Genomic DNA, 142714 nt, shown 5'->3' with positions numbered 1-142714 from the left:
TGCTGAGAATTTTCCTGCACAGCAAGGAATGCAAACTTGTAGTGTATTTGACATTTAAAAAGGCTTCTAAAGTTTGTAATTTCCACTTTATAATGTCAGACTTGATTTGCCCTAACAAAAAAGATATCAACCCCTACAAAAAATGTCCATGAATTATAATCCACATAATAATTCACATTTCCTGTTGCTGCAGGATTATTTTCCTGCTGTAGCAAACTGGCTCAAATTAAGATCCTACATCTGTATGCTCCTCCGTAATGGCTACCAGGATGGGGGGCATTGAAATGGCCCAGATCAACACAATGAGAAGGAAGGCAACTCAAATCCTGTTTACACTCAGCCTTGGGATGTAACACAATACAAATGTTCCTCTTATTACATTGGGCATAAAACAATAGCTGATTATATAATTTACATTACTTTTGTCTATGTTTTTCTGAAAAAGTTAGAAAAACAGATACGATTGTTACTGCTTTTTTTTTGTAACTCCAGCTACCTATTTGTTTTACTTATCCTGTTGAAAAACAATTTCCCACATATAAATACAGTAATGTAAACACACTTAAAGGTAAAAAATCAATTTGTTTTGACCCCCCCCCACACACACACTTGTGTCATGTCATGAGGATACCTGGACCACCTATTGCGATGTGCCTTTTGTTAAATAAATTGGGTGATAAATGAGGTGAAAAGGAGACTGGAGTGCGACTTTAACATTGCCACTTCCTCAACCACTTTAACCTTCTCTTCATCATTTTCTCCCCCAACCTTTCACTCCTTTACCATTCTCTCCATTATCTACTCCTCTAACCCTTCTCTATATTCTCAGGCCCCAGGGCCACAACGTTTGCTTCAGTCTTCCTCTTTCCACACTCCAGGCTTTTGTTCTACCTGGAGGTCCTGTTGGCGTGTACGCAGCTCCTTTAAATGTCACACAGAAATGGATTCACCACTGAAAAAATGAGGCCCTGCCCTGCAGGCATAGAAACCACCAAATGCAAAACGGTTCCCTTCTGTTTTGTTACGATTAGTGATACTTGGAAAATGTTTGTACCAGTCCCAAATTAATTATTGCACAATTTTGAAATGAATGAATGGTATTTGTGAGTGGGAGTTGACATTTGCACTGACTATCTGATTCTGTGCTCTGAAACCTTAGGATACATGTCCCAGCCTGAGAAACAATGTTAAAAGTCATCGTTAACTACTAAAACATTCTCATGAAGGGCATACTTGATGATTAGCATTTGTAAAATGATCAGTAAAAATTAACCAATTTTGGGTAAACCTCCACTGGCACCACCTACAAAATCCAGTTTTTACCCAGGATATTTAAGTATTGCAAAGCTTGTACCTAAGGATTTATTTTAAAGAATAATTTGTGTCAACGTGCTATTTCCCACACTTGATGGTGCCGGAGGGGATGGCTGCCGTTTTATGGACTCTTAACCAACCGTGCTATTTTGTGTGTTTTTTCGCATTGTTTGTAACTTATTTTGTACATAATGTTGCTGCTACCGTCTCTTATGACTGAAAATAGCTTCTGGACATCAGAACAGCGATTAACTGGACAAATAATTTTTATTTTATGAGTCGGACGAGAGGGATTTGCTCCAGACACCCGACAGGGCCCTCATTCCAGTCATTCGTAGTAGAATATCGCAGAAGGAGATCGGGGTGCTTGGTAAGGAGCCGGCGACGAGTGGCTAATCTGCCTTTGCCATTGATACTATTGGCCAACTTACAATCGTTTGATAATAAAGTCGACGAACTACAGGCATGAATCTCCTACCAACGGGACATTAAAAACTGTAATATCTTATGTTTCACTGAGTCGTGGCTGAACGATGACATGAATAACATACAGCTGGCGGGTTATACACTGTATCGGCAGGATAGAACAGCAGCCTCTGGTAAGACAAGGGGTGGCGGTCTATGTATTTGTAAACAACAGCTGGTGCACGATATCTGAAGAAGTCTCGAGGTTTTGCTCACCTGAGGTAGAGTATCTCATAATAAACTGTAGACCACACTATCTACCAAGATAATTATTCGTAGCTGTCTATTTACCAACACAAACCTATGCTGGCACTAAGACCGCACTCAATGAACTGTCATAAGCAAACAGGAAAACGCTCATCCAGAGACGGTGCGCCTAGTGGCCGGGAACTTTAATGCAGGGAAACTTAAATCCGTTTTACCTCATTTTTACCAGCATGTTAAATGTGCAACCAGAGGGAAAAAAAACTCTAGGCTACCTTTACTCCACACACAGAGACGCGTACAAAGCTCTCCCTCGCCCTCCATTTGGAAAATTTGACCATAATTATATCCTCCTAATTCCTGCTTACAAGCAAAAACTAAAGCAGGAAGCACCAGTGACTCGGTCAATAAAAAAGTGGTCAGATGAAGCAGATGCTAAGATACAGGACTGTTTTGCTAGCACAGACTGGAATATGTTCCGGGATTCTTCCGATGGCATTGAGGAGTACATCACATCAGTCACTGGCTTCATCAATAAGTGCATCGATGACGTCGTCCCCACAGTGACTGTACGTACATACCCCAACCAGAAGCCATGGATTACAGGCAACATCCGCACTGAGCTAAAGGGTAGAGCTGCCGCTTTCAAGGAGTGGGATTCTAACCTGGAAGCTTATAAGAAATCCCGCTATGCCCTCCGACGAACCATCAAACAGGAAAAGCGTCAGTACAGGACTAAGATCGAATCGTAGTACACCGGCTCCGATGCTCGTCGGATGTGGCAGGGCTTGCAAACTATTACAGACTACAAAGGGAAGCACAGCCGCGAGTTGCCCAGTGACACGAGCCTACCAGACGAGCTAAATTACTTCTATATTCGCTTCGAGGCAAGTAACACTGAAACATGCATGAGAACATCAGCTGTTCCGGACGACTGTGTGATCACGCTCTCCGTAGCCAATGTGAGTAAGACCTTTAAACAGGTCAACATTCACAAGGCCGCAGGGCCTGATGGATTACCAGGACGTGTACTCTGAGCATGCGCTGACCAACTGGCAAGTGTCTTCACTGACATTTTCAACCTCTCCCTGTCTGAGTCTGAAATACCAAACATGTTTCAAGCAGACCACCATAGTCCCTGTGCCCAAGAACCCTAAGGTAACCTGCCTAAATGACTACCGACCCGTAGCACTCACGTCTGTAGCCATGAAGTGCTTTGAAAGGCTGGTCATGGCTTACATCAACACCATTATCTCAGAAACCCTAGACCCACTCCAATTTGCATATCGCCCCAACAGATGATGCAATCTCTATTGCGCTCCACACTGCCCTTTCACACCTGGACAAAAGGAACACCTATGTGAGAATGCTATTCATTGACTACAGCTCAGCATTCAACACCATAGTGCCCTCAAAGCTCATCACTAATCTAAGGACCCTGGGACTAAACACCTCCCTCTGCAACTGGATCCTGGACTTCCTGACGGCCGCCACCAGTTGGTAAGGGTAGGTAACAACACATCTGCCACGCTGATCCTCAACACGGGGCCCCTCAGGGATGCCTGCTCAGTCCCCTCCTGTACTCCCTGTTCACTCATGACTGCATGGCCAGGACGACTCCAACACCATCATTAAGTTTGCCGATGACACAACAGTGGTAGGCCTGATCACTGACAACGACGAGACAGCCTATAGGGAGGAGGTCAGAGACCTGGCCGTGTGGTGCCAGGACAACAACCTCTCCCTCAACGTGATCAAGGCAAAGGAGATGATTGTGGACTACAGGAAAAAAAAGAGGACCGAGCACGCCCCCATTCTCATTGACGGGGCTGTAGTGGAGCAGGTTGAGAGCTTCAAGTTCCTTGGTGTCCACATCACCAAAAAACTAACATGGTCCAAGCACACCAAGACAGTCGTGAAGAGGGCACGACAAAACCTATTCCCCCTAAGGAGACTGAAAAGATTTGGCATGGGTCCTCAGATCCTCAAAAGGTTCTACAGCTGCACCATCGAGAGCATCCTGACTGGTTGCATCACTGCCTGGTATGGCAACTGCTTGGTAAGCTTCCTGCCATCCAGGACCTCTATACCAGAGGAAGGCCCTAAAAATTGTCAAAGACTCCAGCCACCCTAGTCATAGACTGTTCTCTCTGCTACCGCACGGCAAGCGGTACCAGAGCGCCAAGACAAATACAATTTGATGAGATTTGACTTGAAATCTGACCTGCTCTGTTTTTGGTGGTTCAGCACAACCAGAAAGTACTTACCTGAGTTCCAGGCCTACTGTCAGCATTTACTTATCAGCTATGGAGGATTAGATCTGTTGTCATGGTAGATGACAGATTTGAATCATGCATCGGCCTACATTCTGAGAAAAGGTTGTGATGCTCTACATTAGAAGCTGTTCCAAGGAATTGGAATGCATATAACATATGGGGATGAGTAGATTAGAACATTTTCCCACAAGTGTTTGCAAGACAGAACGATTTTGTCTGTATGTTGAGTACGTGAAGATGATAGTAACCAGAGAACACTTTAGTTGTGTCTTGTGTGAATTTACAGTACATCTTCACTTGGGCTGCTTAAAGAGCTCTTGTAGGCTTACATTTGTATTTTACTGATGTGAAAGCCACACTCTGTAAGATGTGCATACAATCAAAGTGTGGGCCACCAACAAAAACATAAACAATGTAGGAATAAATCCTTTATTTGGTTTTATAAACTGGGTGGTTTGAGCCCTGAATGCTAATTGGCTGAAAGCCATGGTATATCAGACTGTATACGACAGGTATGACAAAACATTTATTTTTACTCTTCTAATTACGGAAACCAATTAACTTTTTATTTTACACCCTTTTTCGATCTTGTCTCATCGCTGCAACTCCACAAAGGGCTCGGGAGGCAAAGGTCAAGTCATGTGTCCTCTGAAACATGACCCACCGAACTGCGCTTCTTAACACCCGCCCGCTTAACCCGGAAGCCAGCTGCACCAATGTGTCAGAGGAAACACTGTTCAACTGACGACCAAAGTCAGCCTGCAGTTGCACGGCCCACCACAAGGAGTCGCTAGAGCACGATGAGCCAAGTAAAGCCCTCCGGCCAAACCCTCCCCTAACCCAGACGACGCTGGGCCAATTGTGCGCCACCCTATGGGACACCCGATCACGAGGTTGTGATACAGCCCGGGATCAAACCCAGCTCTGTAGTGACACCTCTATCACTGCGATGCAGTGCCTAAGACCTCTACGCCACTTGGGAGGCCCTGGTAACTAATTTATAATAGCAATAAGGCACCTCAGGGGTTTGTGGTATATGGCGTTGCGTAGTGCCTAAGAATAGCCCTTAGACGTGGTATATTGGCCATATACCACGCCCCCTCTGGCCTTATTGCTTAATTATACCATGGCATTGTTGAATATTTGAAGGGCATTCTAGAGCGTGCATTATTTCACTATAATACAGGGTATAATTGCACAGTATAATTCAATGCCTATGAAGTTCATTCTTACATGTTCTATTTTTGAGCTGCTTTTGAAAGCAAAAGTCTATTCGAAAACATTATTGGCATTGTTGAATTCGATTTTCATAATAGCAAGGTAAGATGATGGTTTGGTTAGCTAAGCTAGCAAGTCTGTTTGTTTGGCTACCAGTAGCTATCCGGCTAGCTAGTAAACGTGCTAGCTACTTCAGTGGATGTTTTCACATTTCTATTGGCAAATAAATACATTTCTAGCGGCAAATATGTTAATTTATAGTCGTGTTATAAAAGGGATAATCAACTCAGGGCTCTATGCGCTAATGCGCCGTGGAACACACCTTCCACGTCATGCATTATTTCCTGCGAACGCATAGCCCCTTCTTGATTATCCCTTACATCATTTGGTTATGACATAAGACATACAATGCATAAAACAAAATACATATTCTTCCAAACTAAGGGTTAATTGGTTTAATTTACCTGTTTTAATTGATAATTCATTTTGTTATATTTAGGTTTTCATTAATAGAAATTAGCCTAGGCTTACTGGGAATTCTACATACTGTGGCTTTAATGTATGTGTTGTTTTGTCAGTGATTGCACTAGCCTACCATTTAACAGGAAACGGCAGAGAGCTTCAAGTTCCTCGGCATACACATCACTGACAAACTGAAATGATCCATCCACACAGACAGTGTGGTGAAGGAGGCTGAAGAAATTTGGCTTGGCACCTAAAACCCTCACAAACTTTTACAGATGCACAATTGAGAGCATCCTGTCGGGCTGTATCCCCGCCTGGTATGGCAACTGCACCACCCGCAACCGCAGGGCTCTCCAGAGGGTGGTGTGGTCTGCCCAACGCATCACCTTTGGCAAATTACCTGCCCTCCAGGACACCTAGAGCACCTGATGTCACAGGAAGGCCAAAAAGATAATCAAGGACAACAACCACCCGAGCCACTGCCTGTTCAACCCGCTATCATCCAGAAGGCGAGGTCAGTACAGGTACATCAAAGCTGGGACCGAGAGACTGAAAAACAGCTTCTATCTCAAGGCCATCAGACTGTTAAATAGCCACCTCTAGCACCTTAGAGGCTGCTGCCTCTAAGGTGAAATCACTGGCCACTTGCTGCCTCTAAGACTTGAAATCACTGGCCACTTTAATAATGGAACACTAGTCACTTTAATATAGTCACATATTTTGCATTACTCATCTAATATGTATATACTGTATTCTATACTATTCTACTGTATCTTAGTCTATGCCGCTCTGACATTGCTCGTCCAAATATTTATATATTCTTAATTCCATTCCTTTACTTTAGATGTGTGTGTATTGTTGTGAAATTGTTAGATATTACTTGTTAGATATTACTGTTGGAGCTAGAAACACAAGCAATAACATCTGCTAAACTTGTGCATGTGACCAATACAATTTGATTTGATTTGAGAAATGTTTTTAAATGTGCTACTTTGATGCCTTTACATAGAGTGGGTATATTTTCCCACTGCTCTTCAGAAAGTTTTCTGGATACAATGAATAGTTGTCATGGTTGAAGTAGGCCTATTACTTGTTCACACTGTAGGCCTTAATGCTCAATACAGTTGTTTTTCAAATCCATTTTGGAATACTGACTGTCCAAACAGCAAGTTACAAGTGACCAAATCGGATTTGTGTGTGTTCAGACATCAGTCATTTGCTGAAATGGCTATAATCCCTCGAGGAGTTTGTTTTGCATGGCCTGGTGCCCCGGGTGGGTGTAGATTTCACTTAAGGACCAATGGAATGATCTAAAATGAGCAAACTCCACTCACCCAGGGCATGCAAAAAGAACTTGACCACTCAGATGTTATGTAGCAAGCTAAGGTGACAACAATGCCTGCCATGGACGTCCCAGTTGCTTTGAATGTTCAAAGTCATACTGTTAAGAACACTTTAAAGCCTCAAAGGATAAGATGATCCAACTTTCAAAACAAGATCATTTTTGGCTAGCCACAGCAGTCAACTACCTAGCTACTTGTTTGTGAACAATCAACAAGCTAGATACATTATTATTTTTACATTTTAGCAGACACTCTTATCCAGAGCGACTTACAGTAGCGAGTGAATATGTTTTCGTACTGGTCCCCCATGGGAATCGAACCCACAATCCTAGCATTGTAAGTGCCATGCGCTACCAACTGCGCCACAAGGGACTGTACCACATGTTCTTGGCAAACTGTCAACAGAGTAGCTAGCAAGCAACAAGATGTGCCAAATAACGGTCTAAAAACCACTTGAGGGCAAATAAATCAGATTTGACCATTCAGACACAAGTCCCATGGCCAGGAATCAGAGTTGTATCTGACTTCAAACCACCTACGAAAGTGGTTTGAAATGTGGCTTGAAATATCTGATTCCATGTGCTTTTCGCTGTTCAAACTGTAGGAAAAAGAACAGATTCGAAAAAAATAATAATAATTGAGTCACTTCAAACTGCCAATGTGAACAAGCCTTTTGTAGTACGGAAGAATAACGCCCCTAGATGTGGACATGCGAATGGAGAATTGACTCCCTCAAGTCATTTACAACTCGGAAACTGGAGTGGCAACATTGCATGTAGGCTACGGAGTTCACAGAGACGCGCTGCAAACTGTTACTTTTTTGGATCTATGAAATTATGAATTCGACGTTTTTTTAATTGTCGAAGAGGAAAATAAAATAGGATCTATGATAACTCCAGGTGGAATTATATATCAATTTTAAATCAGAAAAAAAGGAATGCATCCTTTCTTTGTGAAACTAACTTTCCTGTTGTCGCTGATTGTTCTAACACGAGGTATGTGCAATAATAATATTACACCATGTTTGGTTCGATACACAGTGGCTAAATATTAATTAAAAAAGGTGAAATTATACATTTAGCCTATTACGGAGATGTTTTCCATGAATTAATTTACATACACTCGTATTAGTGCAAAGTAAATTATGATGTGCAGGCAACAACAAATAGGAAGAAGTCGCAAACTTGATTGTAGAACGATCTCAGAACGTTGCACTTGTTGCATTCGATCTCCAAGCGTTTTTTCAAAGGCAGCTTCTCTCTTTGATGATGGCTTGACATATGGGAATTACTTGGCAAAAGTGCCTCTTTAGTTGTGCTTCATTTTTCGTCAGCTTCAGTTTTGTTTCTATCTAAAGTTTATTTTGTATTCACAGATAGCCAGGCATTACATTGTCAACATCAGACATATTGATAGTGGTTGTAGTCTCATGCATGATTCCCACAATTGTGGTGAGAAAGTTTTTTCATTTACAGTGATTTGAGCCCCCACAACGCACTGATAACCAATTAAGATGTATGTATAACTGCTCTGTACGGCGTTATAACTAATTCTCATTCCAACGTATACTTTCTATGTAGGTTTTATTGGATATTGTTTCTATTTCCTCAATAAATTTCATGTGGATGTATTCTTTGTGCGTGCGCCTCTCGCTAGACAGCTGTTGCACTCTCCGCTCGCAGACGCAGCTCGCGCCAGACCAACCTGGTGCCAGACACGCTGCAACAGACGGTTCGCTGTGCATGAATTGTTTGCCAGAAAGTTCACCGTTCAGTCTATAACTTTTCACAGGAATATGAAAACTCAAGCATCGGCCATTGGGGTAGTTTTGAGTCGAGTTACACAGAACCGTTTTCGCAGCGCCATGTTACTCCCCAAGTATAGTACATTCTATGGGACAGCTGCAAACGGAAGAAGAATGCACCTACCAGTGTGGTGTGAAGTCCCTTTCACCTCAAACTGCACTTCAAGATGGCTGTAGTCACACCTAGGCCTTACAATCATCGTCATTAGGGACAGTTCTGTCATTTACTACTCGTGGTTTAGTTAACAAAGCATTTGGGTGTTATTTTGTTCATGTCTTGCTGCTTTTCCAAAATCATCCATTGATGAAAATGGTGATGACTGTGTATATGAAAATCTTCTCCTCAATTGTGAAAATGGAAAGAAGACAAGAGTATTTGTACTTGGAATGTGTTGTTGTTGTTGTTGTATTGACACATTCTGTTTGCAGGCTTAAGATGCTCTATGTCCACCGAGTTGTGTTTGAACCTGGGGAGGTGTGAGGCCACAGCTGATGGAAATGGAGAGTGCAAGTAAGTTTCAAATCCCATTATTTGACTAGAGGCAAAAATGCACAGCAAACACCTGCAGCCTGTTTATAAAACACATATTATACATTCCAGAGATCATTTAGTAAATGACATATCCCAAAAAGTTGTTTAATTTTATCATGTTGAGCTGAGGCCTCTGAAGGCATTTTCAGTTCTCACAGAGAGCAGCACATGCCTATTCTTGGAAGGCAAACACAACCCAGGCTTATTGATGAGGACTGCACCGGGGGTCGCTGTGTCTGTGTGTTTCGTGGCCTGCCCAGCCTTGCCCACTGCTACTGAATGCAGGCTCCCTCTCTCCAGCAGAAGTCTACGTTCGAGACAGTCACTCTGGGCCCTAAATCTTCTTTCTCTTTTCTTTCACGGAGCGACAGCTGGACTTTGCCAGAAGCTCGGCGGCCATTGTTCTCCAGTCAGATTAATTCTGTGTGACTAATCTGTGTGAGGCTTCCCAGAGTGCTGGCTGTGGCCTCTGTCCTACCCCCTACTCCCCCGTCCTACCCCCTACTCCCCCCGTCCTACCCCTACTACTCCCTACTCTCTCTGTCCTACCCCTATTCCCTCCATCCTACCCCCCTACTCCCCCCGTCCTACACCTACTCCCCCCGTCCTACCCCCTACTCCCCCCGTCCTACACCTACTCCCCCGTCCTACCCCCTACTCCCCCCGTCCTACCCCCTACTCCCCCCGTCCTACCCCCTACTCCCCCCGTCCTACCCCCTACTCCCCCGTCCTACCCCCTACTCCCCCGTCCTACCCCCTACTCCCCCGTCCCTACACCTACTCCCCCGTCCTACCCCCTACTCCCCCGTCCTACACCTACTCCCCCCGTCCTACCCCCTACTCCCCCGTCCTACCCCTACTACTCCCTACTCTCTCTGTCCTACCCCTATTCCCTCCATCCTACCCCCCTACTCCCCCCGTCCTACCCCCCTACTCCCCCCGTCCTACCCCCTACTCCCCCCGTCCTACCCCCTACTCCCCCGTCCTACACCTACTCCCCCCGTCCTACCCCCTACTCCCCGTCCTACCCCCTACTCCCCCGTCCTACCCCCTACTCCCCCGTCCTACCCCCTACTCCCCCCGTCCTACCCCCTACTCCCCCGTCCTACCCCCTACTCCCCCGTCCTACCCCCTACTCCCCCGTCCTACCCCCCTACTCCCCCCGTCCTACCCCCCTACTCCCCCCGTCTTACCCCCTACTCCCTCGTCCTACCCCCTACTCCCCCCTGACCTACTGCCTCTCCCCCGTCCTACCCCCTACTGCCCCGTCCTACCCCCTACTCCCCCGTCCTACCCCTACTCCCCCCGTCCTACCCTCTACCCCCTACTCCCCCCGTCCTACCCCCTACTGCCCCGTCCTACCCCCTACTCCCTCTGTCCTACCCCTGCTCTCCCTGCTCAAGGGTTTTGTCCCCCTGTTGAATGTTGAATGGGCTTTCTCTCTCTCTGAGAGAATTCAATCAGTAGGACAGATGGCGGTAGAGGGTAATTAGACTGGATGGTTTCATAATTGGGAGCCGATATGCAAGGAAACTGGAAGTTAGTAAACAAGTTGTAATGCATATCTCAGGTTGTTTTTGATGTTGTTGTTATTCACTGTTTTTGAAAGTGAAAGGAGCAGTTCTGTACAAAGTGTTGAGTAGCTCTTCTACATCACCGACACATAGAACTTCTATTGTCCCCTGAACCCTCTTACCCCCTGTTCCATTAAGGCTACCTGAACATTGGCTCTGTTTCCAGCGTGGCATTGAAGTGCCAGTGTCGTCTTACTGAGCTGCAGTGGAGTGTGGTGAAGCTGGGCTGGCGGAGCAGCTCAATCAGGCCGGGTCTGCTCTTGGCTCCTGCATGCCCAGGCAGCCATTTTGGCTCTTGGCCACATCTTAATTCTGTCTGGCAGAACCCCCTTGTTGGGCCACAAAGCCATCATTGTGCCTCTCACTGTCCTCAGACTCTTCTAATTAAACATGGAGATTGTGATGAGCGGCCTGCTAGACTGGAGCACCATGTTTCTTGGAGAGGGGTGGAGTTTTTCACTAGGCCTAATTTTGTGTATCTTTTACTATGCTTATTATTTTATTATTATTACGCAGTAGCAAGAGTTGACAATCACACAATGTGCCTGAAATGTACAGGCAGAGGTCAGAGGTTGTGTCTTCTCTAGTGTTAATTGCAGGAAATGCTGTTTGTTTATGGATATACAGTATGTTTGGACAAACTTTAAAGGCCCAATGCAGCCATTTTTATATCAATGTCAAATAATTTCTGGGCCACAATTAAGTGCCTTGCTGTAATAGATTTCCATTAAAATGAGCACAAATAGCTTTTTAGCAAAAAACTATTCCTCAACCAAGAATCTTGCTAGGACTGTCTGGGAGTGGTCTGAGTGGGGAGGGGAAAACGGAAAACTAGCTGTTATTGGCAGAGAGGTTTGAAATTCTTTCTTATTGGTCTATTAACCAATTTACCGCATGGTGATGTCACCATGGAAAGCCAAAACTCCTGCCCATGCAAACCTGCTGATTAGAAGGTCCTGTGTATATTGTATTTTCAACCAGCAACTATCAGGAAATAACACTGTTCAAATCTTTTCACACTTTTACAGTGTTAGTTTCAGCTGTTGTACAATATGATATAAAACACAGGAAAACTGAATTTTGACTGCACTGGGCCTTTAAACAGTGTTTTGACAAACTTTAAACAGTGCAGTGATGTGAAAAAGTGCCTGAAATGGGAACATTTGGCGGAGCAAGCTAAGTGCACCCTATCAGATTGATCTAATACTAATACTGTGGCCTAATGTTAACAATGCTGCTAGTTTCTTTCCATAACAATTGAATCTTCAACAAGCATTTCTCACCAGTGTCTTTTCAAAATGGAAGAATTGTGTGGCAGATCCTACTGAATTGTTGCTAAATGTTGTGAGCATTGTGGGAAAATAATACAGTAAGGCCTCCAATATAAGTGAATGCCTGGATGGTCTAATTGCTTCCAGGTGGGTTCTCCATACACAAAAATGTATGCACGCATGACTGTAAGTCGCTTTGGATAAAAGTGTCTGCTAAATGGCATATTATTATTATTATTATTATTTCTGCAGATAATTAACATGGTGCCTTTTCAGTGGTGATTTTAGCATGTAAATCTTGGTGGGGCAAAAAAATAAATGTATGTGGGATGCATGCCAGCATAGCCACTACACAACACAACACTAAACAATTGCACTATAACGGTGACAAACGGTGCCCACAAACTGTTAGGGCCTACATAAAGCTGTCCCAACAGCAGAGTCCCAACAGCAGTCCCAACACCTTACCACCGCTACACCTGGCTATCAGCGGAGCCTTGTCTGGCAGAGAAACAGTTAATTCAGCCTCATTTACTGCCTTTAAAAAAAACATTGCTGATATGGCTGACTTGCTTCAACAAGTTTCTACTGACAATTGAGATGTACAAACTATGGCATAAGGGGACGACAAGTGGATAAGAGGCAATCTGTAATTTCGATTAAGACATTAATGAGCGAGCTAGGACGGACGTAGTCAATATAACTATTTGTTCAGCACTTTTTAAATGTACAGCGACAGAATTCAGAACATGGGCCGTTCTTACAGTGTTCTCCCTGTACACCAAGTCAGAACCGTAGGATAAATAAAGGAGGCATATAAGCAGACAATGAAAGCTCTTACAATATTCAATGATTACATTTCTCTAAAACAGGTTATAGGCTACAACGTGATTTGACGTCATTTTATCTGTGACCAATGACCTTAAGCCTTCTTGGATGGGCACTTCTAATGTAACTCTATGGCAGCACCCAAGGGGCTTGAAATTTCGAGCTCTACCCTTAGACTTGGCGGTGACAAAGTGTGCCCATGAGTGACAGAACACTGAGCCAATCACGGAGCAACTAGAAAACATTACCAACACCTACGCTTCGTATTTTCCGCTGGCTGCCCCACCACCACAGAAAGCACTGAGCTAGGCTGAAACACCTGCATTTTGGAGCTGCCTTACTCAAGAAAGCAAATAAGAGACCATGTTTGTATGCGGCTGTATTAAGTCAAATATTATTTATATTTTTTTTACATTGTTTGCAAACTGATATGCGACACGCATTAATGCCAAAACAACATGCAAAACAGGCAAGCCTTTTTTTTAGCTAAAAATGTGGGGCTCAAAACACCTGCCCTGAATGACGGGTCACCACTGTGCCTTTTCATGTTGTAAGTTAGGCCTAATGAATTACCAATCAACCCACAAGGTACTGTAGAGTAGAGCTGGGACGATAAGCCGAAAATCATCGACACCGATCATACTGATCACTTATCGTAGGCATTTTGCTGATATCGTTCAATACAATAAGTATTCTATGCTAGAGAAAGTTTGAAATGAAATAAGTTTCTAATATGGGGGATTGTTAATGGGACAGTTGATGGCTACAACCATCAAACTAGTTGTAGTAGTTTAAAGGATAACTGTGGTGCACATTAATGTTATAAACTTAACGTTCTAGTTATCATTATCGCATCAATTCAAGCAATTTATCGAGATATGGATTTTTTTCCATATCGCCCAGCTCTATGTATACCAAAGGCCTTATGTTGGAATTTTTATGAGATGCTCACAGAGAGAGAGTGGGGTGTGGTGAGGTGTGGTGGTGTCTCTCTGTGTTACAGCCTGTCTAACCCACTGAATGATATGGGCTACATACTATGTTTGATGGTCTCCATGAAACTCCTTCCCTGAGCAGACAGAAAGTGTCTTTCCACTGCCATGTTTCCATTTGTAACAGGATTACGACGTTCTTTCACCTCAAATAAAACCATGCTGATCTGAAGTCAAGACAAGTGGTTTTCCCAGGTCAAGTGCCATCCAATGCTTCAGTTTTATATAGTACTGCAGGGATGCCTACTTTACATTCCATGCCATGAATACCGCGGCCCCACCTCATATCTGGACTGGCGAATGAGAGCCACCAGGATCAGGGTAGTTTATCTCTGAGGCCTTGAAGGAGGCCTTTCATCTAGCAGGATGACATGACAGTAATAGAAAGCAGTGCAGTGTAGGGCCAAGCTGAGCCCAGCAGAGCCAGGAGAGAGATAGATATGATCCATGCTCCTGGCGAGGCTCTGGGATTAGGGTTGAGTAGCGGGAACCGGGTTAACCGGTATAAATAACTGCGAGAAACCAGTAAATTCTAATACATAATTTCTATGAACAGTATGACGTGAAATGGAACTGTTAAACTATATGCGATGTCTAAATCTGTCTTCTCTATGGCCTTCTTTCGGCTATCTGTATGATCAATCATCAATGCTCAGGGTGGGGACAGACAGCGCATCTCAGTATGGAGCGCAGTTCACAATGCATGTATCATCTCATCACCCTTTGCCTTGATGACAGCTTTGCACACTCTTGGCATTCTCTCAACCAGCTTCACCTGGAATGCTTTTCCAACCGTCTTGAAGGAGTTCCCACATATGCTGAGCACTTGTTGGCTGCTTTTCCTTCACTCTGCAGTCCGACTCATCCCAAACCATCTCAATTGGGTTGAGGTCGGGGGATTGTGGAGGCCAGGTCATGTGATGCAGCACTCCATCACTCTCCTTCTTGGTAAAATAGCCCTTACACAGCCTGGAGGTGTGTTGGGTCATTGTCCTGTTGAAAAACAAATGATAGTCTCGCTAAGCCCAAACCAGATGGGATGGCGTATCGCAACAGAATGCTGTGGTAGCCATGCTGGTTAAGTGTGCCTTGAATTCTAAATAAATCACAGACAGTGCCACCAGCAAAGCACCTCCACATCATAACACCTCTTTCTCCATGCTTTACGGTGGGAAATACACATTCGGAGATCATCCGTTCACCCACACCGCATCTCACAAAGACACGGTGGTTGGAACCAAAAATCTCTAATTTGGACTCAAGACCTAAGGACAAATTTCCACCGACATTTTCTACACAGAAAGCGGCACGGGTCCTAATCCAGGCACTTGTCATCTCCCGTCTGGATTACTGCAACTCGCTGTTGGCTGGGCTCCCTGCCTGTGCCATTGAACCCCTACAACTTATCCAGAACGCTGCAGCCCATCTGGTGTTCAACCTTCCCAAGTTCTCTCATGTCACCCCGCTCCTCCGCACACTCCACTGGCTTCCAGTTGAGGCTCGCATCTACTACAAGACCATGGTGCTTGCCTACGGAGCTGTGAGGGGAACGGCACCTCCTTACCTTCAGGCTCTGATCAGACCCTACACCCAAACGAGGGCACTACGTTCATCCACCTCTGGCCTGCTAGCCCCCCTACCTCTACGGAAGCACAGTTCCCGTTCAGCCCAGTGAAAGCTATTCGCTGCTCTGGCACCCCAATGGTGGAACAAGCTCCCCCACGACGCCAGGACAGCGGAGTCACTGACCACCTTCCGGAGACACTTGAAACCCTACCTCTTTAAGGAATACCTGGAATAGTATAAAAGTAATCCCTCCCCCAACCCCCCATAAAAAAAAAGTGGTTGTCCCACTGGCTATCATAAGTTGAATGCACCAATTTGTAAGTCGCTCTGGATAAGAGCGTCTGCTAAATGACGTAAATGTAAATGTAAATGTCTGGTGTCCATTGCTCCTGTTTCTTGGCCCAAGCAAGTCTCTTCTTCTTATTGGTGTCCTTTAGTAGTGGTTTCTTTGCAGCAGTCTCCTCTGAACAGTTGATGTTGAGATGTGTCTGTTACTTGAACTCTGTGAAGCATTTATTTGGGCTGCAATTTCTGAGGCTGTTAACGCTAATGAACTTATCCTCTGCAGCAGAGGTAACTCTGGCTCTTCCATTCCTGTGGCGGTCCTCATGAGAGCCAGTTTCATCATAGTGCTTGATGGTTTTTGCGACTGCACTTGAAGAAACTTTAAAAGTTCTTGAAATGTTCCGTATTGACTGACCTTCATGTCTTAAAGTAATGATGGACTGTCGTTTCTCTTTGCTTATTTGAGCTGTTCTTGCCATAATATGGACTTGTTCTTTTACCAAATAGGGCTATCTTCTGTATACCCCCCCCCCACCCCCCACCCCCCACCTTGTGGTCCTCTGTAGCTCAATTGGTAGAGCATGGTGCTTGTAAAGCCAGGGTAGTGGGTTCGATCCCCGGGACCACCCATACGTAAAAATGTATGCACACATGACTGTAAGTCGCTTTGGATAAAATCGTCTGCTAAATGGCTTATTATTATTATTGTCACAACACAACTGATTGGCTCAAACGAATTAAGAAGGAAATAAATTCCACAAATTAACTTTTAAGAAGGCACACCTGTTAATTGAAATGCATTCCAGGTGACTATATCATGAAGCTGGTTGAGAGAATGCCAAGAGTGTGCAAAGCTGTCATTAAGGCAAAGGGTGGCTATTTGAAGAATCTCAAATATAACATATATTTTGATTTGTTTAACACTTTTTTTGGTTACTACATGATTCCATATGTGTTATTTCATAGTTTTGATGTCTTCACTATTATTCTACAATGTAAAAAATTGTCAAAACAAAGAAAAGCCTTGAATGAGTAGGTGTGTCCAAACTTTTGACTGGTAGTGTGAAAAAAAAAAAAATGCTATTCAATAATTGTTACTTTGTAGGCCGCATATCCTGCACCAGGATCACATGTTCTCTCCCAGCTTCATGGTTTGAACGAGGTGCGTAATTCTATTCCATATAATACAGTATGATACAATACAGTACAGTAATACAGTCCACACTCAACAATATTAGCTTACTGGAGCTTGTTTCATTCATTTACCCAGGAGAGCATAGCTACATCTATGGGCTTTAAAGTTTTTCTGTTGTGCATAATATGCGCTAGTCTATATATCATAGGCTATGTATTGGATAACAGCACAATCATTTGGGCTTTTTTGGGCTTGGGCTCATAACATATCTTTAATGTAGGGCTCATAAAATATATTTAATGTAGGGCTCATCAGGGCCAAATATTTATATGCGTAAGAATGACATTTCCGGTTTGGGCGAGAAATACCGGGTTACCTGGGAGAAAAGTGATTTAATCTCGGGATGGAACATTTGTAAAATACCGGAATATTCAACCCTATCTGGGATGGCTAGAATCAAGGGGCTTAGCCTCCAAGCCTCAGACAGAGAGATGAGAGATCGATGGTCCGGAGAGGGCTGCCATGCCCAGAGTTCACATACCTCAGTCAGTCGGCAGGCAAACAGAAGAGACTCCTCAAAACTACTCCTCAAAACTACAGTGAGTCACGTGACCTCTTATACTTCAAAGGAGGGCTTAGTCCGTCACTGGAGAGGGAAGATTTGGAGGTGATGTGGTATGGATGAGACTGGGCCAGTGCATATTGGGCAATATGGCTGGCTTGGCTGCCTGTCACTCACCAACCTGTCATGTACTGTAGATAGACCTAATCACAATGGGACCCTAATCCCTATGTAGGCACTACTTTTGACCAGGGCCCATGGACCCTATTTCCTATGTAGAGCACTACTTTGCCTGATGAGATAAGTCATCTGCAGTAACAGCCTGTCTCCCTCCGGCCACTCCAATATGTCACTGCAGCGTCTCCAGCTTGCTGTTGATGTGAGGATGTCTGCTAAATTGAGGCATCAGTAATTGGTACGTCACACACTAGCATAGATGTCCCCTGCGCTGCCTGTCTATGAGCCTGGCTGGTAAAATAAGTATTCTTTAGTAACAGCCAGTCACCCTTCCTTCAGACAGACAGAAATAGCCCAGTTAGCGCCTGAGGCAGAGGCTTCTATGACATGTTCTAATCTACAGGCACTGTATTCAAAGAGCTGGAACTGAGATAACCTCAGATAATCAATCTCTCAGGTTTCTGTCCAGGCTTTATTGAATTCCCTTCAGGATAGCTAGCTAGATTGCCTAGCTGCGTAGCTACGTGTGTGTTAAAACTCTCTGACTGAAGTTAAATAAGAAGCAGGCCCATTAATTGTGTGGTGTGGTGGTGACTGACTACAGTATCATCATGAATGAAAGCGGCCATTGTCTCTGGCCAGGGATGCTTCAATACAACCTCTGTTTGCTACGGGCAGATGAGGCCCATACCCCCCCCCCCCCTCCCACCACCACCACCACCACAACCCATCCTTTCATTCAGAAAACAGGAAACAGCCTCGAAGGACTGGGAAAAGAAAAGGTGCTGTATTGCTTGTAATCATATCATCACACAGGGCCCTGTGGGGTAAATCCATTTTTAATTTAATCACTTTTTGACAGCATCCCTTTTGATTTAAACAAAACTTTCCATAGATGTTTTTGCCCATGGAAGAGTGGTCAGAAAGTGGTCAGAAAGTGACCTTTTGGACCTGAATGCCAAAACATTCAGGAGATAAAGGTGCTCAAAGTTGATCCATTTTGCATTCCCCACCATACCATCACTGGAAAATATTTGTTTATTTCTTGAAAAAAGTGGTGTAAAGAAATAGTCTTTTTTTTTTCCCCCAGAAATGATAAAATAGTTACAAAACCCTGTTTGGAAGCTTTTAAGTATCAATCTCAACCGTTTATCTTTTCCAGTGATGAAGACATGGATGTCGTCTCATGGTATGGTGGGGTATGCAAAATGGGTCAACTTTGATCACCTTCATCTCTTGAAAGTTTTGCCATTCAGGTCCAAAAAGTCACTTTCTGACCACTTCTACAATGGGCAAATACTGTATGTATGGAAGGTTTCATTCAGATCGAAAGGGGTGCTGTCAAAAAGTGATTTAATTCAAATGTTTTTACCCTGTGCTTTCATGAGCTGCCGGGGCCGGTGATAGCTTCCCTTTGGCACAAACCTCAGTGGAGAGAAAGAGAGGCTGAGCTGAGCCGCTAACTGTTCTATTCTGTTCTGTTCTGACTGATTGTAGTGACTTGATGTTGGGGAACTTCAACGTCGGATTAGAGATATTTGTACCGGAGGGGTGACACATGCCAAGAAAAATCACATAAACTTTGATCACCGGCTAATATGACTGACAGCCACGCAGTCTTGCGTGTGAAGCGGGGCAGGAAATACAATTTTAGAGGAACATTTCCTCAATTGGTGTATTTGAACCCAACCACCTGTCTGTCTGTGGATCATAACAGAACAACTGAAAGGTACTTACATTACCCACAAGGCAGCACGCTCCATAATACCCATGATTACTTGTGGTTTTGCCATTCAACTCTAAACAGAAGACTTCTGCCTCACAGTGGCAGGTGTTCTATGATCTTTCACACACACATACTCACACAGGATACTCTCAACAAAGAGAACATGAAATGTAAGCTAATGCCTTTCTTCTGGATGGAGTGATGAGGTTCTTTTAAAGTTTTAAAAACAGCAACAAACATTCTGACGCCAAGGGCATCTGTTTTTTTAATCACCTAAACTTCATAAAATACATTAGGATTACTTCATTTTCTCAGAGGTAGATCTCAATCAAACAACACTTAGCTCAGTGTACTCTGTACAGTAACTACCTCAGGGTCTGCTTCCATGTCACACACCTTCAGCCACCTTTAAGCACTTAAAGACATGCTCTAAAACTTTGTTGACTACTAAGTATTTTTTAAACCTCCCACTTTGGGCTGGATGTATCAATGTGTAGTTCATACATGCATAATCTATGAGCAAAATTACTGTCTTACCCCCAATTAGCCACGAAATCTCTAGTTTGAAAGCAATTACTTTTCTGGAAGCTGTGCTGCGCCATTCCCCAAATTTTCCCCCACGTGGGCCAGCCCCCTAGTGATTCGGATTCAACCAATGAGCTTCAGCCCCTCGCCTTATGGGTGACAGCTGGCAAGATGCACATGATGCATCCACAGTAAAGCTAGAGAGAGAGGGCAATGACGTGGTGCACATATCTGCACATCTATAACGTAGTACGCAATTTCCGGGGACTTCTTTTGGCTCGTGAGCGCCACCAGTCTTAGGAAAAGGCAGCTATGAGTCAGAAGTCCCCCAGGCAGCCTCCCACCCCTGTCCCTGTTCCTGTCTCTCCCCATATCTCTACTGCCCTCCAGCCCTGCCTCCCCTTACCCTCCTGCCTACCCTGCCTCTCCTCCTGCCTCCCCAACCCCTGCCTCCCCTGACCTGCCCCTCCTCTCCTGCCTCTACTGTCCTTCTCTTGCCTCCTCTGTCCTCCCCCTTGGCTCCCTGGGATCCTCCTGTATCCTCTGTCCTCCACCTGTCCCCCCTGTCATCCTGCTGCCTCCCCAACTTCTACCTCCCATGTCTCCTCCTGCCTCTCCTTCTGCCTCCCCTGCCGCTCCTTCTGCCTCCCCTGTCATCCTCCTGCCTCCCCTGTCCTCCTTCTGCCTCCCCTGTCCTCCTTCTGCCTCCCTGTCCTCCTTATGCCTCCCCTGTCCTCCTCCTACCTCCCCTGTCCTTCCCCTGCCACCCCTGTCCTCCCCTGCCTCCCCTGTCCTCCTCCTGCCTCCCCTGTCCTCCTCCTACCTCCCCTGTCCTCCCCCTGCCACCTCTGTCCTCCCCCAGCCTCCCCTGTCCTCCTCCAGCCTCCCCTGTCCTCCTCCTGCCTCCCCTGTCCTCCTTCTGCCTCCCTTGTCGTCCTCCTGCCTCTGCTCTGTGTTGTATCCCTGTCCCTGGGGGAGCGGTTCCTTTCCCATGGGCTCTGTCAGTAATATGGCCAAATAAACAGGCCTCTAATGAACACTAACAGATTTGGGTTGGGAAGGTCAGCTCTCATGTATACGATTAGAGAGAGAGAGGCTGAGGCACAGTACCAAAGCAGGCCCTGGGGGAGTGCTTTTAAACAGATCAGACAAGAGTAAAGGATACTTTAGCAAAGGCACAGACACCAAACAGCCTGGAAAAGAGAGTGGAGAGAAGTGATGCAGGGGAATATAGTGTTCCTAGCACAGTTTGACTCCAGGCTGAAGGCAGTTTAGTGCCATAAAGAGAAAGAAGTGGAGGAGGCATGTAAAGGAGAGACAGTTTGTAAAAAAACACTTGATTAGCTCGAGGCCCAAAATGGAACAGTTTGTCACTTACTTGGATACACTGTGTTGAAATCTGAAAAAGAAGAGGTTCAATTCTCAAAGTAATATGTGGTGTTGTTATTAAATTAAATTAGAACAGTTCAAGTGTTATTTTTCTCTTACACCACTGACAGACCAACCAAAACATCCGCCCTGCGCAGTACATCACCTGTTGGGTGTCGACGAAGTTGGCGATTCAAGCATTCAACATGTAGAATTGTCGGAAATTAATAGAAAATGACGGCCGATGTTCGGTGGTCAGATGCGATAGGACAGCCACTCCCTGCTAATTACCGTTTGTCTGCTTGGTCTGTTTTCCTCTCTAGAGAAACTACAGTACGATACTGTAGGTCAATGGTAAACATAGAGGGGCTTCATGGCTGTGATAGGATCTATTGAAACAAAGCACAGCCCTGTTAGGTCCAGAGGTAGGCCACAACAGCAGGCAAGTGGGAGACTGGAGCCTGTATGCCTCTGTGTGTGCATGTGTACGCCTGCGTGCCCGTCTGTCTTCAAAGCCACAGTGCCTTTCTGTGCATGGCGACCTCAGAGAGTGACAGATGGCAGATTGGCCCAACAGTATGGAAACCCCCAGAGTGGTGTCTGCTCCTGAGGTCAGGTGTCATGACAACATCTGCTCCCGGCCTGGGCTGATCCTGAGCCGCCTGATGCACACTGCATCAATGACACACACACACATGAGCAAACACATACACACACACACACACACACACACAGAGGGAGAGATCTGTTGCCACGAGTTACTGGTGGCCAGGAAGAAAATATATCCCAGCAGGACAATGGAGGCTACTGGGGCAGGGAGGGAGGAAGGCACGACAGTGAAAGGATAACAACAACAGCATCAGCCTTACTAGAGATCCTCCTGTTCTCCTGTTATGCGACACCACTCTGGCCCGCCACACACCTGATATTTGAACAGCTTCTGATTCCTCTCCTCTTTTCAGCTCTTCTTTATTTAACTTTCAAGCAGAAAGTTTACCTGCTGCCGAGATTAGCGAGCTCTAGATGACGCAGCCAGGAGTCTGTTGTAGCAGAAGCTGCCTTTCGCTGTTTGTTCTGAATGGGGCAAACTAAAGACTCCATAAAAGAGTTAGCTGAGTGTCTTTTGTTTTGCCCTTTTATAGTCTTTGTGAGGCATTAAGACGGTTAGCCGTGTGTGTCCTGTAAAACTTATTTTGTGCTGACAGCGTATTTGTCGACCTCTCGCCAAGTTAAAGAGCAAACTGTTAGCATTCTTGGCTAGCGCGTGTTGAGGTTGACTCTGTGCAAACGCCAGCGCCAGAGTGTATTTGAGCAGCGGTGCCACGTGGACCGAGGCAGAGGAGAGGGTGCTTTATGTATTTGTCTTTGAAGCCCCAGTGTGAGAGAGTGGGCTGTGTTGTAAGGAACGGCAGCTCTCTAGGCCTCTGTGTATGTGCTTGTGTGTACATGTGTGTGTGTGTGTATGGGTGCATTTGTGAGAGACGTTGCTCTGTTTGTGTGGACACGCAGGTCTGGGCCCCGTTTCAAAACTGGTGTGAGTTTTTGCGGAGCCCCGTAAAGTGAGGCTGCCAGAAGCCTCCATTGAGGACTGCAGTCCAGAGGTTCAGGAGACGGGGGAAAGCTTTTTTAGAGTAAACACTAACATTCCTTCCAAAACAGCAACCTCCTCAGTCCTCACTGGCTTCCCACTGCCCCCCCCCCCCAAAACCATTTCAAATTTCCTTTCATTCAGACAGCTTTTGTTTGTGTCTCTCTGCATCTTTCAAGTGTGTTTGGGGTTTGTTTTTAAAATTCCACTTATAGGATCCTCTTTCACTTGTCGTCAAAACACCCCTCCCCCCACCCCCCCATGGTTGACCATTGAAAAGTAACAAACAGACTCAGAAGGTGTTTGGAGCGAAGACCCAGTCGAGAGAGACTCATAAATCCTAATATGGTGGCTAACAAAACCAGTCAACCCTATGGATGCCATGAAAAGAGAGAGTGGGCGAAAACAGTTGGAGGGAAAGAGAGCGAAAGAAGGTTCATGGAGGAGGGGTGAGTGAAAGGACAGTCGCTAGTAAGGAAATTAAAAGAAGACTGAACGAAGGACCAAAAAAAGGGAGTGAGAGAAGACCAGGGATGAGCCAGATAGAAAGGAGAGCAGAAAAAGTTGTTTGTGGACGGAGGGAAGAAGGAACAGAGAGGAGAAGGTTTAACAGCTGAATGCACTCTCAGCTTGGAGGCTCCTGGCCCGGCCTGGCCTGGCCTGCCTGTGGTCAGGTCTGAATGGGGAGGAGAAACAATGGGGCCTCTCATCCTATCCCCCTCCAGGGCTGGGGGGTAGGGGGGCCATTCAGACACCCGCAGCCCAGGCCCTAGCTATTCTCCTGGGGACGGGGGATGGTGGGACGGAGGGAAGAAGATGGGCACGGAGGGCGCAGGATGGAGGGCTGGAGGGAGGGGTGAGTGAGCGGTGGCTAGGCAGCAGCTGCCGTCTCCTCATTAACATGCGCACCTGCTCCCTGGCTGCAGCCTTTTGGGAACGATGGCCCAGAAAGCAACGCATGCCCAGCCTCACAACCCCAGTACCAGGCACCCGCTGTGTTTGCAGTGTCCCCCTCTATGGGAGACCTGGGTTGGCTTATAGACTCCCCCTATTTCAGAACTGCATTGCTATGAATGCTGCCTGGCGGAATGCTTCTACATACTTATACATCTGTCATAATTTAAAAAGATAGCGACTTATGTGAATTATCTGAAAAATGAAAGGGCTTGTAGTAAAACTAGAGAGAACAAGGATGAACTGAGGATGAATTATTCTCACCACAGCAAAATAAATGGGACCATGATTAGATGAGTGATTTAGAATAGTCCTAAAATAGCAAGGATGGCAAGGATGGGACTTTGGTAGATGGCCTTTTCTCCTCCTTTGCACTCTATATCTCTGTAGAAAAAAACATCCTAACAAACATGCTCACTGTAACCAAAAAGGGGTGATTCCATGGTATATCCCAGTGAGTGGAAAGGTTGCCTAGCCTAGCATTAAAGCATAGTGACATGCCATCGCATCCTTAATGTTTGTGTAGCTAGCGCCCAGCCTAGCATGTGATGTTTTCTTTCCCTGGTCACCCTAATCCTGTGAGAGAGGGACCCTGTCTAAACACGTCTGTCCCCATAGGGGTCTCTGCTTTGCCCCAGGCCCCCAGTCTCCTCGCTCACACAACCAACGGCCCCCTGGGAATGTTTGGGGACGTGATTTAGCCAGCCCCCCAGGGCTAATAGTAATAGACAACTCTGTTATGGTATTTTGGAGTGACAGAACTTTTAACGTTATTAAAATGTTGCTGAGACGTAACACTATGTAATCAATGACACAAAGTAGCTGTAATCAACAGCTATTAGAGATTTAAATAAATGCAATACTAGTTGCAACTACAGAACAAAAACGCAACAACCTCCAATAGTAAGGACTCTTCATGTTTTTTTCATGTCTTAATGTTTTGCCTTGGGGGAATTAACAAGGAATTAGTGAAAGCTTTGCTGGGAGGATGACTGATATCAAAAGTGTCTGTGTGGCTCTTGATAAAAAAGTTTACAGTGCTCTCTCTATATCCCTTGTCTCAGAGAGAGAGAGAGAGAGAGAGAGAGAGAGAGAGAGTATCCATGATGTTAACGCTGAGTTTAAAGACTGGTATAGACACTGCCTTGTCCTTTGAATGAATGAGCACTGAAAAAAAGGAGTGGAGTGGAGCATATTTCTCGCTAAGAGCTGTTGATAGGCACCATGGTGGCTACTTTTTATGTCAAAAATGAGACTGGATTACCATTATTGTCCTGGAGTCGCTGTGGTTTATGGCCTAACACATTGTCTGAGAGGACAACAGTGAAAAGGCAAATGTGTGGTTTTGCTGCATAGTTTCTCATGGCTATGTTGCCGTGTTGTAAGAATAGTAGGCAGGACAGAGAGAGAGACAGCATCCTGACTGAGCCATCTGGGTATCTTTCACAGTGAGCAGGGACTAGTTAGTTAGTTAGTTAGTTAGTTAGTTCGTTAGTTAGTTAGTTAGTTAGTATCAGGCTGAGGCTGTTTCGCAGGCTGCTGGAGATTTATATTGATGAGCACACAGTAGGGAAATCTCAATTGCCTAAAGTGGCTTTCTGTCCTTGTTTGCGCTGACCTCTGAAAACAGGTGAAAGCAATAAAGTGGATGCCAACTAGGTATTTGCTTTCACCCTTCCTGCTTTCCCACATCTTATATCTACTAAAACAGACGAAGACAGGTGGCATTGCAATGCCCACACATGCTTGACTCGTGTTAACAAAAAAAAAGACATTTCACTATGTGTTTTGTTGTTGTCGGTCCTCACCTGTTGAATACAACTTCCCCTAAACCCTTAATGCTGACACATCCTGCCTCTCTCTCTCTCTCTCTCTCTCTCTCTCTATTTCTCTCTCTCTCCAGGTGTCGGGATGGATTCGTAGGAAACAGGTGTCAGCACCGGGACCCCTGCACCTACTCTCCGTGTAAAAATGGCGGCTCGTGTCACGTGGTGCCCAATGGGAGCTCAGTGGAATCCACGTGTTTCTGCCGACCGGGCTTCACGGACCGCCTGTGTCTGACGCCAATCGACAACGCCTGTCTCAGCTCTCCCTGCCGGAACGGTGGCACCTGCGATCTGGTCAACCTCCGAGAGTACAAGTGTAGATGTCCCCCTGGCTGGTCAGGTAAACATATTTAATACTCACACTGTAGTCAGAATACTGGAGGGAAAAGCTGCATACTCTAGTAGTAACAAATAGCATTACTAACTGGCCTTCTGTTCATTGAAAAATGTAAACTGACCATGGTTACAACTTACTGTAGTGCATTATTTTCCTTAAAATACAAGCAGCTATGTATGTAAAGTAGTGATGGGGGACAGAAAAATCGATACAGTTACATGTCGGGATATTATTTTTGACGATATATTGCATTGTTTTGACAATATCGCAATATAATTTTTGTGCTAGTTGGCTGTACCTGCACCAAAACTCCAGTATTTTTCCTTCATAGCTTGTTCTCCATCTTTTTAAATAGGGAGCCTATTTGTTTTCAGCACTTTTATTTCCAATGACTGATCAAAACTTGTTTTCTCATGGCTCTCTCTTGTCTCTCTGCAGCAGACATATGGTGAGCATTATCGAAACATTGAATCGCAATAAAATCACAGTATCAAATCGCAATACATATAGAATTGTGAGAATTTCAATACATATTGTATCGGCACCTAATTATCGTGATAATATCGTATCGTGAGGTCCCTGGCAATTCCCAGCCCTAATGTAAATAAAGTTAAAACTGTGAATGTTTTGGGGGATTTATTAAATGTTTCATCCTTTATTTACAAGATGAGTGTGTCTCCTCCAGGCAAGCAGTGCCAGCAGGCAGACCCCTGTGCCTCTAACCCCTGTGCCAACGGCGGACAGTGCACCCCCTTCGAGTCCCACTACATCTGTTCCTGCACCCCCTTCTTCTACGGACAGACCTGCAAGCAGGACGTCAATGAGTGTGCCCAGAGCCCCTCGCCATGCAAGAACGGAGGGGTGTGTGTGAACGAAGTGGGCACCTACCGCTGCCAGTGTCCCCAGGAGTACACAGGCAAGCACTGTGATACCCGCTACCTACCCTGCAACCCCTCCCCCTGCCACAACGGCGGCACCTGCGTCCAGAAGGGAGACACCACCTACGAATGCTCCTGTGTGCCAGGTACTGTTCTGTTTAATGTGGTCCTGTCTGATCCACTATGGGCAGAAGCCTGTGTGCCAGGTACTGTTCTGTTTAATGTGGTCCTGTCTGATCCACTATGGGCAGAAGCCTGTGTGCCAGGTACTGTTCTGTTTAATGTGGTCCTGTCTGATCCACTATGGGCAGAAGCCTGTGTGCCAGGTACTGTTCTGTTTAATGTGGTCCTGTCTGATCCACTATGGGCAGAAGCCTGTGTGCCAGGTACTGTTCTGTTTAATGTGGTCCTGTCTGATCCACTATGGGCAGAAGCCTGTGTGCCAGGTACTCTTCTGTTTAATGTGGTCCTGTCTGATCCACTATGGGCAGAAGCCTGTGTGCCAGGTACTGTTCTGTTTAATGTGGTCCTGTCTGATCCACTATGGGCAGAAGCCTGTGTGCCAGGTACTGTTCTGTTTAATATGGTCCTGTCTGATCCACTATGGGCAGAAGCCTGTGTGCCAGGTACTGTTCTGTTTAATGTGGTCCTGTCTGATCCACTATGGGCAGAAGCCTGTGTGCCAGGTACTGTTCTGTTTAATGTGGTCCTGTCTGATCCACTATGGGCAGAAGCCTACATTTACATTACATTTAAGTCATTTAGCAGGCGCTTGTATCCCGAACGATTTACAATCAGTCCATTCAACTACGAAAAAGTTGAGTTATGTGAGATTATATTAAGTTAGGATTTGACCCTGTACTAACTTTCAACTTAAGTGTTTTCCCCGCCAGTCTATCCACTTCAAGCCATCTTGTCTCAATTAAACATCCAAAACCACTGTGAAATAAACTAGGTGTACTGTCCTCTGTTGTGTAGTGGCTGGTCAGGATGTCATGATGTGAGTACAGGAGGAGGAAACTGTGTGTGTGTGCAGTGGCTCCACAGTGGTGTGTGTGTGTGTGTGTGTGTGTGTGTGTGTGTGTATGCGTGTGTGTGTGTGTATGCGTGTGTGTGAGCTGTGTGTGAACAGAGGGGAGCAGGAAAGCATTGGGCCTCATTGTGAGGAAATGGCTGAGGGACAACATTCTCACAGCAGAGCAGAGCCTGCTAGTCCTGTAGACAGGGTTACCAGGACTAGTCATCCTCTCTCCCCTCTCTCTGCTCCCCACCCATCACGTCACCACTTCCACCCTGCTCCAAAGCCAGGCTGGGATAGACAGACCTCCACTGAGCTCCTAGCAAGCGCCACACCACTCTCTTTGTGCCTTACACACTATTTTGGACGGCTCTCACAGTAACTCCAGTACGAAAGAGAAATCATTTATATTATGAATCAAGACAAGTACTCCCATCATCAATATTCCAATGAAGCTCAGATTCTACTTCCACAAAATTGGCAGTATTGCCTATTAAATGTCCCTGTCTTTTTCTTCTGCAGTCAGGGTGCCAAACAATAGTGTGCTGGTGTGTTGTGTAATGCCAGGGCAGGAAGGGTAGCTGTGGTCTGGCTGGCTGTTTTTCTGACTGCCACAGACTCAAGGAGGGTTGCCACCGCTGCCATTCATTATCCTCTGAAGAAGGAGAACGTTGACCGCATTAACTGTAAAAGAGTTTCACTTCTCTTGTTTTGAAAGAAACCAACTACGCATTTTTTTAACAAGGAAAAACAAAGAGAGTGATCCAAGGAGACAGAAATATTCAGATATCCAATCTTCCTTGATATTCCCTTTTTATTCATGAAAATCTAACATGATATCTTCTGTTGAGATGGGACTGATATTAAAAACAACAGTGTGTAATATGTGTGTATTTAACATTATGTCCTGTCCTCTCCAGGTTTCTCGGGTCAGAACTGTGACACTAACATTGACGACTGTCCAGGACACGAGTGTCACAATGGAGGAACCTGTGTGGACGGGGTTAACACCTATAACTGCCAATGCAAACCAGAATTCACAGGTAACCATACAGTACCCCCCACCCACCCACTCATCTCGACGCTCCAGGTAGAAGTTGCTCATAAATACAGATCTAGGATCAGATTACTAACCCCCAATCCTAACCTAGATCATGAGGTGAATACAAACATATACTGTATGACCCTGCATCAGTCTTTATGGGATAACTTTGACCCTACTCTACAATGGAAACCCCCTTTCTTTTCATTCTTATTCATCTTTGACTCTCTTTTGACCCGTTTGGGTGCACTGTAACCTGTTTACAAGTGCATTTCCCCCATGTTCTCCCCTATAGGCCAGTTCTGTACAGAGGACGTTGATGAGTGCCAACTGATGCCCAACGCGTGCCAGAACGGTGGAACGTGCCATAACATCTACAGTGCCTACCAGTGTGTCTGTGTCAATGGGTGGACGGGTGATGACTGTGGAGAGAATATTGACGATTGCGCCAATGCTGCCTGCGATCAGCGTGCCATCTGCCACGACCGTGTGGCGTCCTTTTTTTGCGAGTGTCCCCATGGTCGCACAGGTCAGCCAATAGACTTTGGTCTTCTTCATTTCTCCTTGTTTTTTAATTGTTCTGACCCTGAGCTTTTCACTTGTATATCTACCACCATTTTATGCTGAAACTCGTGTGTTTACTACAGTGATACTAAATTGGTAGCCTTTCCTTTTACAGTGCCAGCAGCACATATACTTTCACTGTATTTACTGTAGCTAGTTATTACAAGGTTGAAAAGGAATAACTAAATAAATAACTTTAACGAAGCAAATAACTGTAACGCCTATCAACGTCTCCTGTTGTTCTTGTGCTGTGCCAGGTCTGCTGTGTCACCTGGATGACGCCTGTATCAGTAACCCCTGTCAGAAAGGCTCCAACTGTGACACCAACCCCGTCAACGGCAAGGCCATCTGCACCTGTCCCCTTGGCTACTTTGGCGCCGCCTGTGACCAGGATGTTGACGAGTGCTCACTGGGTAAGTAGACTCAGACCACTGAGGGATGCTTTCATAAACACACATTAGATCAATACAGGAATAGGCTTTATTCTTCATGGGCTTTATTATGCTTGGTTAGTCAAGAACTAGAAATGGGATTTCCTCGACCTCAGAGAGCAGAAACCCACTAATGGGCCAGGGCTGACAGGGCTGGAGGGGAGGCCGGTAGAAATCAGCCAGAGAGCGTCCGAGTAGCAGGAGGGCCGTGAGTAGAGAGGCAGACAGACAGCAACCACTACACAGCAGAGAGGCAGACAGACAGCAACCACTACACAGCAGAGAGGCAGACAGACAGCAACCACTACACAGCAGAGAGGCAGACAGACAGCAACCACTACACAGCAGAGATGCAGACAGACAGCAACCACTACACAGCAGAGAGGCAGACAGACAGCAACCACTACACAGCAGAGAGGCAGACAGACAGCAACCACTACACAGCAGAGAGGCAGACAGACAGCAACCACTACACAGCAGAGAGGCAGACAGACAGCAACCACTACACAGCAGAGAGGCAGACAGACAGCAACCACTACACAGCAGAGAGGCAGACAGACAGCAACCACTACACAGCAGAGAGGCAGACAGACAGCAACCACTACACAGCAGAGAGGCAGACAGACAGCAACCACTACACAGCAGAGAGGCAGACAGACAGCAACCACTACACAGCAGAGATGCAGACAGACAGCAACCACTACACAGCATTGTGAAGGAGTACGCACTGCAACATGTTTGTTAAGATACACTCCATCTCTCTGTGTGTCTAGGTGGCAACCCCTGTGAGCATGGAGGGAAGTGCCTGAACACCAAGGGTTCGTTCCAGTGTAAGTGTCAGCCCGGCTTCTCTGGGGCTCGCTGTGAACACGATGTCAACGAGTGCCTCTCCAACCCCTGCCAGAACGAAGCCACCTGCCTTGACCAGATAGGAGGTTTCCACTGCATCTGTATGCCAGGTAACTGACACACACAAACACACACACACAGGCCCCAACTCATGTACACACACGATCATGAAAGCACACTCTCATGCATGCACACACACGCAAACACACACACACTCACACACATGGTTAGTTACCTACATCAGTATAATTTCTTCTTGTTAGCAAGTTCAAAGATACCATTTCAATCAAAGGATGACAACAATCTAAACCTATATTTTTGAAGTCATGCACTTTGGCAATGTTACTGTACAAATCTCATGGTTATCTATCTAACTAACTAACTAACTAACTAACTAGTTGACTAACTGACTAACTAACTAACTGACTAACTGACTAGTTGACTAACCGGCCCTGTGTCTTGTTTCCCTTGCTAATTGGCTACAGGCTACGAGGGACTGTTCTGCCAGATCAATACGGATGAGTGCGCCAACAACCCCTGCCTGAACAATGGGAAATGTATCGACAAGATCAACACCTTCCATTGCCAGTGCCCCACAGGTGAGCCCCAGCGCGCCGCGGCGGGCTGAGGGGGGTCGATCAACCCCCTGGACGGGACGGGCGCGGGAGGCAGGCTCTAATCCCTGCCCTCAGGCAGGCTTTAGCAGGCCAGCGCCCCACGAGGAGGAAAATCCATAAGGAAGGGCTTGAGGAAGTTTTCACTTAGAACAAGTTTTTACTCTGATGAGTGTGCACTTAAACTTGGTTTGGATGTAGCTAACCACAATAACGTTAATTGAGAGAGAATTAAGGAAAGAAAGACTAAGAATAGCAGCTGAAATAGTGTTGTGTTTTCATGTATTACATTTCTGTGTAGTTGTAGAAGCTGTTGTGGTGAGGTTTGAGTTTTGTGTGTAGTGATTTGTTGCATGTAGAATCTAGATGATTTCATGAGGTATTTCTACAGGGATTTCATTGAGGTTGGACTACAGTATGTGACAAGAGGCATTGAGGGTTTGTTAGCAGAGGAATGCTCTGATAGAAGAACGTGAGGCTTTTTGTTTTCATTCTTTCAGCAGGGCTATTGAGGTGGAAGTAATTCTGAAGGAAAATAGTGCAGTTCTCAGTCGGTTCTGATCAAAGACAGCTCATAGAGAAAGGCAGGAAGCTCCTTGTGTTGAGAAAGTGCAGTTAGGAAGCTGATGAATTAATAGTAGAGCGGTACAGCAAAGAACACAAGAGCTTAGCTGATGAAAAGCCACCCATATCTATAGGATAGGGTAAGGGGGGCAGGAGAGAGGCCTGAATGAGACAGTCGTGAAAGTGGAAGGGGTGGGAGGTGTTGGGGTACTGGAGGGGACTGAGACGCACAGACGGTTATGCTCTAGAAGGGGTTATGGGGTAGGGGCGGGGGCTGAGAGGGGAATTTGGGGACCCCATTGCCTGCTTGAGATGTAAATTTGTTCCTGTGTAAGCCCAGGCCGGGGTAGGGTATGGTCCTCTCTCCTTTAATTTATGTACACACCATCTCGATGGAAACCCCACTCGTCCCTTTTGAAATGTGTGAATCCAGAAGCCTGGGCTAAATCCCGTCTTTGGCTCTGGGAGGTGTGTGTGAGGCAACATTAGCGTTAGCATGGATGGACACTGAAAATTGAAAGGGCCCTCTGTTGTGAATGGAGCAGAGCTAACAGATAGCCATGAAGCTACTTCCTATTTGGATTAGTGACAACTGGGATGTCTGGCTGGCTGCTTGGCTTAGACCACCTGTGTGTTCCAAAAGCTTCATCTCTTTATCAAACAGAATCCTTCTTTTTACCACTTAGAATTCAAATGTGCTCCTACTGAACACTGTAAGTTCCTGCGACAGAAGTTGTACCGGTACCCCATGTATATTGACTCCCTACTGTTATTAAATTTTTTACTTATCTATTTTTTACTTAACTTACTTTTTTTTATTTTATTTAAAAACTGCATTGTTGGTTAAGGGCTTGTAAGTAAGCATTTCACTGTAATGTCTACACCTGTTGTATTCGGCGCATGTGGCAAATTAAATTTGATTTGATTTAAAGAATAAATAAAAACAGAGATTAGAATAACTCGAGAAAAAAAGGGAGCCTGCTGGTTGATTTTGAATGAAGAGGGATTTGAATAGCTGAGTTCAGAGGTCAAGCTGGCCCTTTTGGGAGAAGCGGGCGGGGAAAGGGGTGAGAGCAGGACGGGAGAATGCACATTGTGATGGAAAAGTTTTGGGGGACAAAAGAGGCAACTGGCTCGGCTTTGCATTACATTGTGCAGACAGTCCCCCCTTTGTCTCTCACCCCTGGTCATGAGGCCTTGGAAGGTTTTCTCCCCTTCTCCCCCCCTCTTTTGGGGAGCAGTGGTGAAAAGGAGGACAAAGAAAAACAGTAAGCTTGTAGTACGGCAGGCTTTTTGATGAATATGCAGCCATCTCTGTCATGGAGGGCTCTCATCATAATGTATGTAAACTTCCAGGGATAGAGTGGGAATAGTTTGGGCTTGTTAAGATCACTCTAGTGATACACACTCACTCACTCCCTACCTCTTCTTGTTTTTCCAGGCTTTGCTGGGTACCTTTGCCAGATAGATATTGATGAGTGTGCCAGCACGCCTTGCAAGAATGGCGCCAAGTGCACGGACGGCCCTAACAAGTACACCTGTGAATGCACTGAAGGTATAAAAACAGCACATTGTTATATTTAGTAACACATTCCCTCGACTCCAACCCCATTCGATGCATTGAACAGATGTGGGTGGAGCAATGGTGCAAATTAAAAGCTTAATACGTAAGCTTAATAAAGAGCAGTGATATTAGCAGGAGCAGTGTGCGGGTTTCTTCTTTTTACTCATAAAAACAACAACAAAACAACAATCAATGATTTCAAAAGAAACAAAAACTGATTGAATGTTTTCTGGCTCCTGAATAGAATGGAGAGAAATGAGACTGAAGTGACCAACATGTCTTTCTACCAGGTTACACGGGGCAACACTGTGAGACTGACATCAATGAGTGTTTCTCGGACCCCTGTCACTATGGTACCTGTAAGGATGGCCTGGCCTCCTTCACCTGCTACTGTCGCCCTGGTTACACGGGCCGGCTGTGCGAGACCAACATTAACGAGTGTCTGAGTCAGCCCTGTCGGAACGGAGGCATCTGCCAGGACCGCGAGAACTCCTACATCTGCACCTGCCCCAAGGGCACTGCAGGTCAGACGCACGCACGCACGCACACACGCGCACACACACACACACACACACACACACACACACACACACACACACACACACACACACACACACACACACACACTAAAAGACTTCTCCTCTCAGCTCGAAACTGTCCTCGACAATAAATAAAATCACCCAGATTTACTTTAATCTGTGAAAATGTTACTATAGAAACTTTGACGCTAATTTCTTTGCTTCTAGGTATAAACTGTGAAGTCAACCTGGACGACTGCAAGAGCAAGCCATGTGACTACGGGACATGCCTCGACAAGATCAACGGCTACGAGTGTGCCTGCGAGCCCGGCTATAGCGGTAAGTAGCTACAGTAGGGGACCAGTTTGTCTGTTTGTGGTACTCCAACCTCTCCTATTCAGACCTCTCAGGTGAGGGCAGGACAAACAAGAGCATAGAGGGTAGGGTGGAGGGATGGAAGAGGGGGAGAGGTGACAGATGGTAAGTGAATGCACTCCTTTTGAGGCCTTCTGTGGCGGTGTCACTTTCCAGACCCCCCCCAACCTGTTGCCTAGACACACAAGCTGGCCTCTCTCACCAGGCTCTGAAAGGACCAACACTCACCGGGGATTTCACAGGAGGAAAGATCCCCTGAAAGATTCCTGAAAGTTGATATTTTAAAAGGGGGGGAAGTTGGTCCGTGCTTTAGGGCTAAATGGCCTCTCTTTATGTTATGCGTGGCACCCGCTGAATGGCGGCGGCATTTCAAGTGGCCAACAAAACCGGACTTAAAAATCCCATGTTTCTCGAGGTGGATACATTTACTGTGGGGATATAGTGCCCATTGTGTGGTCCATTGTCTGGTGTAGCACGGGTTGGGCTTTGTGTTTTACTTCAAAATGATATCTTCATGGATTCTGACCAAGTCCAAACTCCAAAGATTACGACATGATATTATGTTAGAAGTTTCATAAGTTCTAATTATAAGGTGTTATTAATTTGTACAGGTAACTGCCAAAATAAGGGAAACACTTGAGTAAATGAGGGATACAAAGTGTATTGAAAGTAGGTGCTTCCACACAGGTGTGGTTCCTGAGTTAATTAAGCAATTAACATCCCATCATGCTTAGGGTCATGTATTAAAATCCTGGGCAGGCCATTATTTTGGCTACCATGGCTATTACCCCATAGGATGACAATGCCCCCATCCACAGGGCACGAGTGGTCACTGAATGGTTTCATGAGCATGAAAACTATGTAAGCCATATGCCATGGCTGTCTCAGTCACCAGATCTTAACCCAATTGAACACTTATGGGATATTCTGGAGCAGTGCCTGAGACGGTGTCTTCCAACCATCGTCAACAAAACACAGACTTATGGAATTTCTGGTGGAAGAATGGCGTCGAATCCCTCCGATAGAGTTCCAGACACTTGTAGAATCTATGCCAAGGTGCATTGAAGCTGTTCTGGCTCGTGGTGGCCCAATGCCCCATTACAACACTTTATGTTGGAGTTTCCTTTACGTTGGCAGTTACCTGTAACATTTTCTAACACCAATTGAATCAGTTTGTAAACTCTAAATGTTCCTAGTGCTATAAAGTTGAGACACTACTGTACGAGAGGTCAGAGAAGTAAACATCTTCCTGGGTTCTGGTTCACAGGGACCATGTGCAACATCAACGTTGACGAATGTGCCCTCAACCCGTGTCACAACGGTGGCACCTGCATCGATGGCATCAACAGCTTCACCTGTCTGTGTCCAGAGGGTTACCATGACGCCACCTGCTTCGCCCAGGTCAACGAGTGCCTTAGCAACCCATGTATCCATGGCCACTGTCAGGACAAAGTCAATGGGTGAGTCTGTCTTTCTCATCTGTTTCAATGCCAAGGAAATCACTAAGTTGTGTTTCATTTACAGCTAGAAATCTTCCTTACGTGTATGGTATGAATATATCTACAGTAAATCCCTAAGCATTGATAAAAAGTGTGGATTTGAGGACTCAAAGTGGAAGTTAGTGTCTGTTACTCTGATATTGAGCTTTCCCATTTTTTCCTTAGTTACCACTGTCTGTGTGACAATGGCTGGAGTGGCAAGAACTGTGACATCAACAACAACGAGTGTGAGTCCAACCCCTGCATGAACGGAGGCACCTGCAAGGATATGACCAGCGGATATGTCTGCTCCTGCAGAATCGGCTTCACTGGTGAGTAAATGTGTGTGTACGTGTGTATGGTCCTCGAGATCACACTCCCACCATCAATACATTGTATACTGTTTTGATCTGTTTGGTCTATTTGACCCTGACTCTAACTCAAACTCATGTGCTTGATATCTTCTTGACCTTTTGATTCTAGGTCCAAGCTGTCAGACCAACATCAACGAATGTGCCTCCAACCCCTGCCTGAACCAAGGGACCTGCATCGATGATGTCTCTGCCTACAAGTGCAACTGCCTACTGCCATATACTGGTATGAACATAATATTTGGCTATTGTGAAATATTTGTCTGATTGTCTGTCTAAGCGTAATGTTTTGGTATTTCCTTGCTGTGGGGCTCAAAGTTCTAGCTTCTCTAAGGCATTGGACATACGGGAAAAACATGCTCTGGAAGACCAAGCTGTCAATGAAATTTCAGCAGCAAGATTTCCTCTTGGCTAAAACTCCAGCGATTGTTGTGTTGACGTTGGCCCTCCATGACAACTTGACAAGTGTCCCTGATAACAGTACAGGGAAATATTTTTCAGAAGTCCTCACATCCATTCCTCCCTCGTATTATTTGATAAAACAGATAATGATGGACTGACTGCCTTTGGGCAACCTTTTTTATTTATTATTCTTTTTGGAAAATTCCACCCGGCGTTGAGAGCTGGAATAATAGTGGCTCTGGTTGTGTGATGGAGGGGTGGGAACTGAACGGCCCAGCTGCTTGACACATTTCCTGTTTGCAGACTTCCTGTCTCACAGAACAGCAAATGCCTTGACAATAGCAGGAAACTCCAGCCTGCTTCCTGTCCGTGCTGGGTGTCGTGGAAACAGATAGGGAAATGTCTCCGTAGGCCCAACCAGCTCTGCTCTCTAACACTCACATACTTTTTCACTGTGGGCAAGAAGCCTCCTGATAGCCTCCTGAATGAAGTGTGTGTTTAAATGTCCAATAAAAACATTATTTATGTAGGGCGGTCTATCCAGACACCCACTACTTCCAGTTATGATACTCTAGTTCCGAAAACAATAATGTTAGACGCAATAATAATATGAGAACAATAGTATTGAACACTCTTCATGTCCAATATCTAAAAGTGTGTGTGGTGTGTGTGTGTATGTGATAGGTGAGAACTGTGAGACCCTGCTGGCACCCTGCAGCCCCAAGCCCTGTAAGAACGGAGGTGTGTGTCAGGAGTCTGAAGACTACGAGAGGTTCTCCTGTGTGTGTCCAGAAGGCTGGCAAGGTGAGCGAGCAATATATTTACAGTAGATTATATGTAATTCCTATGCATGTACAGTGCCTTCAGAAAGTATTCACAGCCCTATACCTTTTCCACATTTTGTTGTGTTACAGCCTGAATAAAACATTTGATTAAATTGAGATTTTGTGTTGCTAATCTACACACAATACCCCATAATGTCAAAGTGGAATTCTGTCTTGAGTCAATAAGTGTTCAACCCCTTTGTTATGGCAAACCTAAATACGTTCAGGAGTAGAAATGTGCTTAACAAATCACATAATAAGTTGCATGGACAAATTCCGTGTTCAATAATAGTGGTTAACATGATTTTTGAATAACTACCCCATCTCTGTACCCCACACATACAATTATCTGTAAGGCCCTTCAATCGAGTAGTGAATTTAAAGCACATATTCTACCACAAACACCAGAGGTTTTTCAGAAGGAAACTGCTCAGGGATGTTGACTTTCAAACACCAATGGGACTTTAAAATACTTACAGAGTTTAATGGCTGTGATAAGAGAAAACTGAGGATGGATCAACAACATTGTAGTTACTCCACATTACTAACCTAAATGACAGAGAAAAAGAAGGAAGCCTGTACAGAATAAAAATATTCCAAAACATGTGGCAAAGAAATTAACGTTATGTCCTGAACACAAAACGTTATGTTTGGGTGCAAATCCAACAAAACACATCACTGAGTAACATTCTTCATATTTTCAGACATGGTGGTGGCTGCATCATGTTATGGGTATGCTTGTCATCGGCAAGGACTAGGGAGTTCTTTAGGATAAAAAAACAGAATACAGCTATAAGCACAGGCAAAATCCTAGAGGAAAACCTGGTTCAGTCTTCTTTCCAACAGACACTTGGAGACGAATTCACCTTTCAGCAGGACAATAACCTAAAACACATGGCCAAATCTACACTGGAGTTGCTTACCAAGATGACGTTGAGTGTTCCTGAGTGGCTTAGTTACAGTTTTGACTTAAATCGTCTTGAAAATCTATGGCAAGACTTGAAAATGGCTGTCTAGCAATGATCAACAATCAACTTGACAGAGCTTGAAGAATTTTAAAAAGAAAAATTGGCAAATATTGTACAATCCAGGTGTGCAAAGCTCTTAGAGACTTACCCAAAAAGTCGCACAGCTGTAATCGCCGCCAAAGGTGCTTCTACAAAGTAGTTGCTAAAATGTCTAAAAACATGTTTTCACTTTGTCATTATGGGGTATTGTGTGAAGATGGGTGAAAAAATATATATTTCATCAATTTTGAATTTAGGCTGTAACACAACAAAATGTGGAATAAGTCAAGGGGTATGAATACTTTCTGAAGGCAGAAATGTATGTTATCTGTATTATGTTATCTGTATGTTATCATATCAAAATATGTCTATATCAACATATGAAAATGGGCAAATAATCTCAGTGTTGTATAGTAAGCCTCTCCCCTCCCTCCTTTCCACTACCCTCTATAGGCCAGACCTGTGAAGTGGACATTAACGAGTGTGTGAAGAACCCCTGTCTCAATGGGGCCACCTGCGAGAACACCAAAGGCAACTACCGCTGTGGCTGCAAGGCTGGCTACACTGGCCGCAACTGTGAGACCAACATTGATGACTGCAAGCCCAGTAAGTCTCCTATCATCTCATCTTCATGAATTCCTCATAAAAACAGGTTAATATGAGACAGTGGCTGTGTCTCAATACTCTAAAGTGGCTCCCTTCTCCTCTTTTCTTTTTATGACTGAGTTGCTGCCAGTCTGCTAAGTTATTAGCTAACCTCTCTCCCTCCTCTCTTCCCCCATAGACCCCTGCAGCAATGGAGGTTTCTGTCGGGATGAGGTGGACAACTTTGTGTGCACCTGCCTGCCTGGTTTCCGTGGCACTAAGTGTGAGGAGGACATCAACGAGTGTGACAGTAACCCATGTAAGAATGGAGCCAACTGTACAGACTGTGTCAACAGCTACACCTGCACCTGTCCACCTGGCTTCGGTGGGATACACTGTGAGAACAACACACCTGACTGCACTGAGAGGTAAAGAGAACTTGAATTCCTATTTAGTTTGGATTTCTCTTCCTCACATGGCCTGTTGCGTCTCTGTCACAAACGGCGAATGCGTCTCCTAACTACTTTCTCTTGTCCACTTCTGCCCCCTGTGGCAGAAAGTTTAATAACACAAAATGACTCAAATATCCCATTATAGCCCAAGATGTTCACTCTCAATTCACTTTACTAACTGGACTTAAAAATACCCTGTTTTAAAGTGAATTGAATTTGGTTTTTGAATAACACTTATGGTATTGCTTTGTGGATGTTTTGTTTAACATTTATGTTATTTTTCCCCAGCTCCTGTTTCAATGGTGGGACGTGTTTGGACGGCATCAACACCTACACCTGCCTGTGCCCACCTGGCTTCACTGGCAGCTACTGCCAACACGACATCAACGAGTGTGACTCCAGACCCTGCCTGAACGGAGGCACCTGCCAGGACAGCTATGGCACCTACAAGTGCAACTGTCCCCAGGGCTACACTGGACTCAACTGCCAGGTACAGTACAGGCCCAGTCACACTGACTTTACAGTAGACTAGCTGTAGGCTAAATACCAGGTTGTTATTGTCAAGTAAAATGTGCTTTTATGGATCATGTACTTGGCTACATAAAGGTGGTATAAATAACTGTAGCTAGAAGTTAGTTAACCACTGTGTCTCCTCAGAATCTGGTACGCTGGTGTGACTCGTCCCCCTGTAAGAACGGGGGCACATGTTGGCAGACTGGCACTACTTACAGCTGTGAGTGCCAGACCGGTTGGACAGGGCTCTACTGTGATGTGCCAAGCGTCTCCTGCGAGGTGGCAGCCAAACAGAGAGGTAACACTGGGGGTGTGAAGGAGGGTGTTTGTGTGTCAGTCCTTCTGCATGTATGAGGTGTGTTTGAGGAATGTGTGTGTGTGTTTGTGTTAGCCTCAATCATCACTATGCTATTAATTTCACACCACTAACAAAACACAGACTACATACTGATCTCTGTTCCCCTCCCATCTCTCTGCCCTCCAGGTGTGGAGGTAGTTGCTCTGTGTCGTAACTCAGGCCAGTGTCTGGATTCAGGGAACACTCACTACTGCCACTGCCAGGCGGGCTACACAGGCAGCTACTGTGAAGAGCAGGTGGATGAGTGCATCCCCAACCCCTGTCAGAACGGAGCCACCTGCACTGACTTCCTAGGAGGGTACTCCTGCAAGGTAGGCGGCTCACTAGGAACACAGCACTGTGGCATATGCACATTACATCCAATTGGTACGAATTGTCCTAATTAAGTTACATCAAATTTACACTACCGTTCAGAAGTTTGGGGTCACTTAGAAATGTCCTTGTTTTCCACGAAAACATACATGAAATGAGTTTGAATAGGAAATGTAGCAAAATGCCTAGGAAATGTAGTCATTGACAAGGTTAGAAATAATGATTTTTAATTGAAATAATAATTGTGTCCTTCAAATTTGCTTTCGTCAAAGAACCCTCCATTTGCAGCAATTACAGCCTTGCAGACCTTTGGCATTCTAGTTGTCAATTTGTTGAAGTAATCTGAAGAGATTTCACCCCATGCTTCCTGAAGCACCTCCCACAAGTTGGATTGGCTTGATGGGCACTTCTTACGTACCATACGGTCAAGCTGCTCCCACAACAGCTCAATAGGGTTGAGATCCGTTGACTGTGCTGGCCACTCCATTGTAGACAGAATACCAGCTGACTGCTTCTTCCCTAAATAGTTATTGCATAGTTTGGAGCTGTGCTTTGGGTCATTGTCCTGTTGTAGGAGGAAATTGAATCCAATTAAGCGGCCTTCACAGGGTATGGCATAGCGTTGCAAAATGGAGTGATAGCCTTCCTTCTTCAAGATCCCTTTTACCCTGTACAAATCTCCCACTTTACCACCACCAAAGCACCCCCAGACCACCACATTGCCTCCACCATGCTTGACAGATGGCATCAAGCACTCCTCCAGCATCTTTTCATTTGGTCTGCGTCGCACAATTGTTCCTCTTTGTGATCCGAACACCTCAAACTTCGATTCGTCTGTCCCTAACACTTATTTGCAATCTTCCTCTGTCCAGTGTCTGTGTTCTTTGGCCCATCTTAATCTTTTATTTTTATTGGCCAGTCTGAGATATGGCTTTTTCTTTGCAACTCTGCCTAGAAGGTCAGCATCCCGGAGTCGCCTCTTCCCTGTTGACGTTGAGACTGGTGTTTTGAGGACCTGTGAGGCGTCTGTTTCTCAAACTAGACACTCTAATGTATTTGTCCTCTTGCTCAGTTGTGCACCGGGGCCTCCCACTCCTCTTTCTATTCTGGTTAGAGCCAGTTTGCGCTGTTCTTTGAAGGGAGTAGTACACAGCGTTGTACAAGATCTTCAGTTTCTTGGCAATTTCTCGCATGGAATAGCCTTCATTTCTCAGAACAAGAATAGACTGATGAGTTTCAGAAGAAAGTTATTTGTTTCTGGCCATTTTGAGCCTGTAATCGAACCCACAATTGCTGATGCTCCAGATACTCAACTAGTCTCAAGAAGGCCAGTTTTATTGCTTCTTTAATCAGCACAACAGTTTTCAGCTGTGCTAACATAATTCCTAAAGGGTTTTCTAATGATCAATTAGCCTTTTAAAATGATAAACTTGGATTAGCAAACACAACGTGCCATTGGAACACAGGACTGATGGTTGCTGATAATGGGCCTCTGTACGCCTATGTAGATATTCCATTAAAGATCAGCCATTTCCAGCTACAATAGCCATTTACAACATTAACAATGTCTACACTATATTTCAGATCAATTTGATGTTATTTTAATGGACAACAAAACAATTGCTTTTCTTTCGAAAATAAATACATTTTTAAGTGACCCTGAACTTTTGAACGGTAGTGTAATTGTATCCATTATTTCTCAGGTGCTGGGTGAAATGCATAACAAATGTAGCCTAATGTAGAAATGATACCTAGGCCGAACAGCGATTCATGTGGCCAAAAAAGTGTGCATTTCCTGGTCTTGGTCTCGTAGAAACATTGTCAGTCATGTTCACTTTCCATTGAATGATTTAAATCAGAAAACAAATCAGTGTGTGGGTGTTCTTTCTAAATAATTTTTCCTATCAAACTGTATCCAGACTGATGACAAAAGGTTGTTTATAAACAGACTCACAAACTGCTCATTTATGTACAGTTGAAGTCGGAAGTTTACATACAACTTAGCCATATACATTTAAACTCTGTTTTTCACAATTCCTGACATTTAATCCTAGTAAAAATGCCCTGTCTTAGGTCAGTTAGGATCACCACTTTATTTTAAGAATGTGAAATGTCAATATAATAGTAGAGAGAATGATTTATTTCAGCTTTTATTTATTTCATCACATTCCCAGTGGGTCAGAAGTTTACATACACTCAATTAGTATTTGGTAGCATTGCCTTAAATTGTTTAACTTGGGTCAAACGTTTCAGGTAGCCTTCCACAAGCTTCCCACAATAAGTTGGGTGAATGTTGGCCCATTCCTCCTGACAGAGCTGGTGTAACTGAGTCAGGTTTGTAGGCCTCCTTGCTCGCACACACATTTTCAGTTCTGCCCACACATTTTCTATAGGATTGAGGTCAGCGCTTTGTGATGGCCACTCCAATACCTTGACTTTGTTGTCCTTAAGCCATTTTGCCACAACTTTGGAAGTATGCTTGGGGTCATTGTCCATTTGGAAGACCCATTTGCGACCAAGCTTTAACTTCCTGACTGATGTCTTGAGATGTTGCTTCAATATATCCACATAATTTTCCTTCCTCATGATGCCATCTATTTTGTGAAGTGCACCAGTCCCTCCTGCAGCAAAGCACCCCCACAGCATGATGCTGCCACCCCCGTGCTTCACAGTTGGGATGGTGTTCTTCGGCTTGCAAGCCTTCCCCTTTTTCCTCCAAACATAACCATGGTCATTATGGCCAAACAGTTCTATTTTTGTTTCATCAGACCAGAGGACATTTCTCCAAAAAGTATGATCTTTGTTCCCATGTGCAGTTGCAAACCGTAGTCTGGCTTTTTTATGGCGGTTTTGGAGCAGTGGCTTCTTCCTTGCTGAGCGGCCTTTCAGGTTATGTCGATATAGGACTCGTTTTACTGTGGATATAGATACTTTTGTACCTGTTTCCTCCAGCATCTTCACAAGGTCCTTTGCTGTTCTGGGATTGATTTGCACTTTTCGCACCAAAGTACGTTCATCTCTAGGAGACAGAACGCGTCTCCTTCCTCAGCGGTATGACGGCTGCGTGGTCCCATGGTGTCTATACTTGCGTACTATTGTTTGTACAGATGAATGTGGTACCTTCAGGCATTTGGAAATTGCTCCGAAGGATGAACTAGACTTGTGGAGGTCTTTCTGAGGTCTTGGCTGATTTCTTTTGATTTTCCCATGATGTCAAGCAAAGAGGTACTGAGTTTGAAGGTAGGCCTTGAAATACATCCACAGGTACACCTCCAATTGACTCAAATTATGTCAATTAGCCTATCAGAAGCTTCTAAAGCCATGACATCATTTTCTGGAATTTTCCAGAATTACTTGTGTCATGCACAAAGTAGATGTCCTAACTGACTTGCCAAAATAATAGTTTGTTAACAAGAAATTTGTGGAGTGGTTGAAAAAACGAGTTTTAATGACTCCAATCTATGTGTATGTAAACTTCCGACTTCAACTGTAGATCTCTGATGGAAGAGAATTTGCTGACCTGTGTAGAAAACTGGCAAAACAACCAGGTAAACAGAAACAGCCTTGTTTCATGTCACTCATTGATTTGTCTTTTCCCTCTCCTCTCCTAGTGTGTGCCGGGATACGTCGGTACCAACTGCTCCAATGAGATCAATGAGTGTTTCTCCCAGCCGTGCCAGAACGGAGGCACCTGCATTGACCTGATCAATACCTACAAATGCTCCTGTCCCAGGGGAACCCAAGGTCAGGGCCCTGCCACCCACCTCCACACACTCTTCCACAACACCCCCCTCCCTCTCTCTATCCCTCTTTCCGTGCTCCTCTCCAGCCTCCCACTCTCTCTCTGTCTATTCCTCTCTCTCCCCCCAGTCTCCACTGTTCCTCTCCGCCCTCTCCCCTCTCTCTCTCTCTCTCTCTCTCTCTCTCTCTCTCTCTCTCTCTCTCTCTCTCTCTCTCTCTCTCTCTCTCCATCCACCACACTTCATTAATTAGGGCTTAACAGCGTCCAGCACATGTCCGAAACTCTCGTCCCCGTCAAACACGGGATTGATTTTTCTCTCGGTCATGAAGGGAGTGTGTCTTGTTGGTCAGCTAAAGTGCTGGTGAAATGAATGTAGCCAAAAAAGTGTGGTTTTATAGAAGCAAACGAGAGAAAACCTTTTGAAACGGTAAATGAAAATGTGTATTGGACAAGTGCAGGTAGTACATCCATCCTCCTTTGATCCCTTATGGTGGTGTCCCAGCTGAGTGTTTTAGAAGAGGCTGACTGTTCCTCTCCTCTCTCCCTCCCGTCCTCTACCTCGCAGGCGTTCACTGTGAGATCAACATAGACGACTGCAACCCCTTCACGGACCCCATCACCAACGAGCCCAAGTGCTTCAACAAGGGGAAGTGTGTGGACAGGGTGGGAGGTTACCACTGCATCTGTCCCGCCGGCTACGTTGGGGAGCGCTGTGAGGGGGACGTCAACGAGTGCCTGTCCAACCCATGTGATACCCGTGGGACACACAGCTGCATCCAGCTCACCAACAACTACCGCTGTGATTGCCGAACTGGATACACAGGTAACATATATAATCTACAGGAGGCAGACATGTTAGATCTGACTGGAGAGTGGGGTTGGGTTTAGTTTCATGTCAATTACTGTCACGATCGTCGGGAACAGAGGACCAAGGCGCAGCGTGGAAGGTGAACATATCTTTATTATTTGAGTAATACCACGAACAAAACGATAAACGATAACGTGACGTCCTCGGTTCAGACACAAACCTAAACAGGAACAAGATCCCACAAACACTGTGGGAAAACTGTCTGCCTAAGTATGGTTCCCAATCAGAGACAACAAGCAACAGCTGATACACGTTGCCTCTGATTGAGAACCACACTGGCCAACCTAGAAATACTAACCTAGAACGAAAAACAAATGAAAACTCACACCCTGGCTCAACATACTAGAGTCCCCAGAGCCAGGGGGTGACAATTACAGTTATTTCATGGGGTTTATATGGGAAAGCAAGGACAAACTGAATTAATTTAGTCTTTTTTTATTGTTGACATTTGTCTGTCTTTTTCAAGACAAATCACTGGCCTTGCAGGAGAAATCCCAACAAAAAATTATATTATACCACCTCGTCTCTGTTTTTCTATAGTATATAACCCCAGAAGATAAGTATTTACTCTGTATGGCTTTAAATGTTAACCTGTGATTGGCTTATTTATAAGGGGAAGTTTCAGTCCTTGATGCAACCATCTCTCTCTCCCTTACAGGCCAGCGTTGTGACACAGTGTTTGACGGCTGTAAGGGCAAACCCTGTCGTAACGGCGGGACATGTGCCGTAGCTAGCAACACTCCTCACGGCTTCATCTGCAAGTGTCCACCTGTAAGTTCACACACAACCAAGGCTGCTGGCATATTATACTGTATACAAGACACATACTGTGTATAAATATATTGAGCAGATGTATTACACTGTGTTGTCATTCATTCAATGTACTGTAATACACTTAATAGTAATAGTAGTACTAGATTGACACATTTCCTCTCCTTCCCCTCTACAGGGCTACACTGGCTCCACCTGTGAGTACGATGCCCACTCCTGTGGCAGTCTCCACTGTCGGAACGGTGGCACCTGCCTCTCCGGAAACAAGAGCCCCAAGTGTCTATGCCCGTCCTCGTTCACGGGGCCAGAGTGTGAATTCCCTACAGACAGCCCCTGTAACACCAACCCCTGCTACAACGGGGGAATCTGTGAGTACAGCTCAGAGGCTCCATACTACCACTGCGTATGCCCCACCAACTTCAACGGCCTGCTATGTCACATCCTGGACTACAGCTTCCTGGGTGGGTTCGGCCGTGACATCACTCCCCCGCCGGAGGTGGAGGTGAGCTGTGAGATCCCCCAGTGTGAGGAGAGGAAGGGGAACAAGTTCTGTGATACCTTGTGTAACAACCACGCGTGTGGCTGGGACGGGGGCGACTGCTCGCTCAACTTCAACGACCCGTGGAAGAACTGCACGTCGTCCCTGCAGTGCTGGCGTTACTTCAATGACGGGAAGTGTGACGAGCAGTGCAACAACGCCGGCTGTCTCTATGATGGCTTTGACTGTCAGAACCTGGAGGGCCAGTGCAAGTGAGTGTCATCAGGGTCTAAACACTGACTACTAGCTAAGGGGAGGCCAGTCCACATGGAGAGCTACTGGCTATGCAGGGTTCTGCTCTAGACCTACTATAAAACACTTGATTCAGCTAATGCTGTAGATAATAGATGATAAATAAAGTCTGAGTAGAGATACAAGCTTTTCTTTAATCATTATACATCCCATTAAAAGCCATACTGAATAATACTCTAATCTCTTGTCTCTCCAGCCCTCTATACGACCAGTACTGTAAAGACCACTATGCGGACGGCCACTGTGACCAGGGCTGCAACAACGCTGAGTGTGAGTGGGATGGTCTGGACTGTGCCAACAACATGCCAGAGAAGCTCGCGGTGGGCCGCCTGGTCATCGTGGTCCACATCATGCCCGACCAGCTCCGGAACAACTCGTTTGGCTTCCTGCGCGAGCTGAGCCGCGTTCTCCACACCAACGTGGTGTTCCGGCAGGACGCCAAGGGAGAGATGATGATCTACCCGTACTACGGCAGTGAGCAGGAGCTGAACAAACACAACATAAAGCGCTCAGTGGGCTGGACAGAGATCCCTGGCACCATGCTCAGCTCCATGAAGAACAGCCTGTATACTATAGCCAATGGAAACAGACGCAGACGCAGGGAGCTGGACCCCATGCTGATCAAAGGGTAAGGATTAGAGAAATGTTCTGGAAACAATCCTCATTTGGAATCTGGATTTTAGCTGAATTTTCATGCAACCCTCACATTGTCATGAATGTAAAATGTGAAAGTCAAGCTAGGACTAAGCTCTTTGTTGTGGAAAGTAAACTGTCCTTTCATATCTTTAGTTTTCCATCGCTATAGCTGATTATATAACAAATATATTAGTGTCTGGCTTTCTAAGAACTTCTGCTAGTTCTCTGAACAGAAACCATTGTGCTCTACTACGTCTCTCTGGGTTTTAGATCAGGTCAAATGTGTATAATATGACTCTGTCCTCCACAGCTCCATAGTGTACCTGGAGATTGACAACCGCCAGTGCTTTCAGCAGTCCACAGAGTGCTTCCAGAGTGCCACCGATGTAGCAGCCTTCCTGGGGGCCCTGGCCTCCAGTGGAAACCTCAACATTCCCTACATCATAGAGGCTGTTCACAGTGAGTTTCTATCTTCTTCCATGCTAACAGTCACCAGGCCAAGAGTACTGCGGCAACACGCCAGGTCTGCACCCCTAATGCCCCCTTAATCATACCTCAGCCCTACACACACACACACACACACACACACACACACACACACACACACACACACACACACACACACACACACACACACACACACACACACACACACACACACACACACACTGAAGGTATTCATCCCCTAGGTCTTAACCCTCCAACACCACAAAAGGGTGATGGGGTGTTCTTTGATTGTGTATTTGGTATTCAACAATGGAACAAATGTAATTGTGAATCACATGAACTAAACAATCAATGCAGCAGTCTGTGTGTAAATCCAATGGCTTCAGGCTCCAAAATGGTTAATTGCCGTAAATCAACTAATCCAGCCCCCTACCCTATCCACATACCATTCTAACACACACACACACACACACACACACACACACACACACACACGCACACACTCACTCTCACACACACACATACACACACACACACACACACACATTTATCCCACATTGTAAGGCTGCTGCAACCTTCAGCTTGCTGAATGTAATACCAGGACTTTATGTATCTCTAAGGGTTTGGGTTGGGAGAGTTTATCATTTCAAAATCATTAGTACAAAAAAAAGAGAAGAAGAATTGATCGGGAGTGTGCTAGTCTTTGTTATCTTGAAAATCCTAATAAATCCTTGGTCTTTACAGCTTAAAGCGCGTGCAGTAATTTGAAGTTCATTAATCCCTCCCTTTTTTCCCTTAAAGAAGAAATGGTAGAGTTGTCTCCTGGTACCCTGGGCTGAGAGGGGAGAGGAGGTGGTGGTGGTTTTTAATTTTTTTTATCGCTAGCTCTATTTGATGAAAAGTGGTTAGCAATTCTGATTATTACAGAATAGGAACAACCTTGTTTTACAAACGGCGCTCATCATTCCCGTTGTAGCTCTGGCCGTGGAATACTAGGACTAGGCTCCAGGAGGGGGTTTCACTAGACTAGAGGAGCTGGACTAGCAGTCCTCCTCAGACCAACTCAGCGCCTGCCTGCCTGCCTGCCTGCCTGGGTTCTCAGGCTGCGCCGCTGTCCGACTTACCATGTTGTCCTTTTCCCCTCCAGGTGAGGTTGACCCCCAGCCTCCGTCGGAGCTTTACCCCATTTACGTGGTCCTGGCCGGGCTGGCCCTCCTGGCTTTCGTGGGAGTGGGGATGGTCGCCTCACGGAAGCGTCGTCGCGAGCACGGCCAGTTGTGGTTCCCGGAGGGTTTCAAGACCAGTGAGCCCAACAAGAAGAAGAGGAGGGAGCCGGTGGGGGAGGATTCAGTGGGGTTGAAGTAAGTGTCCCTGGTTTCCATGCGCCACCACATCGTTTTCCCACCATGGGTCACAGTTTGTTTGTTGTGGGTTTGGTCGTTGCAGGGTGTGGAACGGTGAAGAGAGTTTATGGTACTGAGGGATGTAGCTGGCGATGAGAAAGAGGAGGGGACGGGGTGTGTTCGGATCATTAATGATAATGATACAGCAGGTATAGGTAACGGGCACATTAATTGACTTGTCGGAGCGGTGGGGGGGGGTCAATGCTTTTGTTTCAGAGTTGGTGCACTGCCACTAAGGAAGAGGGTTCAGCTGGGATAGTTAGCTAGCTCACTTGCTGTATCAGAATTTTCAATGGGATTTCTCTCTGACCACAGGCCACTGAAAAACCCCTCGGACATATCACTGATGGACGACAACCAGAATGAATGGGGAGAAGAGGAGCCTTCGGACGCCAAACGCTTTAGGGTGAGGAGTCTAAGGACACCAAACACTTTAGGGTGAGGAGTCTAAGGACCCCACATACTGGAATTGGGAGAGAAAGGCGGGAACAAGAGTAGAACATGGACATATAAAGAAATACCTATAGAGAAATAATAAGAAAAGATCTTCAGTCAGGGATTTTCTCTTTATCATAATTGATAATAGTCTTCAAATATCACTAGATTCAAGTTTTTTTATTTATGCATTTACATAGGCTATTCAATTTAATTAGCTTTAATGTAATATCCACCAATGTTTAGATATAGAAAATATAGTCTCATTTGTGTTGGTTTTTGGTTTTATTTTCCTGAATGTCAGCATTTTAGTAAGTAAAAGTTGGCTAGTTAAACATTAGGCTACAAATAGGTTTGAGCTGAAATGCTTTGGCTGCGGTGTGAGATAATTGACTGTCCATCTGCCCCTGATCTGGTTCCAGCAGTTTGAGGAGCAGGCGATGCTGGACCTGGATGACCAGACAGACCACCGCCAGTGGACCCAGCAGCACCTAGACGCGGCTGATCTCCGTATCCCCTCCATCGCCCCCACACCCCCTCAGGGCGAGATCGAGAATGACTGCATGGACGTCAACGTACGGGGACCAGGTGTGTACACAACTGCTCGGTTCATCGTTAGGGAAATTAGGACTGATTTTAACGGTGAACTTCATACCCCTCCTATTTGCCTTCTGACTGATTATGAGGGGAATGTTTTTATTATTAAATGTCATGAAATTACATGACAATATTTGTGGTGAATACAGAATGTACATGACAATATTTGTGGTGAATACAGAATGTTTTACCATTTAACTTGCAGAATATTGTACCATTTAATCAGTCACCTGGTGTGTAGGACTTCAGTAAAACGGTTATGTGGAATTGGTGAATTCTGCCCCAGCTGCGGTGCACAGGTCAAGTCCAAATATTTTTTGAATGGTACATTTCAGTTATCAGTACTGGTGTAGAGTTAGAAAGATGAGAGCTGTACATAATTATGAGTCATTGGAAGTGGCAGGGTACATTTAGATAAAAAGATAAGCTATTATTTTATAACGATTCACATGAGCATAACTCCTAATTAGTTATGCTCATTAAATTAAGTAATTAACATAGTTATTCCTATTTAATTGTATTGTATTGTATTACCTAAAATCTTGCTTTGTATAGAAGTTAAACAAAACTGTCTTAATATCATGTTTTAAGGTATTTTTCTGCCTCCTCAAATATTAGCTGTTTGATTTACACCTTATTTGAGTGAGCAATAGCAAGGGAGAGAGACAGAGAGAGCGTGTGTGTGTATGTGTGTGTAGGAGTAGCTAAAGCCCTGTGTCCTCGGGGTAAGGGGATCCAGATCAAAGCATGCAGCTAGAAGCCATAAACCCAGGGGAAAACTCCCTTCCTGATTTCTGCTTACATTCATCATTGGACAATTAATGGGTCGTTCTCGTCATATGCTTTATTAATAAAACCAATAACAGAACAAAAATCAAGAACACACTTTTATTGAGAGCCAAACCCCCTGAAGAGTGTTTAAGAAAATCTAATGTAAGGCACTCTTCAACAGTAGAGCACAACACACAGCCTGAATCGACCAAATCTGTGAGATCTGGGGGCTTGCTATTATTTTGAAGAGGAGAAACCCATCCAAGTCGACTGGCTGAGCCTCCTCTCAGAGATGATAATGCTCAGTTTTCCATCTGCCTAGGTTTACCCAAGCTCTTTGTCTTCATGCAGCTCCCCAATGCCGGGCTTGATCAGAATCCGTTATCGAAAAGAGAGCTGTGATGATTCACCCAGGCAAATGCATCAAATCCACATTCAATTTGTTTGTTGCTTTGATCTTCCCCACACTTTGAAGTATAGTTTGTACCAGGAACTGGGCTCTGTCTTATGCTGACCCTGAGCTAGTGCACTGGACTGCCAATGCTGAGGTGTGGTCAACTCCTCTGGTACTAAAGTATGGTCTCTCCCTCCCTCTCTCCCTCTGTTCCATCCAGATGGCTTCACCCCCCTGATGATCGCCTCCTGCAGTGGTGGAGGTCTAGAAACAGGCAACAGCGAGGAGGAGGAAGACTCCTCTGCCAACGTGATCAGTGATTTCATTTACCAGGGTGCTAACCTCCACAGTCAGACAGACCGCACAGGGGAGACCGCCCTTCATCTCGCTGCCCGCTACGCCCGCTCTGATGCTGCCAAGCGTCTTCTGGAGGCCAGTGCAGATGCCAACATCCAGGACAACATGGGCAAGACCCCGTTACACGCTGCCGTGGCTGCTGACGCACAGGGCGTCTTCCAGGTGGGGGGTCAAATGCAGATATATTTTGGTTTTTGTGTAGGAAAGAGATCTACTGTATTGGATTGGCAATGTGCACTTGTTTCCTTAGTATCTTTAAAGATAATCTCATACAACAGGGATCATCAACTAGATGGTCGGGGGGCCGGAACATAATTACAAATAATTTGTAGACTGCAAATTGACCGCAAGAAGCCTCAAACAGATATCATATTTGAATAAAACATAATCATTTCAAACCTTGCTTACATTTGTATACGATCACGTGTATCTCTGTTATGCGTGGGAAAACTTGGGAACAGAGTTCCAAAATTAAAATCACTGATTTCCTGGTGTTTTTACAGTCTTTTATGTCCAAGAATGAAAAACACCAAGAAACCACGGGCCGCCAGTTGGGGAACCCTGTCATACAAGGTTAACCAACTCATTGTATCTTTCTGTAGATTTTGATCAGGAATCGTGCCACAGACCTGGATGCCCGCATGCACGATGGCACCACCCCTCTGATCCTGGCAGCCCGCCTGGCAGTGGAGGGCATGGTGGAGGAGCTCATCAACTGCCATGCTGACGTCAACGCTATCGATGACTTCGGTAGGGCTCTTATCTCAATGCTATGTCTCTATGGGCTCCATGGCCTCATCGTATTCATCTAGAGTAAAGGTGAAGCACATTCAATCGATTCATTAAATAAAACATGGAATTTGTCATTGGAAATGGGCAGAAGATAAGGTAAAGTACATGTACTTTAACAAAATGTTTTCTTACTTAGACTGAAATAACGTGGGGATTGGAAAATTGTTATAGTCAGGTTTCTTAAGGTCAGTTTAGACAGGTATGGGTTGTGTACTGAACGTGTGTCTCTGCCTGTCTCTCTCTCTCTCCAGGCAAATCTGCTCTGCACTGGGCAGCAGCAGTGAACAACGTGGAAGCAGCTACCGTACTACTGAAGAATGGAGCCAACAAGGACATGCAGAACAACAAGGTAAGGAATCTCTGCCGCCTGATGGAACACAATATAATACAATATTTCTGTAAGCTACATTCCTTTATCATTTAAGCTTTATACAGGTTATTGTCACTGAGATAAAATCTCTTTAGCAAGAGAGAGCTGTCTGTCTGTGGTCCACTGTAAACACATTTATCTCTGTGTGTCTCTGTATCTGCCTCAGGAGGAGACCCCTCTGTTCCTTGCTGCCAGGGAAGGAAGCTACGAGACGGCCAAGGTCCTGCTGGAGCACTTTGCTAACCGCGAGATAACTGATCACATGGACCGGCTGCCCCGAGACATAGCGCAAGAGAGGATGCACCATGACATCGTCCGTCTCATGGACGAGTACAACCTGGTCCGCAGCCCGCCCATGCACAGCCATGGCCATGGAGGCTCCATGGGCACCACCCTATCCCCTCCTCTCTGCTCCCCCAACAGCTACCTGGGCAGCATGAAGCCCTTAGTCCAGAGCAAGAAGGCACGCAAGCACAGCGCCAAGGGCATCGGCTGCAAGGACAGCAAGGACTTGAAGAACAAGAAGAAAACCTCCCAGGATGGGAAGGGAGGAAGTCTGTTGGACAGCTCAGCTGTTCTGTCCCCCGTGGACTCCCTTGAGTCTCCACACGGGTATATCTCTGACGTGGCGTCCCCTCCCATGATGACTTCCCCCTTCCAGCAGTCCCCGTCCATGTCGCTCAACCACCTCCAGGGGATGTCCGACCCCCACATGGGGGTCAACCACATGGGCATGCCCAACAAGCAGGAGCTAGCGCGCATGCAGTTTGACCCGCTTCCGCCCCGTCTCACCCACCTTCCCTTGTCAGGCTCCAACGGCTCTGGGGGCATGAATGGCCAGTGTGATTGGCTCTCCAGGATGCACGCCAGCATGGGCCATTCCGGACAGTTCAACGCCATGAGGGTTGGTCCTGTCGGGGGGCAGGGCGGTCTGCACCAGGGGGGCGGGCAGCACGGCATGATGACCTCTCTCCACACCGGGCTTCCTACCACCAGCCTGTCCCAGATGTTGAGCTACCAGGGTCTGCAGAACACCCGGCTGGCCTCGCAGCCCCACCCCATGCAGCAGGCCCAGCAGCAGATGCAGCAGCAGATGCAGCACCAACAGAACCTGCAGCAGCAGCTCCAGCAACAGCAACAGAGCATCCAGCTGCAGCACCAGAACTCTAATACTGGCAGCAGTGGCCATGCCAGCAGCCAGAACTTCATCAGCACCGAGCTGAGTGGTTCAGAGATCCAGCAGGGCACAGGGAACCAGGGCTCCATGCCCATCCACACCATCCTGCCCCAGGAGACCCAGATCATGAGCCAGAACCTGCCCAGCACCCAGTACCTTACCCCTCCATCCCAGCATAGCTACTCCGGCCCCATGGACAACACCCCCAACCTCCAGCTACAGGTCCCTGACCACCCCTTTCTGACCCCCTCCCCCGGGTCTCCTGACCAATGGTCCAGCTCATCCCCGCATTCTAACATGTCTGACTGGTCGGAGGGTATCTCAAGTCCACCAACCAGCAGCATGCAGTCTCAGATCGGACATATCCCCGACCAGTTCAAGTAGAGAGTTTGCATTGCTTTGCCAAATGGACTGATGGATATTTTTGTATGAAAAGGCACTCTTGAGAAAACAAAACAAAAAGACAGAGCTATGAACTGATTTGACCGAAAGCTCTTTTTATATGCTTTTATACTAACAGTAAGAATGACCTATGTTTTATTCCTTCTCTTATTATTTATTAATGTCTTATTTATACCTTTTCTTCCACCTGCTTACATAAATGTGGGATCCAAGGTGTCAGGCCATAGTCAGGGCAGAGAAAGTGAAACTTGTAGGGATACTGTAGCTTTGTTTATTTTTATATGTAGTGCTTTTGTCTGCAGTATACTGAGTTATTCAGACATACACTGGGTATTTATTTGTTTAGAAATGTTGCCTTTTCATTTTCACCAGATTTTTTTATAGTATAATCTTAAATCCAGTGTTATTTCCGTTTGTGTTTGAGTTTTGTTAAATATTGAAGAACATTGCATTTATTTGTTGACAGAGCGAACGGTCATAAAAAATAGTCATATTTTTCTCAGCTGTGGTCAGGGATGCTGTATGAATAAATGATCTTATTACAGTAGCTGGTTTCCATGTTCACATTTCAAACAGGTCCTCTGACCAAAAGCAAGAATCTGCTAAATAAAGTGCTAGAGTTGTAAGTAGTTCTTGGAAAAATGGAACATAAGCCTCTTGATTGGATTGTCTGTTTGTGTGTGTGTGGCGCTGCGTTTGTATGTGTTGGGGGTGGGGGTATGGTGAGGTAATGTACAGTATAACTCCAGCTTGGAGATTGACAGTTAATAGAACAGGCTTGAGTCTCTAAGTCCTGTGTCCCTTGTTACTTTTAGTCATTCAAGAAATTGTCAAAATGTTATTCTAAATAATTTGGAAATTAACTTTCCCTCTCCCTCCAATTGTTTGAGCCTAAGGCTGGTTTTGTTTCAATGTAAATATGAATATGCATTTCCCATGTAAGCAGGATTTTGTTTCAGAAATCTTAAGTCTTAAGCATGCCATTTGGATAAGAGGTTTCACAATGATCCACAGTAATAAAAACAAAACAATACATACAGAACATATATTTTACTCTGTATCACTGAGGAAGAAATCTGAAAGGTGTATACAAACAACATACAGTGAGGGAAAAAAGTATTTGATCCCCTGCTGATTTTGTACGTTTGCCCACTGACAAAGACATGATCAGTCTATAATTTTAATGGTAGGTTTATTTGAACAGTGAGAGACAGAATAACAAAACAAAAATCCAGAAAAACGCGTGTCAAAAATGTTATAAATTGATTTGCATTTTAATGAGGGAAATAAGTATTTGACCCCTCTGCAAAACATGACTTAGTACTTGGTGGCAAAACCCTTGTTGGCAATCACAGAGGTCAGACGTTTCTTGTAGTTGGCCACCAGGTTTGCACACATCTCAGGAGGGATTTTGTTCCACTCCTCTTTGCAGGTCTTCTCCAAGTCATTAAGGTTTCGAGGCTGACGTTTGGCAACTCAAACCTTCAGCTCCCTCCACAGATTTTCTATGGGATTAAGGTCTGGAGAATGGCTAGGCCACTCCAGGACCTTAATGTGCTTCTTCTTGAGCCACTCCTTTGTTGCCTTGGCCGTGTGTTTTGGGTCATTGGCATGCTGGAATACCCATCCACGACCCATTTTCAATGCCCTGGCTGAGGGAAGGAGGTTCTCACCCAAGATTTGACGGTACATGGCCCCGTCCATCGTCCCTTTGATGCGGTGAAGTTGTTCTGTCCCCTTAGCAGAAAAACACCCCCAAAGCATAATGTTTCCACCTCCATGTTTGACGGTGGGGATGGTGTTCTTGGGGTCATAGGCAGCATTCCTCCTCCTCCAAACACAGCGAGTTGAGTTGATGCCAAAGAGCTCGATTTTGGTCTCATCTGACCACAACACTTTCACAAAGTTCTCCTCTGAATCATTCAGATGTTCATTGGCAAACTTCAGACGGGCCTGTATATGTGCTTTCTTGAGCAGGGGGACCTTGCGGGCACTGCAGGATTTCAGTCCTTCACGGCGTAGTGTGTTACCAATTGTTTTCTTGGTGACTATGGTCCCAGCTACCTTGAGATCATTGACAAGATCCTCCCGTGTAGTTCTGGGCTGATTCCTCACCGTTCTCATGATCATTGCAACTCCACAAGGTGAGATCTTGCATGGAGCCCCAGGCAAAGGGAGATTGACAGTTATTTTGTGTTTCTTCCATTTGCGAATAATCGCACCAACTGTTGTCACCTTCTCACCAAGCTGCTTGGCGATGGTCTTGTAGCCCATTCCAGCCTTGTGTAGGTCTACAATCTTGTCCCTGACATCCTTGGAGAGCTCTTTGATCTTGGCCATGGTGGAGAGTTTGGAATCTGATTGATTGATTGATTGCTTCTGTGGACAGGTGTCTTATACAGGTAACAAGCTGAGATTAGGAGCACTCCCTTTAAGAGTGTGCTCCTAATCTCAGCTCTTTACCTGTATAAAAGACACTGGGAGCCAGAAATCTTTCTGATTGAGAGGGGGTCAATTACTTATTTCCCTCATTAAAATGCAAATCAATTTATAACATTTTTGACATGCGTTTTTCTGGATTTTTGTTTTGTTATTCTGTCTCTCACTGTTCAAATAAACCTACCATTAAAATTATAGACTGATCATGTCTTTGTCAGTGGGCAAACGTACAAAATCAGCAGGGGATCAAATACTTTTTTCCCTCACTGTAAATATAACATATGTTTTAAGCCCTTACAGACAAATAATAACATAAATATTGAGGAGTTATACAATTATTATTTATTGACTGTTTCTGTGATACAAAATAATCCACAGATGATTATTTAGATGAATGTTGGATGATTTTTTACATGATGTAAAAAGGAAGACTGTGGGGTGTCCTGATTCTATATTGTGTCCTCCCCTGATGCTTTGTGAGATGCTGTGAATGGTATAAGTTCTCAATTTGATTAATTAAAACCCAAGGCTGTAGTATCTGCAATAAAATGTTTCCTTCCTGCAAAGTTGAATTTGCATAAAATGTATTTTTATCCCTCTACCTGACTTTCAATCTGTAAAAAAAATAAAAAATCTTCATATAATAAAAGATACCATTGCGTGTCTTGATTTTAACTTGTCTTCCGTGGTCTTTGCTTTCTTAAAATCAATTGACTGGAGTTATTAGCCCCACCTTGTAGAGTATACCAAGTCTTACAGTTCTTCATCTCAAGATATCAGTTTTGGTCTACTAAATCCAGTCTGTTGTAGTTTACCAATATGGACTCAGCAACCATACAAGCACAATCAAACTCAGGTGATGATATCTGATACAGAGAAACAAAAAGTGAGCCAGAGCAAGAGTGGGAGCAAGAGTAGGTGTGTGAGTGAGAGAGAGAGAGAGAGAGAGAGAGAGAGAGAGAGAGAGAGAGAGAGAGAGACATACCTCCAAATTGATATTGAATGTTATTAGTCGAGTTTTCACACTCAATATTAATCTCTAATTGTCACGCCCTGACATAGAGATCTCTAGTTGGTTTGGTCAGGGTGTGAATATCTATGTGTAGATCTATGTTATCTATTTCTATGTTGGCCGGGTGTGGTTCCCAATCAGAGGCAGCTGTCGATCGTTGTCTCTGATTGGGGCTCATACTTAGGCAGCCATGTTGCCTACCTATGTTGTGGGATCTTGTTTCTGGTTTGGCGTGGTTATGTGTAGCCCATTAGAATGTCACGTCACGTTACGTTGCTTTTGTTGTGTGTTTACTTCTTAATTAAACATGTACGCATACCACGATGCACCTTGGTCCAATCCTTTACACGACGAACGTGACACTAATGAATTACAGTTTTACTCATTATGACAGACATTTTGATTTTTTACCACCAACATTCACATCTAATTTATATCTATCTATCTGGACAAATTAGTCAACAGTTGAATTGTATTGTATTTTATTCCCCATGAGAGGCTGATGCTGTAGATTCCATAATGTGATACCTTTAGTGGAGCAATATTTAGTAGTTTTTCCCTCTTGTGTCTTTTAGGAGACTGTATGGAAGGGAGTTTAGTCCAACGGTAGGTATTCCTGTAAATCCACCATGGCTACTCCCGTCTTCAGTAGTTGATCTAGAAGTGTTGGAGAGTCTACAGAAAGATAGGGAGGGTGTTGATCCAGCTGATTTCTTTAAGAGACGTCTGGAAACTGTATATCAGGATTTTGTGGCCATTTACACAGATGGTTCAAAAGATCCAAGGACAGGACGTACTAGGTCAGCATTTGTAGTGCAGGAATGTGGGGTGGAAGTCAGGAAACATATTACAGATCATCTGGCTGTATATACGGAGGAGCTGATGGCCATACTGTTGGCCTTGCAGTGGGTGGAGGAAGTTAAGCCAGACAGAGTAGTTATTTGCTCTGATTCATGTGCAGTGTTAATGAGTCTCCAGTCCTTTTGCTCACGTAGCAGACAACACCTGCTTTATGAGGTGATACAAACCCATGGCAGGATTAAACAGATGGGTATTCAGATAAGATTTACTTGGGTTCCAGCCCATGTGAGGGTGGAGGGGAACAAGGTGGTAGATGAACAGGCTAAACAAGCACTTAGTAGTGGGGATGTTGATGTTAAAGTGTCAATGAGCGGGACTCGGAAAAGGAGGCGCAAGCGTCACCGCAAAGTTTTCCGTGGAGGCAGAGGCAAAAATAATGATATATAAAGTGATGGTGAAGAGATGGCAGGAGCAGTGGAATATAAGGGAAGGCATTTATTTCAAGTACAGAGGAAAGTCGGGGAGGGGAGGACGGCAGGAAGGGACAGAAGAGAGGAGGCTATTTTTACAAGATTAAGGGTGGGACACAGCCAGTTGAATAAGACATTAAACGTGATAGGAAAGCATCCATCAGGAAAGTGTGATTATTGTCTATGGAGCATGTATTGCTACAGTGTGGGCAGTCACACCCGTCGCTATGGGCGGGCCATAGGGGGCCGGGCCCGCCCCCAAAAATGCTTGTGCCCCCCCTCCCCCCAACTTGAGGGAATTTACATTTACATTTTAGTCATTTAGCAGACGCTCTTATCCAGAGCGACTTACAGTTAGTGAGTGCACACACTATTGGTGGTTTGTTGTGACCAAGTGTTGGTGCTAAACTGTGTGTTATTGGATGCTAGCATGCTAGTTAGCTATGGTGTCATAGTTAGCTAGCTGAATAAAGTGGGTTGAGTCTATTCCTTTAAACATTGAACCGCTGTGGTTCACAACAATTCTGATTTCTAAAGGTGGAAGTTGGGAGAGTTTTTGTTCGGGTGGTTCAGTGAAACAATTATAGTTTCTGAGGTGGAAGTTTTGGTGAGGGAGGCCCTGCTCTCTCCTCTCCCAGATGTTTAGTTCATTTCATTCCGATCTCTGCATTATTGTAGCCATTTGCTACAGCCTGTCAACTATGCCTCTGCCTATCCCTGTTCTCTCCTCTCTGCACAGGCTACACAAACGCCTCACACCGCGTGGCTGCTGCCTCTCTAACCTGGTGGTCCCTGCACGCACCCCACACCTGGAGTTCCAGGTCTCAGGCAGCCTCTGGAACTGCCGTTCTGCTGCCAACAAAGCTGACTTCATCCCCGCCTATGCTAACCTCCAGTCCCTCGACTTCCTGGCGCTGACGGAAACATGGATTACCACTGAAAACACTGCTACTCCTACTGCTCTCTCCTCATCTGACCATGTGTTCTCGCATACCCCGAGAGCATCTGGTCAGAGGGGTGGTGGCACAGGAATCCTCATCTCTCCCAAGTGGACATTCTCAATTTTTCCCCTAACCCACCTGTCTATCTCCTCATTTGAATTCCATGCTGTCACAGTCACTAGCCCATTTAAGCTTAATATCCTTGTCATCTATCGCCCTCCAGGTTCCCTTGGAGAGTTCATCAATGAGCTTGACGCCTTGATAAGTTCCTTTCCTGAGGATGGCTCACCCCTCACAGTTTTGGGGGGATTTCAACCTCCCTATGTCCACATTTGACTCATTTCTCTCTGCCTCCTTCTTTCCACTCCTCTCCTCTTTTGACCTCACCCTCTCACCGTCCCCCTACTCACAAGGCAGGCAATACGCTTGACCTCATCTTTACTAGATGCTGCTCTTCTACTAATCTCACTGCAACTCCCCTCCATGTCTCCGACCACTACTTTGTTTCCTTTTCTCTCTCGCTCTCCTCCAACACTACTCACTCTGCCCCTACACAGATGGTAATGCGCCGCCGCAACCTTCGCTCTCTCTCTCCCACTACTCTCTCCTCTTCCATCCTATCATCTCTTCCCTCTGCTCAATCCTTCTCCCTCCAATCTCCTGATTCTGCCTCCCTCAACCCTCCTCTCCTCCCTTTCTGCATCCTTTGACTCTCTGTGTCCCCTATCCTCCCGGCCGGCTCGGTCCTCCCCCTCCAGCTCCGTGGCTTGATGACTCATTGCGAGCTCACAGAACAGAGCTCCGGGCAGCGGAGCGGAAATGGAAGAAAACTAAACTCCCTGCCGACCTGGCATCTTTTCACTCCCTCCTCTCTACATTTTCTTCATCTGTTTCTGCTGCTAAGGCCACTTTCTACCACTCTAAATTCCAAGCATCTGCCTCTAACCCTAGGAAGCTCTTTGCCACATTTTCCTCCCTCCTGAATCCTCCCCCCTCCTCTCTCTCTGTGGATGACTTCGTCAACCACTTTGAAAAAGAAGGTTGACGACATCCGATCCTCGTTTGTTAAGTCTAATGACACTGCTGGTCCTACTCACACTGCCCTACCCTATGCTTTGACTTCTTTCTCCCCTCTCTCTCCAGATAAAATCCTGCGACTTGTGACTGCAGGCCGCCCAACAACCTGCCCGCTTGACCCCATCCCCTCCTCTCTTCTCCAGACCATCTCCGGTGACCTTCTCCCCTACCTCACCTCGCTGATCAACTCATCCTTGACCGCTGGCCATGTCCCTTCCGTCTTCAAGAGAGCGAGAGTTGCTCCCCTTCTCAAAAAACCAACACTCGATCCCACTGATGTCAACAACTACAGACCAGTATCCCTTCTTTCTTTTCTTTCCAAAACTATTGAGCGTGCCGTCTTTAGCCAACTCTCTTGCTATCTCTCTCAGAATGACCTTCTTGATCCAAACCAGTCAGGTTTCAGGACTGGTCATTCAACTGAGACTGCTCTTCTCTGTGTCACGGAGGCTCTCCGCACTGCTAAAGCTAACTCTCTCTCCTCTGCTCTTGTCCTTCTAGACCTGTCTGCTGCCTTTGATACTGTGAACCATCAGATCCTCCTCTCCACCCTCTCCGAGCTGGGCATCTCCGGCGCGGCTCACTCCTGGATTGCGTCCTACCTGACCGGTCGCTCCTACCAAGTGGCGTGGCGAGAAGCTGTCTCCGCACCACGTGCTCTCACCACTGGTGTCCCCCAGGGCTCAGTTCTAGGCCCTCTCCTATTCTCGCTATACACCAAGTCACTTGGCTCTGTCATATCCTCACATGGCCTCTCCTATCATTGCTACGCTGACGATACACAACTAATCTTCTCCTTTCCCCCTTCTGATAACCAGGTGGCGAATCGCATCTCTGCATGTCTGGCAGACATATCAGTATGGATGACGGATCACCACCTCAAGCTGAACCCTGGCAAGACGGAGCTGCTCTTCCTCCCCGGGAAGGACTGCCCGTTCCATGATCTCGCCATCACGGTTGACAACTCCGTTGTGTCCTCCTCCCAGAGTGCGAAGAGCCTTGGCGTGACCCTGGACAACACCCTGTCGTTCTCCGCTAACATCAAGGCGGTGACCCGCTCCTGCAGGTTCATGCTCTACAACATTCGGAGAGTACGACCCTGCCTTACACAGGAAGCGGCACAGGTCCTAATCCAGGCACTTGTCATCTCCCCGTCTGGATTACTGCAACTCGCTGTTGGCTGGCCTCCCCTGCCTGTGCCATTAAACCCCTACAACTCATCCAGAATGCCGCAGCCCGTCTGGTGTTCAACCTTCCCAAGTTCTCTCACGTCACCCCCCTCCTCCGCACACTCCATTGGCTTCCAGTTGAAGCTCGCATCTGTTACAAGACCATGGTGCTTGCCTATGGAGCAGTGAGGGGAACGGCACCTCTGTACCTTCGGGCTCTGATCAGTCCCTACACCCAAACGAGGGCATTGCGTTCATCCACCTCTGGCCTGCTGGCTCCCCTTTCTCTGCGGAAGCATAGTTCCCGCTCAGCCCAGTCAAAACTGTTCGCTGCTCTGGCACCCCAATGGTGGAACAAGCTCCCTCACGACGCCAGAACAGCGGAGTCACTCACCACCTTCCGGAGACATTTGAAACCCCACCTCTTTAAGGAATACCTGGGATAGGATAAAGTAATCCTTCTACCCCCCAAAAAAAAAAAAATTGTAAAGTGGTTATCCCACTGGCTATAGGGTGAATGCACCAATTTGTGAGTCGCTCTGGATAAGAGCGTCTGCTAAATGACGTAAATGTGCCCTTGAGCAAGGCACTTAACCCTAATTGCTCCTGTAAGTCGCTCTGGATAAGAGCGTCTGCTAAATGACTAAAATGTAAATGTAATGTTTTTATTTTTCATACCCCCCGTGGGAATCGAGCCCACAACCCTGGCGTTGCAAACGCCATGCTCTACCAACTGAGCTATTAAATATACGTACTGTATACGTACTGTATTAAATATACGTACTGTAGGCTAATAATAATTGTGCCCTGCCCTCCCATGCATTTCATATGCCCCCCTTAAGACTGAGGTCTGGCGACGGGTCTGTGGGCAGTATCAGAGGGAAAGAGAGAGGATGAGATTTAGTATGAGGGAGAAGGGGATACAGGAAATTAGTTTAAAGAGTATATTGAGTAGAGCGTCATTAGATATAGTCTCAAATATTTTGTAACCTTTTTTAAGAGAAACGGGGTTGGCAGGTAGGATTTAGTTTCTCCCTGTCTCTGGCCCACACTCCAGTACGTTAGGTGGCGGTAATACACCATAACGTTGGATGCCAACCGATGATAAACCCCACTGAAGAAGAAGATGTGTCTTTTAGGACGTCACAGCTGAGTCGATTGAAAGAACTACAACTTCCACTATGCACAGGGCCAATACGTTGCCTGGGTTCAAGGGTCCATAAACAACATCAGCTGTGAGGAAGCCATGTCATGTGATTTAGACAATGAACATTTCGAAACAGTTATTTACAGAGGCTTTCACCAACAGCCTTTTCAATATGCCAAATCGGGGTTTTATTTGTGTTGTTGTTTTGATCTCCCTCTACTCCGAGACGCAGGGGTATACACACAGGCGTTTTCAGGTAACTTTTTAACCCAGACGTTCAGTGTTCACTGTTACTGGGTTTGACTAATGTCAGGAGCATGGCTGATAGTATGTCTAGCTAGCTCTCATTTCGTAAACGAAGTTCATAGTTACATTATATTCGTAGTACACGTGTTCATAGTTATAGTCTAGTGCTAGCTGGGTATATTCATAATGGCTAAGACTAGAGAGACTGCTGTTGGATTCATTGTTCTTTCATTCACTCCAGCATGTTTATGATCTCAGATGTTACATTATAGGCATCAGGTTTGTTCCTCTGAACATCTCATGCTTTTACATTATTATTACTAGGCCAAGAATCATGAGTACAGCACTGACCCAAAACCCCAGTTTAAAGAGAAATATTTTTCCCAAATAATGGACCACTTCAACTTCAACATTATGGGCAATGGCACCTATGAGCAACGGTACCTAATCACAGGTGAATATCATTGTTATTGCTATTTTGCAGAGTTTGTGCTGGTCTCTCTTATTCAGTCCAACATGCATGCCCACTTTTAACTGTTACCATGCTCTGTGTCCTTCTAGATGAGTACTGGAAGAGAGGTTCTGGACCCATGTTCTTCTACACGGGCAACGAGGGAGACATCTGGGAGTTTGCCCTGAACTCTGGATTCATCACAGAGCTGGCAGCACAGCAAAGAGCCCTGGTCATTTTTGCTGAGCATGTAAGAAGAGGCCATAATGTGTCACATGTTCATGTTGAAGCTTGTGACCATGACAGAACTGGGGAAGTTACTCAACCATGTCACAGAAATAGGCTGGCCTCATATCCACAAAGCATCTCAGAGTAGTAGTGTTGATCTAGCATCATAATATTGTAGATCAGCACTCCTACTTTGAGACGCTTTGTGGATACAGGCCCTAGTCTCAGATCAGTTCTGTTATGATCGTTTTGATACCAGGCTACAGAATGTCCTTGAGAAGGGCAGACAAACACTCAAGTAGAGGTGTTACCTGTAACATGATGCATACAGTTACCTTGAATGTTTGATTAATATTCCACTTTTCTCTCCACAGAGATACTATGGCAAATCACTCCCATTTGGCCAGGACTCGTTCAACATCCCAGAGGTTGGGTTACTCACAGTGGAACAGGCCCTAGCAGACTATGCTATCATGATCACAGAACTGAAACAGCAGCTAGGAGCCTCCGCATGTCCAGTCATTGTCTTTGGTGGAAGGTAAGTGTTTTATTACAGGCAATTGGAAACCAAATGTCTATTGAATGATTTCCGTATTGGTTTCAGTGATCTGAAATCTGTCATTTGTATTCTTTGTAGCTAAATGCAAGTTCCAGGTAGTGGGTTCGATCCCCGGGACCACCCATACACAAAAAAAAAAAAATATGCACGCATGACTGTAAGTCGCTTTGGATAAAAGCGTCTGCTAAATGGCATATTATTATCATTTGTTTCTTGAAAAATGGTACAAAGAAAACTATGCTTTTAGATACAAAATAATTGCAGTGCAAAGTATCTTTTCCCACAATGAAAGCATAATTATGTTCTTTACATATCCAATTAATTCCCAATTTTGTACTTCCAAAGTATCAGACAGAAACTCAATGATACAATGACATCATCAACTTCAGTATAGATAAGAGGCCAGGCTCTCATACAAAGGTTGTCTTCTCTCTCTCGCCTTCAGTTATGGAGGAATGCTGTCGGTCTACATGAGACTGAGGTACCCAAACATTGTAGCAGGGGCTCTGGCTGCCAGCGCTCCCATCCTGTCTACTGCAGGGATGGGGGAATCCAAACAGTTTTTCCAGGATGTCACATCTGTAAGTTCAGACTTACAGTAGATAGTCTCACATTAGCTGGTCTATTTTGTCCCTTAGTTGTAGTGACCAAAGTTTTCTACATCCTTGATTTTTAAATTTCTCTGTTAACATTACCCAATGTTTTTTTTGTGTGTGTAGGATTTCGAGAACTATGCCCCAGAGTGTAGGGATGCTGTAAGAGGGGCGTTCCAGAGGCTGCGAGACCTGGCTCAAATGGAAGGTAAGGTCTGCATGTGTAGCAAATGGGGATCTGTGAAACTCACTCCTCAGCCTGAAGTGTCTCCACTTGCGCTGCTGAATAGCTAGCTTTTTGGTGGCACAACTTAATATGCTTTAGGATGACGGTCACGTGTTTGCGAGGCAGAGGTCCTGGGTTCGAGCCTTGGTATGTGCCGAATCAGGAGGAAACGGTATTCGCTAAGCAAGCAGCGTGACATCCTTTACACATGCACAATATCAGATAAGCCCTCGTAGAATTGGGTTCATCATCTGAATATGCCTTTACAAAGTATTAATGTCATCACTGATACGTATAGGGTTGTATGTCACAATACAACCACTGTGATTTTCCATCATTACAGTAATTCTCATTGTCTCCTTTGCATGTTTGTCCCACTTCAGACTATGGCCGTATCCAGTCAGCGTTCTCCCTGTGCAAGACTCCATCCTCGTATAAGGACATCCACCAGTTGAATGGGCTCTTACGTAATGCCTTTACCCTCATGGCCATGCTGGACTACCCCTACAGCACCCACTTCATGGGTAGCATGCCTGCCAACCCAGTCAAGGTACTGTTGCTCACAGATAACAACTCATTGGAATTTCACCCCTACTATGTTGTTCAACCCATACTATGTTGTTTGTGATGAACTAAGAAGAGAACTATATGTGCTTGTAGGTGGCCTGTGACACCATGTTGGGTGCAGGTGATTTGCTGCATGCCCTAAAAGACACTGCAGGTAAGTAGGCGAGAGGGATGTCCAGTGAGTTCTCCATGAGCCTTCAAGGATTCTGCCAGTTGACTTTTGTATCACTGAGGCATTTCATATCAGTTTCCACTAGAGGGTACTCCTCCTACACATTCCCCAGCTGCTCCTCAGGCAGAATCACTATAAACCATATATCCAAATCAACCCAGAAATCCATACACAAAAATGTATGCACGCATGACTGTAAGTCGCTTTGGATAAAAGCGTCTGCTAAATGGCATATTATATTATTATATTATTATTATTATATATTTATAATTGATGCTCTCTATAGCAGGTGCTCACATTTCCATATGAAAATGCAATGTTAGGTCTACCAGTAACTGTAATGGTGTAATATGTTTTTGATGTAATGCCAAATCTCCTACAGGGATAGTGTACAACTCTACAGGAGATCTGACCTGCTTTGACCTATACACCCTGTATGTGGAGTGTGCTGACCCAACTGGCTGTGGACTGGGCTTCAATAGCCTGGCCTGGGACTACCAGGTACAGTATACATCACCAAGCTGTTGACATTTGTTCTTTGCTCATCAAGTTGGAAAACTAAGGAGCAGAGCTACTGAAAATGGAATAATTATGGAAATAGTTGGAATTTTTTCTCACTAAGACTGATGTCTTCTCTTTCAGGCCTGCACAGAGATTGAGATGTACTATGAGAGCAACAATGTGAGTGACATGTTCCCTCCTATGCCCTTCACTGAGAAACACAGGGAACAGTACTGCTCCAAGCGCTGGGGGGTGATCCCCCGACCTGGCTGGCTCAAAACCCAGTTTTGGGGTGATGGTAAGAGCTGCCCCCCTCTAATCACCACAGCTACAGATGCAAACTACATACAATCGTGGTCAAAAGTTTTGAGAATGACACAAGTATTGGTCTTCACAAAGTTTGCTGCTCCAGTGTTTTTAGATATTTTTGTCAGATGTTACTATGGTATACTGAAGTATAATTACAAGCATTCCATAAGTGTCAAAGGCTTTTTATTGACAATTACATTAAGTTTATGCAAAGAGTCAATATTTGCGGTGTTGACCCTTCTTTTGCAAGACCTCTGCAATCCGCCCTGGCATGCTGTCAATTAACTTTTTTTTTTTTTTACGTCATTTAGCAGACGCTCTTATCCAGAGCGACTTAGAGTTAGTGAGTGCATACAATTTTCATACTGCCCCCCCGTGGGAATCAAACCCACAACCCTGGCGTTGCAAGCGCCATGCTCTACCAACTGGGCCACGTCCTGACTGATGGCAGCCCATTCTTGCATAATCAATGCTTGGAGTTTGTTAGAATTTGTGGGTTTTTGTTTGTCCACCCGCCTCTTGAGGATTGACCACAAGTTCTCAATGGGATTAAGGTCTGGGGAGTTTCCTGGCCATGGACCCAAAATGTCGATGTTTTGTTCCCCAAGCCACTTACTTATCACTTTTGCCTTATGGCAAGGTGCTCCATCATGCTGGAAAAGGCATTGTTCGTCAACAAACTGTTCTTGGCTGGTTGGGAGAAGTTGCTCTCGGAGGATGTGTTGGTACCATTCTTTATTCATGGCTGTGTTCTTAGGCAACATTGTGAGTGAGCCCACTCCCTTGGCTGAGAAGCAACCCCACACATGAATGGTCTCAGGATGCTTTACTGTTGGCATGACACAGGACTGATGGTAGCGCTCACCTTGTCTTCTCCAGACAAGCTTTTTTCCGGATGCCCCAAACAATCGGAAAGGGGATTCATCAGAGAAAATGATTTTACCCCAGTCCTCAGCAGTCCAATCCCTGTACATTTGGCAGAATATCAGTCTGTCCCTGATGTTTTTCCTGGAGAGAAGTTGCTTCCTCGCTGCCCTTCTTGACACCAGGCCATCCTCCAAAAGTCTTCGCCTCACTGTGCGTGCAGATGCACTCACACCTGCCTGCTGCCATTCCTGAGCAAGCTCTGCACTGGTGGTGCCCCGATCCCGCAGCTGAATCAACTTTAGGAGACGGTCCTGGCGCTTGCTGGACTTTCTTGGGCGCCCTGAAGCCTTCTTCACAACAATTGAACCTCTCTCCTTGAAGTTCTTGATGATCCGATAAATGGTTGATTTAGGTGCAATCTTACTAGCAGCAATATCCTTGCCTGTGAAGCCCTTTTTGTGCAAAGCAATGATGACGGCACGTGTTTCCTTGCAGGTAACCATGGTTAACAGAGGAAGAACAATGATTTCAAGCACCACCCTCCTTTTAAAGCTTCCAGTCTGTTATTCTAACTCAATCAGCATGACAGAGTGATCTCCAGCCTTGTCCTCGTCAACACTCTCACCTGTGTTAACGAGAGAATCACTGACATGATGTCAGCTGGTCCTTTTGTGGCAGGGCTGAAATGCAGTGGAAATGTTTTTTTGGGATTAAGTTCATTTTCATTTTCAATTAATTGCAATTCATCTGATCACTCTTCATGACATTCTGGAGTATATGCAAATTGCCATCATAAAAACTGAGGCAGCAGACTTTGTGAAAATTAATATTTGTGTCATTCTCAAAACTTTTGACCACGACTGTACACCTTACATAATTTACTTTGTTAGTGTCAGTGTGCTGCTCTGCTCATTTGAAATTCCCATACAGTACACATGGCTTGCTTCTTGAACCGTTATTACCACTTACCAGACGCTTTTATCCAAAGCGACTTACAGTTAATGCGTGCATACATTTCTCGTATGAGTGGCCCCAGCGGGAATCAAACCACCCAATCCTGGCGTTACAAGCGCAATGCTATACTAATGTAGCCATACAGGACCACCTCTCTTTAGTACCACCCTTGTCTGCTTGATATTTCCATAGTAATGTTTCCTCAGTGATGTTTTGTTCTTTATGTTTCTGTTTGTTGCCTTGATCAGCCCTCTCCACGGCCAGCAACATCATTTTCTCTAATGGAGATCTGGACCCATGGGCAAATGGAGGGGTAAGATATGAATCAAATGTATTTATTGAGAGCTACTTTTCTAAACCCTCACATTTTAAATGCTATTCATCAGTGGCTGCGTTTACACAGGCAGCCCAATTCTGATATTTTTGCCACTAATTTGTCTATTGACCAATCACATCTGATCTTTTTCTGATCTGATTGGTCAAAATACCAATTAGTGGAAAAAATATCAGAATTAGGCTGCCTGTCTAAACGCAGCCAGTGATGCATTCAGTCTAGTGTCTCACTTGTAAGATTTTTGTTCTGTAGGTGAGAAAGTCCTTGAGCTCATCACTGATTGCAATCAACATCTCAGAGGGGGCTCACCATTTGGACCTGAGGTGAGAACTTATTAGAAATGTCACTTGACTTTCTTCCACTCAACAATCAACTACTGTAAATTCACACAGTATACAATTATTTTCTCTATAATATTAGTCGCTTATACAGTACCACCACATGGGACTGGTTGCATTTCAATGCTAATGTAATTTCCCAGAGAGGCCAATGCCGCTGATCCAGCATCAGTTATAAAGGCCCGTAAGATGGAGTCAGACATCATCGCCAAGTGGGTGAAAATGGAGGAGAGATACAGATGAAATGCCTTCGACATGGATTGTAATGATCGACAGTGACAGTTGTAAAATGTTGTTCAATAAAGTATTTTAATCTTGACATTTATACAAATTTAAAGCAGGTCCATAGTGTTATTGTAAACCAAGTGACATTGTGACACATTTTGTAAGTTCATGATTTAGACAGTTTTATAGACCCATAACCAAACACTGGTCCCATTAGCCCCCAGCTCTTGGTTTAGCATGTTCATTCCCAAGTTGAAAAACAGTGTACTACTTTCCAGCTGAGTCACTGATGTTGCAGGGTCATAACACACAGGGTGTCCCAAAATACAGTATTGCAAATGACACAGGCGCATAGTTTCATTGAAATGCAGATTCTCACCAATTTGATATTGATTGCAAATGTCTACAATATTGCAATAAAAATAACCATTCTATTCAATCAGATCCGCTTTGGCTGACGTCCGCATAGCGGTTGTTTTGGTGGTGTTGGGAGGTGGAACTGCGCTAGAGCTGTCAAATACACAAGCGGCTCCTGGCATTATACCTAAAGCGGACATTGCCATTGGCTGCACGCAGTCGCATTAATATAAATCCCATACAGCCTTGTTTACAAGTTGGAACACTGGAATGTGAGATGTAATCTACACCTCCATTAGGATGATAGAAACCCTCATTTTGTTGAATGATTTTTCAATTTGAGTGTTTCTATTTAGCTTACACTTTCTCGGTTTGAATTTCAAACAGGAGTGGGACGGGTGTGGCTTTGTGACAATGATCAAGAGCAGCTGCTCACCAATTTGACAGCTCCAACACTGTTACACCTCAGACACTCAGATGTTGGCTATCGCAGGTTTACGCTCAATCTGATTGAATCTAGGCCTTATTTTCCCTTGAAGTCCCAGTTGGGTAGGCTTATTTCATATGGTATTAGTGGTTTGAAATAAAATGGTCCTCCACAGCTTGAGGGCTGAGTCAGTCAGAGCAGCAGACTTTGGGCTGGATTTAATCTGTATCATGGAACTATTGCAGAAGATCTGTGTTAAAATGTAGAAGTAATTTCCGATTGAGCCGACATCTGCAGCCTTTACCGTGAATGGGGTCTCCACTAACGCGGGAACACTGCCCAATCGTGCTATGAGACGGATCTGCACCGATACGGATTGAATCCAGCCCTTAATTAACCATGACAATATCACTGTTGACCTTGGTTACAGAGAGCTGCCAGCAGGCAGCAGCTGACTTCAGATGCTGTATCAAAATCTCCAATAGCATTTCATTTACATTGTTATAAAACATGGCTTCGGGAAATGGCTTATTTTGTCATTCCTAACAGAATGATGAATTTAGAATAATTCCAGATTCCAGTTATTTTATTAACTAGGATATCTTTGGTGTACAAAAGTTTAGGATCCATTTTGAAGGATTTCTTTAAAAGGAATCAGAAATGACCAGCAGTATACTAACTGATCAGAGATGTGAAAGAGAGATAGGAAGCAGAGAGCCCTTTGTTTCATGATATGTACTGTAAGTCTATGCACAGTTTTGAGCGTTATGGAAGTATACCCAGCAAATGGTTGAAGGACTGTTGGAAAATGACATTCCTTATTTCAAAATCACACCATGATTATGTAACAAATACACATCTTTGCACAACTATTCACGTCAACTATATACATTTCAATAACAAAACAACAATTTATGAATGTCCAAATTGTTTCATAGTGTTGTCTAGAGCAACGTTGAAGGCACAAGTGAAACAACACTAAAGGAGGGGAGAGCTGCACATTCAAATACCGAAGGAAATTACATTTCACACAATACACTTAGGATGTTGAGTTTGGTCTCAATACAAACAGTTAAATAAAATACCACTACAAATAGAATCATCCAAGTGAAAGTGTATATCATATAACATTCACAATAGCTATTTACAGTAATGATGGTGACGTATGGGATCTACAGCCCAGGGCCCCGTTTCCCAAAAGCATCTTAAGGCTAAATTCATCGTTAGGGTCCTATGGTTTTAACGATGAATTTTTTATTAATTTTTTAAATATATATATTCCCATTTATTACTTTCCAACCCCGCCACCCTTTCCCCACTTGGAGTAAACTAGTGAACAACAACGCCTAGGCCTCTACTTCCAGCCCATACCCACTATCTACATTTTATGGACAAAGTCAATTTTACAATAATTACATTTTGTTTGTTCTTTCTCCTGAACTTCTTCTACTCTCAACCTCTCCGATCATTTTCATGATGTCCATCCGGTTTGCTTCTATATGCCATATCTTTCTAACTGTGCTCCTTCACAAAAGCTCCCAACCTACAACCCATACACTTATTATGGACACAGCGTGCCTACATTATTAGTTATCTTGTTATTGTTAGTTGTTATTAGTCCCATCTTTCAATTCCATTCAACACCTCCCATCTATCTTTTAACACCATCCATATAGGATTTCTATTTGCCATATATATTTCAACTGTACTGTGATGTCTAACAAAAGTTCTGAACCTTTCTATTCTCTTTGTTTCTACAGATTGTGAATTGAAAATAAATAAAATTGCTAATAGTATTATTATGTTATCGATCGATTGACTGACTTTTCAGATCACCCAGTAGTGCTATCTGCAGGGTTAGCTCCAGGTAAATATTGCAATCCTTTAGCCATTCCTGGACCTGTGTCCAAAAACAAGCTACAAATGGACATTACCAAAACAAATCTAATGATTCTGTCTCTTCGCAGCAAAATCTGCAGAGCTGGGAAGATTGTATCCCCCATATAAATAACATTATATTGGTAACAAGAATTTATATAATAATTTAAATTGAAAGATTCAAAGTTTTGAATCCGGTGTCGTTTTGCGTATCAGTTCATAAACACTATGCCATGGGATCGGTACGTCAAAAATCTCTTCCCAACTATTTTGCAATCTATATGGGACGGCTGTCAATCCTTTGGTCCTTAAATGAAACTGATATACCCTTTTATTTATCACAGTTTTCCTTAACCAATTATGTTCTTTAATGCAAGGCCGACAGACAAGTTCCTTACTTTCTCCTCCTTCCACTTTCCTCTTCCATTTTTGCGGTAAGGCTGCAACTATTTGGTTGTAATTTTGGGTAGAGCAGACATTTCCATATGTTTTTGTTAGCTGCATGTGCGACAACTCCACCAGTCCTACCGATGATATCATTTACAAAGATTATACCTTTTTTAAAACATTTTGTCAAAAAAAAAAGTTTTTTTGTCAATTTCTTTATTTGAGTTTAACCACAATATTTGTTGCATTATTTGTTCTGTCGTTTCTGGAGGATTAAATTGAAATTGCAACCAACTTTCTATGGCTTGTTTTAGAAATAGTGATATCTGGGAGATGATTTCCTTTTCAAATAACTGAAAGTGAGTGGTTGTAATCTGAATAAAGGGAAAAAGGCCATTCTTGAACATTGGGTGAGACAATCTTACTAATTTGCTAGAGAACCAGTTCGGATTTAAGTATAACTTTTGTATGACTGAAGCTTTTAGTGATAGGTCTAATGCTTTAATATTTAATAATTTCTGTCCTCCGAATTCATATTCATTATGTAAGTAGGCCCGTTTAATTTTGTCTGGCTTGCCGTTCCAAATAAAATGGAATATTTTTTTCTCATATAATTTAAAAAACTGTTCGCTAGGCGTAGGCAGGACCATAAGCAAATAGGTAAACTGGGATAATACTAAAGAGTTAATCAGGGTGATTTTTCCACAAATTGACAGGCACCCACCTTTCCATGGTAGCAAGATCTTATCTATTTTTGCTAACTTTCTATTATAATTTATTGAAGTGAGATCATTTATTTCCTTTGGGATATGTATTCCAAGTATATCCACATCCCCATCAGACCATTTTATTGGTAAACTACATGGCAATGTAAAAATTGTATTTTTTCTTGATCCAATACGTAATATAGTACATTTGTCATAATTTGGTTGTAATCCAGAGAGGTTAGAAAATGTATCTAGATCCTCTGAGGCTGTGGAGTGATTCTAGTTGTGGATTTAAAAGAAAACATGAATCATCAGCGTACAATGACACCTTTGTTTTTAAGCCCTGGATTTCTAATCCCTTGATATTATTGTTGCATCTGATTTTAATAGCTAACATCTCGATGGCCACAATAAATAGATATGCCGATAGTGGACAACCTTGTTTCACTCCTCTTGACAGTTTAAAACATTCTGAGAAATAGCCATTATTTACTATTTTACACCTAGGGTTACTATACATGATTTTGACCTATTTTATAAGAGATTCACCTAAATTGAAATGCTCCAGGCATTTATATATAAACCCCAGTTGTACTTTATCAAATGCCTTTTCGAAGTCTGCTATGAATAACGATGAACTTAGCCTTAACATACTTTTGGGAAACCGGGCCCAGTTCTACTGCTACTCCAGTTTCTGTGGAATAAACCACAATTTTAATTCAGTCTATCCAGATATACTATACCACAATACACTACAAATCAATTCAAATGATAAGAACTAAATTCAGCTTAATCTCACAAATACATTTGTATAACTAAACTACCCAAGTGTCCACACTGGCTTGCTCTAGTTTGATGCCACACAACGTAAAAGGAAATGATGACAAATGATAAGGAAAAATAAGAAAACTGAACATTCATTAAAGATAATAGCAGCTGAGTCAGTCAAACTCAAGGAAATTCAACAATAAGTGCTTGTAGTCCCCATACACAAAAAGGTTCACAGTATGCAAGTAAACCAGACTGTTCTATGCCTGACATGATTTAACATTAAATACTTTTTTATATAAACCATTTCTTAAGAATGTGATCGAGAGACTGGAGAGTGACATGATCCAGGTACACAGGAAGTTCTATCCCAATGCAATGTCATTTCCTGTAAAGCCCAGTATTGTGTCACTGGTCTCCTAGAGTAGAGTTGTATTCTGCCAAACTAGCACCTCCACTTCCTCTCAGGCTTCTGCTGCCTCTGACTAAGACACAGCTTGGAGTTCAGTCACACTCATCTCATTCTCTAGTGTTGGTGGACAACATAACCACGATGAGCCAAGTACACAGCTTGGCTGGCTCTCATGTTTTCCACTCTTCCTTCAGAGTAAACAACTGTCATTATCAGAGGACAGACAGACTCCGCACCAGCAATGTGGTGAGAACAGACAAAAAAATAGATATATAATTGCAAGGCTACCATGCCTCAATCTCACACTAACACTGCTGTCATTCCCCCATGGCTATTACAATCATTTGTTAACGAACAATTAATTCCGTTTATTTTTATTTTTATATATGCATTTTTCCAGAGTTGTCGAGTTGGGAGAGGGTAAACCAACCCAAACTTGAGTCACAGATATATAAAAATGAGTAATGAGATATCTTGGTGTTAGCCAAGCCCTGAGCTGTGATGTATTACTGTATGCATGTGTCCTGTTGACTTGGCCGGTGTGTCGCTTACTCAGCAGAAGGCCAGATGGGCAGGGGGTGGGCCTCTGTGTTGAACACATACTTCTCCAGACTGACCAGCTCCGGGTCATCTGAGAACAGCAGGTAGAAGTACTTGAGAGTCTCCCCCAGGAAGAAGCTCTCCATCTTGTCCCGGGGGCTGGGGTACTCTGGGTCCCGGACGTTGTTGATGGATGTGTAGCCACCAGTAGAAACCTGAGGAGAGACACAGACCAACACAACACACGCTATAAAAGTAGGATCTGTAATCTCTGGGGAAATACTCACTCAATAACCACATACTGAATATCTCATTAACCATGCATTTCTCAGTAGCCTGGTTTCAGATCAGTTTGTGCCGTCTTGCCAACTCCTATGGTCATTGTCACGTCAAACAGATCTGGGACCAGGCTGGTTAATTTACTTACAGTATTAACAGTAGTCTAGGCTGGGTAGTGACTGTGTTCTCTCACCTTGGTGTACTTGTTGAAGTTCTGGAGGATCTCCCAGCCCCAGTCCCTGTACTTCCTGTCCTTAGTGAACCTGTACAGATAAAACAGGCTCTCCACTGTCTCAGGGCGAAGGAGGTTGTGTCTGTCTGCAAGCTGAGGAGAGGACAGACAGACACGAGAAACAATCACATAGCAAATTGATCATATCCATGAAAAACTTCACAACAGTAAAATAAATGGTCAGAAACCCCACTATACTTCAGTAGTGTATTGTTTAACAATATATCTGCTATGAGGGGAGCACCTCTTTATACCCACCTTGACGTCTACATCTCTGATGCTGCCCTCGTGCATGTTGAAGTGGACGATCTCAGGGCTCAGGCCAGTCTCCATCTGGGCATACATCTGGTAGCAGGTCTCCATCAGCTGCTTGGCCAGCTCCATGTGGTCGGCTGGCAGGCCGTGGTGGACCCCAAGAGCCAGGGTCCCAGGGAGGAAACACACCAGGTGGTCCTGACAGACAGAGGGTTGGGGAGTCAGTGGAGAAATAGCATGTCCATGTTGCAGAATGGAGCCCACAATCTTTTAATGGAAAAGACTGGAACTACAGTTGGTTGGGAGTTGACACTTGTTTGACTCATCAAAGCGACACGTGAGATATTGGAAACATTTAAGTATTGGGTGAAACTGGGCTTTAAATACCCAACCTTAAACAGGATGCATACCTGCCTCAAAGAAAACCTTGAGGTTCCTTTGATTTATAGAAAACAACAGCTCTTTCACCCACACTCATCTGGTGTGCATAGTTCGTATACTAACCATTTTGGGGCTGAACTGACCATGGGACAGCTCCCCTACGAAGGTCAGCCTGTTAGGAGAAGACTTCTTCAGCAGGTTCTTCTTCACTCCCTCCAGGGCCTGCAGGTAATCCTCCAGCAACCTGAAGAACACAGTCACAGCTTTACAGCCAAGTACTCTGGCACACACAGACACAGCATTACAGCCAAACACTGGAGAACACACGTACAGACACAGCATTACAGCCAAACACTGGAGAACACACGTACAGACACAGCATTACAGCCAAACACTGGAGAACACACGTACAGACACATCATTACAGCCAAACACTGGAGAACACACGTACAGACACAGCATTACAGCCAAACACTGGTGAACACACGTACAGACACAGCATTACAGCCAAACACTGGAGAACACACGTACAGACACATCATTACAGCCAAACACTGGTGAACACACGTACAGACACAGCATTACAGCCAAACACTGGAGAACACACGTACAGACACAGCATTACAGCCAAACACTGGAGAACACACGTACAGACACAGCATTACAGCCAAACACTGGAGAACACACGTACAGACACAGCATTACAGCCAAACACTGGAGAACACACGTACAGACACAGCATTACAGCCAAACACTGGAGAACACACGTACAGACACAGCATTACAGCCAAACACTGGAGAACACACGTACAGACACAGCATTACAGCCAAACACTGGAGAACACACGTACAGACACAGCATTACAGCCAAACACTGGAGAACACACGTACAGACACATCATTACAGCCAAACACTGGAGAACACACGTACAGACACATCATTACAGCCAAACACTGGAGAACACACGTACAGACACAGCATTACAGCCAAACACTGGAGAACACACGTACAGACACAGCATTACAGCCAAACACTGGAGAGCACACGTACAGACACAGCATTACAGCCAAACACTGGAGAACACACGTACAGACACAGCATTACAGCCAAACACTGGAGAACACACGTACAGACACAGCATTACAGCCAAACACTGGAGAACACACGTACAGACACAGCATTACAGCCAAACACTCTGGAACAGTACCTCCACCAGTCTATGTGTCCTGCTCTGTATAAAAACACTATTGGCTTGACTGAAAGGAATATGGCCAATAACTGTACAAATACAGTGAGGGAAAAAAGTATTTGATCCCCTGCTGATTTTGTACGTTTGCCCACTGACAAAGACATGATCAGTCTATAATTTTAATGGTAGGTTTATTTGAGCAAATCAATTTATAACATTTTTGACATGCGTTTTTCTGGATTTTTTTGTTGTTATTCTGTCTCTCACTGTTCAAATAAACATACCATAAAAATTATAGATGGATCATTTCTTTGTCAGTGGGCAAACGTACAAAATCAGCAGGGGATCAAATACTTTTTTCCCTCACTGTACTTAGAAACATCATCAGCTGAATGGTACTTGTGTAGTTTTCTATTATTGCTTGATAAGTGTCCCATAGAATCTAGTGTCAACACCAACTGATACAGCGCTGAGCCAAGGAAATAAAAATACAATTTCAAAGAAGTACTTTAAACATAGCACAATAACTAAATCTGTCCTCAAGCATCAAAGTCCTCAAGCTGTGCTGGGTCTGTGAGAGCTGTTCCAACTGAGGATAAATGTTTTCTAAAGCAGCTCTGAAGACCTAGTTGTGCATGACGTTAAGCAAATATTCCCAGACAATCATTAATATTTCAGTCTTATGCACAGCCTGATACGGCATACAGCCATTCTGCCATATCCACACAGAATTGCAGGTAACAGAGAAACGGGGCTGTTTAAGTCATGTCAGTTACATCAACGGAGCTGAGGAGATCAAGCTTTAGGACTGTCAAACATGACAGCAAGCTAGAACAGTGACAACTCTGCTGCCTGCCCCCCAGTACTTAGCAGGGAGCCTAGACAAGATGAGTAGGAATCGAGTAGCTAGACCTGACTGTGAATTAGTGTCAGCCTCAAACTCATGACAGCCTTGAGAAAAGTAGACAGGAAAAGTGTTTAGAAAATCCAATCCAACTTACTCTGTCTCCTTCTTGCCTCCCTGTATCCACTGTTTAAGGAGATATTCGTAGTAGCTGTCTGCCCGGGCCCCCAGGGTGAACACCCCTAGATGGGTGAACTGACCACTGTTGGTGTTGATGAACATTGGCACCAGGCCGTCCTGCTTCCCTTCCAGCTTGTGGACTTTCTGCATGACCTCATCCACTGCAGCCTGGATGAGAAAGGGGGAAGGAGGAATATGGAAGTTAAAGCTAGAATCCTTAACTGAAACACTAACAAAGCAGTCACCCCGCTTCTGTTTTGGTACAACGCTGAGGAATGGGCCTAGGGAAATGTAACCACTCAAATTCATAGACAGAGCTATGGATGCAAGGACTGATCATCCATGATATCAACATTATAGTTTTAATCATGTTGAGGATATACAGTGTTTGTTTACATTTTCTTTATTTACAAACATTGGAGTAAAACAAGCTTATATTTTTGGTTCTGATGGGGTACGACAGTTGAACTAAGCTCATGAGGCATTTATAAGTTATCTTTTTCAATAATCAATGAGGTATACATCATTAATCTATAAGTCCAGAAATTGATGTAGCAACTAAGGATTCTAGCTCAAAGTGTTGTCAGAGATAATTGATAAAGTACTGTAGAATCGAACGTTGTACAAAAGGCTGACATTAATCGAGTCCTTTCACTAGAACATTGCTTATGAATATTACCTGGTAGCGTGTGTCCTGAGTGAGGCGACTCAGCTCCCTAAACTCTAGCTGGATGCTGGTAACCTCAGCAACAGTGCTGTCCGACGTCCATCGAGGGGGGTGGGCCGTACCCTTTCCAATGTTCACATCTGAGTAAGGGATCTTGGATGGGGTGTTGAAGGCAGGCATTAACCTTGTTCCTATATCTTTCTGCAAGGTCATCAAAAGAACAACAGAAGGCTGATCAATATGTTTCCCTAGCCAGACCCCCTCCCACAGAAAAACAAGTTATTTCACGAATGAACTCATATGACCAGCAGCAGCATTAGCAGTAGCCCATGAAAGGGTCTTTGAGAGGCAGAAGGAGTGGAAGAGGAAGTGTCAGAGGCCCAGCAGCAGTAACAGCCAGCTCTCTGTATGTCTCTCTGTCTGTATATGTGACTCACAGCCTTGTCCAGGAACAGAGTGTCTCCAGTCAGATGGTAAGTGCTCAGCAAGCCGCCCAGGATACGGATGGTGCTCTCAAACAGGTTCACATCAACGTTCTTATTGAAGGAGAGCTCCGTGGACACCCAGGTCTTAGCCTCCTCAAACTCTGTCCAAAAGAGGCCAACCACAACTTTAGTGGTCTAACTCCATGTAAACTCTCTGATATAGCAGGTATAAAGAAAAGTTGGATCATGAATGTAGGTAGTGTTTCCCCTATATGCATTTAGCAGTGGCGCACCGGCGCTGCTAAATCGTGGCCGCCAAATTAAATATACTGTCATATATTATTTATATACTGTATAATAATATAATAATATACTGTATATAATATACTGTATATATTAAACATTTTGGGGGGGGGGGGGAATAATTTTTGCGATGGTTAAACGTTTTCAGTGTCAACTTAAACCAGATATAAAGTATGTAGAAAAGATAATGGAGCTATATATATTTTTAATAAGATAATCTTTGAGAACTAACTATCACATTTCTCTCAGCTCCATGGCAAAATGTGTAGAATTGGAGGAAACTAGCTTTACAACTGTCAAATGTTCTCTTTGCTCCATGGCAATATGTGTAGAATTGCAGGAAATTAGCTTTAAAACAGCTAACTTTGCCATCACTGCTGTAAAAACTCCCTAGGGGAAACACTGAAGTACCTTCTTTGAGGTTGAGGATCCACATGGTGTCCAGTGCATCAATCAGGGTCAAGCCCAGGCCAAACCACTCTCCATATGACTTAGAGATGGGCCTCAGCTCATCTTGGCCCCAAGCAAACTCTTTGTAGCCCTTCCATGCATGTCTGAAAGCATCTCGTACTGCCTCAAGCCTATCGACTTCTGAAACACACACGCCAAGATAATTAGCTACCATCCAAAGAATTATAAATGAATTACTTCTATTTCCAATAACTAAATCTGCACATTTCCTCTCAAAGCTCTAGTTTGCCCTCTATCAAACTCAACTTGTGGTTAATAAACAACTGTTGTTAATGGTCATGAATGGTGGGCTATGGAGGGTTTGCACACACACAGACAGAGAGACAGAGAGAGAGAGAGAGAGAGAGAAAGGGAGAGAGAGAGAGAGAGAGAGAGAGAGACAGACAGAGAGAGAGAGAGAGAGAGAAAGAGAGAGAGAGAGAGAGAAAGGGAGAGAGAGAGAGAGAAAGGGAGAGAGAGAGAGAGAGAGAGAGAGAGAGAGAGAGAGAGAGAGAGAGAGAAAGGGAGAGAGAGAGAGAGACAGAGAGAGAGAGAGAAAGGGAGAGAGAGGGAGAGAGAGAGAGAGAGAGAGAGAGAGAGAGAGAGAGAGAGAGAGAGAGAGAGAGAGAGAGAGAGAGAGAGAGAGAGAGAGAGAGAGAGAGAGAGAGAAGCGGCAGAAGCAGGGTACAGACCTGGCTCCTTGTGTGAATGGTCCTCTTGCTCAACCGCTGGGACATCCACCTTGTTCTCTGCTTCCTTGGCAGTTCCTCCTTCGGTGGCTTGGTCAGCCTCAATCAAGGCCCCACGCCTGCTAAATACACATAGGTGTCAGTCAAGATGAGAAGACCAGAAAACATGTTTATATTTGGTTGGAATGGAGTTGTAGTTTCTATTCCGAGTACTCATCACAATCGCTTCCCTAACCCATGCATGCAATAAAGGCTTATGTATCAGAGATGAATTTACTTTCATTATCCATTAGTCATCTCCACTGATTAGAGACTAGTCTTACTTAACAAGTGGCTTCTCTCCCTCCTCTATGTCAGCTTTCTTTGCTTCTTGTATCTGATTCTCCTCCACCTGGATATCTGACCCATTGCCTTTCTTCTGCAGACGGTTCTGCAGGCCCGGTGGACCCCGCTTATCGGGTGCCCTCTTCTGCTTATGAAGGAGGAGACACGTTAAAGGCAGGGAAGTGCTTTAATTCAAAAACATTGCTTACTGAATGTATCACGGCACATATTTCTCACAGCCAAAGGCTAGCTTTAGTAGTAAAGCAGAGGAGTGGAATGTACCAACCTCTGAAGGTGGCTCTGGTACTAGCAGTTGGTTCTGTTTGTCCGACTCAGGTAGGACCTCAGGGATGACAGGTTTCAGAACATGGCCCCCTTCCTCCTTCACAACAACAGTAAGGCCTGGGGAGGTACATAGGGGAGGATGCTCAGTCTCTGGTGCCTCAAAAACAGAGTCACCACCACCATACATCATAACAATTAGATTTTTTTGCTGGCCTTACCTCGGAAGTGTTCTGTGACAGTGGGGTAAGTGGCAATCCCACAAACTAACATGAGAGCCATGGTGAAGAGGATGAGGTTGCGCTGCAATCTGGATAACTGTTTCCATTTCTGTGGAGAAATGGGTGCAAATTGGATGAGATAGAAAATGACAAAGCTGTAAGCACAGAGCGAAAAACACAAAAACTCAGTTACAATTGACTGCACTGGCTTGTCTGTCAGGAGAGACATTCACACTATAAGCAAGAAATACAGAAGAACCACTGAATGCCACAAAGTGCTACATGTCTGATCAACTGTCAGTACCATGCTGCTACGTACTGTACAGAGGCACTGCATTTTCATATTCTTCTGATAAACATCAACATCCTGGTGTCATATCTCCAAAGATTGACAATGACAAGTCTGAGCTACAATAATTTTCTGTTTCACATGATCATGTTATCACATGAAATTATGGATATGATGATAATGTGTCTCGAGGCATTTTTTCAATCAAGTTAGTTAACCATTAAAATGTAATGCTGCATTTGCGGTATAAAACATTCAGTGGGATATATAGTATAGCCTATCAATCAACTGTAAATAGTACATAGTAAGTCATCAGATCAGAGTTTGTGATTAAGATAAGTAGGTTGGTTGACTTCCTTCAGCACTCACTCACCCTCCAGCAGGACTGTCTTTTCCACTGTTTGCTGTTATAGTTGCCACTTCCAGTGAAGGTTAAAGACACAAAGTCCTTCCTTGATGGTGAGTGCATGTCTCCAGCCTACCCCACAGTGAATTCATAGACTCTATGCTAGAGGGGGAAAGTAGGATGCAAATTAGATGTTACAGCAGATGCAACACAGGCAACACAAACTCCCTTCTCTAATTATACAAACTCAACTGTAGAGAGATGTGCTTTTATTGGACCAAATTACTGAATATTGAGGACACATTATAAATAGGGCTAAATGTTTGCAGGATATAGCATACAATGATGATTTTGTTTCAATTGAGAAATAAAGCATAATATCTGAAAACAAAGCAATGCAGTTTCGTTTACAAACCTTTTATTGATAAATTCTGACATGCTTGAAATTATTTCTGTCAATCACAGCCAACTATTGCTAGTGAGTATTTGAGTGGTCCTTTGTAGCTCAGTTGGTAGAGTATGGCTCTTGTAACGTCAGGGTAGTGGGTTCGATTTCCGGGACCACCCATACGTAAACATGCATGACTGTAAATCGCTTTGGATAAAAGCGTCTGCTAAATGGCATATATTATTATGTTTACATTATTCTCACTGTCACTGTCTTTCCTTATTGCAGCCTGCCAGCCTATTGTCCTAACTATAGAAAATATTGCTTACATTTGTTCCCAAACAGGTCAAATTAGCTTCGAAAGGAAATAAATTACGTTTAGGATACAGTATGCCAGTTGACAAGAGGTAGCTAGCAGATTGTAACGGGCTAATGTGATGCTCAGTCAGTGTTGCCAACTCCTCAGTAAGGAAAGTAGCTATTGGCTGTCCTAAAAGTCGCTAAATGACGTCATCACATAATTTGCCATGTGCATGTAATTGTGATGGACGCTGTAGGAGAGAGGAATAACGTTGTGGGAGAGACAAAAAGTGAGTAACAAACACCCTAAATATGTTTAGAACTACAAATGAACTTTCTTCTGTCGATTCTTGTTTTTTTTATGTCCATAACATTTAAAAAAAAAAATTGTATACAATCTACATTAACAATCTAAATGGACCAAAAAGAGACAATATAAAAAACTGTCAATGGCAATGTGAGAAAATGATGGTAACTAGTCTGGCCCTAATTCAGGTAAAAAAATTTTTTTTTTTCAGACTTATCACAACCCCCAGGTAATTGGAAACACTTACGTCCGTGGACTCATCGAGGAGGAGGCTGAAACGCTGGTCACCCACATCTGCGACCAACTTTTTCAGAAAGTATGGTGCTAGAACACCATTAATCATTTCTGTGCACTTTGTCCTGTGCATTTTGAAGTGGGTAGCAGCAGTGAAGTCTGAGAAAGCAGCTCTACATGCTTCTCCAATGTGATCACATGCCAGCATGGAACAGTGTTCAGCGATAGCTAATGCCATGGTGGCCTCAGCCTTTTTTGCAGTCAATTTTTTTAACCATAAATGGCAGCTTGTTTTGGGTGGAATTGATATAAGGCTTTGCCTTTTGAGTATGTTTTTTAGTTGTCATGTGTTTTTTTACATCCCTAAGTTTGGCGTAGAAATCAGCCTTACAATACAGGCAGTATGCCCGTGTATCATCTCCAATAAACTGCTTCAACCAGCCTTTGAATTCAGGGTTTGATTCCCACTCCTTTCTGTATTTTTGAGTGTACAATTTAGACTGAGACATGATGAGCTAGCCAGCTAGATGTTTAGCTTATGTCACAGAGAGCCACACACACAGTGGACTAGGTGAGTAAGTGACTGAGGCTGTGTGAGTCAAATGCAGTGATTTATTTTTGTGCAGTGATTTATTTTAGACAAAGAACATTTTACATCCCGCCCTGAATGTAAGCCAGGGCGAGATCAGCCAGCGGCGGCTTCCCGCATGCGCGATTCATTTGCAGTCTGGACGCGGAGGGGTGAACATCTCGTGCTCTGACTGCTGCTGGGAGGGACTGCTGCGCGACGACTGGGCCGCCTGTGAGTGCTTTGGGACGGGGGTGGGGCCCGGCAGCACCCGCTGCTCGTTGAGAAGAGTAAGAGCGATACGTGCTTTCACGTCAGAGTCTCCAATAACACCAGAGATAGTCGCTAGATGTCGCTAGTCGCTTTTTTGAAAATGTATCGCTAGAGGGGTATGAATAGTCGCTAAATTGGCAACACTCAGGATAGGTACTGTTTAACGTAGGACACACTCTTTTCATGCTATTTCACCCGGTGGGCGGTGCTATACGTCACCGTGGGCGTGGGTTTCAAAGTGCAAGGACTGTTCGATGCGCGTTCAACCGAGAAAACTCCGACTGGGACCTCATTCATAAATTAAGCTATGGTGGGTTTATAATTCATAGTTTACAATTGCACCGTCATAGATTCATCATTCTGCATTATTTGCACTAACGATAGCTAGCTACCAAGTGGCTGGACCAGTTTTCCGAAAAGTGAACGATGGGTAACGCCAGGTTGTCCTTGCTAGCCAACCAACAACGTCAAATGCCAATCTACCAAGTTTACCTTAATGAAATACATGAAATGTATCATGACTAGATTTAATCTAATTTCACTGCGATTGGTTAGTCAACATGCAATAATACCTGTATACTGTCAATAACTGAGATTAATTTTTTGCGTTGCTGGCTTCATTAAAAACGGTTAATCTGATGGATGTTGGATGTCCTTGGTTTTATTTGTTTGTTGGGCCTATACATGAGGCCAACTTTACCATATTATCCTGGAGGCATAGGTACTTACACACTCAGCCTCATGACTTTGCGTGAATGATATCTCTACTTATTTCTTATTCGAATACACACATTGTTGCAAGTTTTACTGAAAATAAAATAGCTTATTTTCAGCTTGTTTGGGTGCTCAATAAATTGTGTGTAATATTCCATGTGACAATACCAATAAATTATGAATTAGTACAGTCCCTTCATTTATTCACACATTTCCGCTGCTCTGGCACCCCAATGATGGAACAAGCTCCCCCACGACAGCGGAGTCACTGACCACCTTCCGGAGACACTTGAAACCCTAACTCTTTAAGGAATACCTGGAATAGTAATCCTTCTACCCCCCTTTTACTACCACTGTCTTTTGTCTAAACTAACACCTGACTTATTTCACCTGCTAGCACTGACTTGTTTAAAGAAATGTACTTATTGTGATGGAGATGTAGTTGTCCCTGATTGCACTGACTTTGCTCACAGCTGCTTGTTTGAAGAAGTGTACTTACTGTGATCAAGATGTGGTTGTCCCACTGGCCATAATAAGTTAAATGCACCAATTTGTAAATCGCTCTGGATAAGAGCGTCTGCTAAATGACTTAAATGTAAAAATGGGTTTAGCTTCTTTCTATTCAGTGGCTGCATGAAATAGTAAACATAACGTGAATTCAGCGATGACATTTGTTTACTTGATCTTTGTGGCTCCCTGATGAAACAGTAACATCCATTATTGTAGTTAGGCTTAGCCAACCTGTATTGTAACCTGTATTGTATGGCTTTAGTGGCGTGTTAAATAGATTCCACTGATCCGGACATGAGCGAGTGCTCAGCTGGTTCTCAACACTGTGTGCACCCATATGCGCGCTGAAATCTACGGCCACCTCGTTCTCGACACTGTGTGCATCTCCCCTCAGCAGCCTCCACTGGTTCCCAAACTTTTTCACTCGGGCCCCCCTTCCAGCATTGGGGAACATCCCCCCCTGCACCACGTCTATTTCTATGGGCACAAGCACTGTCCATGACACAAACTGTTCACACCCCTCTTGTTGGTGGAGATAATTGTGCCGGTTCAAAGCTAATTTTCTTGCAATTCTACTCATTTTGCCATGTCTAATGTGTATTCATGTGATATTTGAATGACTAAAAAATTACAACAATTTCTATGGGCTAAAAAAACGAAATAAAAAACATTAGCTGACATGGGCTAGTTGATCTGGAGACTTCCGACAAGTTATAAATAGCTCTCTAAGGTATGCAATGACTAACATGACAAGATGAACTGATTATGCACTACCCAATTTCGAAATTGCACCTTGTGCATTCTACTATAACAACTTTCAAGAGTAAGTTTAAAGCCGGACTGAGTTCCTTTAAAAAATGCAATTAAATTAAAAAATACAATTTGGGGGGGCACTACCACCGGTCTATGCCCTTAACGTGAATGGGCAAAAGCGGTGAGGGAGGCGCACTCTTCTCAAATCGAATAGTAATCGGCGCCGATCGGTCATGTTGTCAACAAGGCAGCATTGTGCATTGTCCAGAAACATGCATATCTTTTCCATTAAATTTACATTTTAGTCATTTAGCAGACGCTCGTATCCAGAGCGACTTACAGTTAGTGAGTGCATACATTTTTATGTTAGAATGTTCAAACTAGTAGTCATTGGGAAGGCAGAGGTAATATATATATATATATATATATATATATATATATATATATATATTTTTAAGCAATCACTTTTGCATGTGAAAACACAGAATACTACTCATTACGTCACTTTTGTGTTGAGCCGACTGTGGGCTTTGAACAGGGCACCTGGTTCATGCCAGGGAGCAGCCCGGTTCCAAAATGAATTCAATTAACTTTCACCCGGTGCAAAACACCTACCGGGTTCAGATTAATCGAATCCCATCATTGAAACAGGTGGGTGACCACCCCAAAGTGCTGCATGTCATGATGACACTCCACTGTCTTGATCAATGAGAGAGAAGATTTGAAATAGACAAGATGGCTGCGTACACATTGTCGGATTACTTGGAGCAAAACATTTATTTTAATATCGGAGCATTTTCTAAATTCAAACAAACCACCTGCAACTGGACACGGGCATATTAGAAGATACATGTTTGGCCCAATCGAGAACGAAGATAGTATCGCCAAGTTAAGGCTGGTCGAAAATTCTCTGTGCTTCAAACAGTACCTATCCTGTAACGGCTAATGGAGCATCACATTAGCCCGTTACAATCTGCTAGGTAGAGGAGAGGATTCCTGAAGGCTACTCGCAACAGCTGGGATGTATTCATTACGGAAACAGTTTACCGTTTAAGAACCAAACGGGAGAAAAACAAGAGTTTCTATTGGACAAATTCAGGCAGGTCACACCCCGTTTCGTTCCGTTTTCTTCCGTTTAAGAAATGTTTTACAACATAATCGGCGTAATGAATACGCCCCTGATAATTACGACTGAAAACATCCACGCAAACAAAAACAATGTGCAAGCTAACACAATCAAAACGTAGACTAAAATAAGACGTTGAATTTAGAAATTCATGTACTTTACCTTTTAGTCTACAGTGTATCGTCGCTCGTGCTCTTCGGAGCTCACAATTCCAATGTCCTGGATATTGAGCGAGGCTTGACCGATTCACAGAGCGACTATAGACCGAGGCATTATGAGGCCTACAGCCTAAAAACAAGCAGTTACACGAGTAAAGTTAATTTAATACAAACGAGGAACATGTCTAACAGGAGAAAGGCAAGTGTTCGTTTAAAATGATTGCATACCTTGAAGAGAACGATTCTCTACCCCAGAGCAGCAATGAAATGTATATACATTCCACGCGCTTAGTGCTACAAAAGTAACCTGACCGAACAGAGCGGAAGCAACAAAATACAATCGTTGATACAAGTCTGAGGATGATACATTGTAACTACACGCCTTTCTCTCCAGTCAACACTTCGTCCGATGACTTTAATGAAACGAACATAAGTAGTTAATTTCATTCGAATCTAGTAAAATCACATTGTTGCAAGTTTTAATGAAAATAAGAGCTTATTTTCCAACTTGTTTGGGTGCTCAATAAATTGTGTGTAATATTCCATGTGACAATACCTATGAATTAGTACCGTCCCTTCATTTATTCACACATTTCCGTCAAACAAAATTACTATTATCTCGGGGGCACAATACAAAACGAGAGAATATGAATGATTGATATTTATTCAAACTTGAAAATAAAAATATGAAAGAAAAATGGCCAGCATATAAATTAAGTAAATCACACAATTAAACACATATCTTGAAACAAAGATGAAACTGAGGAAAAACGTAAAAGATAACATTTTTTTACAGTACTGCATTGTTCCTCTGTATCAACAGACATCAAAACATCACAATTTCACAAATGGTAGAAATTGTGATTAGGCTACTGCATCTATCAGGTGATGCAATAATGCATACAATATTATCACCAGACAGAATTCATTGTCATAGTTTCTAATAATAATCAGAATATTATTAGTCTCCCTAGTTTTTGACCAAGGGATCAATATTGGTATGTTTCTAACTGCAGATGTAAGGGTAGTAGTACATATGACGTAGAGTGAGCATGGAGCTCATACACATAGAGATTAGCTATGTCTCAAATTTGGGACACATTGTTAAATTGCAGCAGTGAAGGTTAATGTGTAAACCACAGTGCTCTTCGTCAAGAACATACCTGAATTAAGTATGGGGAATGTATGTGAAAACAGAATTATTGGAACCTTTAGCATTTAAAGAAACCCCCAGTCATTTTAAACCAATTACATAAATAAGCATGTTTTAATATCACAAGTAAAATCAATGTAAACAAAACACAAAGATCATTTCTCTCAAGAATATCCCTGACCTCTGAAAATGTGTAACTGGTCAACCTTTGGATAGAGAAAATATACACTTTTTCCTGTTGGTTGGTACGTCTACTTTGTCTTAGCAATAAACAAGAATGTCATGAGAAGAGAAGAGATACTGATGTCTTTCTCTGTATCTGTTTCTCTCCCATTTCTCTGGGTCATTTCCCCACTGGCTGGTGGTTGTCTCATTGTTGTCTCTGCTCTTGGCAGTCCTTAGAGAGAGTGTCTATCTTCCTTTAGCTGAAGCACACAGGCCCGACAGTGAATCCAAACTCCTGCGTGAGGTCACTGCTGCCAAACACTGCCAGATCTCTCAAGGGAAGCAGATCTAGGTCCTCACTCTCAAACTGGAACACTGACTCACGACGGCCTCCGAATGTAGCTCCTCAGAGGGCTGCCAAGATAAACACAAAGTACATTAAGCATTGAAGGGACTCTTCACCATCCCTCAACAGCCTCCCCTCCTCATCACCACCACCACCACCATCATAATCTAATACAGTACATGGTAATCATTATAGGCTAGTCTAAAAACATACCACACAATCTTGTAATGTCCCCAGGTAACTCTGTCTTTGTGTGTCTGCCAGGAACTTCACCTCTCTTTCGCCTGGCCCCTGTCTGTTCCCAGGCTGGCAGGAGTAGGTGATGTTCTGACTGGTGTGCCTGCTGTTCAACCTCAGGAACCTCATTTGCACCACGTCGGGTCCTAGATACTCAAACTGAGAGAGGGCATGGAAGGAAGGAAATCGAACCAGAAACATAAAAGCATTTCATTGTACTGTGTACACCACGTGTATCCTTTGCATATTGCATATGACAAATAAACTTTGATTTGATTCGATTTGAGAATCATGATTGGTTTTGAGGCTTACCTGAAAGCCTTTTTCCTTTGAACTCAACCAATGAAATGAGTTATTTGTCCCAGAATCCTTCAGCCATGCTTTTACTGGCACCTGAAGTTTGAAGGTATTTCATATGTTATTACATGCATATAGCATATGTTATTACCACATAAGATCTATAGTTCTGTGTGTGGAAGTACCTGAGGCTGGAGCGGAGACAGACAGGTCTTTGGTGCTGCAGTGAAGTCACAGTACACCAGAAGGGCATCAGCTGGGCTGCCCTGGTTAGGATCAATGTAATACATACCTGGAACATGGAACAACCTTTACATCAGAAACTGAGCTGGGTTCAATCTCTGCTGCTGTACAACCACTCCCACACAAACCCAATAAACATATTGTACATTTAAGATGCTTTAAAATAACTGATATCAATATTATGGTATTAGAATATAACGGAGAAGTCGTCACATTGTGGAAGAAGCCCATACCGTTAGTGAAGTTGGGCTGGGAGAGCCAGAGCTCCAAGCAGGTGGTAGCCGGGTGTTCTTTGGTGCCGTCTGGTGGATCTATGAACAAGCGCAGGTCCTGGTGCAATGAATCCAGAAGAGTCTGGATCAGGAGGTAGTTGGGCTTGTCTGACAGGTACATGAGGTCCTGGTCAGGCAGGGGGTGAAACAAGGAAGTGTTGTAAGATAACTAGTAATGACTGAATTGGCCGGAATGGCATTAGTTTCAAAATTCAAGGGAATTCCAAACTGAAATGAAGTATTTGGATGTGCTTAGATAGATGACCAATGACTTGCCTTGAGTTGTGCCAGAGTGAGGTTCAGAGAAGTTCCAGGGGGGCCAGGAGGTCCAGGGAGGCCCTGACATGAACAAGGAAAAACAAACACAATATGAAAGTTAAACTCATTGCCCGGGTTGCCAGATTGGGTCTGGAATCATTTTGATTTCATTAAACAGGTGTTAAGCGGCTGTTTTTGTAATGTTTTTGAAGTGAGTAGGGTCATACTCACAGGCAGGCCTCTCACTCCAGCAGGACCTGATTTTCCAGCAAATCCTTTTAGACCCTGATAATTAGGCACATTTAGTCAGTGCCCTCAGTCAATCCACCAATCTCCAAATAATACATGTACAGAACACAAAGGTATGCATAAAAAAACGGAACAAATGTGTGTATTTGTATTTAGAGAACTGTTATATACACATACCTTTTCTCCAAACAAACCCTACAGAAAGAGGAAATTAATCACATTAGCATTTAATTTCTCTGTTTAACTACCTTTACTATATTTTCAGAAATACAAGGGAAATAAAGTAGCATATTGCTGAAAAAGGACAACTTACAGGCAGTCCAGGTAGACCTGGGGTCCCCCATTCCCCATGAGGACCAATGTCTCCCTACAAAGACGGAACACATAAATCACTGTCAATACAACTCAATAGCAATGCCACGATTAATGATGAATACTTAACAGAACACTGAGTCGGAACACACTAGACCAGGGTTCTTCAATTCCGGTCCTGGAGGGCCGAAACACCTCTGTATTTCATCCTCTCCTTCTAATCAGGGGCTAATTCAGACCTGGGACACCAGGTGAGTGCAATTAACTACCAGGTAGAAATAAAAAACAGAAGTGTTTCGGCCCTCCAGGACCGGAATTGAAGAACCCTGCACTAGACGGACAGATACTAGAAGGTGCGTCTTACCTGTTCTCCTTTTAGGCCATCCGTCCCTGTCTGTCCCAAAGGGCCTTGTGTCCCCTGAAACAGACACTCGACTGACTCAATACATCATGGAGCTGTGTCCATTATTACATACAGGAAATGTATAGGGATATGAACATGGGAATGATGGAGGCTAAATGTATCCATAGTGAATCTAAATTAACAATTTTAGTACATCTGTACATCTGACTCAAGTGTAATACGCTTCTTGGGATAAATGAGCTCTAAAGTACCTTCAACCCCTGACCTCCAGGAGGGCCTGTTAGTCCCATCTTCCCCTTCTCTCCCTGTAAATTCAGGGAAAATACATTAGTCTCACATAAAATGAGCTCAAAGTGCTGTACTTCTTCAATCATATGGTCACCCTGTTGAGGCTTCAGTCAAGGTCTTACCTCTACACCTGGTCCGCCCATTTCACCCTTCTCTTCTTGTAAGCCAGGTGTCCCCTTTGAGAGAAACAAGGGAAGTTATTTCCTGAGTTTTGGGGACCCAGTGATTGAGTTATACAGCTAATCCTCCTGGCATTGAAAAGTGCACACAGCATTTCCAAAACAGATCAAATAACTTACGTAAGGCCCTTGTCTTCCTGGAGGCCCGGTTGAACCAAAATCTCCCCTCTTTCCCTGTAGGCCATAGGAAGGTAAAATCTTGATTAAAATCTGATACCCCGTTGACCTTACACAAACTCTCACCCTTGCAAAACATTAGCATTGTATTAAAGGTCAATAAACATTATACTGTATGTTATGGCGAATACAAAATCGGGCCAGTTTCTCACAGTCAATAGTGATTACTGACCTTTTCTCCTCTCCCTCCTCTTAAGCCTTTGCTTCCAGTTTTTCCTCTATTCCCCTTACATGGAAACAAAAACAACTTTTAGAATCAAAATCCATATTAGTTGGAGCGATACATTTCCGCTACCCGTACCCGTACCAGCGATGCAAGGACATGCGCTATGTGGTGGAAGGGTTTAAGAAGTGTGGCCACTTCCCTTTTGACCCTTCAGCCATTGAAGGGTCCCGTTTAATGCCGTCTTGGACCCTACCGGGTCCCACCACCGCCTCTCCTGGAACCAGCAGCACTGTGCCATCCATCAGCACCTCCTCCAGAAGGCGAGGTCAGTACAGGTGCATCAAAGCTGGGACCGAGAGAATGAAAAACAGCTTCTATCTCAAGGCCATCAGACTGTTAAATAGCCATCACTAGCACATTAGAGGCTGCTGCTGCCTATTGAAATCACTGGCCACTTTAAGAAATGGAACACTAGTCACTTTAATAATGTTTACATATCTTGCACTACTCATCTCATATGTATATACTGTATTCTATAATATTCTACTGTATCTTAGTCCATGCCGCTCTGTCATTGCTTGTCCATATCTGTATATATTCTTAAATCCCATTCCTTACTAGTTTTGTGTGTATTGGGTATATGTTGTGAATTTTTTAGATATGACTTGTTAGATATTACTGCACTGTCAGATCTAGAAGCACAAGCATTTCGCTTCACCCGCAATAACATCTGCTAAACACGAGTATGTGACAAATAACATTCTGATTTGATTTGATTTGATTTGGCGTGTACTCACCAGTGAAAGAGAATTGGTAGAGCTCCTGGAGGTGAGAGGGGGCCTGGGGAGGGCGGTACAGGATCCGGCCCTGGTTGACGTCAGCTTGGGTGAAGAAGGACACTGGGTTGTAGGCTCTGTCACGATGCTCCACAGAACCTGGGTTTACATAGGACGTGAGTGTATTATGGATCCCGTGTTAGCTGCTTCCTACTATGTGGCCAAGCTACAAAGTCAAAATTGGCTGAAAAAAGAATATGAGCTAATTGTTATCAATTTAAGGTCAATGTTAGGTTAAGGCATATGGTTAGCAGTGTGGCTAAGGTTAGGGTTAAGGTTATTTTATAATCACATTTTTACGAGAGAAAGATCTCCAGCTAGCTTGGACTGAGAGTGATAGTTTGTTCTAACTGGCCATGGGCGTCCTCCTTCTATCTGCTTTGACAGTGGAGATAATTAGCTTACATGAGTACTTCCCCTGATGTCTGCTCCTCTACTGAGAAGTGTGTGTGAGATGGATGTACTTTATGTGTGTGTGTGTGTGTGTGTGTGTGTGTGTGGATGGCAGTGTAGATGACCTTGTCCTTGAGGTAGGGGCTTGGTGATGTTGTAGACAAGCTTTTCACTGGGTGTCTCAGAGTCCACAAAGGACAAAGCTGTGGATGTTAGCACCGTCACGTGATCTTCCAGAGCCTGCATGGACACACACACACACACACACACACACACACACACACACACACACACACACACACACACACACACACACACACACACACACACACACACACACACACACACACACACACACACACACACAGAAAGACGAACACACACACACACACACAGAAAGACGAACACACACACACAAACACACACATAACCACACAAGAGATAAAGTTGTGGCATCAAACACTGATAAAACAAAATGATATCTCAGATACACATCAGCATGCTCTTAGAGATGAACAGGAGGAATTCACAGATCTCACACAGACACACGCACACGCACACACTCATGCATCCATCTCACATGAACATAAACATATACATAATATGCGACTATGCCACAGTGAGATAGTGCCTGTTTTCCCCTAGTCATGTTTCTCCTTTACAGTTATCTGTAGGTCACAGCTGGGTGCAGGCTGGGGGAACCCTGGGAGTTCAGGCATCACTCCGATGGTGAAGGTCTGAGCATCACTGAGTGTGTCTGGAGAACCCTCACTGGACACCTGGAAGAGGAGGAGGAAGGACTGTAACTGGATAGAAGGACTGTAACAGGATAGAAGGACTGTAACTGGGTAGAAGGACTGTAACTGGATAGAATGACTGTAACTGTGTGACAGTGGGGTAAGTGGCAATCCCACAAACTAACATGAGAGCCATGGTGAAGAGGATGAGGTTGCGCTGCAATCTGGATAACTGTTTCCATTTCTGTGGAGAAATGGGTGCAAATTGGATGAGATAGAAAATGACAAAGCTGTAAGCACAGAGCGAAAAACACAAAAACTCAGTTACAATTGACTGCACTGGCTTGTCTGTCAGGAGAGACATTCACACTATAAGCAAGAAATACAGAAGAACCACTGAATGCCACAAAGTGCTACATGTCTGATCAACTGTCAGTACCATGCTGCTACGTACTGTACAGAGGCACTGCATTTTCATATTCTTCTGATAAACATCAACATCCTGGTGTCATATCTCCAAAGATTGACAATGACAAGTCTGAGCTACAATCATTTTCTGTTTCACATGATCATGTTATCACATGAAATTATGGATATGATGATAATGTGTCTCGAGGCATTTTTTCAATCAAGTTAGTTAACCATTAAAATGTAATGCTGCATTTGCGGTATAAAACATTCAGTGGGATATATAGTATAGCCTATCAATCAACTGTAAATAGTACATAGTAAGTCATCAGATCAGAGTTTGTGATTAAGATAAGTAGGTTGGTTGACTTCCTTCAGCACTCACTCACCCTCCAGCAGGACTGTCTTTTCCACTGTTTGCTGTTATAGTTGCCACTTCCAGTGAAGGTTAAAGACACAAAGTCCTTCCTTGATGGTGAGTGCATGTCTCCAGCCTACCCCACAGTGAATTCATAGACTCTATGCTAGAGGGGGGAAAGTAGGATGCAAATTAGATGTTACAGCAGATGCAACACAGGCAACACAAACTCCCTTCTCTAATTATACAAACTCAACTGTAGAGAGATGTGCTTTTATTGGACCAAATTACTGAATATTGAGGACACATTATAAATAGGGCTAAATGTTTGCAGGATATAGCATACAATGATGATTTTGTTTCAATTGAGAAATAAAGCATAATATCTGAAAACAAAGCAATGCAGTTTTGTTTACAAACCTTTTATTGATAAATTCTGACATGCTTGAAATTATTTCTGTCAATCACAGCCAACTATTGCTAGTGAGTATTTGAGTGGTCCTTTGTAGCTCAGTTGGTAGAGTATGGCTCTTGTAACGTCAGGGTAGTGGGTTCGATTTCCGGGACCACCCATACGTAAACATGCATGACTGTAAATCGCTTTGGATAAAAGCGTCTGCTAAATGGCATATATTATTATGTTTACATTATTCTCACTGTCACTGTCTTTCCTTATTGCAGCCTGCCAGCCTATTGTCCTAACTATAGAAAATATTGCTTACATTTGTTCCCAAACAGGTCAAATTAGCTTCGAAAGGAAATAAATTACTTTTAGGATACAGTATGCCAGTTGACAAGAGGTAGCTAGCAGATTGTAACGGGCTAATGTGATGCTCAGTCAGTGTTGCCAACTCCTCAGTAAGGAAAGTAGCTATTGGCTGTCCTAAAAGTCGCTAAATGACGTCATCACATAATTTGCCATGTGCATGTAATTGTGATGGACGCTGTAGGAGAGAGGAATAACGTTGTGGGAGAGACAAAAAGTGAGTAACAAACACCCTAAATATGTTTAGAACTACAAATGAACTTTCTTCTGTCGATTCTTGTTTTTTTTATGTCCATAACATTTAAAAAAAAAATGTGTATACAATCTACATTAACAATCTAAATGGACCAAAAAGAGACAATATAAAAAACTGTCAATGGCAATGTGAGAAAATGATGGTAACTAGTCTGGCCCTAATTCAGGTAAAAAAAAAAAAAATTTTCAGACTTATCACAACCCCCAGGTAATTGGAAACACTTACGTCCGTGGACTCATCGAGGAGGAGGCTGAAACGCTGGTCACCCACATCTGCGACCAACTTTTTCAGAAAGTATGGTGCTAGAACACCATTAATCATTTCTGTGCACTTTGTCCTGTGCATTTTGAAGTGGGTAGCAGCAGTGAAGTCTGAGAAAGCAGCTCTACATGCTTCTCCAATGTGATCACATGCCAGCATGGAACAGTGTTCAGCGATAGCTAATGCCATGGTGGCCTCAGCCTTTTTTGCAGTCAATTTTTTTAACCATAAATGGCAGCTTGTTTTGGGTGGAATTGATATAAGGCTTTGCCTTTTGAGTATGTTTTTTAGTTGTCATGTGTTTTTTTACATCCCTAAGTTTGGCGTAGAAATCAGCCTTACAATACAGGCAGTATGCCCGTGTATCATCTCCAATAAACTGCTTCAACCAGCCTTTGAATTCAGGGTTTGATTCCCACTCCTTTCTGTATTTTTGAGTGTACAATTTAGACTGAGACATGATGAGCTAGCCAGCTAGATGTTTAGCTTATGTCACAGAGAGCCACACACACAGTGGACTAGGTGAGTAAGTGACTGAGGCTGTGTGAGTCAAATGCAGTGATTTATTTTTGTGCAGTGATTTATTTTAGACAAAGAACATTTTACATCCCGCCCTGAATGTAAGCCAGGGCGAGATCAGCCAGCGGCGGCTTCCCGCATGCGCGATTCATTTGCAGTCTGGACGCGGAGGGGTGAACATCTCGTGCTCTGACTGCTGCTGGGAGGGACTGCTGCGCGACGACTGGGCCGCCTGTGAGTGCTTTGGGACGGGGGTGGGGCCCGGCAGCACCCGCTGCTCGTTGAGAAGAGTAAGAGCGATACGTGCTTTCACGTCAGAGTCTCCAATAACACCAGAGATAGTCGCTAGATGTCGCTAGTCGCTTTTTTGAAAATGTATCGCTAGAGGGGTATGAATAGTCGCTAAATTGGCAACACTCAGGATAGGTACTGTTTAACGTAGGGACACACTCTTTTCATGCTATTTCACCCGGTGGGCGGTGCTATACGTCACCGTGGGCGTGGGTTTCAAAGTGCAAGGACTGTTCGATGCGCGTTCAACCGAGAAAACTCCGACTGGGACCTCATTCATAAATTAAGCTATGGTGGGTTTATAATTCATAGTTTACAATTGCACCGTCATAGATTCATCATTCTGCATTATTTGCACTAACGATAGCTAGCTACCAAGTGGCTGGACCAGTTTTCCGAAAAGTGAACGATGGGTAACGCCAGGTTGTCCTTGCTAGCCAACCAACAACGTCAAATGCCAATCTACCAAGTTTACCTTAATGAAATACATGAAATGTATCATGACTAGATTTAATCTAATTTCACTGCGATTGGTTAGTCAACATGCAATAATACCTGTATACTGTCAATAACTGAGATTAATTTTTTGCGTTGCTGGCTTCATTAAAAACGGTTAATCTGATGGATGTTGGATGTCCTTGGTTTTATTTGTTTGTTGGGCCTATACATGAGGCCAACTTTACCATATTATCCTGGAGGCATAGGTACTTACACACTCAGCCTCATGACTTTGCGTGAATGATATCTCTACTTATTTCTTATTCGAATACACACATTGTTGCAAGTTTTACTGAAAATAAAATAGCTTATTTTCAGCTTGTTTGGGTGCTCAATAAATTGTGTGTAATATTCCATGTGACAATACCAATAAATTATGAATTAGTACAGTCCCTTCATTTATTCACACATTTCCGCTGCTCTGGCACCCCAATGATGGAACAAGCTCCCCCACGACAGCGGAGTCACTGACCACCTTCCGGAGACACTTGAAACCCTAACTCTTTAAGGAATACCTGGAATAGTAATCCTTCTACCCCCCTTTTACTACCACTGTCTTTTGTCTAAACTAACACCTGACTTATTTCACCTGCTAGCACTGACTTGTTTAAAGAAATGTACTTATTGTGATGGAGATGTAGTTGTCCCTGATTGCACTGACTTTGCTCACAGCTGCTTGTTTGAAGAAGTGTACTTACTGTGATCAAGATGTGGTTGTCCCACTGGCCATAATAAGTTAAATGCACCAATTTGTAAATCGCTCTGGATAAGAGCGTCTGCTAAATGACTTAAATGTAAAAATGGGTTTAGCTTCTTTCTATTCAGTGGCTGCATGAAATAGTAAACATAACGTGAATTCAGCGATGACATTTGTTTACTTGATCTTTGTGGCTCCCTGATGAAACAGTAACATCCATTATTGTAGTTAGGCTTAGCCAACCTGTATTGTAACCTGTATTGTATGGCTTTAGTGGCGTGTTAAATAGATTCCACTGATCCGGACATGAGCGAGTGCTCAGCTGGTTCTCAACACTGTGTGCACCCATATGCGCGCTGAAATCTACGGCCACCTCGTTCTCGACACTGTGTGCATCTCCCCTCAGCAGCCTCCACTGGTTCCCAAACTTTTTCACTCGGGCCCCCCTTCCAGCATTGGGGAACATCCCCCCCTGCACCACGTCTATTTCTATGGGCACAAGCACTGTCCATGACACAAACTGTTCACACCCCTCTTGTTGGTGGAGATAATTGTGCCGGTTCAAAGCTAATTTTCTTGCAATTCTACTCATTTTGCCATGTCTAATGTGTATTCATGTGATATTTGAATGACTAAAAAATTACAACAATTTCTATGGGCTAAAAAAACGAAATAAAAAACATTAGCTGACATGGGCTAGTTGATCTGGAGACTTCCGACAAGTTATAAATAGCTCTCTAAGGTATGCAATGACTAACATGACAAGATGAACTGATTATGCACTACCCAATTTCGAAATTGCACCTTGTGCATTCTACTATAACAACTTTCAAGAGTAAGTTTAAAGCCGGACTGAGTTCCTTTAAAAAAATGCAATTAAATTAAAAAATACAATTTGGGGGGCACTACCACCGGTCTATGCCCTTAACGTGAATGGGCAAAAGCGGTGAGGGAGGCGCACTCTTCTCAAATCGAATAGTAATCGGCGCCGATCGGTCATGTTGTCAACAAGGCAGCATTGTGCATTGTCCAGAAACATGCATATCTTTTCCATTAAATTTACATTTTAGTCATTTAGCAGACGCTCGTATCCAGAGCGACTTACAGTTAGTGAGTGCATACATTTTTATGTTAGAATGTTCAAACTAGTAGTCATTGGGAAGGCAGAGGTAATATATATATATATATATATATATTTAAGCAATCACTTTTGCATGTGAAAACACAGAATACTACTCATTACGTCACTTTTGTGTTGAGCCGACTGTGGGCTTTGAACAGGGCACCTGGTTCATGCCAGGGAGCAGCCCGGTTCCAAAATGAATTCAATTAACTTTCACCCGGTGCAAAACACCTACCGGGTTCAGATTAATCGAATCCCATCATTGAAACAGGTGGGTGACCACCCCAAAGTGCTGCATGTCATGATGACACTCCACTGTCTTGATCAATGAGAGAGAAGATTTGAAATAGACAAGATGGCTGCGTACACATTGTCGGATTACTTGGAGCAAAACATTTATTTTAATATCGGAGCATTTTCTAAATTCAAACAAACCACCTGCAACTGGACACGGGCATATTAGAAGATACATGTTTGGCCCAATCGAGAACGAAGATAGTATCGCCAAGTTAAGGCTGGTCGAAAATTCTCTGTGCTTCAAACAGTACCTATCCTGTAACGGCTAATGGAGCATCACATTAGCCCGTTACAATCTGCTAGGTAGAGGAGAGGATTCCTGAAGGCTACTCGCAACAGCTGGGATGTATTCATTACGGAAACAGTTTACCGTTTAAGAACCAAACGGGAGAAAAACAAGAGTTTCTATTGGACAAATTCAGGCAGGTCACACCCCGTTTCGTTCCGTTTTCTTCCGTTTAAGAAATGTTTTACAACATAATCGGCGTAATGAATACGCCCCTGATAATTACGACTGAAAACATCCACGCAAACAAAAACAATGTGCAAGCTAACACAATCAAAACGTAGACTAAAATAAGACGTTGAATTTAGAAATTCATGTACTTTACCTTTTAGTCTACAGTGTATCGTCGCTCGTGCTCTTCGGAGCTCACAATTCCAATGTCCTGGATATTGAGCGAGGCTTGACCGATTCACAGAGCGACTATAGACCGAGGCATTATGAGGCCTACAGCCTAAAAACAAGCAGTTACACGAGTAAAGTGAATTTAATACAAACGAGGAACATGTCTAACAGGAGAAAGGCAAGTGTTCGTTTAAAATGATTGCATACCTTGAAGAGAACGATTCTCTACCCCAGAGCAGCAATGAAATGTATATACATTCCACGCGCTTAGTGCTACAAAAGTAACCTGACCGAACAGAGCGGAAGCAACAAAATACAATCGTTGATACAAGTCTGAGGATGATACATTGTAACTACACGCCTTTCTCTCCAGTCAACACTTCGTCCGATGACTTTAATGAAACGAACATAAGTAGTTAATTTCATTCGAATCTAGTAAAATCACATTGTTGCAAGTTTTAATGAAAATAAGAGCTTATTTTCCAACTTGTTTGGGTGCTCAATAAATTGTGTGTAATATTCCATGTGACAATACCTATGAATTAGTACCGTCCCTTCATTTATTCACACATTTCCGTCAAACAAAATTACTATTATCTCGGGGGCACAATACAAAACGAGAGAATATGAATGATTGATATTTATTCAAACTTGAAAATAAAAATATGAAAGAAAAATGGCCAGCATATAAATTAAGTAAATCACACAATTAAACACATATCTTGAAACAAAGATGAAACTGAGGAAAAACGTAAAAGATAACATTTTTTTTACAGTACTGCATTGTTCCTCTGTATCAACAGACATCAAAACATCACAATTTCACAAATGGTAGAAATTGTGATTAGGCTACTGCATCTATCAGGTGATGCAATAATGCATACAATATTATCACCAGACAGAATTCATTGTCATAGTTTCTAATAATAATCAGAATATTATTAGTCTCCCTAGTTTTTGACCAAGGGATCAATATTGGTATGTTTCTAACTGCAGATGTAAGGGTAGTAGTACATATGACGTAGAGTGAGCATGGAGCTCATACACATAGAGATTAGCTATGTCTCAAATTTGGGACACATTGTTAAATTGCAGCAGTGAAGGTTAATGTGTAAACCACAGTGCTCTTCGTCAAGAACATACCTGAATTAAGTATGGGGAATGTATGTGAAAACAGAATTATTGGAACCTTTAGCATTTAAAGAAACCCCAGTCATTTTAAACCAATTACATAAATAAGCATGTTTTAATATCACAAGTAAAATCAATGTAAACAAAACACAAAGATCATTTCTCTCAAGAATATCCCTGACCTCTGAAAATGTGTAACTGGTCAACCTTTGGATAGAGAAAATATACACTTTTTCCTGTTGGTTGGTACGTCTACTTTGTCTTAGCAATAAACAAGAATGTCATGAGAAGAGAAGAGATACTGATGTCTTTCTCTGTATCTGTTTCTCTCCCATTTCTCTGGGTCATTTCCCCACTGGCTGGTGGTTGTCTCATTGTTGTCTCTGCTCTTGGCAGTCCTTAGAGAGAGTGTCTATCTTCCTTTAGCTGAAGCACACAGGCCCGACAGTGAATCCAAACTCCTGCGTGAGGTCACTGCTGCCAAACACTGCCAGATCTCTCAAGGGAAGCAGATCTAGGTCCTCACTCTCAAACTGGAACACTGACTCACGACGGCCTCCGGAATGTAGCTCCTCAGAGGGCTGCCAAGATAAACACAAAGTACATTAAGCATTGAAGGGACTCTTCACCATCCCTCAACAGCCTCCCCTCCTCATCACCACCACCACCACCATCATAATCTAATACAGTACATGGTAATCATTATAGGCTAGTCTAAAAACATACCACACAATCTTGTAATGTCCCCAGGTAACTCTGTCTTTGTGTGTCTGCCAGGAACTTCACCTCTCTTTCGCCTGGCCCCTGTCTGTTCCCAGGCTGGCAGGAGTAGGTGATGTTCTGACTGGTGTGCCTGCTGTTCAACCTCAGGAACCTCATTTGCACCACGTCGGGTCCTAGATACTCAAACTGAGAGAGGGCATGGAAGGAAGGAAATCGAACCAGAAACATAAAAGCATTTCATTGTACTGTGTACACCACGTGTATCCTTTGCATATTGCATATGACAAATAAACTTTGATTTGATTCGATTTGAGAATCATGATTGGTTTTGAGGCTTACCTGAAAGCCTTTTTCCTTTGAACTCAACCAATGAAATGAGTTATTTGTCCCAGAATCCTTCAGCCATGCTTTTACTGGCACCTGAAGTTTGAAGGTATTTCATATGTTATTACATGCATATAGCATATGTTATTACCACATAAGATCTATAGTTCTGTGTGTGGAAGTACCTGAGGCTGGAGCGGAGACAGACAGGTCTTTGGTGCTGCAGTGAAGTCACAGTACACCAGAAGGGCATCAGCTGGGCTGCCCTGGTTAGGATCAATGTAATACATACCTGGAACATGGAACAACCTTTACATCAGAAACTGAGCTGGGTTCAATCTCTGCTGCTGTACAACCACTCCCACACAAACCCAATAAACATATTGTACATTTAAGATGCTTTAAAATAACTGATATCAATATTATGGTATTAGAATATAACGGAGAAGTCGTCACATTGTGGAAGAAGCCCATACCGTTAGTGAAGTTGGGCTGGGAGAGCCAGAGCTCCAAGCAGGTGGTAGCCGGGTGTTCTTTGGTGCCGTCTGGTGGATCTATGAACAAGCGCAGGTCCTGGTGCAATGAATCCAGAAGAGTCTGGATCAGGAGGTAGTTGGGCTTGTCTGACAGGTACATGAGGTCCTGGTCAGGCAGGGGGTGAAACAAGGAAGTGTTGTAAGATAACTAGTAATGACTGAATTGGCCGGAATGGCATTAGTTTCAAAATTCAAGGGAATTCCAAACTGAAATGAAGTATTTGGATGTGCTTAGATAGATGACCAATGACTTGCCTTGAGTTGTGCCAGAGTGAGGTTCAGAGAAGTTCCAGGGGGGCCAGGAGGTCCAGGGAGGCCCTGACATGAACAAGGAAAAACAAACACAATATGAAAGTTAAACTCATTGCCCGGGTTGCCAGATTGGGTCTGGAATCATTTTGATTTCATTAAACAGGTGTTAAGCGGCTGTTTTTGTAATGTTTTTGAAGTGAGTAGGGTCATACTCACAGGCAGGCCTCTCACTCCAGCAGGACCTGATTTTCCAGCAAATCCTTTTAGACCCTGATAATTAGGCACATTTAGTCAGTGCCCTCAGTCAATCCACCAATCTCCAAATAATACATGTACAGAACACAAAGGTATGCATAAAAAAACGGAACAAATGTGTGTATTTGTATTTAGAGAACTGTTATATACACATACCTTTTCTCCAAACAAACCCTACAGAAAGAGGAAATTAATCACATTAGCATTTAATTTCTCTGTTTAACTACCTTTACTATATTTTCAGAAATACAAGGGAAATAAAGTAGCATATTGCTGAAAAAGGACAACTTACAGGCAGTCCAGGTAGACCTGGGGTCCCCCATTCCCCATGAGGACCAATGTCTCCCTACAAAGACGGAACACATAAATCACTGTCAATACAACTCAATAGCAATGCCACGATTAATGATGAATACTTAACAGAACACTGAGTCGGAACACACTAGACCAGGGTTCTTCAATTCGGTCCTGGAGGGCCGAAACACCTCTGTATTTCATCCTCTCCTTCTAATCAGGGGCTAATTCAGACCTGGGACACCAGGTGAGTGCAATTAACTACCAGGTAGAAATAAAAAACAGAAGTGTTTCGGCCCTCCAGGACCGGAATTGAAGAACCCTGCACTAGACGGACAGATACTAGAAGGTGCGTCTTACCTGTTCTCCTTTTAGGCCATCCGTCCCTGTCTGTCCCAAAGGGCCTTGTGTCCCCTGAAACAGACACTCGACTGACTCAATACATCATGGAGCTGTGTCCATTATTACATACAGGAAATGTATAGGGATATGAACATGGGAATGATGGAGGCTAAATGTATCCATAGTGAATCTAAATTAACTATTTTAGTACATCTGTACATCTGACTCAAGTGTAATACGCTTCTTGGGATAAATGAGCTCTAAAGTACCTTCAACCCCTGACCTCCAGGAGGGCCTGTTAGTCCCATCTTCCCCTTCTCTCCCTGTAAATTCAGGGAAAATACATTAGTCTCACATAAAATGAGCTCAAAGTGCTGTACTTCTTCAATCATATGGTCACCCTGTTGAGGCTTCAGTCAAGGTCTTACCTCTACACCTGGTCCGCCCATTTCACCCTTCTCTTCTTGTAAGCCAGGTGTCCCCTTTGAGAGAAACAAGGGAAGTTATTTCCTGAGTTTTGGGGACCCAGTGATTGAGTTATACAGCTAATCCTCCTGGCATTGAAAAGTGCACACAGCATTTCCAAAACAGATCAAATAACTTACGTAAGGCCCTTGTCTTCCTGGAGGCCCGGTTGAACCAAAATCTCCCCTCTTTCCCTGTAGGCCATAGGAAGGTAAAATCTTGATTAAAATCTGATACCCCGTTGACCTTACACAAACTCTCACCCTTGCAAAACATTAGCATTGTATTAAAGGTCAATAAACATTATACTGTATGTTATGGCGAATACAAAATCGGGCCAGTTTCTCACAGTCAATAGTGATTACTGACCTTTTCTCCTCTCCCTCCTCTTAAGCCTTTGCTTCCAGTTTTTCCTCTATTCCCCTTACATGGAAACAAAAACAACTTTTAGAATCAAAATCCATATTAGTTGGAGCGATACATTTTTAACATATGAAAAAGAGAGACTGAATAAGCAATGGTGTAATTCTCACCCTCCTTCCGATGTGTCCGGTCTTTCCTGGATACCCATTTCGACCATCATACCCCTGACAAAAAGAAAGACCCACAATCACATACTACACTAAGTGGACATTATGATATGGCCTTTGATACAGGTAGGATGTCAGAATGGGACAGAGTGCTAAATACTGTATATGTAGTTGTAAAGACAGGTGAAAGGTGAAGCTTAACCTGACCTTTTGACCTTTCTGGCCTAGTCTTCCCTCAGGGCCTGGTCGACCTTTTGGTCCCTGAAGAGCAAAAAAGTTCATGTTGACTTACCTAAAAACGTCATCAGTAGACATTTATTTCTGGTGAAGATATCGGAATATGCCTGTTTAATTTGTATATAAGATCTAACACGTTATTGTAGCACTGACCAAAGGTCCTGGTGGGCCAACAGTTCCCTGAGGCCCCACCTCACCAGGCAAACCCTAAGAGTAGGGATGAGTAGAAAAAAACATAAACCAAAATGTTTACCAACTTATGTCATGTTGCCAAAGACATATCAACACCACAGTTCTCATGTGTCTGTGTTCTTACCTCCAATCCAGGAGACGCTTGGGGCCCCCTGTCGCCTGGAAGACCGTCTGGCCCCTGGACCCAACAGAGACATTCAGACAGTCATCTTAATGAACTATTTAGATGTTCTATAGAAAGAAACATCTCAATCAGCCTCACCTGCTCTCCTGGTTCTCCTTTCTCTCCAGGCTCGCCTTTGGGCCCCTCAAATCCGGGGAAACCCTTTGGACCAATCTCTCCCTGTCTCCCCATGCCTCCCCCCACTCCCTGCAATAAACCATCAAAATGTAATTATGACAGAAATTGTCCATGCAATTTCAGTCAATGATACTGTGCATATGGTTTGAATTGCAATCTTATCAATATAAATTGCAAGATATACTAGGTACCTTTGGTCCAGGTTTCCCCATGTCACCATTCACTCCTCTGATCCCTGACAGCCCCTGTCATTCGAAGACAACAGCTCAATAAAATCCATCAACCTACAGTTACATTACTCTCTATAATTCATACATGAATACATGAAAATGAACAACAATTGTGCTGGCAATACATACCTTAAGGCCTGAGTTTCCAGAGTTCCCAGCCATACCATAAGGGCCTTTGTCCCCCTAGAGAAATGACAACTCCATGTTACTGTACACCTATAAGGCATCATTGTCCCGATCGTGATTAGAGAATTTCAACATCATACTGTACCTTCTGCCCTTGTGGTCCATTAGCCCCAGCCAATCCAAAAGGCCCTGGAACACCCTGGAACAATAACAGGTTGGTAGGCAGAGTATTCTACAAAGCCATTACAGACATTGCCAGTACTGAGTAATAACAGATTTCCTAACTATCATAGGCTTTGCCTTCAATACACGCCAGTCTACTTCAAACCTACTTCCAGCCCAGACAAGCCTGATGGTCCAGCTTCCCCCATCAACCCCACCTGGCCCTGATGAACAGAAACAGAACACTGCTGAAGGGCCACATCTACATATCACACACACACACACACACACACATCACTTCTATTAAACCATCAAACATTAGTATAGAATAAACCTTATCAGTCACTTACTCGTAGACCTACATAGCCCTTCTCTCCCTTCACTCCTCTTTTCCCATTGTCCCCAAGCGCTCCTGAGGGCCCCTCCGACCCAGAGAATCCACAAGGTCCTATGTCTCCCTGGAGAGGAAAAATAACAACATGGAAAGTATCACAATGGGATTTGTATGGCAGAGGAGCAAGAATACATTTTTCAAAGGCTTCTGAAAATCTTAACAGGCGTTTTATCATACATATAGAACCACACATAAAGCATATATTAAGTTGGCCTACTTTATTCTGTTCATTCCATTACCTTTTGTCCTTTAGGACCAGGATCTCCTCTGATGCCGAAACCTCCAATCTCTCCCTGCAACAGACAATCACAGAAAAACATGAAACCACATCCCACCCTGATAATGATCGCAGCCTGTATCTGTAGATGAGCTTAGTAGCGAGGGTAATACAACTGACCTCTTTGCCCCTTGGCCCAGGCTCACCCTGCAGCCCCTGGGAGCCCTGTGGCCCTGGCTCTCCCTGTAGTCCATTCGGCCCTGGCTTTCCAAAGGGACCTGGAGCTCCCTGTCTCACAGCAACATAGATGGAGTCAGCGAGGTGGGGATAGATCTTATTAACACATTTGAACTGAACTACTGAAAAAGGGAGGAAATCCTATTGTGACGACGTCACTGACCGGTTCCCCCTTCCTGCCAGACGGCCCCTCCTCACCAACTGTTCCTGGGAGACCCTGGGAGGCAGAAGAATACAGTACAGGGTCATCAACGTCAGCAATGATAGCACTATTGCAAAGGTATTGTATGAAATACCACACTTGACACCATGAAAACAAAAAAATTGAAAAAACACAACAGCAGTCATATTGGAGGTGGATGGGTATATGACTGTCTAAGAACAGACACAGATCCACTGCCCACCTGCTGTCCGTCCAGTCCAGATGGCCCACTGTCCCCAACAGGCCCTGCTGCTCCCTAAACAGACACAACAGTACATCACTCAATGCATTACTGACTGTCATGATTCATGCTCGATTCCTTTCAATCTATCATTGGAAAACATAAAAAGACAAGAGCTAGGGCTGGCATTTGTAAGGGTTGGGGTGAGGTGTGATCCAGGTGCGGTGCAGGATATACAGTAGGCAGTAGGCAGAGATGGTGAAACAAGGATCTTTACTGGTGGTCCCGAAGACAAAATACAAAATAATGGACTTATCACGATAAAAGAAAGGCGGAGCAAATAAGTCTCCAAAAACCATCTGACAGCCAAAATACAAAATACTACCTAAGACTGAAACAAATAACGAAACAGGGAGAACACTTCTCAAGTACCTGTACATAGATCTCCGATCAGACACTGAGTAGTACTGCTGGACATAGAGAAACTAGCAGAGAAAACTGAGCAAGGGAACACAGGGAAGTGAGGGCATAAATACACAGGTGACACCAATAGGATGATGATTAGTCCAGACTGTGAGTGAGGAGGTGCCTAAGGTTGTCAGAGGATGACACCTAGTGGGTCGCTCCGGAATTGCGACCCCCTCTTGTAACAGGCACTGAACTCACCTGCACTCCATTTTCTCCAACCTGCCCCGTCACTCCATCCATCCCAGGAGTGCCCTGGATACAGTAGATAATATACATTACCAGACTCAAGAGTGACTATACATGTATTGATAATACATTTTAATCTCTGTAATGTTCATTAAAATATAAAATCAACAGAATATTGAATAATACTAAAATATCTTTCTAACTTTGGTACAGGAATAATATACAGGTAGGCCTCCGATGACAATTTTTTTTATTGGAATGAAACAATTAGAAAGATGAAAAGTACCCACTCACTGGAAACCCGGTTGGCCCGGCTGGCCCCTGAGGCCCCAGAGGCCCCTGGCTTCCTGGGGGGCCTGGCTTCCCGGTCCTGCCTTCTGGCCCTGGTAGGCCTGGAGGACCCTAAAACCAGTTACATAGCGGTTAGAGCGTTGGGCCAGTAACCGAAAGGTCGCTGGTTCGAATACCAGAGCCGACAAGGTGAAAAATCTGTTGATGTGCCCTTGAGCAAGGCACTTAACCCTAATTTGCTCCAGGGGCTCCGTACTACTATGGCTGCCCCTGTAAAACAACACTTCATAGCACCTATCTGGTGAATGTGACAATAAAAACATATTGTTTTATGATTCAACCACAAGACAAATATGGACCATAGTGCATTCACATCAGTCAACCATGGACCTCATAACTTCCTCTGTCTCTAGAAAACAAAATGACCAAATCATCATACAGTTGTCAAAGTGCCATCTAACCACACAAGAGGACAAGGACATGATGTAAAAGTGCTACTCACTGGTGACCCCTGTATGCCATTGAGTCCAGTGTCTCCTTGACGACCCTGAGGTGGATAAACCAGAAAAACATCACAACAGAGTCAGGTTATAACCCCAGGGGAAAACCTCATCCAGTGTGTCTAAAGCTAGTCTGTATGAGTAAAATACGTCTTAAAAAGTGAGCTTCCTTACCTGAGGTCCAGCGGGCCCTCTCTCCCCATGAGATCCCTTTAACCCCTGTAAGACAGATCAAAAACATCAACGTGGTAATAAAAAGGTACCAATGTGTAATATTTCCACCAATATTAGTTTACACTATTCTCTCCATAATGTGAGTGTCAGTACAGTGTCCTCACCGGTGGTCCACTCTTCCCAGGAATACCAGCGGGGCCTCTCACACCAGGTTCTCCCTGAGGTTAGACAGACAGACAGACAGACAGACAGACAGACAGACAGACAGACAGACAGGTGGCATTCAATGAAATCAACAACTATACTAATACTAACATGTTGTAGAACTGTAGGGGGTATTTTTTTTACCCTCTCTCCAAAATGACCAGGTCTCCCAGTTAAACCCACTGCTCCTGGGTAGCCCTGCACAAGGAATGGGTTTCCACAGTTACGGTTACAGTTGGTTGTTCCACACAAAGTTGGTTGTTGGCAGCAGTAGGTACCACTGCACTAAGATAATAATTGGTTTAAACATCTATCTGTTACACTTTTCTTTGAAAAAAGAACAGATTACAGTAACACCTACAGAGCATGAACTCTCACAGCGGGATTATAAAAATACTTTTCTAAACACATTAAGATAAATGAAATGTAGACTGGTTATGGCCACTAGCCATAACACCTTGTTGGGTTTGGACAGGTAACACTTACATACATGCCCACTGGCCCCTGGCGACCCTCCACGCCAGCTTTCCCTGTGAAGCCCTAGTGAACAGACAGAGACTCATTAACGAGTAATGTCGGTAATATTTCGTTCTGAGACAGAGGCTTTTGGCCTACAGTACTCACCCTATCACCAGGTGGCCCAGGACTGCCGTCTTGCCCAGACTTTCCTGGAGGACCCTGTTGGCATCATGAAATAGATACAAACATAGAGGGTAAGAATGAGTAGGTTGAGGGGGAATGTGCAGGTTCAGCAATGATAGGTGAGCGACATTTATTGTTGGACATACCGGAGCACCTGGGGGACCTGCTCGTCCTGGCTCTCCCCCCAGACCTGAGAATCCCTGGATTTATGACAGAGAGGTTAAACACACATTAACTGGTGAATATACAACCATGTACTGTAGCAACAAATCCATACCCTAATTCAATGTGCCCTACCAACATCACATATCAAGACTTTACAAAGCAGTGTTGATGACCTCAGATCATCCACGGCTGTGCCATGCTGAATGTGTCTTACAAGGACACTGACTGACTGAGCCTACAAACCCCTTGGGATGCTCAGGGCCTTGTAAACCTCTTACTGGTACCCTATCTAGTCTTGTCTGTCTGACATTTAGGTGCTCGTATAAAGAGGAGTGCTGTGACAGCAATAACCACCACAGGCCCACAGCAGGCGGTTACATCTGTGTCTAAGGAGGATCATCTGATAATGAACCAATCACACCTCCTCTCTTTATTGCTGTGGTTTATGAGAGTTCAGCAATGATTGAGCAATTTGTGTTTCTGTTCTTTTTACTGTTGACTTTTACTTGTTTAGAGCTGATTGGCTAAAGGGGTGTGACTCACTCTGTCTCCTTTAGTTCCAGGAATACCAGTACAGCCAAGCTCACCCTACAATCACACACAACAACACATTACACATATTATTTAAATCATGCCATACATTTATTTTTTGTACAGATGTAGGATCTTCATTTGAGCCAGTTTGCTACAGCAGGAAAATAATCCTGCAGCAACAGGAAATGTGAATTATTATGTGGATTATAATTCATGGAGATTTTTGTAGGGGCAAATCAAGTCTGACATTTCAAAGTTGAAATTGCAAACTTTAGAAGTCTTTAAAAAACTCAAATACACTACAAGTTTGCATTTCCTGCTGTGCAGGAAAGTTCTATGCAACATATCTGTACACAGAAATGTTTCCTGAAACTTCAGATTTTTGTGTAGGCTACATATCAATAATGATTGAAATAGCTGGGTTAGTACCTGTTCAAGGAACTGCATTGACAATGCACAGTAGACAATTAAGGAGTCAGTAGAAAATCCTAATAAATTATATTAAAAAATGAAAACTTATAAAATGGGAACCTGTGTACCAGGCTTTCCTTCTGCACCCTCAGTCCCAATGAGGCCTCTAAAACCCTGCAACAGAACACACAGACATACACACAAACACGTCTGGCATACAGTACATACTACACACAAAAAGGACAGCTGATTGTTACTATAGCTACAGTATCCATCAAGGATTGTCTGTCAAGTAATATTCATATGAGAATGAGTACTGTTCTCTTACCGGGATTCCAGGTATACCAAAAAGACCAGGCTGTCCAGTATGACCCTGGAAATAGAAGACATCAGAGGGAGAATGTGATTATTCCCCCAGTCCCAACAACATCTTCCAGAGAAGGGTATAGTAATGTATCTACAAAGATTATCTATTACATCAGTGTTTCCCAACTCCAGTCCTCCAGTACCCCACATTCTTGTTGTAGCCCCGGACGAGCAGACCTGATTCAACTTGTCAACTAATCATTAAGCCCTCAATGAGTAGAATCAGGTGAGTTTGTCAGGGGCTACAACAAAAATGTGTACTATTGGGGGTACTGGAGGACTGGAGTTGGGAAACACTGTATTAGAGGAGACAGTTACCCTGGGTCCTTTAGGTCCTGATTTCCCGTTACGGCCTGGAGTTCCCCTGTGGGCCTTAGGTGGAAACAAAGAGAGACATTCAAAATGAAGATTATGAGTCTGTATATGGCATGTGATACAAGAATATGGCATGACATAACTCTCAGTCAGTATTGTATTGTATTGAAACTCAGGTTATAAGACTTCGACATCTTTGGGAAGCTGGCCATTCAATATTGGCTCATTGAATGCAGGTGCAAGTAGACTAGAACAGAGGTGAGGTCTAACAGCAGAGCTCTAGTTGTTCCCTCAGGACATGAAGTTCCCTCAGGAAAAATAAAGTCATTCAAAGTCTAAGTCTAGTTTGTTGTAATCACTCCACCAGACATTGATAAACTCTCCTGACCTTTGACCCCTCCTTTCCAACCACTCCCTGGAGGCCGACTTCTCCGTCTTCACCCTGCATGTGAGAGAAAGGGATCAGAGCCTCTCTCATCAAAGGTTCAAATGAGCCGTGCCATTTCATAAACACAAACTACAGGTATCCAACATAATACTTTATACATTTTACATTAATCATGTATCAGTATGTAACAGCAGAAGAGGTACAGTAGGAGGATGGGGAGTGTTATTAGTGTATGTTGATAAAAGCTGTGAATAGCAGGTGTCATCCTGATGTTTACCGGAATGCCTTGGGGGCCAGCTTGACCTCTGAGACCAGGAAGGCCTGAGAGGCCACTCTGACCCCTCTCACCCTGACGGCCTAGGATCCCTGACGCGCCAACAGAACCCTGACGGAAAAAAATACAAATGGTATCAAAACACCATATGATATGAAGATGTATGTTTTTCAGAAAAAAACATGTTACGAGATCTTCATGAACATGACCTTTGTGATAGTCATGACTATTTTACTACTGCTTCCAAGAAAAGGCTTTCCAAACCCATAATCAAGTCCTTACCCTGTCTCCTTTGGGTCCAGCATCTCCTTTCTCTCCATCTTGTCCTCTGAAGCCCTACAGGAAAAGTCAGATCCGCTCAGATAGGATTCATAGAATAGAGCCTCACTCCTCTCTAAAGATGCCACTTCTGTTTAATAAACAAGATAATAATTATATACATCTTACTGTTCCAGCTGGAACCCCCTTCAGACCTGGAATTCCAGCAGTCCCCTAAAAGACAGACACATAGACAGAGAGAGGAGAGGAGGTAGAGAGACAGTGAAATGTGGATTTCACACAGATGCTTTTGATTCTCTACACTACAGTGTATCCCAGTGTATCTAGCTAGATCTGATCTCAGGCCCATTGTTTGGTGAGATAAAGTAGGGACCATTTTATTATATACTATGTTAAGAGTAAATATAGGTATGACCTCATTCCAATAGGGAAACCCCTGTAAAACAGATTGGCGTTTCCAAAATATGTTTTCCATTTCTGTTGTTTTGGAGCTTGAACTAAAACCAGGAGCTAAAACATGTGAGTGAAATACCAGCTGGCAGAGTTGTAAAATGAGTGAGAAGTCAACTCATATGTTTCTGTATAAAAGCCAGCTTTGAGATGCAAGCCACATGGAGATTTGTGATTTTCAAGAACTTTATTGCTGCAGTGTGGCCATAAGTCAAACAACAAAGCTGGCGAATGAACCTTTTTTATTCTGATGACCCAGTTTCAAAACAGCTCTTAGAATCACTTTTCACGATAGTCCATATTGGCATCTTGATTATGCCATGCAGAATGCTGTGTGTGTTTTATCCCAAAACTTGTTTCTCCAAATAAAAATGTAGAGTAATGTGCAGCTCATCCACAAAGGACTCACCATGGGCCCTTCAAGGCCTGGTAAACCCTTCATGCCCATTGGCCCCACTTCACCCTTTAGAGAATCAGAAATAGACAAACATAATCAAATAGACTAAACCAACTCATACTCCTACCAGGTGCCATCAACAAGTGTCTAGGGGATAGAGGCAGGGGTTGATTTATGACTGGGCCTATGTGGGTTTTGACAAGATATTCATTTTATTAAACAGAAGATGAACGTGGCTAAACTTACCATGTCACCTTTTTGACCTGGAAGACCATCCATCCCTGGATGTCCCTGACAACAAAATACATGAGAATATGCAATACTGTTTCAGCAAAATAAATTGTTGACGTATGATGAAGCTATATGTTAAGTAGACCAGTTGTATGAATACACATTGTGTATGTCAGAGCCTGTTTATAAATAGTTCATAAAGTACATCTAAGTCATCATACAGTATGATTGCATGATTGAAATGCTGAACAATATGATTATAAGGCCTGTCCCAGGATCTGAATCACATGGTTATGTATTTTCATGAGGCCATCTGGATATGGCTAATGTTTCACTAGACTGAGACAAGCCAGGAGATGGATATTTTAAAAGTAGGTTTTCACCTCTACACCGCTGTCTTACAAGGCTTCAGGGAGAGCCCCATTGTCTGCTCTGCTTGCCAGGAGCCAGCGTTCGGTCTGCAGGAGCAGTCATTAGGACTAGACCATGCCAAAAACTAAACAGGTAGCCCCAGACTCAACTGGACATTTACTGAGAGAATACCAGGAAAACACAACAAGTAACCTCCTAGATCTACTGTAGCTGGCAAGAACATTGAGATTTCCACCAGTGCTATTATTGAATCAACTGGAAATGGCTATCTATAATCATATAATTTCACCTATTTTCCTGACACAGTATATCAAAACGCATAAGGATCAAGTGAATATTATAACCACAGAGCCTGTTTATTTGCTGTGCAAATTAGCTGGCATGTCTTACTTGCAGTGGCGGACTGGCCATCTGGCATTTTAGGCAAATGACAGATGGGCGGGTCCATTTTTAGTAGGCATGGGATTTGCCAGGGACCTTACAATACGATATTATCACGATACTTAGGTGCCGATACAATATGTATTGGTATACTCACGATTCTCACAATTCTATATGTATTGCGATTCGATACTACAATTTTATTGTGATTTGATGTTCCAAACATATTGCTCACTATATGTCTGCTGCAGAGAGACAAGAGAGAGCCATGAGAAAAGAAGTTCATCAGTCATGGAAATAAAAGTCCTGAAAATATGTTGGCTCACTATTTATATTGAACAAAAATATAAACTCAACATGAAACAATTTCAAAGGTTTTACTGAGTTACAGTTCATATAAGGAAATCAGTCAATTGAAATAAATCCATTAATCTATGGATTTCACATGATTGCGAATACAAATGTGCATCTGTTGGTCACAGATACCTTAAAAAAAAGGTAGGGGCGTGGATCAGAAAACCAGTTAGTATCTGGTGTGACCACCATTTGCCACATGCAACGCGACACATCTCCTTTGCATAGAGTTGATCAGGCTGTTGATTGTGGCCTGTGGAATGTTGTCCCACTCCTCTTCAATGGCTGTACAAAGTTGCTGGATATTGGCAGGAACTGGAACCCACTGTCGTACACGTCAATCCAGAGCATACAGAACATGCTCAATGGGTGACATGTCTGGTGAGTATACAGGCCATGGAAGAACTCAGACATTTTCAGCTTCCAGGAATTGTGTACAGATCCTTGTGACATGGGGTCGTGAATTATCATGCTGAAACATGAGATGATAGCGGAAGATGAATGGCACAACAATAGGCCTCAGGATCTCGTCATGGTATCTCTGTGCATTCAAATTGTCATCAATAAAATGCAATTGTGTTCGTTGTCCATAGTTTATGCCTCCCCATACCATAACCCCACCGCCACCATGGGTCACTCTGTTCACAACGTTGACATCAGCAAACCGCTCTCCCACACGACGCCATACACGTGGTCTGCAGTTGTGAGGCCGGTTGGACGTACTGCCAAATTCTCTAAAACGACGTTGGAGGCGGCTTATGGTAGAGAAATGAACACTCAATTCATTCCTGCAGTAAGCATGCCAATTGCACACTCCCTCAAAACTTGAGACATGTGTGGCATTGTGTGGTGACAAAACTGCACATTTTAGTGTGGCTTTTTTTGTCCCCAGAACAAGATGCACCTGTGTAATGATCATGCTGTTTAATCAGCTTCATGATATGCCACATCTGTCAGAGGAGAAATGCTCACTAACAGGGATGTAAACAAATGTGTGCACAACATTTGAGAGAAATAAGCTTTTTGTGTGTGTGGAAAATGTCTGGGATCTTTTATTTCAGCTCATGAAACATGGGACCAACACTTTACATGTTGCGTTTATATTTGTGTTCAGTGTAAAAAGAAGATGGAGAACAAGCTATAGAATGAAAAATACAGAAGTTTTGGCGCAGGTACAGCCGACTAGCGCTAGCTAACGCTACCTACAGTAGCAAATCTGGATTTTCACACCTACAGTAGCAAATTCTCATCGACGGGGCTGTAGTGGAACAGGTTGAGAGCTTCAAGTTCCTTGGTGTCCACATCACCAATGAACTATCATGGTCCAAACACACCAAGACAGTCGTGAAGAGGGCACGACAAAGCCTATTCCCCCTCAGGAGACTGAAAAGATTTGGCATGGGTCCTCAGATCCTCAAAAAATTCTACAGCTGCACCATCGAGAGCATCCTGACTGGTTGCATCACCGCCTGGTATGGCAACTGCTTGGCCTCCGACCGCAAGGCACTACAGAGGGTAGTGCGTACGGCCCAGTACATCACTGGGGCCAAGCTTCCTGCCATCCAGGACCTCTATACCAGGCGGTGTCAGAGGAAGGCCCTCAAAATTGTCAAAGACTCCAGCCACCCTAGTCATAGACTGTTCTCTCTGCTACCGCACGGCAAGCGGTACCGGAGTGCCAAGTCTAGGTCCAAAAGACTTCTCAACAGCTTCTACCCCCAAGCCATAAGACTCCTGAACAGCTACTCATGGCTACCCGGACTATTTGCACTGCCCCCCCACCCCATCCTTTTTACGCTGCTTCTACTCTGTTAATTATTTATGCATAGTCACTTTAACTCTACCCACATGTACATATTACTTCAACTACCTCAACTAGCCGGTGCCCCCGCACATTGACTCTGCACCGGTACCCCCCTGTATATATAGCCTCCCTACTGTTATTTTATTTTACTTCTGCTCTTTTTTTCTCAACAATTTCTTTGTTGTTGTTTTATTTTTTACTTTTTTTGTTAAAAATAAATGCACTGTTGGTTAAGGGCTGTAAGTAAGCATTTCACTGTGATGTCTGCACCTGTTGTATTCGGCGCATGTGACCAATACAATTTGATTTGAATATATATACATATATTTGTTTACAAATCGATACTTGGAGTCAAATATCAATATAATATCGTCAATAAATAATATTGCGATATGTATATGATATCGCAATATTGTTTCGCCATCACACATTTTTTGCCTAGTGGGCCTGTTTAAGTAGTTTTTTTTGCGCAAAATGATCATTTTCTGACTAATAATGGGGGCCTCAAGGACTAAAATGGTCCGGTGTGGGGCCTCAAGGAAAAATGCCAGAGCTGATTTCTGGTCCAAGTCCGCCCCCGCTTACTTGGATTCCTCGAAGTCCAGGAGATCCTCTCTGTCCTGACAATCCTATAGGACCCTATGAGAAAAACAATACGCATAAGAATGACTGTTGATTCAATTTGAACAAATGTCTAAAAGAAAAAAGGAAGTCTCAATGATATAATAATAAAACAAAGACACATACTGGGGGCCCTTTACGGCCAAGTGGTCCATCTGGCCCTGCTTCTCCCTGTGAGTAACACAGCAGAGGGACAAACCCTTACACAGGATGGCTGTTACATGGCTGTTTTTCATCTATTGTCAAATAAAATTCAATACCATGCAGTATGTGTCAATCAAAGTTGTTGTGACCACTGCGCTCAGAACAGGTGCGTTGACCAAAATGTAATAGAATTCCAAAATTGTGTAGCTGGTCCGCACTCTCCTGTTGCCAGACATTTTATGGAAGCGGGCCATAGAATGGACTTATGGTGTATTGGTATAGAAAAGGTTCAGGCTAAAGGTGGCAATATTGAAAGAAGTCTCCTGCAGAGAGAGTCCTTTTGGATTTTCACATTACGCACACTATACCCAGGTGGACTTAACGAGGAGATGGATTTGGTGCCCTTTTTGTGACTAGGCTGCTTGTTGCAGGGGGGTTCTGAACCTAGCTTATATTGTTAATTCCTATTTTCCTGTAACTATTTATAGACATTGATGTTTTTCCAATGCATTATAGAAAGTTACTTGTTTGATATTAGATTGTGTATTGTATATTTTAGATGCATTATTGACATGTGTGTCTGTTCCAGGAGAGCATACATGAACGCACCTGTCGGTCGATACCCTTAATGAGCTCACAATAAAGAATCTCACCTTGGGAGGAGACACTGATGACACTGACAAAGGCCGAAATGTTTGTCTATCTACCCACTCCTGAATGAAATAAATACTAAATAGAAACCTTGAATCTCCTTTTTGAGTGCTGACCAGCTACACAATTTTGGTCTGTGCCAATCAATCATCAATCCACTGTGCATTGGTAAATACAGTATACTGACCCTTGAGCCGTTCACCCCCTGTGCTCCTATCATGCCTGTCACACCTGGAGCCCCCTGTTTGGGCACATACAGTACATATGTGAATATGCAAACATAAAAAAACTACCATCGTCCATTGTCTTCCTCTGCAAGTGGTACGTCTGCACTGATTTGTCAAGTGTGTTCTGACTGCGGAGGTAAAGTAGGTAGATGTGATAGTAACCGTCAGTGCTTGCATGGGACTCCTACACTCACCATTGGCCCGAGTGGACCTTGGGCGCCATCATACCCAGAATCGCCCTGAAAAACAGTTAACAAGAAGAGAGTCATGTAGAGGGACACCTGTACCAGTTGTTTTTTGTCCGGGGCAACAACAAAAGTGTGAGCTGTTGGGGGTACTGGAGGACTGGAGTTGGGAACCACTGATCTAGGACACCCCACCATCAAATAGTGTGGATGCATGGATTGTAACACAGTTGTGTTCCATAAGGATTATTGATTGTTATGCAAAGTCTTACCTGAGGCCCAAGTGGCCCTGAAAACCCTTGGACTCCTCTTTTACCAACCGGCCCCTGAAATTAAAACAGTTACTGTATGATGCACAAGCTTTATAAACCACAACATCTTTATTACCCACAGTACAGTCAATACAACAGCACTTGTCAGCATTTGAGAGCTGAATTAGGGCCAGAGGATGGAAGTGTTCTACTCACAAGTGGGCCAACAGAACCTGGTTCCCCTGGCTCCCCTTTAGAACCCTGGAGAACATAACAAGAAATATGTCTACACTTGGGGAAAACTACAGTACTAAGCATAGGCTACAAGATGATAATGAAAAGTGAATTAATATATTTAATATAATATATACAATTATTCTAAGTATGCCTATGATAGTGAAACCACAAAAAAATACAAGCATGTTCTAAACAGGCTTGGATGAGTTGAAAAGAAACCAGCTCTAGTGTTGAGTAAAGCGTCAATTTCCTTCCACTAGAGGGCAGTGCAATAACACTTTTATGGACGTGTAGCGCAACATCAGCCTACTTCCACTTTGAGGACAAAATAGGTTTAAAGAGTAGCAATTTTGATATTTAAAAAGTTACCTTCTCTCCAGTCTTCCCTCTGTCTCCACATGGACCTATCTCACCAGTGAAACCCTGTAGTTCAGTGAGGAGAGAGACAGAGGAGACATGCCAGTGATGTTACCATAAACCAGGGCTCTCCAGCCCTGTTCCTGGAGAGCTACCCTCCTGTAGGTTTTCACTCCAACCCTAATCTAGAACACCTGATTCTAATAATTAGCTGGTTGATAAGCTGAACAAGGTTAGTTACAACTGGGGTTGGAGTGAAAACCTACAAGAAGGTAGCTCTCCAGGAACAGGGTTGGAGACTCCTGCTATAAACCAACATGTATGACCATGGGGTTTGCAGTGTCCCCTAGTGCCACCAGCTGGTGACTGGTGGCATGTTTGGGAACCAGGCAGCTTCACACACAAATGTGGAATCGGTCATCATCATCACAGGGGAATAGAACACAGTAACTAACAGACTCTAGATGATGACGGCTTATTAGACGGCTTATTACTAGAGCATGTCTCATGGTTTTCCAGGTTCTGTGACAAGGAAAAGCTCCTGGACCTACTGTCATACTGGTTGTTTCCACTGACTGGGTATACTGTATTAACTGTGAGATCTGACCATAGGCACAGTTTGGAGAAGGGTGCTTGTTTGACAGCCACTTCCCTGCACTAATCGGACATTTTGCTACTGAATAGTACTGAGTACCGTACAGACATGTAGTGTACTGTGCCTTAAACTGGTATTCTCACCTCATCTCCTCTCTCCCCTAGAGGAGCATTCTCTCCCTTATAGCCTATAGGACCCTGAAATAGAAACCATCGCCATTACAGTCATAGAAGTCCATACTTTCTTTCTCATTTCATTCTAATCAAATCTTGTCTTGTATGAGTTGATTTTACTCAGTTAAAATGTATAGACTGACTGTAAATAATGTATCATCTGATTGTCTTTGGTGTTACCTGAAACCCAGGGAATCCCAGTGGTCCTGGCTGTCCATCCAGGCCATGTCCACCATCTCTGCCCCAGGTCCCTGCTCGACCTGACACGCCCTTTGGCCCAGGGTAACCCTGGCACAGACATAACACCAGGCATGATTCATACGTTTAGCTGCTTAGAACAAAACTTCAGAGAAGACTAGGAGATCTCAGATGGCAGACAATACTGAGCCTTGAATGTGCATTAACCACTAGGAGAACATTTGTATAACAAGTTGCTAGTTGTATTGTTAATATTACCATGTCTCCCCTGTGTCCTGGCATTCCTCTATGTCCAGGATCTCCAGGAATGCCCTGCAGAAAAATAAAAAAATATGTTTTATTGTCACATACACGGGATAGGTGGAGAGAAACATCGACTGATTTTTCACCTTGTCGGCTCAGGTATTCGAACCAGCGACCTATCGGTTACTAGCCCAACGTCACCTACACTTGCATGAATGTCTTTGCATTGATAAGTTCATGCAAGGGCATATGACCATAATTCATTTGTGATTAGTGTACTGTAAATGGATATATCACTCACTGGTAGGCCAGGTTTTCCCATTTCCCCTATCGGTCCAGTAGGTCCCTGTTCTGTCTGAGGATTTAATAGGAAGAGGTCCATCAGTAACACACTCAGACACACACAGCCTCTTTGACCCACTGTAGTGCAGCTAGTACACATAACAGAGTTGTGATACTTACAGGCCAGCCTGCCTGCAGCAACTGGAAGAAGGATGATCGCTGGAAAAAAACAAGCAGAGATCATTGGCATAATATAGGACGGAGAGTTGTTACATCATGTGAACGAAACCTGCCTTACGACAATAACACAACTTCCCCATGTCTAGCTAACAACAGCGTGATAAAACTACATTGTAATGCAGACACTGCTGTACTGTATATAATGGCAAGAATGGTAATGTAGTTATTTCTTTATGGAGAACAGATGTGTTAAGCTCCCAGGTAGATTTGGGCTCATACAGGCTCTACTGCAACACTATTACAGTATATGGAATAAGTGCCAGCTACTTCACCCAGATACTGCTGAGAGGGAAACACGCAACTGTTTGCTCAAGGTCAAATCTCAACCATAATTTCTTGTAACACTTACGGCCGTTGCATTGAGATGCAGCCAAATGAAATAAGGGCAAAGTGTTGAGAGCCCCATGCAGTCTCCCTGCCTGCTCAGATGGTAGATAAGGGATGTGGCATTGGCACAGAGCATGCTGTCACTGTAAGCTGTGGGCTGGGTAAGTTGGAGGCAACTGACTCCCACAGAATTACACATAGGGCTTATATGAAACCGCCTTGGCTGCCTCTGCTTGGGTAGTGTTTGTCTTGGCCCAGAGCTCCGGTTCTGGTTCTGCTCCCCAGGGCAGAAGGCTTGCCTTGCATGCCCAGTTAAGGTGAAGCTCAGAAAGGATGAGAGGCCTGGACCTCCCCTAAATCTTGGTCTCCACAGACTGGCCTAGCTAAACTGAAGGGTGAGTGGGGGTTAACAGGCTGTCAGAGCCCCCAGTGTGCTCCCAGCAGCCAGCAACACTGTAGACCATTCACACAGCTCAGGGCCTTTAATCACTGCAGAGAGAGGGGGAATCCAGAGCACATAAGCTGACCGTTGCATCATACTGGCGGTTTCAGTTACAATTCTCCCTCCGCTGACACATCAAGCCTCATTACTGTAGTTAGCTACATCAGAGTGTTCCTGATGGAGCTGGAGACCTGCTTCAGTCTCATTCAGCTGTGGCCATCTAAACAGGCTTTAAGGCTCCAGCTAGAAACCACTGGGAAGGGGTTACACAAGCCAGCCCTGAAATAGAAGCAGGCTTTACCCCCAAATGATCACAGAGGGCCTTGAGTCTATAAAAACCTGCCTAGGTTTACATTTTCATTACATATGGAAAAACATGCACTTGCCTAATCTAATCACACATCAAGATGTTTATGTGGGAGATAAACACGACTTGAGAAAGTAAAGTTTGAATACAACGTATCCATTTGAAAATGAGATGCAGGGAGCTCTTGTGTATAAAATCCATACTAGTCTTGTGTATGTGTGTATGATTATAAGATACAACTTTTATGTTGTGTCACAAATTCATTGATCCTTAAAATATACTTCCAGTAACTTATCTGCCACGTTGACGCACTTACAGAATTGCAGCAATCAATTTTATTCAAGAAACAAAGCATTTAATTATTTTATGTAAATAATGTAATCAAACTCAACCATTGAGACTAAATATTGTATACAAGATGTCAAAACTGGAGCGATAAACGTTGTAGGGAAAAGACAAAGAGCAAACATATTATCACCCACAAAGCATTCACACACTGAAAACAAAATGTTTACCAAAATAACAATTATTTGGTTTATTTGGATGAAATGTTGATATATACTGGGGAATATAATCGCACAGAGCTTGTTTGTGCTCATAATGAGTGAGTCATGCTAATTTAGCCGGCTAATTTTAGCATTTAGACCTATAGTATCATCATAAGAATAATAAACTCAGCAAAAAAAGAAACGTCCCTTTTTCAGGACCCTTTCTTTCAAAGATAATTTGCAAAAAACTAAATAACTTCACATATCTTCATTGTAAAGGGTTTAAACACTGTTTCCCATGTTTGTTCAATTAACCATAAACAATTAATGAACATGCACCTGTGGAACGGTCGTTAAGACACTAACAGCTTACAGACAGTAGGCAATTAAGGGCACAGTTATGAAAACTTAGGACACTAAAGAGGCCTTTCTACTGACTCTGAAAAACACCAAAAGAAAGATGCCCAGGGTCCCTGCTCATCTGTGTGAACGTGCCTTAGGCATGCTGCAAGGAGGCATGAGGACTGCAGATGTGGCCAGGGCAATAAATTGCAATGTCCGTACTGTGAGACGCCTAAGACAGCGCTACAGAGAGACAGGACTGACAGCTGATCATCCTCGCAGTGGCAGACCACGTGTAACAACACCTGCACAGGATCGGTACATCCGAACATCACAGCTGCGGGACAGGTACAGGATGGCAACAACAACTGCCCGAGTTACACCAGGAATGCACAATCCCTCCATCAGTGCTCAGACTGTCCGCAATAGGCTGAGAGAGGCTGGACTGAGGGCTTGTAGGCCAGTTGTAAGGCAGGTCCTCACCAGACATCACTGACAACAATGTTGCCTATGGGCACAAACCCACCATCGCTGGACCAGACAGGACTGGCAAAAAGTGCTCTTCACTGACGAGTCGCGGTTTTGTCTCACCAGGGGTGATGGTCGGATTCGCGTTTATCGTCAAAGGAATGAGCGTTACACCGAGGCCAGTACTCTGGAGCGGGATCGATTTGGAGGTGGAGGGTCCGTCATGGTCTGGGGCGGTGTGTCACATCCTCCTCCCTCATGTGGTACCCTTCCTGAAGGCTCATCCTGACATGACCCTCCAGCATGACAATGCCACCAGCCATACTGCTCGTTCTGTGCATGATTTCCTGCAAGACAGGAATGTCAGTGTTCTGCCATGGCCAGCGAAGAGCCCGGATCTCAATCCCATTGAGCACGTCTGGGACCTGTTGGATCGGAGGGTGAGGGCTAAATGTCTGGGAACTTGCAGGTGCCTTGGTGGAAGAGTGGGGTAACATCTCACAGCAAGAACTGGCAAATCTGGTGCAGTTCATGAGGAGGAGATGCACTGCAGTACTTAATGCAGCTTGTGGCCACACCAGATACTGACTGTTACTTTTGATTTTGACCCCCCCTTTGTTCAGGAACAAATTATTCAATTTCTGTTAGTCACATGTCTATGGAACTTGTTCAGTTTATGTCTCAGTTGTTGAATCTTGTTATGTTCATACAAATATTTACACATGTTAAGTTTGCTGAAAATAAGCCAAGTTGACAGTGAGAGGACGTTTCTTTTTTTGCTGAGTTTATATACAACTGCCTTCAATTACAGCAACCTGGCTGGACTGTGGTATTAAGGAAAGCTGAAATGTCCAGTCCGAAATAGCCTGACTGGGGAGTCTGGTGAGAAAACTGCAATGGCTGAGTCACTGCCAGGGCCGGAGCCAGGGCCGGAGCCAGGGCCAGAGCAGTGGGCGGTGGTGGCTGCTGCTCTACTGTATAGCCTCCAACAGCATATCCAGGTGAACTGGGAGGTCAAGTTATTCTTCGACAGCACAGCACATACACCAAAACTGCATTGTTACATTAAGTTTTATAATACTCCCAGGCAGGCTGCTGTGAGATAGGTGGACACTGGGCAGACAGAAAGAATCTCACCCTGAAGTCCGTCCAATCCTCCTGGGAGTTCCTCCACAGGTAGAGGGTGGGTAGGCCTGGAGGACCTGGGAGGCCTGTCTCACCTCTCCTGCCCTCCTGCCCTCTGACACCCTGAGATCCCTAGGAAAGCAGAGATAAGAGAGCAGTCTATGCCAGTAAGTGATGGTCAACAAAGTGCAAGTCACAACAGGTACAGACATAGGATCTTAATTTGATCACCCTGTTGCAGGAGAACTTTCCTGCAATGCAGGAAATGTAAAACTGTGTATTTGAGGTTTAAAAAAGCTTCTGAAGTTTGTAATTTCCACTTTGAAACTTCAGATGATTTTCCCTTATGTATAGAACCAACACACACACTGAAAAAACACATTCACATACTGTATTTACCATAAAAATGACATTCATAAGTCATTTGGGGTTTACTCATCAATCAGCAGCATTACTGAAACATTTTAAAAACAATTATTTCACCAGTGATCTATTCCCTTACCTTGTCTCCCTTGAACCCAAGATAGCCTTCTTTGCCAGCACATCCCTGTAAACACGACAATGTGGTGAACATAGGGACAGATATCTACAGGAAGTTATAATAATACTGGAACAACCGGCAAAGATCACGGTTTGGCAATAGAACTTAAAGATGATGCAACAGAGTGGCTAAGTGTACATTTTGGTCTGCAGCAGCATATTACTGCCACATCTTTTTGAGATGTTTATTTTCTCTCCTGTAATTTTGTAGAATGCATATGAATCAGTCTGTGTCCATGTCATATGGGTAGATTTAACCACAGCGCTTGTACAGTATTTCCGTAACCTGTACTTATAAGCAATAAAAAATCAAAAGATTAAAGGGAGTTAGTTTTTTTGCATTACGTGAGCTGCAGTGGGGAATATTTGAATTAAAATTAAAGACAATTATTAAACCACTGATGTTTTCATTTTTCCAATAGAGACAAAGATATCAGTGTTTTACAAGAAAACCATAGCTGAATAAACCCCTGAAGTACTTCTCATGAGGAACAAATGGATGACTATTCTCTATTCTAAGATCCCCACTCATGTCAGTTTATTCTGCTTCCTGTCTCCATAAAATCATGTGTTCAGAACATCACTTTGCTTTTATGAAATCACTGACTTTGATTCTATGTGGCATGTAAGTCCTGGTGATATTTAAAGGATCTGAGTTTGAAAACAGATATCTATATGAGCATTTCTGACTCTAAAAACTGTCCCTAAGAGATTCTTACTTGTTTTCCTGGAGGGCCAACTGGCCCTAGAGGACCACTAAGGAGCCTGTAAATCTTGTTGTCAGATCCGACTATGACATCACCCTCACTGGGTGCCACTGTCAGCAAGCCTGTGTGGTCAGAGCCAGCCTTTCCGACCCCCTGACTGTTCCCCTGGCCCCTCTGTGTGAGAGAGCCACTACTAGTCCTTCCCTGCTCCACTGCAGGAGGCAACAGGTTCTCCTCCATGAGCACACTTGGGTCAGGGTGACCAGACTGGGATGGGCTCTTCTGGTCAGAGCCTTTCCTTTGGAAACTGGGGGAGGGGCCGGGGGAGTCCAGGTCGATGATGTCATGTTGTGGTCTGTCTTCTGCGTCTGTGGTGATGTTCTCATCCAAGGCTGTGACTGTATAGGGGGAATTGCTGTCATGGGCACCTGTATCCGTGTGGTGTAGGGTGAGGATAGAGGGGTCTGCATCATCAACTCCCACAAACCCATTCCCTTGTTGTTGTAGGGTGGCTGCGTGCTGGGAGATAGGAGAGTTGCCTTCTGGGAGGGAGGGATCCTACAAAGAGAGAAAGAGAAAACTATGGTTAATGGTTGCAGCCACATAACCAGATCCCCCTGATACACAGTGTCTAGAATGATCACTCACCCATAACAGATACATCTCTATCAAACAGTTCCATCAAATGAACAACAATTGACTGAAACAGCATTAAATAGGTAGACATTTCAACAATTACATGTTCTTTTTTTCACCTCAACATAAAAGGTGCGTACAGATGTAGGATCTTAATTTGATCACTCTTTTGTTGCTGAGAATTTTCCAGCAGGAAATGCAAACTTATTTAAGTTTTAAAAAGGCTTCTAAAGTTTGTAATTACCACTTTCAAAATTCTGATTTGATTTGCCCCAACGAAATATAATTATAATCCACATAGTAATTCACATTTCCTGTTGCTGCAGGATAATTTTCCTGCTGTAGTAAACTGGCTCAAATTAAGATCCTACATCTCTAATATAAAAACAGTACTGGTCGTTTTTTACTATAACCAATGCTGTGCATCACTTACATAAGTATAAAAATGGGTTATTAAGTCTGGGCCTGATGACCATGAACTTCAAAGAGAAACTGGGATTACATTAGAGATAACTGCACCCAGGTGAGTGGCAGAGCTTCAATCCACCTCACACTTGTTAGGCCTACTGCTGCTAGGTAGCTCTCTCTCTGCTCTCCCCCTCCCCTCTGTCTGTCCTTGATTGCAGGAGTGAAGTCTGGTGTGCGGGAGTCAGGGTTCCAGCTGCAGCTCATTCACCATAATCACCTCAGCCTTTAAGACCCGGTCAAACTTTCCACTCATCGTCAGATCATAGTCAAGACAACCATATATTTGGAACCTGACTCCTGCCTCCGCTTCACTCCTGCCACCACCATCCTGCTCTCCACTATCGGGCCTCCTTTGGACTCACCACGGACACTAGGACATTACGGTACCACACCTGCCCTGACCTGGATCTGTACCCTCCCTGTAACCTGGACTTGCTCTTCCCCATTTATTGGAAACCTGGACTATTGAACATTATAATAAACCTGTTAAAACTTCTCTGGCTTGGTGTACTTGTCTGCATTTGGGTTATATCCAGTTAAATCATAACAGTATGATCTGACCAACATGAACCCAGCAGACAGTAGCTCGGATACCACCCCAGAGTGCACTCAAATTTGGACTGCCATAGCCAATCAGGGCATTCTACTTGGCCAACATGATACCCTGTTTAAGACGATTGCTGAGGACAGTCAGGTGCTGCTTAATCAGGTTCAATTACTCACCAATCAAGTGTCTGCTCTTACTACCCCTTCAGCCCAGATCAGAGAGCCTTTTGTTCCTGCTCCAGAGCGCTATGACGGGAACATGGGAACCTGTGGCGATTTTTTGACTCAATGCTCGTTAGTGTTTGAACAACAGCCCCTCACCTACGCCTCAGAAAGAGCCCGTATTGCCTACCTTATCAACTCTACTAGCGGTTCCGCTCGTGCCTGGGGATCCCGCGGTCTGGGAGAGTCAGTCGGACATTTGCAACGCTTACGTGGCCTTCACCACGGAGATGAGGGGAAGGTTTTTGACCACCCCGTACGAGGCAAGGAGGCTGCGAAACGGTTGTTTTCTCTTCGGCAGGGGGCTCGTGAGGTGGCGGGAGATGGCAGTGGAGTTTCGGACTTTAGCAGCAGTGAGTGGTTGGAATGACGAGGCATTACAAGGAGTGTTCATCAATGCTTTGTCTGAGACTTTAAAAGATGAATTGGTGTCATATGATGAATCGCCTACGCTGGATAATCTTATTTCACTCACTATCAGGTTGGATAATCGGATTCGGGCGCCGCCGGGAGAGGAGTGTTAGTTCCAAGCAACCTGTCTGTCATCAACAAACTCCTCCCTGCATCGCCCCTACGGAGAGAGCCGTGTCTTCCCGAGTCGATACGAGGAGCACTGAACCCGAAGCCATGGAGGTGGGTCGTGCACGGTTGTCCTCAGAGGAGCGTGCACGTCGTATTCAGGCTCGGGTCTGCCTGTGTTGTGGAGAGGCTGGTCATTTCGTTCCTTCCCTGCCCAGTTCGATCCGGGGAAAAGGGGCCGCTCATCATTTATGGGAGAAGTTTTGGTGAGCCGAGCAGCGGATTCTTCCTCTTCTCCCCGCATTCTGCTCCAGGCATCCCTCCAGTGGCAGTCCCAGAATTTCTCTGTTAGTGCGCTGATTGACTCTGGTGCCGACGAAAGCTTTTTGGATAGAGAGTGGGCTCAACAAATGGATTTGGAGACTGTTCCTATGGACTGTCCGCTGCAGGCTAAGGGTCTAAATGGACAATTGTTGACCCGCATTACCCATCAGACTGTTCCTGTTTGTCTTAGAGTGTCGGGAAATCATCAGGAGAACATTCAATTCCATATTATCGACTGCCCACAGACTCCCCTGGTCCTTGGTATCCCCTGGCTCATAAAACACAATCCACACATTGATTGGGTGACAGGTAGCATTGTTTCATGGAGCACATTTTGTCATGTGAATTGTTTGTGTTCTGCTCAGACTCCTGCCAGTACTGTGCCTCAACCTCCACTGGAGTCCATGGATCTTTCTGCTGTTCCTGACGTGTATCATGACCTGGCATCCGTTTTCTGCAAACACAGAGCTACTTCTCTTCCTCCTCACCGCCCTTACGACTGCGCCATTGACCTCCAGCCAGGAGCCCCGCTCCCAGCAGTCGCCTGCACAATCTCTCCCGGCCGGAGACGGAGGCTATGGAGAACTACATTCGGGACTCCTTGGCGGCAGGTATTATGCGTCCTTCCTCGTCACCTGTAGGAGCGGGATTCTTTTTTGTTGCTAAGAAGGATAAGACCCTCAGACCCTGTATTGATTACCGTGGACTTAACAACATCACCATTAAGAACAAGTATTCTCTGCCTTTGATTAATTCTGCTTTTCCCCTCCTTCATGGTGCTACCATCTTTACGAAACTGGATCTACGAAATGCGTATCACCTGGTGCGCATTCGTAAGGGTGATGAATGGAAGACTGCCTTCAACACACCCTTGGGACATTTTTGAGTATCGGGTTATGCCTTTTGGGTTGTCTAATGCCCCTGCTGTTTTTCAGGCACTAGTCAATGATGTCCTTCGGGACATGTTGAATCGGTTTGTTTTTGTCTATCTGGATGATATCTTGATTTTCTCAGAGTCCTCCCAGGAACATGAACTGCATGTGCGCCAAGTGTTGCAAAGGTTGTTGGAGAACAAACTGTTTGTGAAGATGGAGAAATGTGAATTTCATGTGTCTGAGACCTCTTTTGGGTTACATCATAGCTCAGGGGAGCTGCGGATGGACCCAGCTAAGATCTCTGCTGTCACGGACTGGCCAGCTCCCTCTACCCGCAAAACAACTTCAACGATTCCTGGGGTTTGCAGAACTTCTATAGGAGGTTCATCAAGGACTACAGCCGCATTGCGGCGCCACTCACCGCCTCACCTCCATCTCACGACCGTTCGCTTGGAATGAAGGGGCCGAATCAGCGTTCGAAGAACTGAAGCATCGCTTCGCCTCGGCTCCCATTCTGATGCAGCCGACCCCGACCGCCAGTTTGTCGTGGAGGTGGATGCATCCGACACTGGGGTAGGTGCAGTGTTGTCACAACGTTCTCCTGAAGATAACAAACTGCATCCCTGTGCTTTTCTCTCAAGGAAACTTTCTCAGGCAGAGAGGAATTATGATGTTGGGAAATCGTGGAACTGCTCGCCCGTTAAGCTGGCTCTCGAGGAGTGGCGACATTGGTTGGAGGGGCGGAACAACCCTTCATCGTTTGGACGGATCATAAGAATCTGGCTTACCTCCAGTCAGCGAAGCAGCTCAACCCCCGTCAAGCCAGGTGGGCACTATTTTTTGGGAGATTCAATTTTCTCTGTCTTACCGTCCTGGGTCACGCAACGTCAAGCCTGACGCCCTGTCTCGTGTTCATTCGGCTGTTGATACTGGTAGTAACCCTGAACCCATTTTGCCTCCTACCTGCAGTATTGCAGTCATCACATGTGACATCGAGGGGATTGTTAGACAGGCTCAACATCATCAAGCTGACCCTGGGAGGGGTCCTCCTAACCGGATGTTTGTCCCCTGAGTCTGCTCGCTCCCAGGTACTTCAGTGGGCTCACTGCGTCTCCCTTACCTGTCACCCTGGAGTTTCGCGGACCCTTGACTTTTTGCGACGGAAGTTCTGGTGGGCCACGATGGCGGAGGCGGACACTCGAGCCTTCATTGCTGCTTGTACGGTATGTGCACGAGTAAAAACTCCACCCAGGCCAGCGCTGGTCATCTACGACCTCTACCTATACCCAGCCGGCCCTGGTCGCATATCGCTATGGATTTTGTCACTGGACTTCCCCCTCATCTGGTAAGACTGTCATTCTTACGGTGATTGATCGTTTTTCTAAGTTCGCTCATTTTTTGGCCCTACCTAAACTGCCCACTGCCAGAGAGACGGCTGATATTTTGGTTGAACATGTGTTCCGCTCTCATGGTCTACCCACGGATATTGTCTCTGACAGGGGTCCCCAGTTTGTCTCCCCAGGTGTGGAAAGCTTTCTGTAAAGCTTTGGGCATTACATCCAGCCTGTCCTCTGGATATCACCCCCAGACCAACGGGCAAGCCGAGAGAGCGAACCAGGAGATGGAGACCGCACTTCGCTGTGTCACTGGGTCTAACCCTGGGTCATGGAGCTCCATGCTCCCCTGGGTGGAATATGCTCACAACACCTTGACTAACGCTTCCTCTGGTTTGTCTCCTTTTCTGTGTGCTCTGGGTTATCAACCTCCCCTGTTCCCTTCCCAAGAGAGGGAACTTGCGGTACCCTCGGTGCAGTCCCATCATGCGCCGCTGCTGCAAGGTCTGGAGGAAGGCCAGGGTAGCTCTGTCCCGAGCCGCGTACATGCAGAGGCAAGCCAACCGGTCACCCGGTCCCAGGCTCCCGGTTACTCTCCTGGTCAAGAGGTATGGCTGAAGTCACGGGACCTTCCATTGAAGGTGGAGTCGAAGAAGATGGCGCCTCGTTTTATAGGACTGTTCAAGATACTGTCTATTGTTAACCCCTGCGCGGTTAAGCTACAGCTTCCTGCCTCCTACGGGTTCATTCCACCTTTCATGTTTCCCAGATTAAGCCTGTGTCGGTTAGCCCTTTGTGCCCGCCTCTCGTCCCCTCCTCCGCCCAAGATCGTGGGTGGGGGTCCGGTCTACACTGTCCGGCGACTTCTGGATGTTCGCCGCCGGGGTCGTGGTTTCCAGTACCTGGTGGATTGGGAGGGTTATGGTCCTGAGGAACGTTCCTGGGTGCCCAGGAGCTTCATTGTGGATCCTGCTCTGGTTCGTGAGTTTCATAGGTTACATCCTGATAAACCCTGTCGGCCGCCAGGTGGCGTCCGTAGAGGGGGGGTACTGTTAGGGCCTACTGCTGCTAGGTAGCTCTCTCTGCTCTCCCCCTCCCCTCTGTCTGTCCTTGATTGCAGGAGTGAAGTCTGGTGTGCGGGAGTCAGGGTTCCAGCTGCAGCTCATTCACCATAATCACCTCAGCCTTTAAGACCCGGTCAAACTTTCCACTCATCGTCAGATCATAGTCAAGACAACCATATATTTGGAACCTGACTCCTGCCTCCGCTTCACTCCTGCCACCACCATCCTGCTCTCCACTATCGGGCCTCTCCTTTGGACTCACCACGGACACTAGGACATTACGGTACCACACCTGCCCTGACCTGGATCTGTACCCTCCCTGTAACCTGGACTTGCTCTTCCCCATTTATTGGAAACCTGGACTATTGAACATTATAATAAACCTGTTAAAACTTCTCTGGCTTGGTGTACTTGTCTGCATTTGGGTTCTATCCAGTTAAATCATAACAACACTGGCCTCTCCTACAGAAGACAATGGGCCTTTATCTGTAATAAGCTAGCATTGCATTGCATCTCTCTCTCTCTCTCTCTCTCTCTCTCTCTCTCTCTCTCTCTCTCTCTCTCTCTCTCTCTCTCTCTCTCTCTCTCTCTCTCTCTCTCTCTCTCTCTCTCTCTCTCTCTCTCTCTCTCTCTCTCTCTCTCTCTCTCTCTCTCTCTCTCTCTCTCTCTCTCTCTCTCTCTCTTAGATGAGCGGATACTTGATCTCCCTGGGTCTGAAACTATTTGTCCAACTAATCTCCTCAACCTCCCTATAGCTCTGCCTTTCATCCTCAGGCTGAGCCCTAGAGTGGAAGCACTGTATTGGAGGAGGCAGAGCACTAACAGAACAATAGTGCTGGTGAGAGCCTTGCACACGTCAGGCACAATCTTACTATAGGAGGTTTGATGCCGTATGGAAACACTGTGGGAAAATACACTGTTAACATCTGACAGAGAGGCACCATACTTGGCCCACTGCCAGTGGCTGCAGGAGAATTGAACAGAGTTCGATGAGTGAGTGGGGTCTGGAGGTGTGGAGCTCTGCTCTACAGTGTGAACTGGAGGTGAGCATGTGGCCAGGGAATACAGTACTCTGTAGTCCAGACTCTTTGATCTCTGCAGTAGGCCAATATGGATCCCTGGTATTCATCTCAGCATAATACAGTACATACTTTACAAACTCACATTGATTATAAAGTCATAAATCATGCATGTATCTCTAAACACATCTTACCAGATAGACACACAAAACATTAGAATTCCATAAAATATAATTTGCTTTTCCAATAGTGCAAACAAACACAAAACCCTGGTGACAGATCATTTGTGTAATAGCTAAACATATATAACGTATAAATGAACCTATATAAATATAAACTATCTAGCTATTTGTATGCTTCCCGAACAGTGATTGACTGATGAGATGAGTGCATTATTCCTGTATCATGTAGCAGTGAGGTTTGAATGGGGACCGGTGCATTCTACAGCCAGGAAATGGTTTCATTACGGGGAAGACGTATAGCTGACAAGGTCATCGCTACGGTCAGACTGGAAAATGTAAACAAAGACTATGTCACCCAGAGACTTTAGTATGACAGAGCACCATGTGAGAGACTCCTGAAGGAAGGGCCAGCCCGCTGGCCCCCAGGCAGGGGAGAATCTGTATCCAATGGGCTGACCTAACAGTAAATTATGATGGAGGACCATCAATCTTAGACACAGGTAAGAGGATGATCTTCACCGGCCATGTGTTTAAAAATGCAGCTGGGCAAATACACTCCATCATCCCAAGCTTTATATAATCATCAGAGATGTTATGAGGACGTGTCCTGTATTAGAATTATTCGAGCAGGAAATGGGATATTTGCAGAAGAGTAAAAAGAGGGATGAGCACATGATGTAATTCAAAGAGGAGATACAACAGTGGGGTCAAAGATGTCCCAGGTCCCTAGAATTAATAATGTATATTTGACATTTTCCTTTGTTCTGTGAGTATCATTTCTATACCACATCTTGTGTTGTTGTCACATTCTATTTTAGGATAGATCACTACAGATTACAGAATTTCTGATGTTCTACAACAAGGCCATAAGAAAACCTTTGTTTAAAAAGGATGTACCCACATGTGCTGGCAATGAAGCAGCTTGCTTCATATGGATCTGTTTAGAGGAATCTCTGTCTTCTGGCTAAAGTATAATACCCCATGATGAACTAAATAACACCAAAGAAAATCTTTCTAAGGCAAAAACAAGCATGTCAATGTCTATGATAGACGTAAAGTAAACAAACCATGGGCTAATAACCAGGATGAACATACATACACTGTACTACAGTACATCAACACAATCACAACAGTGGATGTTACATCTGGTATTTCTAAGCAGTTCTGTATTTATCACCTGGGGACAATAGTGTTCCTGTAGTCAGCACAGCAGCAAATGTATTTGACATTAAAGTCTACAATCTGATCATCACAACTATGAACTATATAGTAGTGAATTCTCCCTATAGTATCTAAATGGTCTGGTGGTTCCCTACCATGTAAGATGCTCTCCATTGACCCTCCACACACAGTCCAAGGAGGAAATAATCCATCATTAAGCAGCCCAGTATCCAGGTAAAACACTGCATGGCTACAGGACAGTAAGAGGTGAGCATCACTCCTACTACACCCCTCCTAGTCCACAGGAGTCTTCCCAGGCAGAGTATGCAGTGCTCTCTCCTAGTGCCCTCCCCGTGAGCAGGAACACATAGACACACCCTGGGCTGAGCTCCCACTCCCAGTCTCCCACCCACAGCTGGGCATGGCTGCCTGGGGTGGGGTGGGTTGGGGTGTGGTGTGGTGGCTGGGTGGGGTGGCTTGGTGATGTGGGGTGGGATGAGATGAGGTGGGGGGGCTGTGTGGGTGGGGTGTGGTGGGGTGGGGTGTGGTGGAATGGGGTGGGGTGGGGTGGCTGGGTGGGTAGGGGTGGCTGGGGTGGGTGGGGTGTGGTGGGCTGTGCCAGGCTAAGCCAGGGGACAGGAGGATGGATGACCATCACCTCATCACTCTATCATGGCTGCCCGAGGCACAGGTGGATCTTAGGACTTCCACCACTAGACTTCTAGTACTAAGTGATATGAATGTATGCGCTAATGTTGTATAATTAAACATACCAAGAGGTGAATGAGATAACTTGGTGGGAAAATAGGAAGGATCACACACATTCTGTAGATGGAGTCCAATTACTACTGGTAAAGAGACTTCAGAGCTGTTGAAATGACACAGAGAGGCCACAGAGACAGATGTAATATATAAAACCACAGCTAATGATCTGACGGAGGCTATTACAATTATTATGCTGGAGACCTACAGCACTCAGAATCAAAGCAGCAGTGACCACAAGGTCATTAAAACAGGAGGGATTATGGGTATTAATAAGAAACCATGGCAATAGCATAAACCAAGGGAAACCACTACAGAATATGCTTTACTTAAGAGTGGGAAAAATCTCTTGAGGTTTTCCCCATTTTCACTAGACTGGAGACATAAGAGGAAAATCCCTTAGCAAATAAACTTCCATCAGTCCCATCACCAATCTACACAGGTTTGCTAACTGCTTCCAGAGCCTCTGTCCATGGAATAAGCTGCTCTCTACACTTACCACATCGAGGCTAGGTATACGCAGTATATAGCATGTGGTTTCCATTAAAACATAAGGTGAGAGAACACATTTTTCTCATGTACATTTTAGCAAGGGTGTGAATAGAGATGGGAGACAATAGGCTAGTAATAAAGCAACCCTTTTTCAGCACCTCCCTCTCTTCTCATATTCTTTTTTATTCGGCTGAAGTGGGTTTAACTAAATGATAGCCCAGTGAATATGATTACAGGTTTCAGTGGTCTGAGGTCAAAGTCGCAGATGATAGACTGGGACGAGAGATGAGAACACAGAGCTGTGTGATACAGTACCAGCTCAGAGCAGAACTCCCACAAGCCTGGGCCATTATTACTCTGCTCACTAGTGAGGTACAGTAGCTTAGCAACCATGAGTCATAACCGCTTCTTTCTTGTTCCTCCGTTTTTGTCATTTCAATGATGTGACTTACAGTATAAGCTACCATAGATGGATGCGTGCAGTACAGCGACAAACCTGTGGATGAATGTCCCAATCTAATATGCTGATAAATGGCAGAACAGTCAAGAAATGTTATTTGGAACCTGCTACTTGGGATACAATGTAATAAAACACCACATAAGGTTGTGAGTCATGAGGTTGTGGTTTGGGAGAAATAGTTGGCAAGTTGTAAATGGTATTGCTCTTGGGCTGATGTCTGATCTAGATTTGCCTTGATTTTTGCTAAATGGCCCCTGACCTGCAAGCTCACCTTTTATTCTATTGCCCCTTGTAAAGTCATCCTCTAATGATGGTTCATTAGCAGGTTAACCTATGTGTTAGTGACAGCGTGGACATCAGATCAACAGTCCCCTCACTTTCACTTTCAGCACAGAGGTTGTAGGGTAATGGATAATGGAAATAGACCTCATCTGATCCTGAGTTTAAGTACTTCTGAATTATGATCCAGAGGCTCTTCGGCACCTTCTGTGGCCCATATCGCTCATCTTAAAAGGACAGAGTGAGTACACATCCTGTGGGGGTATTATGGGGGTCAGACAAGAAAATGTTTGTGTCACACTCAATTTGACCTCTCAACAAGTGAAGTGGAGCCCACAAGGCTGCCTGCAAATCTTAACACTTTGAGTTGAAGTTATAAATCAGTACTTCCCCCCATTTAGTGGTTGACTGATGATCTAAGACAGGTATGGACTGGTGAAACTATCATTGTTATACTAAAGGTATGTTACTCTGGGCATTTGAGGACTCTAAGCAAGCAAGGCCAGTTCAAGAAAACAGTGAAAACCCTTAATGCACTCCTCAAACATGCTGTGTACGTAAAACAGATTAACAAAGGCAGTAAATATTTTTAATGTATAGTACACCCAGAGATAATTTAAACAGAGCATCATCAAGTCTAGAACAGCCATGGGCAACCAGATTTCAATAAAACAAAGAAATGCCAACTTGAACACATAATCTATAATGAGGAAAACTTATTGTCAAATGTTTAAAATAACAAGTATACACTGCTAATTCTGAAGTATGCACTTGGTCTTTTTAAGCCTATAGTAAAGAGCCTGCGAGGTGGGTAATGACTTTTGAGGTCAGCTGGTAAAAGTACTCTGGATGTATATGTGAGCTGCAGTGCAGTGTGTGAGACCCAGGGCCAGGGCAGCCCCATATCCCTCCCTGATGGGGCGTTTGTCAAAGCCAGCACTGCTTTCAGCACACACACACTGCTCTGAAGAGGCCGGCTGTGAACCAGGCTTTTTCCCAGTACTCTAATGAATCACAGCCTTCCCCATTAGGAAAATAAAACTAGAGCTTTATGGCGACAAATGAGAAATCAGTGGAATCCCCTCACCTCACCTCCATCAATGATACACTATCCAGATTGTTCAGGCAATATCTCTAACCAACCACTCCTTCTGTCACTTATTTGCCTTTCATTGTGTTGTAAGCATAGATTACTACAACTGTTACCACTGGTACACTGGAAGCCTGTTCGAAACACATGTGAGGGACCCATTATCCCCTAATGCACTATCATTCAAAAGAGATTAAAGACTTTAAACACAGGCAAATCAGTGGCTTTTGTCTAAATTGGGCTGACTCACATGGCTTTACATCAACTACTGTTCATGACAATGAAACTTATCTCCCTATCAAAGGTACTCACCATGACAGCATCCACTTTATCTGTGGAACTCTCTCTGGAACTCCCTGTAATGTTTGTGAAGTCATCTAGCAGGTCACCAGAGGACAACTCGACATCCTAAAATATTGAGAAATAAAAATAAAAAGGCAGTAGATGTAAAATAATCGATCTAAATGCATATTGTATAATACATTCTCATTTTTAATCCCAGTATAAATTACATACATATTGTCTGAATTTTTTATGAAATATAATAATACAGTAATGATAAAATATCTTGATATTTCAGAGAGGACTTCAAAGTGCTGTAGTTAGTTAGTACCTGGTGTGTGTGGGGTGTCCTGGGGGAGCGTGGAGCTTTGGGGGCTGGTCCGTCACACACAGGGAGGTGGAGCTTACAGTGGTGTCTGGCTGCGTCGGGGTCACCCATCACAAAGGTCATCTGTCTCAGAGCACCCTGAGACAGACAGACAGACCGACAGGTTGAACAGAATAACAGACAGGTAGAAACCTGAAACTCTGTTGCTGAAAGGTGAAGCCTTCCTTCCTCAGACACACAGGAAGGAAGGCTTCACCTTCCACCTACCACCCCAGCCTAATTACTTACAACAGTCACAGTCTAAAGTACTGGATTATCTCACTGAGATTTATTTAGGACAGGTCAATTGGACAAGTGTAAATACCCAAGGAAATCCCAACCCTGACCATGAAGTTCCCATACCATCCCTTCCAACCAGCCCAGCCAGCTGTTCCTAACCTTTACTCTTTGCAGTACAGTAGGCTGAGATCATCTAGATACTTTGGCAGTACTGTGATAGTAATATAGGAACTGACTAGAGCCAATAAGATATGGCAACCAAACTCTGCCTGTGTCCGTCCGTGATGAATTGGCACCGAGAGTAACGGCTCTGGATTAAATTAAAGTGAAGAGGAGCTGGTTTCAGAAGAATCAGTAAACTCTCTCTTGGAGGATTAATGAGCAGGCAGAGAGAATGACCAGATTCCCTATAACTATTTCTGTTTACATTTTGTTACATCACTTAAGATGACAAAGCTCATTGCATGACTGAATTCGAAAGATACATTCTGGATTGATGATATATAGTATTACAACTGCAGAAAACCAACAGCAAATTAAGTGAAATCATTCTCACTGAGTAAGTCAAGCTGACAACTGCCTAGTAATTGGTGAGACGGGACAGTAACTTCTCTCTACTGCCATCGAGTGGCAGGCACCTTCTCTCTGAACATATCTAGTGCTTGAAATCATAATGAGAAATAGAAAAATATTCAGATTATTATTTATTATATACTGTTACATTACTAGTGAATACTGTAGATGAAAGTGAGAGTAACATTTGAGCATCTGAGAAACCCTTACTTCAAATGGGGTCTCAAAGCCCTCTATGATGCCTCCCAGCATCAGCAGTCCATCAGTGGTAATGTCCTGTCCAGGGTAGGTCCAGTTCACCCTCTCCACCAGCTCACAGTCCACATAGAGGGCCAGCCAGCTGGAGGACACACCTACAGAGACCTGGTGCCACAGGCCGTCGGGCAGCATACCTACTGGGAACCTAGAGGGACAGGACGGGAGGGGTTACTGGACTCAGCTTCACAAACTTAATTTACTCGACTTGTATTGCCTGACTTATTATTTTTAGCTCCAAATGGAGCAAAGTACCTCAGCTTCATTTACTTAGATATACTGTACAAAAAGACAGAAAGACAGAATTCATCTTAACTAGGAGGTGAAACTAACAACGTACTCGTAATGTCTGTGGTGAGTGGAGACGAAGGTGACTGTGTGTGGGCTGAGACGGAGCTGCAGCTGGATGTGGCTGTAGGGATTGAGCATGGTGACCAGGCTACTCTCCTCCTGCTGAACACTACGCAGCTCCATCAGCACACTGAACTCATCTACAAACCTGGGAGGGAACACAATATAAATAACTTTAACAAAATGTTAATTTATGTCAGTATAATATAATAGTATGTTATGCAGAATAGTACCTTGGTCCAAATGCCTGGCGTGTGGCCATTGCCAGTGTGGCGTACAGGCCAATGTGAAGAGTCGGACACCTCTGGGTCATCACAGATAAGGATACATTAGTAGTGTTGACTGCCAGTTGGGACAGGAGCTCCAACACGTTCACCTTCTCTGTAGGAAGAACAGGACAAGACAGCAGCAATTCACTACACCTCTTACACCACTGAGTCCTCCCCTGGCCAACATGACAGATTGAACAGCGTTTCCATCCGGGTCTCATTCTCAGTTCTGCTCCCTTGACATCTCACCTCAAGCCTGCACTTCTCCACATGTAGTCACAGTAGAGCCAGTGTAATCATTTAGCAGAGCAGGGACACAGAGAGCAGTATTTTCTTTGAGTGCACACAGTGGGTGAGAAATGACGCCCTAATATTGTTCATTTATTTTTCAGTGAGGACTGGGGCAGCAGCCCAGAACGGAAACAGCCTTGAATGAAGGATGATGAACAAACAGACACTTTATCACCGCTGCGGAGAGAGGACCTCCGGCCATCAAGACGTTACCAGTAATGGATCCACAAAATGGTGCTGGAGGCATGCACTGTGTCACTTTTATTTTAAATAAGAATAGAATATGTTTCTAAACACTTCTACATGAATGTGGATGCTACTATCATTACGGATAATCCTGATTCATTCAGGATTTTCCGTAATCATGGTAGCATCCAAATGACGCAATACATTATTTACCATTCATTTCTATTGGGCACAAAACAATTTGAAACACAACCAAAACAAACAGCAAATGCATCCAACACATTTGTAGAGTCACAAGCTTGATGTAGTCATTGTGTGCTTGGAATATGGGACCAAATGCTAAACATTGACTACTTTAATACACATATAAGTGAATTTATCCCAATACTTTTGCTCCCCTAAGCCTCAAAGTAATTGTTTGATTTGAAATCCAAACTTTTGAAGTATAGAGTCAAAAGAAGAAAAAATGCTTCATTGCACCACATCTCAGTTATCCTACATGTTGGCTGTTAGTTTCACACCACAGTCTGGTTTTCATGCAGAGTGGGTACATCATCCATTCCATGGTTAACGATGTACGAGAAGCCAAGCAGAGGCTGGCTCAGTGTTTTGTCCTGTTGACCACCCAGCCCCGGCCTTGCCTCCCTGCCAGAAGCTCCCACAGCAACCCTAATGGATGATTCGGAGGTGAGCTGCAGAAATACCCATGGCAGAATTCATTTCTCTCGCTTAGTACCCCGGGGAGAGGGGATCTAGAGGAGTACTCCCTAAGTAACTTATCATGCCTACTATTCATTGTGATGACGGAGTTCGTGAGCTCATTCTCATGTTCTGGCATGCTTCATTTTGGCATGGTTTGACAAAAGCAGAACTTTCAGACAAATTCGATTTAGAAGATAAAGAGTTTGTCATTGCATGAAGTAAAAGTCATAGCTGCCATAATAGTAAAGAAGCAACCTAATGGCTAAAAGTTTAATTTCCAAAAGCTTCCAATTTTGTGAAAAAATAAGTTGATGTATGTTTTCCCAGGCACCTGTTGCATCTATAAATAAACTGATGCTGCAAAAGGAAAACTACTAACAGTGCCTTTTAGCCAGTAGCCAGCTAGGTGGTCATCTGAGAACTAATGCATTATTTAGAGAATAAATGTCCACCCATGATAATGACTCCACACAGCAATGGATAATGTAAAAAATATATATACATACACTACTGTTCAAAAGTTTGGGG

At 44.2% G+C, this 142714-nt stretch overlaps 6 protein-coding genes across 12 annotated transcripts; 2 read left to right on the top strand and 4 right to left on the bottom strand.

The window, feature by feature from the left end:
- The first annotated feature begins 8047 nt into the window (after positions 1-8047).
- Positions 8048-55653, top strand: LOC121584691 (neurogenic locus notch homolog protein 1-like). 2 transcript variants are annotated; one of them, XM_045225729.1, is made up of 34 exons: positions 8048-8280; positions 9519-9600; positions 26076-26338; positions 27021-27359; positions 29152-29274; positions 29569-29802; positions 30095-30250; positions 31042-31227; positions 31603-31716; positions 33737-33850; positions 34150-34383; positions 34606-34716; positions 36020-36212; positions 36417-36562; positions 36714-36827; positions 37688-37807; positions 39288-39440; positions 39619-39847; positions 40160-40361; positions 40529-40682; positions 40869-41053; positions 44666-44798; positions 45362-45619; positions 46323-46435; positions 46614-47185; positions 47422-47853; positions 48172-48320; positions 49456-49669; positions 50027-50117; positions 50572-50734; positions 52129-52427; positions 52868-53015; positions 53309-53406; positions 53594-55653. In XM_045225729.1, the coding sequence occupies exons 1-34, from the start codon at positions 8223-8225 to the stop codon at positions 54986-54988; spliced, it is 7575 nt and encodes a 2524-aa protein (XP_045081664.1). In that variant the 5' UTR covers positions 8048-8222; the 3' UTR covers positions 54989-55653. The 2 variants fall into 2 exon arrangements, with proteins under 2 accessions (XP_045081664.1, XP_045081663.1); XM_045225728.1 differs by having other exon boundaries at positions 50569-50734.
- Positions 55654-64123: 8470 nt separating this feature from the next.
- On the top strand, positions 64124-70744 carry dpp7 (dipeptidyl-peptidase 7). The gene is made up of 13 exons (XM_041900739.2): positions 64124-64318; positions 64633-64762; positions 64870-65009; positions 65362-65525; positions 65992-66127; positions 66266-66347; positions 66749-66915; positions 67026-67086; positions 67487-67605; positions 67747-67903; positions 69984-70048; positions 70322-70392; positions 70551-70744. The coding sequence occupies exons 1-13, from the start codon at positions 64181-64183 to the stop codon at positions 70648-70650; spliced, it is 1530 nt and encodes a 509-aa protein (XP_041756673.1). The 5' UTR covers positions 64124-64180; the 3' UTR covers positions 70651-70744.
- A 4245-nt stretch (positions 70745-74989) lies between these two features.
- Positions 74990-90021, bottom strand: LOC121565887 (endoplasmic reticulum mannosyl-oligosaccharide 1,2-alpha-mannosidase-like). Of its 5 annotated transcripts, none has more exons than XM_045225723.1 (15): positions 89025-90021; positions 88801-88926; positions 83493-83627; positions 82831-82939; positions 82614-82729; positions 82327-82475; positions 82007-82125; positions 81276-81455; positions 80574-80722; positions 80149-80337; positions 79447-79637; positions 77379-77499; positions 76878-77072; positions 76581-76712; positions 74990-76323 (listed from the first exon to the last, which is right to left on the bottom strand). In XM_045225723.1, exons 3-15 carry the CDS (start codon positions 83586-83588, stop codon positions 76117-76119), a joined length of 1953 nt encoding a protein of 650 aa, XP_045081658.1. In that variant the 5' UTR covers positions 83589-83627; positions 88801-88926; positions 89025-90021; the 3' UTR covers positions 74990-76116. The 5 variants fall into 5 exon arrangements, with proteins under 5 accessions (XP_045081658.1, XP_045081662.1, XP_045081661.1 ...); XM_045225727.1 differs by having other exon boundaries at positions 81276-81452; XM_045225726.1 differs by having other exon boundaries at positions 82007-82122.
- Positions 90022-90462: 441 nt separating this feature from the next.
- LOC121565888 (collagen alpha-1(XI) chain-like) lies at positions 90463-93710 on the bottom strand. The gene is made up of 14 exons (XM_045225487.1): positions 93509-93710; positions 93280-93333; positions 93103-93156; positions 92944-92997; positions 92693-92746; positions 92330-92383; positions 92194-92211; positions 91999-92052; positions 91786-91848; positions 91471-91636; positions 91180-91286; positions 91010-91090; positions 90674-90856; positions 90463-90528 (listed from the first exon to the last, which is right to left on the bottom strand). The coding sequence occupies exons 3-14, from the start codon at positions 93121-93123 to the stop codon at positions 90463-90465; spliced, it is 921 nt and encodes a 306-aa protein (XP_045081422.1). The 5' UTR covers positions 93124-93156; positions 93280-93333; positions 93509-93710.
- Positions 93711-93809: 99 nt separating this feature from the next.
- Positions 93810-102119, bottom strand: LOC121583946 (extracellular matrix organizing protein FRAS1-like). Of its 2 annotated transcripts, XM_045225722.1 has the most exons (8): positions 101778-102119; positions 101554-101679; positions 96266-96400; positions 95654-95712; positions 95394-95510; positions 94857-94971; positions 94300-94437; positions 93810-93848 (listed from the first exon to the last, which is right to left on the bottom strand). In XM_045225722.1, the coding sequence occupies exons 4-8, from the start codon at positions 95708-95710 to the stop codon at positions 93829-93831; spliced, it is 447 nt and encodes a 148-aa protein (XP_045081657.1). In that variant the 5' UTR covers positions 95711-95712; positions 96266-96400; positions 101554-101679; positions 101778-102119; the 3' UTR covers positions 93810-93828. The 2 variants fall into 2 exon arrangements, with proteins under 2 accessions (XP_045081657.1, XP_041755741.2); XM_041899807.2 differs by lacking the exon at positions 95654-95712.
- A 78-nt stretch (positions 102120-102197) lies between these two features.
- si:dkey-61l1.4 (collagen alpha-1(I) chain) lies at positions 102198-141107 on the bottom strand. Its single transcript, XM_041900740.1, has 67 exons — positions 140972-141107; positions 140728-140886; positions 140343-140535; positions 139284-139418; positions 138983-139078; positions 127250-127795; positions 126493-126537; positions 126003-126122; positions 122432-122470; positions 122271-122324; positions 121985-122038; positions 121709-121816; positions 121499-121552; positions 120773-120826; positions 120383-120427; positions 120188-120241; positions 119925-119969; positions 119691-119744; positions 118835-118879; positions 118673-118726; positions 115192-115236; positions 114958-115011; positions 114267-114311; positions 114102-114155; positions 113823-113930; positions 113546-113599; positions 113161-113214; positions 112805-112849; positions 112597-112650; positions 112075-112119; positions 111513-111566; positions 111349-111402; positions 111211-111264; positions 110869-110922; positions 110685-110738; positions 110521-110565; positions 110349-110393; positions 109850-109957; positions 109568-109621; positions 108923-108976; positions 108682-108735; positions 108462-108569; positions 108304-108357; positions 108021-108128; positions 107841-107894; positions 107654-107707; positions 107512-107565; positions 107344-107397; positions 107114-107221; positions 106976-107029; positions 106813-106866; positions 106630-106683; positions 106426-106479; positions 106262-106315; positions 106033-106086; positions 105856-105909; positions 105697-105750; positions 105446-105499; positions 105084-105137; positions 104948-104965; positions 104753-104806; positions 104540-104602; positions 104225-104390; positions 103934-104040; positions 103764-103844; positions 103428-103610; positions 102198-103282 (listed from the first exon to the last, which is right to left on the bottom strand). The coding sequence occupies exons 1-67, from the start codon at positions 141049-141051 to the stop codon at positions 103124-103126; spliced, it is 5187 nt and encodes a 1728-aa protein (XP_041756674.1). The 5' UTR covers positions 141052-141107; the 3' UTR covers positions 102198-103123.
- Between the last annotated feature and the right edge of the window lie 1607 nt (positions 141108-142714).

The sequence above is a fragment of the Coregonus clupeaformis genome, chromosome 16 (assembly GCF_020615455.1).
Source record: "Coregonus clupeaformis isolate EN_2021a chromosome 16, ASM2061545v1, whole genome shotgun sequence".
Taxonomy (NCBI): domain Eukaryota; kingdom Metazoa; phylum Chordata; class Actinopteri; order Salmoniformes; family Salmonidae; genus Coregonus; species Coregonus clupeaformis.
The sequence above is the reverse complement of the archived record's forward strand: the minus strand, read 5'-3'. Positions and strand labels throughout refer to the sequence as shown.

Excerpts from the sequence above, each read along its gene's own strand:
- LOC121583946 (XM_041899807.2), bottom strand. The coding sequence starts at position 96,361 with ATGCACTCACCATCAAGGAAGGACTTTGTGTCTTTAACCTTCACTGGA. Across the intron at positions 94,972-95,393 it reads GCTGTGACCTACAGATAACT|GCTCTGGAAGATCACGTGAC; the intron begins GTAAAGGAGAAA and ends GTGTCCATGCAG. Across the intron at positions 94,438-94,856 it reads GCCCCTACCTCAAGGACAAG|GTTCTGTGGAGCATCGTGAC; the intron begins GTCATCTACACT and ends ATGTAAACCCAG.
- LOC121565888 (XM_045225487.1), bottom strand. The coding sequence starts at position 93,123 with ATGGGCGGACCAGGTGTAGAG. Across the intron at positions 92,998-93,102 it reads TGGGCGGACCAGGTGTAGAG|GGAGAGAAGGGGAAGATGGG; the intron begins GTAAGACCTTGA and ends CTGAATTTACAG. Across the intron at positions 92,747-92,943 it reads CTGGAGGTCAGGGGTTGAAG|GGGACACAAGGCCCTTTGGG; the intron begins GTACTTTAGAGC and ends TGTCTGTTTCAG.
- LOC121565887 (XM_045225723.1), bottom strand. The coding sequence starts at position 83,588 with ATGCACTCACCATCAAGGAAGGACTTTGTGTCTTTAACCTTCACTGGA. Across the intron at positions 82,940-83,492 it reads AAAGACAGTCCTGCTGGAGG|AAATGGAAACAGTTATCCAG; the intron begins GTGAGTGAGTGC and ends ATTTCTCCACAG. Across the intron at positions 77,073-77,378 it reads GTCAGTTCAGCCCCAAAATG|GACCACCTGGTGTGTTTCCT; the intron begins GTTAGTATACGA and ends TCTGTCTGTCAG.
- dpp7 (XM_041900739.2), top strand. The coding sequence starts at position 64,181 with ATGAACATTTCGAAACAGTTATTTACAGAGGCTTTCACCAACAGCCTT. Across the intron at positions 65,010-65,361 it reads TGGTCATTTTTGCTGAGCAT|AGATACTATGGCAAATCACT; the intron begins GTAAGAAGAGGC and ends TTCTCTCCACAG. Across the intron at positions 70,049-70,321 it reads ACCCATGGGCAAATGGAGGG|GTGAGAAAGTCCTTGAGCTC; the intron begins GTAAGATATGAA and ends TTTGTTCTGTAG.
- si:dkey-61l1.4 (XM_041900740.1), bottom strand. The coding sequence starts at position 141,051 with ATGACCCAGAGGTGTCCGACTCTTCACATTGGCCTGTACGCCACACTG. Across the intron at positions 122,325-122,431 it reads TGCTGCAGGCAGGCTGGCCT|ACAGAACAGGGACCTACTGG; the intron begins GTAAGTATCACA and ends TTAAATCCTCAG. Across the intron at positions 118,727-118,834 it reads TTGGCCGTAAAGGGCCCCCA|GGTCCTATAGGATTGTCAGG; the intron begins GTATGTGTCTTT and ends TTTTTCTCATAG.
- LOC121584691 (XM_045225728.1), top strand. The coding sequence starts at position 8,223 with ATGCATCCTTTCTTTGTGAAACTAACTTTCCTGTTGTCGCTGATTGTT. Across the intron at positions 34,384-34,605 it reads CTGCCCCAAGGGCACTGCAG|GTATAAACTGTGAAGTCAAC; the intron begins GTCAGACGCACG and ends CTTTGCTTCTAG. Across the intron at positions 49,670-50,026 it reads GAGGATTCAGTGGGGTTGAA|GCCACTGAAAAACCCCTCGG; the intron begins GTAAGTGTCCCT and ends CTCTGACCACAG.